The 117,810-nt window shown below is 39.0% G+C and overlaps 3 protein-coding genes, 1 long non-coding RNA gene, 1 other non-coding gene and 1 pseudogene across 6 annotated transcripts; 3 read left to right on the top strand and 3 right to left on the bottom strand.

Moving 5' to 3' along the window:
- The first annotated feature begins 4,406 nt into the window (after positions 1 to 4,406).
- Positions 4,407 to 13,992, top strand: RAB33A (RAB33A, member RAS oncogene family). Its single transcript, XM_090264627.1, has 2 exons — positions 4,407 to 5,280; positions 13,410 to 13,992. The coding sequence occupies exons 1-2, from the start codon at positions 5,023 to 5,025 to the stop codon at positions 13,863 to 13,865; spliced, it is 714 nt and encodes a 237-aa protein (XP_090120753.1). The 5' UTR covers positions 4,407 to 5,022; the 3' UTR covers positions 13,866 to 13,992.
- A 15,579-nt stretch (positions 13,993 to 29,571) lies between these two features.
- On the bottom strand, positions 29,572 to 86,432 carry ZNF280C (zinc finger protein 280C). Its single transcript, XM_090264520.1, is given in 22 exon segments — positions 29,572 to 30,051; positions 30,054 to 30,209; positions 30,212 to 30,231; positions 30,884 to 30,920; positions 31,066 to 31,184; positions 36,985 to 37,047; positions 42,018 to 42,158; positions 42,633 to 42,946; positions 46,645 to 46,776; positions 55,614 to 55,760; positions 56,508 to 56,608; positions 57,281 to 57,438; positions 60,730 to 60,950; positions 63,640 to 63,743; positions 63,889 to 64,053; positions 66,974 to 67,088; positions 71,275 to 71,408; positions 71,505 to 71,567; positions 75,894 to 76,043; positions 79,822 to 79,868; positions 79,987 to 80,032; positions 86,415 to 86,432. Coding segments are annotated over 20 exon segments (2,478 nt in total). The 5' UTR covers positions 79,853 to 79,868; positions 79,987 to 80,032; positions 86,415 to 86,432; the 3' UTR covers positions 29,572 to 29,944.
- On the top strand, positions 70,934 to 71,049 carry LOC149990744 (U2 spliceosomal RNA; annotated as a pseudogene).
- A 129-nt stretch (positions 86,433 to 86,561) lies between the features above and the next one.
- Positions 86,562 to 92,683, top strand: LOC149990742 (uncharacterized). 2 transcript variants are annotated; one of them, XR_016508581.1, is made up of 3 exons: positions 86,562 to 86,673; positions 88,783 to 88,962; positions 91,653 to 92,683. It is a non-coding gene; the product is annotated as an uncharacterized LOC149990742 (long non-coding RNA). The 2 variants fall into 2 exon arrangements; XR_016508580.1 differs by having other exon boundaries at positions 88,732 to 88,962.
- An 18,071-nt stretch (positions 92,684 to 110,754) lies between these two features.
- LOC149990741 (coiled-coil domain-containing protein 169-like) lies at positions 110,755 to 111,424 on the bottom strand. The gene is given in 2 exon segments (XM_090264036.1): positions 110,755 to 110,799; positions 110,801 to 111,424. Coding segments are annotated over 2 exon segments (669 nt in total).
- A 1,935-nt stretch (positions 111,425 to 113,359) lies between these two features.
- On the bottom strand, positions 113,360 to 113,509 carry LOC149990740 (small nucleolar RNA SNORA57). The gene has a single exon (XR_016508778.1). It is a non-coding gene; the product is annotated as a small nucleolar RNA SNORA57 (small nucleolar RNA).
- Between the last annotated feature and the right edge of the window lie 4,301 nt (positions 113,510 to 117,810).

Below are 117,810 nucleotides of genomic sequence, written 5' to 3'. Positions count from 1 at the left end.
TGGTACCACTCCGCCTCGCTGTTGTGGCCGATGCTGCCTCTGCGTTAATGGAGGAAACTGATAACAGCACTTTACAAAGCGTGGCCCCAGCATTTTTTGTTCTTTTCGTTTAGGCCACCAGCTACTCCGCCTTCCGGATTCCCTGGCTTGACTCCACTTCCAGTTTTAACACAGGTTCGATCTGGGGCTCCCAGCTTCCCAGTTTCAGATTGGACTTTAGTCGTTTACAAATTGCTGGCACTTTGCCACCCAACCCCCGTTTCCGGGGCAAGTATTCATTCCGTGCTCTTTTTTTCCCATATCGCTTTTATATTGTACAATTCTGATTCCTAGATGCTGTATAGGTGGCTGCGGATAAGTATTCTGATATTAATCTTACGTGCTTGAGAGCAGGATGCTGGAAAAAGGCGCTCGTGCTTCACATACTTCCTGTGCGTTAAATCCTAAACAGGACTTTCGGAGTTGTGGGAGGAGTTGAGTGCGGGCCTGAGTATAAATAGGTGTTTTGACTGCCAAATGCAAGCCAAATTGGAAATAAAATTTTGGCTGTATGCAAAACATAACATACGCCTTTTCTCAAAGTTTTGGGTTACATATTAATTTAACAAGTATTTATTGAGCACTTGCCACTTGACCTATACTATGAAGAGGGTACTGGGGGTTATGAAAAGTATAGGCGGTCACTGTCTAGTTGGGGAGATGAGATATGAGGTCTCTCCAGAAGGTATCCAGCCATGTAATGAAAAATAGAGCTATTTATTGAAGAAGATAACAAAAAACATTGGACAATGATGCCTCAGTCCCCTTCAAAGTAGGCACAATGGGACCTCACACAGTTCTCCCAATTGCCATCTGCCCCGCCGCATTTCCCTGAACCTCATTGACAGTATGAAATCTTTTGCCTTCAAAGGTGATTTTAGTTTTGGGAAAACCAGAAGTCACAGGACGCCAAATCTGGACTGTAGGGGAGCTGATAAATTATTATTGTTGATTTGATGTTTCACAAAAAAACCCTCTTTAGAGATGTGATGCATGAAGGGGCACATTGTTGTGATGAAGCTGCCCATCACCAGTTGCCCATAGCTGCGGTCTTATAAGTCATCTGAGTAGTTTCTGTGGAGGGATGTTCAAGCTTAACACAAAATTTGGTGCAGATTCGTTCCTCTACTTGTTCAGTCATTTTGAATGTGAGGGTCACACAGTACACATGCTCACACAATGGCATCTACCACCCTCACTGACTAATACAGAGACATCATCATTGTTCATGCATATACATTCTAGTCCACTCCCCTTGGCTGCCAGGTTACATTGATGTCATGCGAACTATTCTCATTTTAGTAACAATGGCTGGACTTTTTCCGGACAGACTTCACATTGGTCACTTAAAAAAAAAATAATGTAAGATGTAGTGCCAGAACAAGAAAAAAAATGTGGAATGGAATAGCTAAGGAAGAACTTCATGAAAGCAGACCGTGTGTATGTACTTGAGCATGTCTTGAAGGATGAGTAGTAAGAGAAGTGATATTTCAGATGGTGAATACATTTGGACCAATGATAGTGTTTTTAGTGGTTACACACCGTTGACTTTGGATTTAGTCTGCCCCAGGTCGAATCCTAGCTCTGCCACTTGGGGAAGTCACTTAACTGTGCCTCACTTTCCTCATCTACCCAATCTTACAGGGTTGATATAAAGGTTAAATGAGCTGATATTTATAAGATATTTTAGAGAAAACACCATACCGTTTAAATTGAAAGGCCTGAAGTTATATAAGAAACAAAACCCGGCAAGATTTTAAGAGACAATGGCAGAGAATGCACTAGGAAGTAAATAAGGACAGCTAAGAAGGTGGGGCCAGATTTGAACTAGCCAAAGAGTTTGGCCCTAATATTATAGGTGATGACATTATTATTATTGATTTTTAGTGGAATAAGGATAGAGGGTGAAATTACAAAGGCATTGTTTTAGGAAGTTTAACTCAGGAAGTAGTCTTTTTTTAATTTTAAAGATTTTATTTATTTTTTTTTTAGAGAGAGGGGAAGGGAGAAAGGGAGAGAAACATCAATGTGTGGTTACTTCTCACATGCCCCCAGCTGGGGACCTGGCCTGCAATCCAGGCATGTGCCCTGACTGAGAATCCAACCAAAAACCCTTTGGCTCGAAGGCCAGTACTCAATCCACTGAGCCACACCAGCCAGGGCCAGAAATTAATGTTTCTACCTTACAAATGTAATGTGAAATCTCAGACTCAGTGACAAGCTTTTACAGGAAGCATGCATCCAAATAATCTTACTATGTAGATATATATTTTTTTTAATATCTCTCAGAGAGTTAGCATTAATTCTGGCTATCAATTGGAAAAGCTTCTTTCCACTCTATATATTGGATATGCCTAATTAATAGTTACCTCCCCCCCTTTTAAAAAATCCTCACCCAAGGATATATTTATTGACTTTAGAGAAGGAGAAAGGGGGAAAGAGAGAAATATTGATGTGAGAGAGAAGCATCAACTGGTTGCCTCCCACATGTGCCCTGACCAAGGATGGAACCCACAGCCTTTTTGTGTATAGGACAACGCTCCAATGAACTGACGCACCCGGCAAGGGCACCGCCCCTCTTTTTATTTTATTTTTATTTTTTATTTTTTGGGAAAAGAGGAAACTTATACAAGTAGTAGTTTTAATTTCCCCCTTTAAAGACTTTTTATTTATTTATTTTCAGAAAGAGGGAAAGGGAGGGAGAAAGAGAGGGAGAGAAACATTGATCAACTGCCTGTCACACGCCCCCAACTGGGGACCTGGCTTGCAGCACAGGCATGTGCCCTGACTGGGAATTGAACCAGAGATCTTTCAGTTCACAGGCTGGCACTCAGTTAACTGAGCCACACCAGCCAGGGCTAATCCCCCTTTTTTAATAGCTACTGTTCTGTAGATAGTGATAATCAGATTTAGCTTCAAATACAGGGAAGGATGATGCTGAAAACTATTACTTAGATATAAGGCAATACAAAAATAAATAAATAAAAAAGTGCTATTCACACTATACAATGGGAACTGATATTCATAATTATGGCCTTGGTTTAGCCAACTAAAATTAAATCCTTCTCAAGATGGTTTTAATATTAACTAGTACAATCTAGGGTTTTAGAAATTGGTGGCCCACATATATGCTAAAAGAGTTAGCTATAAGTATATCTCTAACTCAACCATTTTCCCGGTTTCTTTGTGTAACTTGGACTTGGCTGAGCAGTTGCATTCCAACTTGCTTATAGATCTATCACTTAGGCACTGAGTTGATTTTCTCATAGTGGGGATATGTTAGTCACGTTTGTCTCTTCTGCAGCTCAGCCTCACACACAAATAAAATGGCAGCTCAAGTGCGCTGCTGGAATCTCTGACCTTGATGATGTTAGCAAATAACTCATATGTTGGTGCTATTGGCATATGTCAATGTTACTCCTATGAAATATGTGGGAGGATGGATGAAGTCTTAAAAGCAAACACAAAGAGGTGCATTTTATTGTATGTAAACTGTACCTCACTAGTTATTTCAAACAAATTTTGAACCCGCAAATCACTTTCAAGAGAGGGGATACTGGTCTTGGCCAAGCTGTGTGATGCTTAGCAAGATTTGGGAAGCTGCCCCCTACTACCTTAAGAAAGTGCTGTTCATTTGTCATCTTCAAAGCACAATCTAGGCTTCTGGCAAATTAGACCCAACCACTTTTTCTACATTCAGTTGCAGAGGGGTGAACCCTACTAGGGGTTTCCAATTACTTTTGAAATTCCACTATTCCGGAAGGACTTATGATGATATGGAGGGCTTGGGAATGCAAGACACTGTGGGGGTTATGCCTTGCCCCAAGATCCCTCCACCTGGGCCTGGAATGGTTAGCCCTGGAAACAAAGTCCCCTTTTGCTGGTGCTGCCACCACTACCTTCCCCCCTTCTCCTACAGCGGACCTTCCCCATTGGCCAGCCAAACACAACTGACTGCAGCAGCCAATGGGAGTCGCTCTCCTGAACATTCAGAGGATGGGTGCTCATGGTGTGATGAGGGGAGGTTGGCGCCTGGCACGCACCCCACTACATATGGCAAGTTTGTGACAGACACAGTAACTCCCCCTACACACGCACACCAGTGTCCCCCAGCTCCCTCCTCTCAGCTGCACAACCCCCACAACCCAGGGCGTATCTTGGCAGGGCCCTCCCTGGCTTCTCTTCCTCGGGACTCACGAGTGCACCTGCTTCCTCAATGAGACAGAGCATCCCTTTATCGCAAGGCTTGGAGGGGACTACGGAGGCACAGCTCAGCTGCTCCCCGCCCCCGCTCTGGAAGTGAGAGAGGTGTCTCCACCCCGCAGTCCGCCCCTATCGAATAATATTGCACCGAGGCCAGAGTGCTCTAGAGATGACTTAGGGTGCAGCTCTTTGTTCTCTTCAGCTGTGCTCCAGGCCCGCTGACCCTTCAGCGCTCCGAGAAAGTGGGGATGGGGAGCCTGAAACCTATAAAATAAATGGGGACAAGGAGAAAGGAAGACCATCTCGGGGCTCTCCACTTCCCATTTCCTCTGTAGGATTCCTCCCTGCGGTGCGTCCCTGAGGTCCAGGCGGGGGAAGCTGTAGGCCAAGGAGCAGTGGTGGCTCAGGGCTCGCCACGGTCTCCCACGCCTGACTGACTAAGCGTCCTGTCTGAGAGCACAGGCAGAAGAAAGCTCGTCGCTTGCCTTCTTTCTCTCTATCTCTCCTTCCCTGCTTGGCTTTTGTGTTGGTGCCTCGGAGCTGCAAGGACGGTGAGCTGAAGGAGGAGGAGGGGAACCTGGGGTGAGAGGCTCCCCCTGTACGAGCGCGCGCGCGCGCGCACACGGTGCCAGTGCACGCACACACGCGCGGACACGCGCGCACACACACACACATGCACAAAGCTCGCTCGCTTCGAGCGCACTAACGTGGCCGTGTTCTTTGTGTGGAACCCTCGAGGGGGGTTGGGGCCCGGGTCTGGTCCCGTCCTGTCCCAGGGAGATGGCGCAGCCCATCCTGGGCCATGGAAGCCTGCAACCCGCCACGGCTGCTGGCCTGGCATCCCTGGAGCTCGACTCGTCGCTGGACCAGTACGTGCAGATTCGCATCTTCAAAATCATCGTGATTGGGGACTCTAACGTGGGCAAGACCTGCTTGACCTTCCGCTTCTGCGGCGGGACCTTCCCGGACAAAACTGAGGCCACCATCGGCGTGGACTTCAGGGAGAAGACCGTAGAAATCGAGGGCGAGAAGATCAAGGTGATCCAGCTGGTCAGGTCCAGGAAGGGTGGGCTCTGGGAGGGGGTCTTGCTTGAGGTATCGCTCTAGTGGTTGTGGAACATCAGGTGCGTGGTTGGTCGATGCTTGCTGAGCCCACGACCCTTGGCACCTCCTCATCCCCTTTTGCCTCTCTCAGCCGCCTGGTTCCAACCTCACCCATTTTGGGAGCAGGCTGGTGTGGGTGCATTCATGCCCTCTGCTCCTGCCTGACAGCTTCCGCCAGGAAAAGCATGTGTGATTCCATCCTTGATCCTGAGCCAGGAGCAGCAGCACCTATGAGCAGAGGGAGGTAGGAGGGAACTGCGTCCTGGTCTGTGTGATGGATCCCAAAACACTTTCCATATCTTGAGGTCTCTTCTACCTCTTGGGTGCCAATAGGCTGCAAAAACCCAGTTTGGTTAAGCCCCAAGGCAAAAGAGGGAAGGAAAGGATGGAAATCCATAGAAAATTACAGTTATGGTTAACATTAGGGCTGAAATGGAATAGGAGTGTAGTGGGGTTGTTCTGGCACAAAGTCATTAACACTTTTAAGGAAATTGAAATGGGGTCACCTACCAGCCCTTCATAATAGACAAAACTTGTTATTTTGGAACAGTGCTCCTCAAATGATATCCTCTGTATTTGTAATTATTTGCCATTACTCATTCCATTGGTATTGTCTTCACCAGGCATTTGTAAAAATGCAGAGCAACTTATCTGAGGGCCAAGTGAAGTGTCTAGGTCCTTCTTTCTTATTAGTTTATGAAGTAGGCTAAGTACAGGCATTCTTGCCTGACCATTTGTACTCACTGTTGGTTCAGAAAATGTAGAAACTCGATATGACAGGAATATTTCAATGTGCAGAGGATAGTGGGAGCAAGGACATGACAAGGGTAGCTTCATGTATCAGAGGAGCAGAGAGGGGGATGGTTATAGGTAGGAAAGTCACCTCAAAAGACATTGGGCACTAAAGACCACTCCACTAGATCCACAGCCGACCTTTTCTTGAGCCTATGGTCAGACCCTATCAGGTGAGGATAAACCTCTGTCCTGATGGTCAAAGAGCCCAAATGACCACAAGGCTGATCTTCAGAGTGATATAGAGAGGAGGGCTGAGTAACTGGGGAGAATGATGAAACACTGTAAACTATGCAAGACTCTTGACTCCTTAGTTATTAAAATGAATGTTTTTAAAAATGGCTTCAGAAACTGAGCCAAGGTGCTGGATGTTTTAGGAAGATGGGCAGCTCAGTACTGGTAAGGAGGAGCTCTTGAGAACAACTGAGCCCCAGAGTCAGGAATACAGAGCACTGTTTTGAGATACTGATGTTTTTTACCCCTTACCTTTTGGGGGATATTGTTACATTTTCTTTTTAAAGTCAAAGTAGGTATCTGTCTTTCTCCTTTCCCAGGGCTTTATGTTGATGGTTGCTTGGTCAGGACTTTCTTTAGTGTGTCTAGCTTCTTTAATGTAAGGTTGTAAGCTTCTGGAATTCTAAAGCATTCCTTAACAATACAAAGGAGAAAAATACTTAACAGACTTGCTCTTAAACTCTCAAGACCCTTAAAGTGTAATTCTGTTTCCTGTTTAAAATCAAGTGTCACATTGAGCTAAACAGCTCTCTGGATTTAAGAGAGGGAAGTCCACCTGAAATTAACATGGATGAAAAAGGAAGTCTTTGGGAGTCTGGAGGAGAGGGAGGAAGAAGCTAGAAAGTGAAAAATGGGAGGTGAAAACGAGTGGATGAGGGTCACAACCCAAAGCCCTTGGGGAAATTTTTAAAAGATTCCTTTTTTAATAACAGCCCAGTACTTAGCCAAACTGGATTTTACAGTCCCTGCTAAAGATTCTGGACTTTTCCCAGGGGGCAGAGACTGTGACAGTGTGACTCATTAGAAACAGAGCTGAGCAGAACACTACATGCAAAGAAGTGCTCAATACGGGCTTTTTGGGGGAACATGATATTTCAAGAGGGCACAGACTTGTGACACTTATGATATGAAGGAGCTCTCTGAGGGTCGATTCTGAAGGATATCAGGATGAAGTGTAAGAGTGGGGAGATGGTGACCCTGCCTCTTGTAAAGCTGCTGCAACCTCATGGCCGAACCCAGCAGGCGAAGACCAGCATGTCTGTGGGAGGATGGCAGAGCATGGCAGTGAATACATGATCTCAGTGGGAGATTTGGCCCCACACTCCAGCTGGCCTGGAGTTTCTCAAGGCACAAGTACCAAAACCACACTAGGAGGTGACTTCCAAAGGCTTCTCCCTTTGGGGGAGAGAAAGTCCACTGTGCCAGGCAGGTTGAGGTGGTCCTAGAACACAGCTGTCAGGCTATAAAATGCCAGCTCTTGAAGGAGAGTGGGAAAGAGGGCTCAGTGAGCTCTTCTCTCAGTCCAAGAGTAGGGTGTGGCCTCTTCTGGGTTGTACCTAATTCAGCATGTTTGGGACTATTCTCTTAATTACCAGGGCTATCTGTAGGGCCTTGAGACCCAATTTGGTGTCTCCAGTCAATGTGTCTTCACCCCCTCCCTATCACAACATTTATAGTCCTGTGTTTCCCAGTTAACATGAGCATCAAGAAAAGCCTCCAATGAGTAGGTGATAAAAATAATAATAGTAATAACAACAACAACAACAATAATAATAACAACAACAGCTATTGCTTTTTGAATAAGCAGAGAGCCCAGACTGGGATCTTTACATGTTCTATCTTATTTGATCTTCACAGTAGCCCTATGAAATTAGGACTATAGTATTATTATCATTCCCACTTAATAAGGAGAGCGAAGTTAGAGAGATTAAGTAACTTGCCTGAAGGCATATGGATCTGAGCCTGTCTTTGACCTTGGAGCCTAAACTAAGCATTTCACCATATCATTATCCTGCCTCCCTGTGATAGGGCCAATTATTTCAATGTAGATTCAGAGCCCGTGCTTTCTACCACTGCACTGTATTCTAGGGGGCAATATCTGGCCTTGAGGGAGTTGTGCACAGTGGGAGGTGGCATACTGGGCAGCCATCCTGGTTGTCTCTTCTAGGCCAGGGGTCCAGAGTTGTAGTCCCAGGACCCAGGATCCTTCAAGTTGTCTCCTTCAACTGCACCCCAGACACTGAACTGAGTATCTTATCCAGGCTTTACTTTTCACACCTTGGCTGTCCCATCTTAGGCGTGAGAATCAGGGAATGTTCATAGATGGAAGAGACCTTAGAGATCTCTATTCCAATACCCCCATTGTACAGATAGGAAACTGAGACTCAGAGAGGGAAAGTAACTTGCCCAAGATCATACAAGGCCAGACCTACAACTCAGGTCTTCTAATTTCCCTTTCAGTGCTCTTTTCATATAACCCCCTGATCTGGGCTTGTCCCATGGTCCATGCAACCCATTTAGTAACCTGTGACAGGGACACAGAGACATATCATACAAGAAAGTTGACACACCTTCCTAACATCAGCCTTGGTGGAGGCATCTCCCAACCCCCAAGGAAAGGGTGGAACTTCCCATAATGACCATTATGGGTCTGTCTCCTATAGGCTTAGCTACATTATATTGAGCCTGTCTCAGACTAAAAGCACTGGAAAATGCCAAATAGGAATGTGTGAGGGTAGGATGAAGGAGTTATTAGAGGAGGAAGTTCAGAAGTAAGTTTGAAGCCATTCTTTATAAATTCTCATGGAAGCACCCTCTCTTGCCTAGTTTGGTTCCTTACACAGGTTGGGAACCCCCTCAGCCCTTGCCCACTGGATCAGGCAAACTTCAGGACAGCCATGGCTGTGGGCAAGTGCCAGCCAGGACTGTGGATATCTCTTCCTCTGCTGACCACTTGGAAAAACACCTTCTTGTGTTACATTATCGAGTGGACAGAGGCTGAGCTAAGTGTTCCCTCAGAAGCTGCCTGCAGTCAGGATGACATCATGTCTTCTTTAGGGCTTCTGAGCTTCCATCTTCTGCCAGTTAGCTTAATGGTTAATTACCCATCAGTGTGTGTTTCTCTGTCTGCCTTGCTTCCTCGCTTTCTCTGTGTTTCTCTTTGTCTGTTCTCCTTTGCCAATCTCTGGGTAAGCCTTGTTTGTGTATCTTAGACTTTTCCTGTCATCTACTTGGGAACTCTCCAGAAGTTACAGATGTATCTTTCTCCCCTTTCCATTTCTACTCTCCCCTGCTGGCCTCCAACAAAAGGACATTCAAGTTTCATCTATAGAGAGGTGCCAGATATGTTCTCTAGGGAAAAGAAATACCCATGTCAGCTATGAGCATGTGCAGGGAGTGAGAGACTTGCTGAAACTTGCTCAGACAGCCATAGCCCCAGGAAAATGGTTAAAAAGGCTAGTTTTATCTTTGGTAGCTCCCCACACTCTGCCCCTTGACTCTGCTCCAGCATCCCTGTCACTTTGGGCCTGCCCCCAGCCACCCAAGGCAGGCTGCTGGCATTCCTCTCTCGTACCCCTCCCCACTGACTGCCTTTGCCTTGGCTCTATCTCATTGCCAAGAAGCCAAGCTTCCTCCACTTTCCAGGATGAGAACCAAGAGGTCCAAGGAGCAGTGCTACCAGGGCAGGGCTGTTGGGCCTTCTGAGACAATGGCAACAATGAGGATTTGCAGAGCACTTTATATTTTGCCAAAGCTCTTTGCCATGTGTTATTTCATTTGCCTGATCATTTACTTAGCTACTAAGCAAAGGAGCTAGAATCCAGGTCTCCTAATTCCAAAGCTACTGCTCCATTTCAACAGTATCCGCTCAGTTACTTGTCAGGCCAGACTTGATGCTGGAGGTTTTGGGCCAGGGAAGAAGGGAGTGTTTATTAGGCACTGTGCCATGTACTTACAAGGAATGCTAATTCTCATAGCATTACTACAAGATTGCTGTGGTTATCCTCAGTTTCCATAGGAGGACATTTAAGATAGAGTAAGTTATCTGCCTAAGGACACCTAATTAGTAGTACGTGATTGGGCTGAGATTTGCTCCCAGCTTGGTTTGACTCCATTATGTCCCACTGGCCCTTAGGGAGAAAAGAGGATCTGAGGAACATGCATATGGCTAAGGGACAGTTGTCACCCTCAGGCCACCATGTGGATGCAGTGCTCACATGAAATGAAGGATGGACAAGAAGAGTGAGTGCCAGCTGCAAAGAGGGAATGGGGTGCTTTAACTGTCTCTCAGGGGCCAGGGTATTATGAGGATGCTGAGAAGAATAAAGACATCAAACTCCCAAACAAAAATGAGGTCCTTTGTGTGCCGCATGAACCTGACTGCTGTGCTCTTCCTTTGTGATGGTTCTTCTGATTTTCTACTGTGAGCAGCCTGCTTTTGGCTCACTTCTCACCACAAACAGGGGTGCAAAGAATTTAGGGTGAGGTTTATAAAGAGCTAGAATGGGAGCAGTGCCCTCAGTTTAAATTTTGAGCCTCCAGATAAAAGCTTCAAGGCTCTCCATGGCATTGGAAAGGCAAAGTTGGTCTCCATCCGAGATGTTCTGGCAGCTTAGGTGGTGTATGCAATTTTGAAGCCAAAGAAAACCCAAACAGCCAACCTACTCAGCCCCAAACACCTCACACACTCCCACCCTTGTTCTTGCTACTGGTAGGTATTTTTAGAGTCCTGAGCTCATGGTGTTAAAGCATCTGCCACATGCCTTAGGGCTGGTAGGGATTCAGCCTTACTCAGAGATAAGAGTTAGGACTTCCGGGCCTGTGGGGATTGGAGATCAAGATATTCTTGTGCTATACCTGTTCTCTTCCCACTGACCTCCATTCCTTTCCTGGCCTGCCCTCCCTTTCTTCCTGTTTAGAGCGCCAGAGCAGTGGTGGAAAAAAATGAAAATATTTTCTGGCTCTGCTTGCTGAAACTAATCAGTATTCGAGGACTTATGTTTTTCTACACAACCAAAGTTGAATGTTCTCTCTGAAATCATCTTGACAGATACATAGGATGCCTGACTTCTTGTAGTTTTGGTGGCTCAGGACAATATTGCTTTTTGATAACAATGACAATGACAATCATAATGATGAGTGATCTGATGTAGAAAAAGATAGCTTATAGTTTAGGTGGGGAGATGCCAAGGGCACTGATGGAATAACTAGAGAACAAATAAATATATTCTAAATGGTATGGTATGGATTCAAAGTGCAATAGAAATACCTAAGAGAATTGAGGTTGGAGAAGATTTTAGGAAGAAGGTGGAGGCATGAGCTGAGTCTTGAAGAATGGGTGAGATTTGGGTAGGGCAATGAGGGGGCAACTGATTTTGTAGGGGAAGCGTGAATTAACATGACCAAATGTACAGTGGAGGGAATGAACGAGATGTGTAGCTGACTAGTTTGAAATGAGGTTCGGTGGGGCCAAATTATGGCAAATAAAAATTTCTATTTGATGCCACATGCAGAAGAGGGCTAACATAATTTTCTGATGAGAAGGATGACATGCTGACGAAAGCAGGGATTTAGGAAGGCTAGTTTTAAAGTAGTATGCAGGAAGCACTAGAATGGAGTTATCAAGAATCCAGAAGACTTCACTGTATTCCAGAAGTGAGGAGAAGAAGACCTGGCCTAGAGACATGAAAAGTGAAATACAAGAATGGATGAATGTGAAGGTCATGCCAAAGACATGTTGTGACCATGTCCATAGTGGGAATGAAGAGGAGCCTGGACAATGAAAATTGATGTTCCAAATGATGACTCTGGGGCCCTGTTAAGATCTTCACCCAGCAAGGAGATTCAATTATATTTACTAGATTACACTGACTGACTGATAACTTCAAATAAAGGCTATACTTCGTTTTAAGAGCCATAGTAGTCAATTAGTGACCATAATCAAATTTTCTTTGATAACTGAGAATTTTATAGGGCCTTGGGACCATCATTCTGAGTATGAATTTCTCTTGTCTAAGACTTCGGATGTACAAAGGGAAATAGATTGGGCTGAATGTGTGTTGACTCCAGAGTGTCCCTTGGGAGTTGTGTTTTTGTATGTGTTATTTATATTAGCATTTTCCCCCCAATAATTTGGCTTTTATCCCAAAGGCTGAGATGCAGAAGACAAATCCAGTGAGCTAAATTACATTTTACTTAACAAAGAAGTGAACTTAAAATAAATTGAGCTATGCCCTGACTGGCTAGCTCAGTTGGTTAGTGTTGTCCCAATACAATAGGGTTGTGGGTTTGATCCCTGATCAGGGCACATACAGGGAACAACCAATGAATGCATGGATGGGTGGAGCAACAAAGCAATGCTTCTCTCCCCCCCCGCCCCAAATCAATAAATAAAAAAATTTAAAAAGAGCTAAAAGCTGAGATTTAAACATTAATGTTGTTTCCTTTAAAAAACCATCCAATGCCCCTGCCAAAGTGATGTATGCTTACAGTAGAAAATTTGGAAAATACAAAAAGAGAACTAAATAAATATTGCTTATAGCCCCACTGCCCTTAAATAATCATTAATATTCTGGTTTCCAATCTTTCCTATGCATATGACTATGTTTAGTATTTTTTTATATATTTTTTTGTTTAGTATTTTTTGTAAAAATTGGGACCACAGCATATAAAAATTTTGTATCCTGCTTTCACTTATATTTTGTGCAATTTCCTCCACCATTTATTCTTTGAAAACATTTTTAATGGCTGCATAATAGCCCACAGATCTATGCATACACTTTAGTTATTTCTGTTCTACCGAGCATTGTTTCCTGTTTTTTTTTTTAAAAAGTATAAATAAAATGGTGATTAAGATTTTTGTACAAAATTTTGATCATATCTCTGCTATTTCTTTTGTGTATATTTTTGGAAGTGAGATTCTAAGCTCAAAGAGTTTTGAACATTTTTAAGGTTCTTGATAAAATTGCCAAATTGCCCTCAGAAAAGTTGGCCAATGTACGTCCCACTTTTTCAATTAAAACACATTAATATTTTTCAACTCAAGATTTTCAACTAAAAATCTTAAGAAAAACTTCATAAACCCTGAAAGAAACTTCTTTCTATACTTTTATAAGTCCATTCTGCCAATCTGTCAAAGAACCACTTCCTGTGTCCGGGCTTGTCACCTCGGTTTTATAATGTCACAGAACCATGCTTTCTCTTCTCTATTCACGTTTCCTTTTCTGACTGCAAACATGGGTTTTTGTATCTTCCAGGTTCAGGTGTGGGACACAGCAGGTCAGGAACGCTTCCGCAAAAGCATGGTTGAGCATTATTACCGAAATGTGCATGCAGTGGTCTTCGTCTATGACGTCACCAAGATGACATCCTTCACCAACCTCAAAATGTGGATCCAAGAATGCAATGGGCATGCTGTGCCCCCTCTAGTCCCAAAAGTGCTTGTGGGCAACAAGTGTGACTTGAGGGAACAGATCCAGGTGCCCTCCAACTTAGCCCTGAAATTTGCTGATGCCCACAACATGCTCTTATTTGAGACATCGGCCAAGGACCCCAAAGAGAGTCAGAATGTGGAGTCAATTTTCATGTGCCTGGCTTGCCGATTGAAGGCGCAGAAATCCCTGCTCTATCGTGATGCTGAGAGGCAGCAGGGGAAGGTGCAGAAACTGGAGTTCCCACAGGAAGCTAACAGTAAAACTTCCTGTCCCTGTTGAAACCAAATGGTGTAAATACAAGCTCAATTATCACTAGAGTTTCTTTCCCTTTTTTCCGTGCCTGCATAACGCTGACACCTACTTGTTTCCATACAAATTGATACTAAAATAAAATTTGTATAGATTATCACATGCTTCCGTGTCTTGCTTTCCTCTGAGAAGACATTTCTGATTGTGATGAGTAGAAGAGGCAGCTTGCCTTACTAGAATAATATGCCCGTGTCAGGGCATACTCCCTATCAGCCTCTGTGTCACCTGAAGATCTCATCATCTGAGTCACTTCTTTAGGACCAATTCATTGTCTCACTTGGTGTCATCAGTAGGCAGAAACACCCAGAAGTGGTGGGATACAGGCCAGGTATGTTTTTCTAGAGCGCCAGTGCAGGCAGTAGGATAGAGAAGACTTGAAAGATGTGACTCATCAGTATTTTCTTAGTTCCCTGATGTCAAGAGGAGGATCCTCTCTCCTTATTTCCCAAAGTTTAAAAATAAAAAGCTTAGGGAAAGAGTTTAGTAAAGGAACTAGTATAAATAACCCATGGACATGTAGGTGGGGATTGACTGTGGGAGAAGGGGTGGGCTGCGTGGGGATGTAACAGAACCCCTGAGCTGCTCTGATTGAAACAGAACCCATGGGCTGTTTAGTTAGGGGCCCGATTGCCCACCGCCAGAATTATAACTCTCAATACCAGAGTTTGGTGAAAAGAAAAAGAATTGTTTATTTGCACATAGTTCTGCCTCCCCCTCCCAGGCCTAGCCAGTCTTAGAAGTCAGAAACACCGTTTCCCTACTTCCTAGACACAGTTCAGCTTTACCAGTAGCTGCCAATCACTCAATTCTGATTAGGGAGGTCCTTTCTGTGCTGTGGTGCCCGCCAGCTCTCAATGCAGAACCGCCTTGATTCTCAGCCTCCTTGTAAACTGCCTTCTTCCTGTAAACCGCATGGATCTCCTCTCCTTCTCAAAACCGCATGGCGAGAGCTTCTTCTTTAAGCAGCCTGGAGACCCCTGCTCCTCCAAGCCACATGGAGGGAGCCCACGAGAGCCAGAGCCAGAGCCAGAGCCGGCAAGAGAGATCCAGCCCCGGAGCCCCAGAGAGCCAGAGCCAGAGAGAGAGCTAAAATGTCCACAGCTGCTTATCTCCATGACTGCGTCCTCTCACGTAGTGGGTGTTGCAAACAGTTCTGACCATTCACAGAACCCTACGTAGGCTCTGTAGGCTTCTTCCGTACCATCCCACAGTCCAAGATCCCTCCCATCTTCCTGAGCATTGGAAGTAAAGTGGATCTTTGTGCAACAATATTTCCAGCCACTAGCCCCAGGCATGCAAGGGCATCCTGAAAGCTGCTTCCTTTTCCCTATCTCCCAGCCGCAAACTCTGAGGTTTGTTTTGGACTCCCCTGTTTCTGTAACAGGGAGGGGCAGAAATGGGGGGAAAAGTGGGACAACTGTAATAGAAAAACAATAGATAAATAAAAAATTAAAAAGAATGAAAAAAAATTTTTTTAAACTTTAAAAATTAAAATATGAAGCATAGGTTGCCCAACAGGCCCAGCTGTTTCCAAAATAATTAGATTCTTCTTCTCATTTCCCACTAAGCAGTCTCTGACACCAAAAGTGCCCCCCATCTTGCACCCCTTTCTTGGAGAGAGCATGGCTCAAGCTACCAAATATCTTTTATGCACCAAGATCTTTGCTGTGTGCTGTGGAGGAAACATAACAAGAGGAGGATCCATCCCCTACACTCAAAGACCCTTTGATCTAGTTGCGGGAACATTGTACACACTGAAACTACTTGGGAATGAAAATTAGACAGCTATATCCTCAAGTATACGACTGTGCTATGGGAATTGAGAGCATTATGTGCTCAATATTAGGGAAGGGTCACTGAAAAAGAATTGGTCTTATTTTGTATGCTGAATGAACTGTAATGTTTGGATTGGTAAAGAGGTGGGGAGTGGGCAAAACTTAGGAGGCAGGAATGACTTTGGGGCTGAACAGGACAACTAGAAGTCTGACAGCTGAGCAGCCTTAACGAGGGAGGCCCGCACATCAGGCAGGACAGTTTGTTGCCTTTTGAGCCAAATGGGAGATTTTGGTGGCTCTCCAATAGGAGTCCTGTAGGTATTTTTTATATGGCTGGTCCTAGGGATGTGGAAGTCCCTTTTTCAATTGTTAAGGTAACTAAATCGCTATAAAGGAATATCTGCAGTAGCCCCAGGTAGACCTCTTTACTTGGGGGTTCTCCTTAGGGTGCCTCTGTTGTCAGAAGTCTGTGGAGAGAGGGTCCTAGGCAGACAGGCCCTGAGCACTTTTCTGTGGTAGGTGAATGCAGGCTTGCCTCCTCCCCACTGCCAGCAAAGAGTAATACATCTCAGATGTACTTCCCACCCAAAGCCTGTTTGGTCCTTTCAAGTTGTCCCTGTGACCCTCTTCCTCCCATACTGGCTAATTCCCCACCGCCACCCCACCCTCACCCAGCCTCATGTTCAGCCTAGCCCCCAGGCTGGTTCTCTTTCCTTGGCTTCTGTAGAATCCCAGTCTTTGGAGTCTGCCTAATACCCCAGTGAAGGCTGTTTTCATCCAAGTTGTACCCACCCAATGTCCAGCTCCTGAATCTCACCCAAGGGGCTGAGAGCCTGTTGTCTGTTGGTGAACTGCCTGCTAAAACCCCTGTAGCAAGGTTTTCCCCATGGAATAGAACAAGGACTTGTCTCAGACTTTAGATGCTGACTCCTTGCCCAGGACATGACCTGGTTTGTGGTGTCATTTGGTCCTTGTAACCTGGCTAAAGAGCTGGGCCACCTCTCAATAAATTAACGGATACTTGCTCATTTTATTTTTCTTTATTAAATTTTTAAAAATATTTTTAAAATTTATTTTTTAGAGAGGGGAAGGGAAGGAGAAAGGGAGAGAAACATCAATGTGTGGTTGCTTCTTATGCACCCCCAACTGGGGACCTGGTCTGCAACCCAGGCATGTGCCCTGACTGGGAATTGAACTGGTGACCCTTTGGTTCACAGGCTGACACTCAATCCACTGAGCCACACCAGCCAGGGCAACTTGTTCATTTTAATTTGTGCATTTTAGTCTGGGTCCTGACCTGTCTTGGACAGGGCCCCTTAGTGCTGTAAGAGGCTCAAAATGACAACATTCCAACTCCTCTAATCAGGATTGCCTCTTCTAGACCTGGATTGCCTCTGACACAGTTCAACAAAAATTTACTGAGCACCTACTATGTGCCACTGTTCTAATCCCTAGGGATACATGGGTGAGCAAAATAAAATCATGCTCTCATAAAGGAGGTAGACACTAAACCAGAAATGAGACACATAAATGGGATAATTTGAGAGAGTAATAAGGACTCTAAGGGCCATAAAACAGAATAAATGAATAGCGAATGAGGGAGGTGGGGGAGGGCAACATATTAGAGTGGTCACAAAAGGCATCTCTGAAGAGAACACTTAAACTGAGACCTGAATGAAGAAAAGCAACTTACTGTGAGGTTAGGGAGAAGAGAACCCCAAGTAAAGGAAACAGCAAATGCCAAGGTCCTGAGGCAGAAGTGAGGTTGGTACGTTTGAGAAACAGAAAAAAAAAAGTACTGTGGCTGAGTAAGAAAGGGAGAGAATGTGGAAGATTAAGCAAAGAAGTAGGTCAGGCCAAGTCTGTTGGGTTGGGGTTTTATTTAAACGCAGTGGGAAGCCAGCGGAAGGTTTTCGCATCATCTAGACTCAGTAACCTTTGAAACGATTCGGCAGGCTTGCTGACCTGCAAGAAGGAAAAGACTCCACTTTTCATAGCATCTTTGAGAGAAATAAGACACCCCTTCCTGGGTGACTCCTGAGTGTGGGCTGCAGAGCTGGCTGTTCTCCACCTTAAAAAATACTCTGAAAACTTCTCCCAGATTTTTACCTTTTGGTCCTGCTAAGGCTCTGGTATTTGTGCTGTGAAGAGCAGGCACCCACCAATCCTACCTGCCTCTATCCTCTGTGCCTCACCTGCTTGATCTTGTCCTTTCCTGCAGTATGACATTACTCTCCCTCAGGTGACTGGGGACAGCCAGGAAGTCCTGGGGCTCCTCACTGTGGCTCTAGAAATCCTTAGAATCTCTGGGTTCCATCCAGTCTCCCAGCCCCAGAACTTTCTGCTGGCACCATGACGCTCAGGCCTCTCTCAGATTAAGCAAGAGGACTTGGAAATGGGCTGTACCCTGGGTGCACCCAGAGGAAGGGGACTCCTGAGGCCAGAAAATCATGACACCCTTGATTCCATGAGAGTGGTGAGGAGCAAGGGAAATCTGAGGGAAGCAGGGTGCTTCCAGGCTTCTCACTCAGCCTTACTATGTCTCTGGAACAATTCATGATGGCCAAAAGCTCTCTTCTACAATTCCTTTTCACTTTCCAGACCTGTACCCTTGAGTCTACATTGGTGCTACAGAGACAGGACCAGGAGAAATTACTACCAACATTTGAATGCCTATTATGTGCCAGGTTCTGTGCTAAAATATTTTATATTCCTTTACTAGCTTATTTAATGCTCCTTCAACCTGATTAGGTAAGGATAATAGTTTCCATTTTACAGATAAGAATATGGATGCCCTGAGAGATTTAGTGGCTGGTCCAGGGTAGTGAGTGGTAAAGCAAGAGCTGTCTTACTTCAAGTCTACGTTCTTTGTATAATATCATACTATATTTCCAGCTAGTTCTAAGCTTCAGGACCCTTTAAGGGATTGCAGGCTGACTCCAGCCAGTCCCTCTGACTAATGGGGGTTTGATTAGCAAGGCCATTCAATAACCAGGACTGGGACATTCCTTCTTGAATGGGATGCCACTGACCAGATACCTGCAAGAAGCCCAAGAGGCTGACAGAAGTGTCAGTTCTGGGCCAAAGGAGTCCCTAAAATGTCCTTGCCTTAGACAATAGCTGGGAACCATACAGACAGCTGGACTCTGCTGCTCAGACTTGAGAACTATGTGATCTTGTCACTGCCCTACTCCCAAACTACCCCTCCACTAATACCTGTGCATTTGCTCAGGCCCTCAGACTCAGACTGAGGATTTGCTCTGGCCAAGCTCAGTGCAGCTGAAGACTATCTTAGGAGGATCCTTCAGACAAGGACCAGATGCTGTTCTGAGCACCACCACCTAGAGCAGTGCCTGGGAGGGATACCCAGCCCAGAACAGCTGGAGAAACCCACCTCTCAGTGAAGTTAACTGTACCCCACCCTGAGTGTATGCTGGTGAGGAGAGAGGATGTGGTGATGTGCTGAGAGCTCCTTGGATAGCAAGGCTCAGCTCCCCCGTGCAACTCTGAGTGACAGATGCAGAAAGAGGCCAGTTATCCTCCTGTAACACCTGAGGGGACAGAGTTGCTGCCTTACCTTATAGACACCTCCCTCCACCCCCCATCCCTCATCCCCTCACTTACGAGGAGCCTTGTTCTCTCTGGAAGGGCTGGCCTAGGCTCCACTGGTTTCAAACCCTGTCCTGACTCCAAGTCCCCTTAACTGTCAGCACCCCTAGGGGCTGCACTGGAGCAGCAGGACTGAGATGGGGATCAGAGAGGTTCCCTTAGATAAGTGGCTCCCAAATGCTGGTTCACAGTCAACAGCTTGAAATCAGTTGGCAAATTTTTAAAGTACAGATTTTAAAACACTCTGATTTACTAGCTCTGGGGGCAGGGTCCAGGAATTTGTATGTATGTATGTATGTATTGATCCTCATTGGAGGATATATTCATTGACTTCACAGAGAGAGGAAGGAAGAGACAGAGAAAGGGAGAAACACCAATGTGAAAAGCATTGATGGGCAGCCTCCCACACATGCCCTGACCAGGGATCGAAACTGCAGCCCTCTGGTGCACAGGTGACACTCCAACCAACTGAGCCACCCAGGCAGGGCAGGAATTTGTATTTTTAAAATGTCCATAGTTGATTCTAATGTGCCCCCAGGTCTGTATGTCGGTCTGTCCCTGTATCTCTCATGCTCTCTCTCCCTCTATTTGTATGTGTATCTCAACACTTCCTGATGAACTCTAGAATCAGAAACTACCTTTCTTGGGCCAGAGCTTCAAAACTAATGGTCTGAGTAACTTTGGAACCCCAGCCTGGTGGACATTCATCTGAAACTAGTAGGCAAGAGCCTCTTAACCATGAGAGACCAACTGAATAACTAACCTGGAATGTAAACCCCTCTATGCTGTGAGGGCCACTCTGGACGCAAGACACAAGATAGATAATTCAAGAGATTGCATGTCTGCTGTGTGCCCTCTACTGGCAAAATCAGTGAAGGTTGGAAGGTGTTTACCAGTAGGAGTTTATCTAGAGTTGTATTATTTCCTGCGATGGAAGGCCATACAGAAGGACCTAATCCTGTCCAAGTCTGGGCACTTAGGCACTTGGAATTAAAAGGGTTATAATTTAAAAACACGACTTTGTTCAAATATAATTGATAGGTAAAAATTGGACATATTTAATTTATACAATTTGATGAGTTTGCACATATGCATACATCTGCGAAACCATCACAACCAAAGTAATAAACATATCCATCACTTTCAAAAGTTTCTCTGTACCACCCCTTTTATGGTAAGAACACTTAAAATTTATTAAGAGGGTAGATCTCATGTTAAAGGTTGCTCTTATAAGTAAGCTACCTGTGCCCTATCACTGGGGCTTTAAAGTACTACTAGCATGGCATCAGGGAGGGTGGGGGGACATTGAGGAGCACCTTACCTGCCCAGGGAGGGAGACAGATTTTGAAGCTGGGTAGGTAAGTAGCCCTGGACCACTGGGGATAAAAGAAGATTCACCTATGCCATGATGCAGCCGAAAAAGACCGAGAAAAGGATCTCATGGTCTGAAGTGGTTGGTACTTAATCCTTCCCCCAGTATTGTGACCCACTGCATTTACTCTTAAAGTACTGGAGGAAGTGTCAGGTGAAAGCAGAGAGAAGAAACCTAGCCTGCTTGATCCTTACCGATAAATCCCAAGTGGAGACCCGAACACTTCAGATAAAGGAGAGGAAGTTACCCCAGGTATTTTGGTCCTGCTTATCCTTCCAGGGAGATCATTAGATGAGGAGGATGATATCAGACCTAGCCTAGTTTTTAATCTCCATACCTCCAACTGAAAATATGACAGTGATTCATGACAGCTCACATTATTGTTTACTATGCACTGCTAAATCCTCTGTTATGTGCTTAGCATGGACTATCATGTCTAATACTCATAATAAGCTCTGAGGGACAGAATAATCACAGCAGGTTGCCCAGGGTCATACCGCTTGGCCAGCATTACAGGAGGGTATAACCCAGGTCTAATTGCAGAGCTGGGACCACAATGCTAACTTCTTATTCTTCTCTATTTCTGTTAAGCCTAGGAGGAGAATGTGCTTCTCCTTCCTGGATTTGAGACTAAGGGTTCCAACTCTGCTGCAACAGGACTAAGTAGCAGATTTGCTAGCAGCTGATGCTAGATGCTTTCCAGTTCTCCATTCCCATGAACAATAAAAATAGTGTGATCACGCAGTACCTCTGTTTGATGGCCAGCTATGAAGATAATGAAGTTTTAGGCCTCTGGATAAGGATTGCTTGCTTGTCTACAAATCAGAAGTCAGCTTTTAAATTGCTTATCCTCCATTAAAGAAAATGCTCAGCTTTGACTAAAACTGGGACAGGGAGGATGATGTTTCTTAAGGTGAGGAAGTCAGTACTTCCTGGTATCATTTTACTTTCAGAATTACAAGTGGCCTAAGTTTGCTCATCAGTAAAATGGGATTGAAAACCTTATTTACATGATTTTTTTGAAGATTAAAATAAGAAATGTTATGTATGTGAGATCTAGTTTATGAGTAAACATTTTTATATTATTTCTCAGTTCCCCTGATATAAAGTGTACTATGGTGAAATGAAAATGGAAGACCATTCAGGTTTTTCCTGGTCATTCAGTTTCAAAAATAAAGCTCTATAGTATTGAATATATTCTTCTTTTAAATTATTCAGAACTGAGGTAATTTGAACATAAAGTCACCTGAAAGTCACTAAAAGAACTAACAGCTTTTAAAATCACTTCAAATCATTTGATTCAATCAATAGACAACTGAATAGCCTAATTTTTTTTTAGGTGTATTATGCTTTATTATTACAAGAAAGGTAAAAATGCATCTGAACTGCAAAAAAAAAATTTGTGCAGTATATGGAGAAGGTGCTGTGACTGATCAAATGTGTCAAAGTTTCTTGGTACTATTGAGATTTTGGCCAAATAACTCTTTGCTGTGGGGCTGTCTTATGCATTGGAAAATGTTTAGCAGTATCCCTGGCCTCTAACCACTAGAAACCAATAACGGGAGATAGCTGGCATACTCAAAATATCCAAATCAATCAAGTTATTTGTGAAAATGAAAATAAATAGCCTAATTTTCTAAGCTTGAGATATTTACTGATTTACTCAAGAATTCTTATGCTGAGGCTGTGAATATTTGCTAGATAGAAAAATGTCATTCTATCCTCAATATTTTATAAAGAAAAAGAAATGTGTACAACCTAAAATGTTCCTTCTATTCTAATGTCATAATTAATCTATTCAGGTAGTTATACTGGAGAAAATGGAGGAAGAGGAAGGAGATAAAACTAACAGCTAGAACAATTCCAAGACTCAGTGACAATATACCTAACCTCTGAGAAAATCAGGTACATTTTAATCATTTTGAAGTTCTGCAAAAGGAAAGGCCACTTTACTGCTAGTACTTACAAGTATACTTTTCATAAAGTTAATAGTATTGGATAAGTAGGCAAGATTTCTGGGAATGGATTCTTGGTAATGATTACTAAAAAGTTTCCTGTAAATAAGGGATTATCTAGGTACAAAATAAATATTTCCCTCTAGAACAGATTGGATTCTGTATTAGTATTCAACAAGGCAGTGTTGTTTCATAGTCTTTAGACAGGAAAAGCCAGAACAAGGCTCATTTCTGACATTAGAGAATTATACCACATGTAATTGAAGCACTGTGATAAAATGCCATCCACCCAGAAGTTTGGAGGAATGTATTGCAAGACCTGAGGACTATAAGCAAAAGTTACAGATAACCAGAGTGCTGATGGATTGCCAGTAAAACTTTCAATGAGAAGATTCCACTGCTCTGTAGTTTCCAGGGTCTTCTCTCAGCAGTAGTAATGGTAATAGCAATGATAGCGATGACAGTTGGGAATAGCACTAACATTAGCGATAGTGTAAGCAGCAACATTTCAGTGCCTACTTTTTGTCAGGCCAGTGCCAATTTTTGTCTGTCTGTCTGTCTGTCTGCCTGTCTCTCAGCCTGCTTATCTATCTATATAGATAATCTGTGATCCTCATCATTACATACCTTTCACTGATAGGCAAGCTGAGGCTTGACAAGTTTAGGTGATTTACTTGAGGCTACCCAGCTGGTTAGATACAAAACCAGGATTTAAACCTAGGTCTGTTTTATTTCAAGGCTGAACTCCCTTTTCACCACCATACATAACAGCGGTGCAGATAAATAGATATTTCTCAGTGTGGAGGGTTAGAAACAGTAGAAGAGTTGCACAGTAGCCTCCCTGAGCTTCTTGAGGACAGCAAGTTTTTTCAGTGGTTCAAACCCCTATCATCTCCCACGTGGATTAACATAAGTCTCCTAGCTGATCCCCTTGACTCTGCCCTTGATCCTCTGAAGTTTATTTTCAAGATAGCAGCTAGACTGATTCTGTTAAGACTATATTTAAGGATTTTTGTATTTCATTGAGGAGTAACACGTTCCTTTAATCAAAATTCACTAATGGCTTACTATCCCAGGATAAAAGCCAAACCCTTACAGTTGCCTTTAAGGGTCTGCATTACATGGGTCCATATCACCTTTCAGGCCCCATAATGTACTACTCTCTCTTGCAATCCCCCACCCCCAGCTCCCCACACTCTATTGTAGGGTCATCAGTCTTGTTGCTGTTCCTTCAGTCAGGCATGATCCGTTTTTAAACTTTTTTCCCCCTTCCTCATCATTATGTTAGCTGTATTTTTATCGTTAGGTAGTCAAGTGAACAATTCAGTGCCACTTTGTACATTCGCAATGTTGCATAACCACCATCTCTATCTAGTTCCTTAACATTTTCATCACCAAAAAACAAACAAACAAAAAAACCCTGTACCCATTAGGCAGTCACTCCGGATTCCTCCCTCCGCCCAGCCCCTGGCAATCACCAACCTGCTTTCCGTCTCTATGGATTTGCCTATACTAGATATTGCATATAAATGAAATCATACAATGTGACTTTATTTTCACTTGGCATCATTTTTGAAGTTCATCCACATTGCAGCATATATGACTATTCCATTAGTTTTTTTTTTAAGTATATTTTATTATGTTGTTATAGTAGTCCCAATTTTTTTCCCTTTGCTTCCCTCTGCCCAGTACCCTCCTTCCCTCCAGCAATCCCAACCCCCTTAGTTCATGTCCATGGCTTGTGAATATAAGTTCTTTGGCTTCACCCTTTCTTATATTATTCTTAACTCCCTCCTGTCTATTTTATACCAACCGATTATGCTTCTTAATCCCTGCACCATTTCTCCCCCTCTCTCCCCCAGCTGATAACCCTCCAAATGATCCCCATACCTATGATTCTGTTCCTAGTTTGCTTAGATTTTTTTTTTTTTAGGTTCAGTTGTTGATAGTTGAGTTTGTCAGTTTAATGTTCATAATTTTGATCTTTTTCTTAAGTAAGTCCCTTTGACATTTCATATAACAACTTGGTGATGATGAGCTCCTTTAGCTTTACCTTGCCTGTGAAGCACTTTACTTGCCCTTCCATTTTAAATGATAGTGTTTCTGGATAGAGTAATCTTGGTTGTAAGTCCTTGCTTTTCATAAACTTGAGTACTTCTTCCCAGTCCCTTCTTGCCTGCAAAGTTTCTTTTGAGAAATCAGCTGATCGTCTTATAGGCACCCCTTTGTAGGTAACTCTGCTTTTCTCTTGCTGCTTTTAAGATTCTCTCTTTATCTTGAATCTGTGGCATTTTAATTATGATGTGGTCCTTTAATTATGGTGTGGTCCTTTTTGGGTCTAGCTTGTTTGGGACTCTTTGTGCTTCTTGGACTTGTATGTCCATTTCCTTCACCAAATTTGGGGGGTTTTCCTTCATTATTTTTTCACATAAGTTTTCAATTTCTTGCTCTTCCTGTTCTCCTTCTGGCACCCCTATAATTAGGATGTTGGCACGTTTCAAGTCCCAAAGGTTCCTAAGTCTCATTTTTTTCAATTCTTGTTCCCTCATTTTGTACTGGTTGACTTTTTTTTTTTTCTTTCTCATGTTCCAAATCATTGATTTGAACACCGGTTTCCTTCCCTTGACCATTGCTTTTGTGTGGATTTTTCCTTCGTTTCATTTAGCATAGCCTTCACTCCTTCCCTTATGCATTTGCCATACTTAAGCATATCTGTCAAGCCTGTGAGCATATTTATGTGATTTGAACTCTGCGTGTTAGATTGGCTATCTCCTCATCGCTTAGTTCTCCCACTGGAACCTTCATCCATTCCCTCTTTTGGGCCATCTTAACAGGCTCCTCTTTGTTTGCCTGGGTGTCTTACACAGAGCGGTCGCTCCTGTTACGTTGTAAGGGGCGGAGCATTAGGTATTTGTCAGTATAGGGCGACTCGTTCCACCATGTTGTGGCGCTGTATGCAGAGGAGGGATCAGAGAGGGACAATGCCGCTTGCTCAGCACTCGCCCTTTTTCCAGGTACTCCCATTTCCGTAGGGGCTGGCACCTCTCTAGCTATTGCCCTGGTTGTTGTTCCCGGAGTGGGTAGGTTTGCGTACATTCTAGGACCATGGGGGCCCTTTAAACAAGTGGACTCTGCTGAGAGACTGGCAGTTTCCTCCTCCGCCCTAACCCCCACTGGTTTGCAGTTAACAATGAGGATTTATTTTCCCTGGCACTGGGACCGTGAGCTGCGCCGCCTGGTTTGGTGCTGGGAGCGCTCCCCAACTATCCCTCCCCACTTTTCAAGACAGGTGACCGCACTTCCACCAGCCGCTGCTCCTTCCGCCACCACACCGCGTCCTCTCTGCCCCTTATGCATGTCTGGATGAGTATTTCTTTATATCTTTGTTTGTTGGACTTCCATGTAGCTCAGTTTTTTGGAACTCTGGTTGTCTCTAGTTTTGAGGTAGTTGTATTCCTTCTTAGTTGTGGAGGGAGACACAGGGTCTGTCTAGGCCTCCATCTTGGCCGGAAGTCCTGTACTTCATTAGTTTTTATGGCTAAATAATACCCTATTGTATGGATATACAACAATCTCTTTCTTCATCTGTTAATGACATTTGGGCTCTTTCCACCTGTGCTGTTTTGAGTAGTGCTGTTATGAGCATGTATGTACAAGTACCTGAGTCCCTGCTTTCAATTCTTTTGGACATATGGTATTCGCTCACTTACCGCGGGTATTACGTTCTAGACGCCCCCTGTGATAGATGAAAATCTGTGTAGCAACCTTACATTTTAGTATTTATATATATTTTAAGGCTTTATAAACCCTTACCACACACTTATAAACCGTTTCCAGTCCCTTATTAACCTTTCCCACTCCTTTATTAACCTTTTCCACTTTTATAAACCTAATGTTCTTAAACATATTCTACACTCTTAAACCTATGTAACTTTAACGTACGTATACAGTACCACAAAATCCCACGATATAGCTAAAATCTGCAATAAGTAAATATTTTTAAAAGTCCTGCAATAGTGAGGCCGTGATAAGTGAACCGCGATATAGACAGGGACTACTGTATACTTGGAAGTGGAATTGCTGCGTTATTTTAACTTCCTCAGGAACTGCCAAACTGTTTTCCACAGTGGCTGAGCCATTTTACATTCCTACCAGCAAAGCATGAGGATTCCAATTCCCTCCTTCAGAGCTTTTGCATTTGCTAGTCTTTCTGCAAGGCTTTTCTGATAGATACCTAAGTAGCTCACTTCATCTTCTTCACATTTTTACTCAATTGTTATCTTCTCATGGATGCCTACCTTGACCATCAAATTTAAAACGGCAGCCTCCCAACCCCTACTCACTAACCTCCTTCCTTACTCTTCTCCATAATATTGATAATCATCTAACATACTATATAATTTTGTTTTCTGTTGTTGTCTTCCACCACCAAAAACATAAGCTCAGTAAGGGCAGATATTTGTCTTTCTCCAGCACACAGAACAGTGTCAGGTACATAGTAAGTACTTAGTATTTGCTGAAGTGTTTTGGCAAAGTGTTACAATAAAAGAGCAAGAAACGAACTGGTAGATACAAAATAGACAGGGGGACTTCAAGAGTAGTACAGTAGCTCTGGCTGGTGTGGTTCAGTGGGTGGAGCATTGGCCTGCGAACCAAAAGGGTCGCTGGTTTGATTTCCAGTCACGGCACATGCCTGGGTTGCGGGCCAGGTCCCCAGTTGGGGCCCTATGAGGCAACCATACACTGATGTTTCTTTCCCTCTCTAAAAATAAATACAATCTTTAAAAAACAGTAGTACAGGAAAGGGTGAAGCCAAAGAACTTACATGAATGACCCGTGAACATCAATAAGGGGGGTGGGACTGATGGACAGATCGGGGGGGATACTGGGCAGACAGGAGCAAAGGGAAAAGAAATTGGGACAACTGTAATAGCATAGTAAGATATACTTTTAAAAAAGCAAGAAACTAAGTCTCTGTACTTTAGAGGTTATTTTTCTAATAATGGTGATGGATTGAAACCAAGTCAATCACACCTTTTATTTAGCTTTAAACAAAAAGCACACATGTATGGAAATTGCTGATTCTTAATCAGGTGAAAGCATTTTTGTTAGGATATCCTGAAGGTAAAGGAATCAGACTGTCAAACCAAAACTCTTTAGCACCAATTAAGACTCATCTAACTTGGTAAGCTTAGTACTGATTGTGTAAAATGTTTTATTTAAACAAGTAAAAATTATGCTATAGGACACAGAACTTTAAGTGTATTATACTTAAAAGAAAATGAAAAAATACCATAAGAAAAATAATCTTATGGAAGAACACAAAGCTGTACCCCTACCTAAAATATTGCTATAGCAAAAATGTAATTTATATTTTGAACTGATAGAATCAAAGTCATATAAAGAGAATATGTCAAAACCACAAAGAAGTTATTTTGTGAAAAAGTTTAAAACTTGGTGTAATTATGCTGAATTGTTCACTTGAAAATGGTTAAAATGGCAAATTTTATGTTATATGTATCTTACCACTTTTAAAAAGTGAAAAAAAAAAAAAGGTAGAAAAACGGTGGATGAAAAAGCATCCTAGAAACAGATATTGAAATAAACTATCACCAAACCCATTACTAAGAAGCCACTTTTAAAGATTTTTGAAAATCATTTATAACATAAATCAGTCTGGAAAATTAAAACTAAATAAACTCTTTTGACTATGAATTGCAGAGATTAGCCTATATAACAAGTGGTCATTAAAACTGGTTTTCAATGTTTCTTTTATAGACTGAATATTTGTGCCCACACCCCCCACCAATTCATATATTGAAAGCTAAATCCCAATGTGATGGTATGTGGAGAATAGGCCTTTGGGTGGTGATTAGGTCATAAGGGTAGAGCCCCCATGAATGGGATTACTGCCTTTGCAAACTATAGACCTCAGAGAACTCTCTTAACCCTTCACCATGTGAGGACACAGTAAGAAGATGATCTTCTATGAACCAGAAAGCACATTCTCACTAGACACTGAATCTACCATACCTTGATCAGACTTCCTAGCCTCCAGAACTGTGAGAAATAGATTTCTATTATACATAAACTACCAGTCTATGGTTTTCTGTTATATCAGCCCAAATGGACTAAGTTTCATAATTCAAGAGCTCTGATGTTAAGAGAAAAACCACTCATGACTGAATTAAACAACTTCAGAACCTGCCCATCTTCATGGTTAAGATCACAAAGGAACTCTCATCAGTCTTTAAAGTTCAAGAAATTTGTAAACTATAAACAGTGAGCTTTTAACTGTGCTGGAGGGAAAATGGTAACATATACTCAGTAGATAAAGCTCTTAGTCTGCAGGTTAAGTAATCAGTCTTCCATGTAAGAAGCAAAACAATGTTCCAAATTGTATGATGAAGTCTACAGCTTTTATGTAATGTTGTTAGAAAATAACTGCTGAGGCATTTTAACAATACAAAATTTTATTAAAAAAATAACAACATCGAAACTGTTCAGCAAATCTATACTCAATGTAACCAAAATAAACAAACACCAAATTAAAAAATATATACATCTATGTGTGTGTGTGTATATATGCATGTATACTTACATATATATACATATATATATGCAAGAAACAAGTTCATTTTTGGTCCCAATATTTTGAATATATTATCTTTATCCAAAGGAATTATAGTAATGGCTAAGAAGATATTATGCATTACACGTACAGAAATGTAACTTTAAAATTTGTTTTAAGGTCTACAGAAAGTGTTTTTTTTTTTTTTTGCCAATTCTTTGTCTTCAAACTCACAATCACTAAAATAATGTTAATAATAGTCCTGAGATGGACAGAGGATGTAATAATGTCTGATGGTCTGAACAATTACCAAATTAAAAAGATACCAATAGGAAGCTACATGAAATATGTAGAGAAGTCTAAGGAACTTCTTAGAGTTCTTAACAAAACAAAACAAACACAAAATAAAAGTTTTAAAAGAGATAAAAGTGGATAGAACAAAATAGACATCGATAGATTTGCTGAAGAACAAGACAAAACCAAGATAAAATTAAATTACATTTTCAAAAAATTTTAAAATTATTACTATTGCCGAAAACTCCTAGGGTTAATACTGGATAAAACTTTAAATGGCAGTACTAATATCTGTAAATTTGGAACTGTAATTTTAGAAAGTTGTTTTCCAAGAGCACGAAAGTAACCTTGGTTTCCTACACAGCCAGTTTTTGAAGTCCTTGGACTGCATACATGCTAGAAGAAGACTAAAGGGCAGCAGCCAAAATGATTAAACTTCAACTTGGATGATAAAGCATTGATTTGATGGGCTTTTATTGGTCAGAACCAACCCATAAGCTTAAGATAAAAAACCAAAGCCCCAAGTGGGAAGCTGTGGTCAATTTGGTGGTTATCTCTGGCCAAATTAGCATCAGGCAGCATGAAGGAAGGGACTCTTCCCAAGATCTGATTTCCTAGGGCCACAACCTAGAGGAGGTCTCACAGTTAAACAATGCGTATTTCTTGGAAAGAGAGAACAGGCATCAGTTGTGTCCAACGAAGGGGGACACTGACCAGGAGTACCCTGAACATTTTTGAAATTTCTGTGTTGCTTCTGCATCTGAAAAATATGAAAAATAGAACAATGACAAAGAACGAGAAGAAAAGTCAGCTATCTGACCTAAAAAGTGTAAGATTTGTAAGAAATTAACTAAGAAATCAAACAGACAAGAAAAGATGAATAGCCATATCATTTGAAATGCAATATTCTGAAGGCCAGTACAGCAGAGAAAAACACAAATTATTTTAAGCAAAGCAAGAGAGACCATGACAAACAAAAGTTATTTTTGGAGAGAACCAACTGGAGAAAAAAGCATATATTAAGATATGTTAACCTGACACAAAGATAAGGTGGAATAAGAATCTACTGCCATCTGAAAGCTGAAAAGAGCTGAATAATGAAAGCTATTGTCATGAACTTGGCTGTTCAACCATTTTTTTGTGTGAGAAAACACTTCAGAACTTTGAACTTAGGAAACTGGTTCTGTGTAAAAAAACACTTCAGAACTTTGAACTTAGGAAATTCCAACTTGTCTTGCACCAGGTTGCACGAGCTCCATAGAGCGGGAATCTATTTCAACAAGCAGCTTTAAAAACAAAAACAAAAACAAAATACTTTAATATTTTTCATTTCTTTGAATAATACATTAAAAATAAGCAACAGTGTTAAAAATCCATCAAAGAAAAATACACTGAATGAAAATTCAACTTACTCAGAAGTGGGTTCAGAAGTTGAGGTACTTTTGGAAACTGAAATTAGAAGAGTTTAACACTTAAAATAGCATATATGATGAGTGAGCCTATCAATTTAATAAAATTAAGACCCCACATTGTGGTTGATCAAAAATACAGGAATAAATTATCAGAAATAAGCAATTCAATTACATATACATACCATTCTCTGTTACAACTTGGCACGTATGAGTTTTACGCTGACTTAAATGTTTAGCCATACGGTCTAACCCAGAAGAATCAGCTAAGAAATCACATTTAAGGCACACTAGAGTAATGCCCCTATGAAAAAGAGAGAGAAGAAAAAGGTTTTTATCTTTTATGAAAATCTATACAGGTTCAATAATTATTTTCCCAAGTAATAACTGTTTTTAAAATCAGCATTTAAAGAAGATTTTATTTATTTTTAAAGAGAGGGGAAAGGAGGGAGAAAGAGAAGAGGAAAAGAAACATTGATCAGTTGTCTCTCGCATACATCCTGACCAGGGACCAAACCCATAGCCCAGGGATGTGCCCTGACTGGAAGCTGAACTGGTGACCCCTTGCCCTGTAGGATGACACCCAACCGAGCCACACAGGTCAGGGATCCATGTAATAACTCTTGATTTGCTTTTTATACATCATGACCATTACTTTTTAATTTTGTTATATATGCCTGATATATTTGAAATGGTGCTTTAGAAAACAGGTGTAGCCATGTCTATTAGGCTAACATTTAGTGCTTTATAAACTGTTTCCTAGTCACTAAAAGGTAAGTCAAGAGATCTAAAGCCCAGTTGTGGCTCCACTAACAACTTGTATAACTTGTGCAAGGCACAATGTTTCTGTGCCTTTGCCCACCTGCAAAGCAAGGATTGTCATTTATTCAATATATATTTGTTGAAGACCTTCTTTATATACTTTGTGGAGCCTATAATCTAAAATCTTAAGTGACAACAAAATCATAAAAAATGGGGAGACTTTAAAAAAATCATTAAACATAATGTAATTATTGTTATTACCAGCTTATTAACAGTATAAATACTTTTACAGTTCATTTTAAATTTAAATACTTTAAACTTGAGTATTTCATCTCTATGGAAACAAAAACCAGTAGTATACCTTAGACTGACTTCTCCCCTGCAGCTGTCTTAACAGTCTGTTGTATAGTTACATCTATCACATTAGCATATCAAAAATAATCTTCATAAGAATGTGGGGTGGGTAAAATTAGGAAAAGCTGAATTACACAAGGAAACCGTGTGACTTCTGTCTTTCCATGAGATCAGATAAGCTCTTAGGACAAACGAACATTAAGTCATCATTATTTGGAGAGGTGCTTAAAACAGGGTCTACTTGAATGATAGATGGGGGCATCTTTGATGCTGGGAACCAGATAGTATTGCTGTAAACTCCCTGGCATTCTGTTCTGTAACCTGAATCCTGATAAGGTAGTCCAGTTCAAATGGAAAAACCCTAGGTTGGGTGCTCTCTAGTATGAGTCCCCCTGTATTTCACGACATCTCATTTAGATGCACAGGACTGCCACAAGATCAAGCAAAATCTCCTTGAGGAGCCTGGCCTGGCATCAATCAGAGCCCCTATCTTGGTTCTCACTTAACACCTCTGGGAGAAGACTGCGGTTTGGATTAGAAAAACAACAGAAATTTGGTAGAGTCCAGGAGTGTATTGGTACAGAAAGGCAGAATGTGCTCAGGTGTCAGATTTTGTATGAGATTCAGGAAGCATCATTTTTCACCAGTGGACATTCTAAAAGAGCACCTGATGTTATTTAAAGGAGGGCCAGAAATTCAAGGCCAAGTTTGTGAACAGATGGGGAAGTACAATTCTAAGTCAACGGGATGAAAGTAGAGACAGAAACAGAGATTAGTCAAACACAACTGACAAAGCAAGAGGAGGAGAGGGTAAAGCAAAGGAGATCCCCCCAAAGGTTTGGTTGCTCTCTCAGTTAAATTTTATTGACCTACTCATGTGTCGAGCAGCTCAGGGAGACTCTCTGAGGCAATATTTAAAGAATAGTTTTGATACATAATTCACATGGCATACATTTCAGCCATTTACAGTGTACAATAAACTGATTTTCCAAATGTTCAGAGTTGTGCAACCATCACAACAATCCAAGTTTAGAATATTCTTATTACCTGAAAAAGAAACTCAATAACTCATGCCCCACATAAGCAGTCACTTGCCCCTACCTCTCCTAACCACCAGCCCCTAGCCCATGGCAATCACTGATCTTTTTGATTCTGGACATTTCATATAAATGGAAATGTATAGTATGTGGTATTTAGTGACTGGTTTCTTTCATTGGTAGGTTCATTGAAATTCTATTTTCTACTCTTCTGTTTAAATTATTTTGTGTGTGTTTATTATTGAATTTAGGCTACTTTTACCACTAATAAAATATGTATATACATAGAAGTATCCTGATTAAGAAAAGGTTATGGTTAGTATGACCCAAATTTTTAGTATATAGCATCAAAAATTTTTTTCATAAAACTGAAGTCATGTGCTACCCTTCCCACTCCTGAAAATCACTCCTCCTGAACGGTCTCTCTTATGTTGTCATGTCCCCAACAAAAAGCTCAAAATTGTAGTTATCTCTGACTTTTTCCTTAAAACTGTCAATATTTCAAACATTTTATAATATTAACAATTTATTGAGCACCCACTGTGTCAAGCTGAAGATTTAACTTATCATCTCATCTAAATCTTAGAGAAACCCAAAGAAGTAGGTGCTATAATTTTAACTTTTTAAAATAGAGGACAAGGTCAGATTTGTTAACTTACCAAAGCCAGGGCCAGTTTTTAAAGTCAGCCCTTTGATTCTAGAGCCCATGTTCTTAAACATGATGTAATACCACCTCACCACCTTAACCCAAGTTATTCAGTTTTAATTACTGCAATAGTCTTAACTAGTCTATGTGCCTCATACAGCTACAATGCATCTTTTATACCCCTCCAAACTGATCTTTCTTCAGTACTCTTGATTATGCACAAAATACCAACGGTTTCCCCAATGTCCTCAAGTTAAAATCAAGTCCAAATTCCTAGCATTTTTCAAGGATTCTACAATCTGGGTCTCAGATAAAAACTATTCATCCAGATTTTGATCTCAATACTATTTACATAAACTTCATGCTCCATCTAAATTGTACTATGCTTTCCGCTTTTTTTTCTTTGTGCATTTTTTATTCATGCTATTTCTTCTAACCAGAATGCCCTTGTGCCTCTTCATATTAAGTAGAAACCTCTCCTCCCTTTGAAATCATTAACTCTCATGACACTCATCACAAACCTTGTATTACTGTAGATATTTAGTGGATTCTGAGCTAAGTGTGTGGTATAACCAAAGTTAATTATCAGTACTTTTAGAAATGTTCATTGGAAATTCCTTCTCTACAGTAAACAAGTTGTGCACTTTATGTAAAAAGAAAAAAAAAACCTTACAAATTATGAAGCTATATATTGATCAAAACAAAAAGAGCATTAATTATTTACTGGGAATCACAAATTAATATTCAAATATTGTTGGAGAGCCTTAATTTTTATTTTTTATTGGAAAACCATGGAAGTTCTTAATGACTAACACCACTGAAACATAGTTCAGCCAGATACTATATCCCCTCTTTGATCTAAGAATATAACGAACAGAACTCTGTATGTCCAGTAGCAATCATTTCATTTTTCAAACTAGGCACTCCAGCATCAGGTTTAAAAAGTTACTACAGTTCTGACCGGTGTGGCTCAGTTGGTTGGGCATCATGCAGAAAGCAAAAGGGACTTCTGGCCAAGATGGAGGCATAGGTAAACACGATGCGTCTCCCTCCATAACTACGAAGGAATATAACTATCTCAAAGCTAGAGACAACCAGAAGTACCAGAAGTTCCAGAAAATGGAGCTGCATGGAAGTCCAACAAACAAAGATATAAAGAAGAAATACTCATCCATACAGGTAAGATGGGAGGAGAGGATGCGGTAGGCCTGCAGAAAGCGCAATCACACTTTTTAAAAAAAAGTAGGGAGGGACACCTGGAGAGCGCTCCCAGCACCACACCAGACCACGAAGCTCATGGTTCTTGCACCAGGGAAAATAAAGCCCTATTACTTCTGACTGTGCAAACCAGTGGAGGGTGGGGAAGAGGAAGAAACAGCCAGTTTCTCAGCAGAGTCCATTTGTTTAGAGGGCCCCCACAGTCCTAGTATGTTCACAGACCCACCCACTCTGGGAACAATGGCCATGGCAACAGCTAGAGGCACATCAGTCCCATACAGAAGTGGTAAAGGGACAAGTGCTGAGCAAGCAGCATTGCTCCCTCTCAGACCCTCTCCCACATACAGCACCGCAACATGGTGAAACAGGTTTCCCTATACTGACAAATCCCTAAGGTTCCATCCCTTACAACCTAACAGGTGCAACAGCTCTACCTAAGACACAGAGGCAAACACAGGAGCCTGTAAAGTTGAGGACACAGAGAAGTAGGGTCCAAAAGAGGGAACAGATCAAGGTTCCAGTGGGAGAACTAAGTGACAAGGAGAGCCAACCTAACAGATGCAGAGTTCAAAACACTGGTGATAAAGATGCTCACAGACTTAACAGATATGCTTGAGTACAGCAAATGCAGAAGGGAAGAAGTAAAGGCTAAGCTAAGTGAAATGAAGGAAAATCCACACAAAATCAATGGTGAAGGGAAGAAAACGAGAGTTCTAATCAATGATTTGGAACATAAGGAAGAAATTAACAGCCAACCAGAACAGAATGAGGAAACAAGAACTGCAAAAAATGAGGAGAGGCTTAGGAACCTCTGGGACAACTTTAAACATGCCAACATTCTAATGATAGGGGTGCCTAGAAGGAGAAGAGGAAGAACAAGAAATTGAAAACTTATGTGATAAAATAATGAAGGAAAATGTTCCAAATTTGGCGAAGGAAACAGACATACAAGTCCAGGAAGCACTGAGAGTCCCAAACAAGCTACACCCAAAGAAGACCATATCAAGACACATCATAATTAAAATGCCAAAGGCTAGAGATAAGGAGAGAATCCTAAAAGCAGCAAGAGAAAAGAAGAATTATCTACAAAGGGGTGCCTATAAGACTTTCAGCTGATTTCTCAAAACAAACTGCAGGCAAAAAGGGGCTGGCAGGAAGTATTCCAAGTGATGAAAAGCAAGGACCTACACCGAACTACTCTACACAGCAATGCTATCACTTAGAATGGAGGGGCAGATAAAGTCCTTCCCAGACAAGGTAAAGTTAAAGAGTTCATCATCACCAAGCCTTTATTATATAAAATATTAAAGGTACTTATTTAAGAGAAAGATAAAAACTATAAACATTAAAACAACAAACTCACAACTATCAACAACAGAATCTAAAAAGTAAAAACGAAAATGAAGCAAACAACCAGAATAGGAACAGAATCATAGGTATGGGGATCATTTAGAGGGTTATCAGGTTGGAGGACGATGGGGAGAAATGGGGAAATGGTGCAAGGATTAGGAAGCATAATTGGTAGGTACAAAATAGACAGGGGGAAGTTAAAAACAGGAAAGGGTGAAGACAAAAAACTTACATGCTCAAACCATGGACATGAAGTAAGGGGGTGGGGGATGCTGGAGGTAAGGGAGGTAACTAGTCAGAGGGGAGCAAAGGAAAAAGGAACTGGGACAACTGTTAACAGCATAATCAATAAAATATACTCAGAAAAGGTTTCCAGTTCTATTCCCAATCAGGGCACATGCATACTTAGGTTGCGGGTTCGTTCGGTCAGTGGTCAGGGTGCAATTCCCAGTCAAGGTGCATAAGAGAGGCAACCAGTACATGTTTCTCTCTCACATCGATATTTTATGTGAAAAGATGGATTTTTAAGAAATAAACGTTTTTATTGTATTTTTCTCATTACCATTTATTCCTCTTATACACCTCTTCCACCTCCACACCTCCTCTCCCCCCTCAATCACCAACATCAATGTTTTTCTCCCTCTTTCTCCCTTCCCCTCTCTAAAAATAAATAAAAATTAAAAAAGAAGTTACTATAATTTGTCAACAGAGAGAATGAAAAAAGATCCACTAATTACCTGAGAGTTCTACAATGCTTCTTAAAAATAGAAAATGGTTTACTTGGATGGCTGCTATGAGAGCTGGAGAGATAAGAAACAAATAAGATTTTATTATACAATAAGTCATACTAATTTTATGACCATATTTCAAGTCTGTTTAGTTTATTAGTTTTAAATAAAAAGAGGCTGGTCTAAATTATACAATTCTGTTAGTCATCTCTGTTTACTTCAAAAATTTTATCTTACATTTCGCTATACCTATGTATTTTTTAACAACACATTTTCCCTGAAAATATTCTTCAATGATCAGTACAGTACCTCAGTATTATATATAAAAATCTCGAGTAAAAATGCAAAGACCAGCAAATGGAAATTTCCAACTATTAAGAGTTGAAAACAGTCTAAATATTTGCTAATAATGTATTTTGCTACAATATAAATTGTTAAGAATAATGATCACTTTCTAATCTTCTAATCTTAGTGAGTAGGGACAATATAAATGATCCTCAAAGTAAATGCTACTTGGGCTAAATGACATTTCTTACCAACAGTAAAGTGAAACATTTAAAGAATCTTTTCAAATTACTAGAAGAGCTTTTAAGGAAAGCAAATTAAGGGAAGCAAAGCTCAGGAGTTAAAATAATTCCTACACACAGAAAAGTGTTAACCAAATTTTGCAGCCAATGCTAATAACACTTTTGAAACTGGTAAGGAAAGCTTTCCTATATTAGAAAGCCAGGCAGGATTAGCATGGCACAGTAGTATTACCTAAAGTGTGTTCCATGGATTAGCAGTGCCTGCATCACCTAGGAGCTTATTAGAAATACAAAGCCTTAGGTTCCACTCCAGACGTACTGAATTTATCTCTGGCAGCAGGGCCCAGAAATCAATTTTAACAAATTTTCAGGTGATTATTATGTGAGATAAGATTTTGAGAAGCACTAGCCCTAGTTTGCAATGATAGACCTTAGCCAGCCCACACACCAGTCATGTTACCCTTAGACACAAGGTAACTATCACCAGCACATCATATACACATGGGAAAAGGAAGATTCTGGTTAGTTACAATCCCAAGAATATATCCCCAGGGTTAGGTGCCATGGTGAATACAAAGAACTGATCTCTCAAGTAGATAAGGCAAACATATTTAATGAGGTAGAATAGCTGAATGGTATAGAACTCAAAGAAAGGAATTATTTCCGTGAGTGACTTGGCAATCAGATACTTCATGGAAAAAGGTAAATTGAGAGGGAAGGAGAGGAGCATCCCAGAGTAACAAAAAAATAAGGAAAAGTCATTTTAGATATTAAATATAAGACAAACTATACATAGAGGAAGTTTAATTAACTTGGGGGACCCAACTTACAGTTAAGAGTTAATACGGGCTGGGACTAAAGGCACTCAACCTCTGAGAAAATAAAGCTTCTGTATGTAGAGAGCTCAAATGTATGACAAAAGTCCATACTGGGTTGGGGTGAGGATGTACCATTCAGGGGAGAGTACCTGAGGAAACACAGGGAGCAAGATACCATAGAAGTAGGGGAAATGTAGACCTACAAGGCCCTTATAAGAGTAGGAGTCAGTTCTGTATGTGCCTAATGATTAGTAAGCGCTCACTGTGTGATGGCAATGCAAGGTCGGGGCTCAGTGATCAGGAGAAGGTTATGAAGGAGGCTTGGGGCCTATTGGGAATATTTTGGGATAGAATGGGGCTTGAGGTCTTAGAAGACAGTAGAGGAATATATGGGAAATAGGAAAGGGGAGGACAGAATGACCCTACATAGTTTTAAGAAACACCAAAAGTATTTTTCAATTTAATTTTCTGTAAGTTAAGGGCAGGATTAAAGCCATGTTGGGCAGCCATGTGTTTGACACAGAATAAGAGACCAGCATTTTTCCAGCAGTGTACTGAGAGAAAGGTTGGCTGGGGCCTGGTTTAGAGCAACCAAGATACGAGTGCAGAAGCACTGTAGTAGTTGGGAGGCAGAGTGATAAATTGCTAAAGGTGGATTCACTCTTAGGAAGCCATGAAGAATAACAGCAGATCAAGAGAACTCCACAGGCTTCAGAAACTTAAAGTGCATATTATTTCTAGCTGATGTCCCGCATTTATGCAAATGATACCTTAAGACAGACTGGGCTTAAAGGACATTGGGTGACAATAATTTGAATCCTAGACAGATATTTTTTTTTTTATTTATCTGTGTTCTTTATAGATACCAGTGAGTCAAAGATGAAAGTATTTATTAAATACTTAAGGATGAAGAGTTGGATCTTAGAAAAACTCAACACTGAAATTGGAGGATTTACAGTTGAAAGGTAAAAAATAAAAAGGTTAAGGTACCAAGAAAAGAAATGTCGAGAGGCCAAAAGAGCTGAAGAAGGAAAAGGTAATAAAATAGAGGAGTAGCCAAAAAGGAAATTAAAAAAAAAAAAAATGGTGGTAACAGTTTGAGAAGTTGAAAAGTTTCAAAAGTGAATGATCAGAACTATCTAATAGTCTAAGAAGTCACAGAGGAATAAAAATGAAAAATAGTGAGTACATTTAATAATTAGGACATGACTGATAACTATTAAAGAAGCAGCTTTAACTGATAGGTGGGGGTGATACTCAGATTACAAAGGGTAAAGAAATGACAAACAGGATACTTAAGAATACTCTTTGAAAATGTCAACAAAAGCAAGAAAATATGCAAAGTAAAGGTAAATCTCCTTCATCTTAAAAAAAAAAAAAACCTGAAAATATTTGCAGGCAGAAGGAATGGTTGGGAGAAAGAGATGAAATAATGGTACAAAATAACTGAATAAGGCTATAGAGGAAATGGAGGAAATAAGAAGCAGGGTTAACTTTGAAAAAGTTGGTCATGTATTTCTGAAACTGCATGAAGGCAAAAGGTTGGGGTAGAAAAGTTTAATCTTGGGAAAAATGAAAAGGATGACCTCGGAGCAATTAGAAAAGGACAACAGTTGAGAGACTAGAATAAAATCTCAAGGGTATTTAAAAGGATTTAAACAGGTCTTGCAGATAAAAACAGGCATTTTAAAAAAGACAGGACTAAATTAAAGTGGATCACGAATTAAGAGCTGATTAAATCAAGCATAGCTTTGTAGTCTAGAATTGAACATAAAGACAGATCAAAAAGGATAGAAGATTCAACGATAGCAAGATTAAATATCACTACAGATATAAAGGACTACAGGACACAAACAAAGCAACATTCAAACAGATTACCTTGAGGGTGAGGTTGACTATAAAGTTGGATTGGCGCTGCTGGTTAAACAGAGGGGTCAAGACAAAGTCATGGAGTAATGAGAATTCAAAATAAATATTGTATATGATGAGGTAAAAGGGGACAGTGGTAAAGAAGGGGATATAACATGTCACAAGTGGATGTGAAGTGCTGGCTTTAAAGAAATCAAGGTACCATGAAGTTAGGCTCATTCCAAGGGAAAATAACTTACAAACCAAGTGCCAAAGCCATAAAAAAAGAAAAAAAAAAATAGTGGGCAAATCCTAGACAGCAGAAGCTCTAACTCTGACCAGAAAGTAACATAAAGGTTTTGTTATGACTTAAGAGAAAACCACTTTTATTGGTTATACCTTATTTCTGACTAAAAATAAATAGAATTACCTTAATTTGAATAATTAACTTAGCATATTTATATCCAAAAATTGTCTATTAAAAAAGAATCCATCTTGAAGGAAGTGATACAAATGAGATCCAAATGAAAGTAATGTGGGCTTTGACGTCTTTTTGTAGCATAAAGTATACGAGGTCTGTCCAGAAACTATCCAGCCATGTCATATGAAAAAGAAAGGCATTTATTGGAGAAGATACACGAAACACTGTACATAGGACAATGATGCCTCAGTACCCTTCAAAATATGCACCTTGGGACCTCACATAGTTCTCCCAATCGCCACCAGCTACCTTGTTGTATTTTCCTGAATCTCACTGACAGTCTGAAATCTCTTCCCTTTCAAAAGTGACTTTAGTTTTGAAAAAGCCAGAAGTCGCAGGGTGCCAAATCTGGGCTGTAGGGGGACTGAGTCACCTGGGTGATATGTTTTGCAAAAACGTTCTGCACCAGATGTGATGCATGAGCGGGTGTGTTGTGGTGATGAAGCTGCCAACACCAGTTGCCCGCAGCTGCAGCCTTCTGAATCACCCAAATAGTTTCCGTGGAGGAATGTTCATGCTTCACACAAAATTTAATGCAGATCTGTTGCTCTACTCAGTCAGTCATTTTGAATGTGATGGCCACACAGCACACATGCTCACTCGATTGTGTCTACCAGCTTCCCCTGACTAGCACAGTGAAGTCATCATTGTTCACACACGCGCATTCCAGTCCCCTCTCCTTGGCTGCCAGGTTACACTGATGTCATGCAAACCATTCTTTTTATATTAACAATGGTTGAACTTTTTCAGGACAGACCTTGTATGGTAGGTGCTCAAGTAATTTAAATTGAATTGATATATAAAAAGAAATTCCAACAGTAGCACCATGACTGGAATATTCCTATAGTCTCTCATGTCACATTTTACTGAATGAATGCAAAGATGGATGGCTTGAAAGGTGAATGAACAGGGGGATGGATGAGACAGACAAAGGAGTGAAGGGGAGGGAGGGAGGGACAAAGAGAGAGAGCACACATATGAGCGCCAATAACAGTCTTACCATCTTTGACAAATCTGGTGTCTCTCAAAGTGAGTGCTCACGTGATTACATGTATTTATTTAATAAATATTTTTAAAACATTAAAAGTTTTATGTTTAGAAATAACTACTCTTTCAAAAAGTTAGGAAAATAAACTTCCCTAACAAACTTATTTTAATTAGTCTAACTTCTTGAAATTTTTGTGCCACTAATTTCATAAATTATTATGCTAGAAAATAGTATAGGGTAATATCCTAGAAATTCCCTATTGCTAGATCCTTTTAGCTCTTTGATGTGACAAACTGGCTTCTAGTAGGATAAATTTGTTTTAAAAAAGAAAACAAATATCTCGAATGGCAGTTGATTGGCAGTATACATGTTTAACTCACCTCACCATATGATTTACAAAGGCTTTGTTACAGTTAGTGTTGTATTTGCAAAAATTACAATGGATATATATTGAAAAATGGCTTGCAAAATCTTTTATTTTGGAATGACACTCAATGCACTTGTGAACTCCTCGACAACACCTTATGGAGACAGAAAAAAAAAAGGTAAAATTTATATTGTATAACAAAAATAGCAATGTAAAGCTTTATTAACATTTTATTAATTGAAGCTAAGATATTAAGTTAACATCTTTAAATAGACTTATTAATCTGAAATTTCTCTTTGCAACAACAAGCAGAACAAGCATAAAAAATCTAACAGCAGTTAACTTTTCCCTGGAATAAAAAGGATCATATTAACCAATTCTACTATCACAAGATGTAAACACAAAATAAAAGATTAGTGTAAAAGATGACATATATAGAAATAAACATAGTAATTCAAGTTCTGCCCAACAGTTGTAAAAAATACCTTTTTACTGCTTGATCTTTATGCCGGATAGTAATCATCATATAAATGTGCAAGGGACTTTTGTGATATGGTAAATTATATTAAAATAAACCTTTAATATTTAACATAAATTGACATTGCAAATCAGGAGTTAAAGATATTACCTTAAATTCTTCAAAGCGATGCTGATTTTGTTCTTTCTGTTGCGTTGTTTCTTTTGCTTGCAAGAGGTTTTTGCTTTGCATTTAGGTGTAACTCTACCTTGCTTACTTGCATTGGATGCTTTACTTGCAGTGGATGTAGTTGCACGAGCCTTACATATCTTAGACTTACTTGCATTCGATTTTGTGGAATTTTTAGCAGTTATATTTTTAGACTTTGGAGGTGAGACCTGAAGAGAAGAGGTGCTTGGAGTATTACTGGGAGTTATAGTTGATGGCTTTGAATGAACATGTCCAAATGAAGCTCGAATGGTAACCTATAAATATGAAGGCAATATGTATTTTCATAAAATTAATCATCACCATAATATCAGAGATCATTGAAAGCACTCACAGTATGGTCAATTTGTTTTTAACAAGGGTGCTGATACAATTCAGTGAGGGAAATAATAGCCATATTAACAAATGATGCTGGGACAAATGAATATCTATACGCAAATTAATTTGGATCTCTACTACATACAAAAATTAACTCAAAATGTATTGAAAGACCAAACTGTAAGAACTAAAACTATTATACTCTTAGGAGAAAATCTCATAAATCTTTGTGACCTTGGGTTAGGCAATGGTTTCTTAAATGTGACGACACCAAAAGTACAAGCAACCAAAGGAAAAAAATGGATAAATTGGACTTCATAAAAATTTAAACTTTTGTGCTTCAAATGACACCATTAAGAAAGTGAAAAGATAACGCATAGAATGAGAGAAAAAATATATATGCAAAACATATATCTAAAGAGGGACTTATATATAGAATATATAAAGAACTCTAAAACTCAATATAAAAACAAATAACCTGGGTGGTGAACACACAATTCAGTGCGCAGATGATGTGTTGTGGAATTGTGCCCCTGAAACCTGTATGATTTTGTTAATCACTATCACCCCAATAAACTCAATGAAAAGGAGAAAAACCACAAATAATTCAGTTAAAAAATGGGCAAGTATATTGTAATAACTATGTATGGTGCCAGGTGGATATCAGTGGGAACACTTTGTAAATTATATGTTTGTCTAACCACTATGCTGTATACTTGAAACTAGTACAAAAAAACACTAAATGTAAACTATATTTTTTTAAAAGTTTAGAAAAATGGGCAAGTGATCTGAATTCAGATTTCTTCAAAGAAGATTATAAAAATGGCCAATAAGCACATGAAAATAGGCTCAATATCACTAGTACTAAAGGAAATATAAATAAAAATTCCAATGAGATATCACCTCAGACCACCTAGAACTGCTGTAATAAAAAAGGCGGATAGTAACAAATGTTGCCAAGGCTGTGGAGAAATTGCAACCCTCATAATTGCTGGTGAGAATGTATAATAGTACAGTAGCTGTGAAAAACAGTTTGGCAGTTCTTCAAAATGTTAAACCTAAGAGGAATATAACCTAGCTAATCCACTCCTAGGTGTTCCAACCTAGCAATTCCACTCAAAAGAGAAGTGAAAAACTATGCTCACCCAAGAACTTGTGCATGAATTTTTATAGAAGCATTATTCATCTAGCCAAAACCTGGAAACCACCCAAATGTCCGTCAACTGATGAATGGATAAGTAAGATATGGTGTATCCTTACAATGAAATAATATTCAGCCATAAAAAAGAATGAAGTACTGATACCTAAGTACTGGTATATAAGTACTGATACAACCAATAAGAAGGAATGAAATACTGATACAAGCTACAATATGGACGGACCTTAGAAACATGCTAAGTGAAATAAGCCAAACATAAAAGATCACTTATTATATGATTCCATTTATATGAAATGTCCAGAACAGGAAAATCCAAAGAGACAGAAAATAGATTAACGTTTGCCTGGAGCTGGTGCAGGGGAAATAGGAAGTGACTACCAATGGGTATGGGGTTTCTTTTCAGGGTGATGAAAATATTCTAAAAAGGATAGTAGTGATGTTTGCACAACTCTGTGAATGTGGTAAATGACACTGAATTGTACACTTTAAATAGAATAATAGTACGGTATGTGAATTATATCTCAATAAAGCTGTTTCAAACAACACTGCAATACAAAAAGTTAAAAATCATTACTTCGAAAATGGCAAATGTAAAATACAATCACTTAATGGTTATACCAATTAAATAAATTTACCTCAATATTTACTTACTGTTATAATATTACAATGTTGTGTTAATAGTACTTATATGTTAACATGGATATTAACGGATAATTAGTAGTGCTAATTACATGATTATCAAAAGAGCATATTCCATGGCTATTTTATGCTCTGATAGAACTAAATTAGCTTTCACAAATTTAGAGGTCAAAATTTAAATCTCGAAGGCCTGAAATAACAACTCTGGAAAGGTCTATATTACCCTTTGGTGACTATGAAGCAGATTTCCAGTAAATGTGACCTGCTTTCTCTGGGGGGGTCACTGGGTAGAATTTATGGTTTCAAAGGTTACCTCCACAGTAATTCATACATCAAGGAGTTTCATGATATTCAGAATTTCCTTTAAGGGAACTGATATAAAAGTTATCATTTAGTATTTAGAAAAAGAAAATGTTTGATTATACCCATTGGTTAATAATGAAAAGCATAGTTGCCTATTTACGTTCTCTTTAATCATTTGACTATACAACCTTCATGTACTTGAGAAACAGCCAATGAAGAAGTCATATGTAACATGTGTGGTTTGGTATCATAGAAAAAACACCAAACTAGCCCTGGCTGCTGTGGCTCAGTGGATTGAGCGTTGGCCTGTGAACCAAGTGTCACTGGTTCAATTCCCAGTCAGGGCACATGACTAGGTTGCACATCAGGTCCCCAATTGGGGGCGTGAGTGAGAAGCAACCACACAGTAATGTTTCTCTCACTCTCTTTCTCCGCTCTCTAAAAATAAATAAATAAATAAGCAAATAAATTTTAAAAAACAAAACACCAAACTAGGAGTCAAATGACCCAAAGTTAAATCTCAGTACTACCTCTTCCTAGGCATGTGACCTTGAGTAAGTAACATATCCTCTCTAAGCCTCCTCCATTTATAATATGGGAATCATATCTGCCTTGCCTACCTCACTGAATTGCTACATGGATTAAATAATAGAATGTATGAAAAAGCACATTGAAAATTTAATTCTAAAGTACTGCAAGATATTTAGTAACAACCATTATGATTAATACTATAATGTAATATACTAATTATTACAACTAATAAGGGAAGATATGAGGGAGGACTGTACCACTTACATTAGTATTCTGCATGTCTAGTTCTAGCATGGAATAAATAGACTTCAGGAAAGGATACTGGATAGCTTCTTTGGCTCTACATCTTCAGAGCATTACTTTACATTATTTTAGTTAATTCAAATATAGATATACACATTCAAAGGTAAATACCAAAAGCCAAATATAAATGTTTGGGAATTTTTCAATTTGGATTATGCATCCCTCTGCTGGAGCATAGCCAAGAGCTGACTTTACATAAAGAAGTCAGAGAAGATGTACATCAGAGAAAAGGCAATCACAGATAAGGAATTTTGCAGTCCAATGTGTTTGAGCTCCTAAAAAAGCAATGCTATTCAGAAGCAGAACTTGCTTTTCTGAGAACAGACTAAGTAACACCAACTTCAGCAAACTATGGCATTCAAGGCACTATGACACATACTAGAGATATAAAGATAAATTAAACATGATGCCTGACCTTATAGTTTAGCGACTGAAGCAGACATAAATGCTGCCAATTGGAATAGCTCAGAAATAGCATATAGAATATAGGCTACAGTTAACCTAGTTGTACACAGTACAAAGGAATGTGATCCAAGATAGCCCACGTCAATCAACTCAGAAAAGAATGGATAGAGGTTTTTCATTCCAAACATAAGATAAAACCTAAAATTAAAATCTTAATATATTCAACAGATAAAACCAGGCAGGAATTTATTTCTATTATCACACAAAATGTTAAAATACAACATATTTAAAACTCACTTTTGAACCGGGAGGCAAGCCTTCTAGCTCTTTAGGCTTTATAAATGTCCGATGCTGTGTCTTGTGATCCAGTTTCTCCTTGCAGGTCAGAAATTGTAGTCTGCACTTTGTACAACGATGAACTCCTTTTTTCTGTTTACAAGTAATATTAGAAATAATAATTTCTACTACCATAAATCCTGGAACCTGAAATTGCTCTTAGTTCTAATAGGTAATTTAAAAGTCAGTATTTTACCATATTCCATCATAAATAACATCAAAATGTCATTTCATTATTTAAAAGCACTTCTTGCATTAGTATTTGGATTTCAAAAGTATTTACTATATGAAACTTTTCAATATAAATTTGAAGTAGAAATTATTCAAACACATGACAGCATGAAAATGAGCTGTTTTTATCCTTGAATACAGCAAATTCTTTTTAAATTATCGTTATTTCCATCTGTTTTACAAGTTGGTAAAATACAGTGAACTTTCTAACACCAAAAAATTTAACCACTCTCCCAGAAAAGTCATGTTATAGAAATGTTGTATAAAACAGTGCTGCCCAATAGGACATTCTAGATTGATGATAATGATCTACACGTGCACTGTCCAAGATGGTATCCACTAGCCACATCTGGTTATTAAGAACTTGAAATGTGTCAAGTCTGAGAGGACTTAATTTTAAATTTTTATTAAATTTTCATCAATTTAAATAGACACATATGGCTAGTGACTGATACTGGACAGCTGATCCCAATCTACTGCTTGAGAACCCCTTGACTGTGTCCCTTCTCAAACCCAGTCCTGTTATTATTTAACCAATGGGAAATAGGACCCAAGAGATATCTAAGTCATTTGCTAATAGCTAGTGTTCTTTCTATTATAAATTATATATTATCAATTGCAATCTTTATGTACATGCTCACATTAGTTAAAATTATATTTTATGCTCTGGCTAGTGTGGCTCAGTGGATTGAGCGCTGGCCTAAGAACCAAAGGGTTGCCAGTTCAATTCCCAGTCAGGGCACATGTCTGGGTTGCAGGCCAGGTACCCAGTTGGGGGCACACGAGAGGCAACCACACATTGATATTTCTTTCCCTCTCTTTCTTCCTCCCTTTCTCTCTCTCTAAAAATAAAGATTTAAGAAAATATATTTTATGTTTAGATGTAAATTTAAAACAACGTACAGATACAATACATTTTCTCTAAAAAATTATCTGTTTAAGCCCATCATCATTTCCATTTAAAACAAACATTCATTTAGGAAAACCAAATGAGGTAACATGTATGAAAGTACCTAACAGTTTCTGGTGCATAGCAGAAATTTCATAAATACAAGTTCTTCACAAATTTCAAAGCAAGATACAAATATAAGATGTTTGTGCCCTGGCTGATGGAGCTCAGTGAATTGAGCACCAGCCTGCGAACCAAAGGGTCGCTGGTTCAATTCTCAGTCAGGGCACATGCCTGGGTTGTGGGCCAGGTCCCCAGCAGGGGGCATATGCAAGAGGCAATCACACATTGATATTTCTGTCCCTCTCTTCCCCTTTCTCTAAAAATAAATAAAAATATTTAATAAAAGATGTTTGTATTACTAGTTTAGTATCATTTTAAGACTATTTACATCTTTTTTCTTTTATTGATTCCAGAGAAATGGGAAGGGAGGTAGAAAGAGGTAGAGAAACATTGCTGTGAGGGGGAAACATTGATTGGTTGCCACTTTCATGTGCCCTGACTAGGGACCAAGCCCGCAACCCAGGCACATGACCCCTGACTGGGAACTGAATCTGTGACCTTTTGGTTTGCAGGACAATGCCCAACTGAGTCACACTGGCCAGAGCTCATTTTAAGACTATTTTAGAAGTAAGGTACATTGGATCATATCATAGGAACAGGCAATGTAAATAGATCCACCTATTGTGCTCAAGAGAGGGAAAGAGGGAAAAAAAGTCTCAAAAAAACACCCCACTTAGATAAAAGATAGAAAGTTCCCCAGAGTATAGTTCTCAGAAAATGCTTTCCTCTACCTGTACTTTACCTGCCTCACCCAGTTTCATGATTTAAAATAGCATCCATCCACCTGCCTACTCAACATCATTACTTGATATCTAACAGGCATTTCAAATCAACATGGACAAAACTGAACTCTAGATTTCCCCCCATCCATCCTGCAAAATAATAATAATAATAATAATAATAATAATAATAATAATAATAAATCTGTCCTTTCCTAGTTTTCTAGTTTTTCTAGTCATCTCAGTATATGGAAACACATTCTTATAGCTGTTCAGGACAAAAGAAGCTGGTCATTCTTAACTCTTCTCTGTCTCTCATACTCACATCCAATTCATTAATAATACCTGTCAGCTGTGCTTTCAATAACAATCTTTCCACTTTTCATCTCTTCCAACCATTACCACCATACCAGTCCAAGCGACTCATTTGGACTCTTGCAATAGCCACCTACATTCTTCTTGTTTCCATTTTTTCCTCCCAACACTCTCTCTCCCAGAGTATACTCTCACATGCTTAAACCCTCCAATGGCTTTGCATGATACTCCAAAATCCTGACTCTGGCTACAATGCCCTACACTGTCTGACCTGCATTCTATTGCTACAACCTAATTTCCTACTATTCTTCCTCCCACTTGTTTTATGTGCTGCAGCAGCACTAACCTCTTTGTTGCTCCTTGCACATTTAGATATATGCTCACCTCACTGCCTACTTACTGTTTCCTCTACCTGGGGCATTTTCTCCCAGATATCCTCATAGCTTTCTTCTTTATTTCTTTTGGAGATGCCCTATTTGACCACGCGATTAAAAAACAGAAACTACTCCTTTACCTTTTAAGCCCTCGCACTCCCTATCTTTTCTTCCCATGGTACTTATCACCAACTGGCATACATACATTCAGTTATCACACAAACACATTTTATCCACCTCAATGCAAGTTCTAGAAGGCATAAACTTCGTTCCATTCATTTCTGTAAAACAGCCCCTGACATATATTAGGCACTCAATACATAAAGGGGGAGGCAGAAGTAGATTTAGTTGTGAGTATACAAAACAGAATTTATTCTTACATTACAGTTTATTAATTAATGTATTCTTTTTCTTATGAAGAACTTTAAACCTACCTTTTCTCCACCCTGTATTTGTTAAATAGTGATACAGACAGGAAGAGACTGACAGAGAATGCACATGAAAAGCAGGCACAATTTCAGAGATCTGGTCAAGATGGCAGCATAGGCAGACATGGCTTACCTCTTCGAACAACCACATTGAAATTAGTACTAAAATATAGAACAATCATCAGCAAGAACCATCAGAAGTAAAGTTGAATGGAAGTCTGACAAGTACAGAATTAAAGAAACCACATTTATTGAGATGGGCAGGAGGGATATCTCAGGAGCAAGGGGTCCCAGCCCCAGGAAAACAAGTCCCTACTACTTCTGGCTGCAAAAACCAGCAGGGACTGACTCAGTGGAAGGAAGTGCTGGAGCCCAAGCAGTTCCTCTTAAAGAACCCACACATGGACTAACCTACTCAGACTCACTCCCTCTGAGCTCCAGCACTAGGGCAGCAGCTTGACAGGCTCCAGTGGTGTACAGGGAGAAACTGAACTGTCTGGCATCAAGGCAAGTAGAGGCCATTGTCTCTTTTCTAAACTCCCCCCACCACAGAGCTGGCAAGCTTATGCCATATCTGAGACTCCATCAACCTAATACTGTTTGACCCAACTTGGAGATGCTCAGGGACACCACCCCACTCCACCTGCTTTTCCATATGAATGGCTGGTCTTGGCTCAGGCTTCACAACTTCCTAAAACCTATCAAATAAGAGCTGGCCTCAGTGAGCTCCAGGCCTGGCACTAGCAGCAGCCAGCCTAGATTCACAGCTTGGCTTCACCCGGGAACCTCCAAGCCCAGCACAAGTGGCAGCCATCTCAGATTGCTTTATAGGTCAGGCAGGGTTCCCAGGGCAGAACACAGGTGGGGGCTGACCCTGGCCCACACCACCCGGGAAACTCCAGGGCCAGAACACCCAGCTGACAGCTACAGACCACATCAGAGCACCACCACCCTGCCGCTGCACAGCTGATCCTCCACAGAGGGTGCAGGTTGATGTTCAGTGGTCACAGCCAGTCGTTGAAGCTGACTGGCCTGGGTAAATGCCTCCCATTGATCTGCCAACATCAACCAAGGCTCAACTACATACAAGAGGAGGGTGTGCTCAGCCCACACAAAGGGCATGTCTCAAGTACCCAACTTGGGTGATAGTGGAGGCTGTGCCACTGGACCCTACAGGACACCTACTGTATTAGGCCATACTACCAAGATATGGAATCAAAGCAGTTCTATCCAATAGACAGAACCAAACACAGGGAGGCTGTCAAATTGAGGAGGCAAAGAAATATGGGCCAGTTGAAAGAACAGAACAAAACCCCAGAAAATAATAAATGAAACAGAGATAGCCAACCTACCAGATGTAGAGTTCAAAACACTGGTGATCAGGATGCTCAGAGAAATGATTGAGCATAGCCACAAAATAAGGGAAGAAGTAAAGGTTATACAAATGAAAGAAAGAAAAATATGCAGGGAACCAACAGTGATGGGAAGGAAGCCCAGATTCAAATCAAGAACTTGGAACAAAAGGAAGAAATAAACATTCACCTGGAACAGAAAGAAGAAACAAGAACTGAAAAGAACAAGGAAAGGATTAGGCACCTCTGGGACAACTTTAAATGTACCAACATCCAAATCATAGGGGTCCCAGAAGGAGAAGAGGAAGAGGAAGAGCAAGAAATTGAAAGCTTACGTGAAAAAATAATGAAAAGAAACTTCCCAAATTTGGCAAAGGAAATAAGACATAAAAGTCCAGGAAGTGCAGAGTGTTCCAAACAAGCTAGACCCAAGGAGGACCACACCAAGACACACCAGTTAAAATGATAAAAGTTAAAGATACAGAGAGAATCTAAGAGCAGCAAGAGAAAAGGAGAGAGTTACCTCAAAGGGGTGCCTATAAGACTTTCAGCTGATTTCTCAAAAGAAATTTTGCAGTCAGGAAGGGACTGGCAAGAAGTATTCAATGTGATGAAAAGCAAGAGCCTACAACCAAGACTACTCTATCTAGCAAAGCTATCATTTAAAATGGAAGGGCAGATGAAGTGCTTCCCAGACAAGGTGAAGCTAAAGGAGCTCATCATCACAAAGCCATTATTATATAAAATGTCAAAGGGACTTATTTAAAAAAAAGAATATCAAAACTATGAACATTAAAATGAAAATTCACAACTATCAACAACTGAATCTAAAAAATAAAAATAAAAACAAAACAAAGTAGGCAAACCACCAGAACAGGAACAGAATCATAGGTATGGGGATCATTTGGAGGGTTATCAGCTGAGAGAGGAAGGGGGATAAAGGGGAAGAGGGGACCATGCTGCTGCCTGGCTTTTGGGGGTTTGCCCAACACTTGCCCCATTTCCAGTCCCCCACTCCCCATATGCAACTGGTGCCCTTCCAGGTGCTGCCCTGGTACTGAATCCCAGAGTGGGTGGGTCTGTGTATGTTCTAATACTATGCAGGCCCTTTAAGTGAAGTTTAGGTTTCCTTAAAATCTGGAAGTTTCTTCTGTTGCCCCAACCCCCACTTGTTTTTACAGCCAGAAAATGTAGGTATTTATCTTCCCAGTGCTGGAACCCTGTGCTGTGCAGTCTGGCCTGGGGCTGGGATTGCTTGCTCCCAAAGTATCCCTCCCAATTTTTATCTAGCACACATGAATGTGGGACCACCTGTGCCCATTCTGCCACCACCTCTCTGCGCCACACCGTGTCTCCTTGCATCTCTGCCTTTACTACACGTCTGGATGAATGTGGCTTCTTTAAATCCTTGTTTGTCAGACTTACATGCAATTCTATTTTCTGACAGTTCTGGGTGCTATATGTGTTTTGAGATTTGGTTGTAATTCCATTTTGTGGTTGCGTGAGGAGGCAATATTTGTCTACCTATGCCTCCATCTTGACTGAAGTCCTCTAAATTACATTTCTTAATAGCATAATTTATTCAACCAAAACCAATAATAGTCTATTCCAAGGACAAAGAAAATTGTCTGTTAAACTTCTAACAAACATACTATATTGTCTGAGTCATTTGAAAGATTTTCAAGGTTAATTCTGACTATCTGCCTTTAAGCCTAATATCAGTGAAGAATATGACTGTGAGGTAGAAGCTTTGGCTCTGCCATTTACTATAGAATGTGACATTCAGCAAGTAACTTACGATAAAGCTTTGTTTCCCCATCTATAAAATGAAAATGACCACGTACCTGCTTTGTAGAGTGGTGCTGATTAAACAATACAAGTAAAAGCACTAGTAACTGTCATATGGCAAGTGATTAGTATATGTTAACTGCCTGTTATTATTATAAAGATCTAATGAGGCTATATAACACACCTGAAATTCTTTATCCTTTCTTAAGTTATACAAGCTGTATTGTTAGCTCTAAAATCACTCAAAACATTATATATTCTTTTACAAAAAAGTTACAACCACAGTCTTCAAAAGGAATAAAATTGGCTATAGATTCGGCAATTTTTACTGTCTAAAACTGCACTAATTATCATCTCAACTACAAGCTTATAATCCTGCTATGTTTTCTGAGTATTCTGTGAACAATTATACAAACTGCAAGTGATCTGAAGGATGCCTGGTGATCTTTCATATTAATAGAGCCTTTCCTCTATTGACTCCTGACTGCCTACCTCTTAGGTACTTGAAACTTACAAAAAAATTGGGCACCCACGTGTGTCAGCAGTCCTCAGAACTACTCCCAGGTTTGCTGGTCTAGTAGGAGGAATTTTAAGACTTAGAAGTTGTGATACCCACAGTTCTGATATAGTACAGTGAAAGGACACAGAGCAGGATTAATAAAGGAAAAAAAGTGCACTGGGTGGAGTCTGGAGGATACTGGTGCCAGTTTCCAAGCCTCTTATCTCACTGGAGTTGTATAGGACACACTTAATCAATTCCCTAGCAAGATGTATGAAGTGGGTTTTGTGTGGGGGCGGGCAGGGAAGCTCTTTTCAGTCTAAGAACCCAGATTTTTTTCATGGTGTTCAGTCACCAAACATATCGATTCCCAGAAGAAATGCAAGTGTTCACCATAATCATATTTCACAAATAATCTAGAAAAGCTGGTGCAACACAGTTCAAGGCTGCAGGCATGTAAAACGCTCATCAGTTAATAACAAAGGTTCACTTTCTAGGAATTAGCCAAGGCCAGTTATGGAAGTAGATCCTTCTGAAAATGTGCACGTTTTGAGCAACTTAGACCTGCTTGGTTAACTCTTTCCTATATACATGGCAAGTTAATATGTACAACTCAGGGTATGGAAAGTGACCACAGATCATACAAACCACTTACGAAAACACAGTCCATATAGCAGGCCCATCGTTCTTTTTCTTACCTTGCTAAGCATATATTACTCTCTCCACATCTACATTTTACCTGGGAGCTTAGTAAAGCATAAAAGATAAGAGTTATGTTGAAAGCTTCATAATGAAATAGAGCTTCATATCTCCTACTTCCTTTCAAAATCAAAAGTCAAAAGATGAAATACAGAGCGCCAAGACCAGTGTTTCCCAAATCCTATTCTTCAAGAAATGTTAAGTTTTGGGAATAATATGTACAATATCCCTTGCTTGGAGATTTATGATTTTTTTTAGCTTATTAAAAGCTCTAAAGTCTTATTTTAAAAATAAATAAACTGTTAATTTAATTTTATAAATCTAGCTATTCACTGAATTTTTTTCTGGGGACAATTTTAGAGTAGAACATCTATTAACATCTGATGGTACTTTGGTGCAAAAACCTTAGAACAGAAAGATTTTGCCAGAGGTGGCATACTAAGATAAAAAAAATAAGCATGTTGTCATAACATAGGTGATCCTAAATGTATTTCAATATGCTTTTTATGATTTTTTTCCAATTAACAACTACAAATCGATTTCATGATTATCAGATGACTGGAACTAAAAGCAACAGTGAATAAATGGGCCATGACAACGCAATCAATAATATGTAATGAGCTGACCTGTGAGGAGGCAAACTTTGATTACATAATCAGATTCAGTGAATTCACGATTTCTGATTTTCGCAAAGGTACCATTGCTCTCTCAAACACTCAAGAATAGGTTTACATCAAAGTTTTTGGCCAAAATAAAGGATGGTCTAATTCTGTCAGGAAAAGAACAAGCAAGCATAAAATGAGAATTCAAAGAAAAGATGAAAGCACTGATACTAGTATCTGAGAAATTACATAGCAGGACTGGCAAGTCATCCAGAAAACAAATTATAACCTAAACATAATTCTCTGGCATAGTTCACATATCTAGAAATAAATCTCATTGCTGTTTCCTTTCTCAGTGACTGCTACAAAAGACCGTTCCAGGTCACTGAAGAGAACCACGTCTTTTCATAATAAAAAATGGGCTAGAAATTGGAAATAAAGTTTGAAGAGAAAAAAGGAAAAAGAAGATTATGAGTCCTCAATCTTATCTTCCTCAGTTCATACTTATACTTTTCCCTGCTACTGTTTAACTACCTTTAAAATCATTTCCATTCTTACCACCTAAACCCCTGAAATATCCAACTTAATATTGCACTCCTATTTCCTCTTCCCCTCTACTGTAGGCTTCCTATATCTACCTATCTTTCAGAATTTTCAGTTTATGAGCCTCGTCACCACCTGGAAGCAGACAAATAAAGGAAGTGGAAGTTTCACAAGTAATTCAGCATAAATTGTAAACGATGTTATTTGGAACAACTTTGCTTTTCCTTCTAGAACAAATCTAGCCAATGGTCTAAGTTTTATACACACACACACACACACACACACACACACACACACACACACACACACACACACACACACCCTTTTCACCAAGACAAAACAAACAACTAAGAACTGCGAAATCTCACCTGATGTTTCATGTAATGATTCATGTAGGGGGTTGCCATTCTACTAACTTTGAGGCAAAATGGACATAGCAAGTTCTTTGTGTTTTCATGGGATGCTCTAAAATGAGTTTCTACATCAGCAAATGTTGATGATCTAAACTGGCAAACCTAGAAATATAAAGAAGGTTTAGTTTAACTTGAAAAGTTATAAATCATCAAAGTAGCAAATACATCAAAGTAGCAATGATGAATCCTTTGTTCAGAGGAACATTACACTCTACTAATTCAGTTTGCTGCCTATACAATGAAGGAACTTATTAATGTAAGTAATAATGATAATCTTCAAAACAGAAAAGTTACCATTCAAAGTTTAAGAATATATTCCTAAGTTAGATTCCTTTCTTTTCAGGTCTACTACCCACTCCCTAGACTTGAACTTTCAAACTTGGGACACCTCTTATCCTATAAAGTTTATCCTGCTATCCAAAATGGAGTATTCTCTTCTTTGGATTTTAAATAGCACCCAGGATATGACAGAGGCAATGTGTCTTTATCTTGCTATCTTATTGGGAACCACTTTGAATTTTGGAAAAATAATGGCCACAAAACATTTACTTGAGTTCCCCATAACAAACATCATTTAGTATTTCTCTGGCATGTCTGTATTCTTCCCTACTTGGTAAGAAAGTCTGTATGTTTGTCTTTTTCCAATAGGGTATTTTGTTTTTCTAGTATAGGGTTCAGTAAACTATGACCTGCAGGCCAAATCCAACCCATCACCCACAGTTATGTGAGTTAAACCACAGTAGTTTCCATGATTGAAGAGGGTCTTCAATTTTCAAACTTCAAAAGAACAACGTTATTTCATGGCACATAATTAAATGAACACCTAAGTACAGAATAAAATGTGTGTACCTGGCAAATATATGGCATTTCACCGGGTTTATGAGTGTCCTTCATATGTTGTAAAAGAGTATGCTCTGTTTCAAATGATAATTCACAGATTTTACAAATAGCTGAAATTGGAAAAAAACACAATGCACCATATTAAGGATGTATATAAGTAAGAGGGTCATTATGTACACCTATGACAACAGCAACAAGTAATAATAATAATAGTAATAGTGATGGTGGTTCCAACAATTCTAGTTAACTCTGTTAATGCTATTCTAAGAACTTTACTTATATTAGCTTACTTAATAATTCCCATTACATTGTTGAGAAAGGTACTGCTATTTTCATTCCCATTTTTCAGATGAGGAACCTGAGGCACAGAAATATTAAGTAACTTGCCTGAGAGCTTGCAGTTTTACTGAGAGGCAGAACTAGAATTTGAATCCAAGCTAACTCCACGCTCTCTTATTTTAGATTTCATTTAAGTTACTTTTCTTATTAGAATATAAATCAAGACCACTGATTTCATATTTTCAAACCAGGGAATCTGGATTTTTAATTTAGCCCCTTATATACAATGCATGAGTTATGCCCTATTTACAAGAGGAACTTCAATTTTAGTAAATAATTTTATTGAAAAGTTTCTACAAGTTAAAACTTGTTTTTCAATTTTGCCCTCAAACTACAAAGTCTATTTCTTATTCTTATTTTTCTATCAGATTTCTTAAGGGTTCCTCATAGTTTAGATGATGAAAATCATTAATGTTAAGGACTTCAGTGAAATTGTGACTTACTAGAAAACTCGTGAGGTGTGTGTGTACTCTCAATGTGACACTGCAGCTGGAATGGTGTGGGATACTGACGGTAACAGTGCTGGCAGGTGGTGTGGCTTTCCCAGCTCTCACTGTTCTGCTTCTCAAGTTCTAAATGGTGTTTCATGTGGTTCATAAACCTATAAATAATTGTCAACAGGTACAAATATTCAGATTTATAACCAATGAAAAACCTCACAAATAAGTATATTAAACCCAAATGTTAAAAAAGCAGCTGTATTACTCAAAATAATATCTCTGAGCCATAAAGTCCTTTAGAAAAGTGTGCACTTTAGTTTTTTAAGATTTTATTTATTTTATAGAGAGAGGGGAAGGGAGAGAAAGAGAGGGACAAAAACATCGATAGGTTGCCTCTCATACACCCCCAACCAGGGACCTGGCCAACAACCCAGACATGTGCCCTGACCGGCAATCGAACTGGCAGCCTTTTGGTTCACAAGCTGGCACTTAACACACTGAGCCGCACCAGCCAGGGCGAAAAGTGTGCACTTTAAATAATCACATTCATTAAATGGCTCAGTAAATCTATTTGTATAAAATAATCTCTTTAAATAATAGTTAATATTAAATACCAATAATTTGCTAGAACTCTCCACCATTATTTCAGATTAAATTTTTTAATTAAAAATTTTTTTATAAAGTACCAACATTAATATGCAACATTAAAAAAATTGTAAAGAACAACAGCAGGGTTCTTTTCTATATATGAAGTACTATATACGTTTTAAAACAAAATACTTAAAGGATGGAAACCCTACCACCAAAAACAGTTATTATAAAGTCAGGAGAGAAATCTTTTGAAGGTCTTAAAGATAGAAAATAAAGGTTTCAACTGCTTAAAGGAAAATTTATTAGTATTTTTATTTATGTCTTGGTTTCTAAATGCATGTAACAGCAATTTTAATACTGATAATTTATCTAATGATACTAATTTCCTTTTAGCACAAATTATTCCTTTTAAGTTGCAGGCTATGACCTTTTTGGTACGATACCATCCATTTAGTTCTACATTCTACTATGTCAGATTCCCAAAAAGGCTTGTTATAGGAAGGAAGTATGACCTTCAATGGCAGAGAGTACTACAGAAACAGGCATATCTATTTCAAAGACCTTCTGAAACTTTTTACTGAATTTGAAAATAAAGTTATTCCATCAAAATAACAAGACTGTGTCGAATATTAACCATTATTCACTATTAGTCCTTAAAGGTAATGAAATGAAGTGATGTCATCAAGCTAGATAGCAATCATGGAGGCTTTAACGTTTATCTTTCCACACTTCCAAAATACTATTTATTTTAGAGCCATTTATAGTACAATTTGAAATGCCTTTTTCCTCTCATTTTAACTTCATCTCTATTCAAATCTAATTTAAAAATTTCAGTATTGCCTAAATATTTACATACAAAGGTCAGGAGCCATTAAAATTTCAGCTCATGACTTTAAGAAATAAAATACATTTGTATAAATTTATCTCTTAATCAACTAGCTATCTTTCAATTATTACAATGCCCCCATCAGCAGCTCACACTGCTGAAACTCCTAACAAGGCTATTCTCAGAATAAAACAGCCCTACATTGGTTATACTCAAAGTAGAAAAAAACATATTCAGCAATATTGATAGGACAGGATAGAAATTTTGAGCTATTAGCTTCTACCATTCTCTAAAATCAACAATTTGCCATCCTAGTTTTTACTATTAAGGTAAAATGTTATTTAACACATATGACAATATTTACTGTTCAGTTTTCATTTACTGAATTATATGGCAAAATGCTACAAAATTCCTAAATCTTATAAAATATGGTTAGCTTTAAATTTCTAGAGTCTGACAATCTAGAAATCTGTAACCAGTCTTTTGAAATGAAAACAGAAAATTTCTTGTTTAATATTAAATGACTAATCTTAAAAGAAAAAGCCAAAAATATTTTGCTAAAAAGAACTTCTAATATCATATGCATAACATTTAAGTGTAATAAGGAACCTAACCATGAGCTACTTTCCATGAATTTTACAAAAATGTCTAATGTTATTTTCTGATGTATTTTACCATAAAAATGGTAAAAACATGAAAGAAGGTCAGTGTTTCAGTGTTACACCTCGAAGTACAACTTCTCTTCTGTTTAAGCTACTGAGACCAGTTAGCAATTGATGGCTGTTAGGGCTTGATAAAAACGAGGTAAAGAAGTGTGAAAACTCATATAAATAATATTTAAAAAATCTCTGGAAACTATAAAGCCCTACACAAAATGTAATATTCATAATTTGATCTATGGTTATATTACAGTATATTTCAATGTTTTTCTAAATACTTCATTCTAAACCCAAAATTCACCAGAAAATAAAATGAATTCTGGGCTTACAAATGACCTACAGGACGCCAAAGAATATTAGTTACAAATAATGGTTATCAAGGGTAAATATTTTTAGAAGTTTACATATGTTTGTGTCACAATATAGGTATATGTATTTGATGCTAGGGAAGAGCACTGATATCTGCAAATTTTCTCTGAAAAGTATAAAAAAATCATATGGGTCTATGGATGAATAAATATGTAGTAATACAAATATAGTAAAATGTTGATGGTAGAACTGAAGTGGGTAAATACATACAGATGTCCTCTGTAAAATTTTCAACTTTGCTGACTGAATATTTGAAAATTCTTATAATAAAATGTTGGAAAACATTGTCAGGCTATATGGTATAAACAACAAAAAATACCTAGTGATGTCTTGTTATGTTGTTCTTATTACTATCCCACCTAGGAGATATATATGTAGTATGTTATATAACTCAAAGACTGCAAAGTACAAGTTCCCAAAATTTAAAGCATATACATATGTAAAACCTTCAAAATTCCACTGAGAATTAAATCTCTACTTTTAAAATGTGCTAAATTATAAAATCAAAGCAGACATATTTCAAAGAACTGATACTCCTCTAAAGAAAATCACCAAAAAAGATCACTTTCTCCACAAGGTAAATGTGTTAGAAGTTATAAATATGAATTCAAAAATTAGAGCATTAAATAAAACTAGTATGAAGGAGGTCAAACTGGATTAAGTGGTTCTTCTTGTGATAGAAAAAGTAAAAGCAACTATAAAATAACAATATCCCATGGAAACTCCTAGGTTAATGATAGAGGTAAAAAAGCAATTTTCCCCTAGGTTAAAATAAATTGCTGCTTCTTAAGTTATCGGAAAGAAATACAAATAAGTGGACCCAATTGCCAAAATCCTGAACTACAAGGACAAAGGCTTTTCAACATGATAATCTGCCTTTGCTCTTTGTAGAAGTGTTAAAATTGCTTAGCTAAGATGGCAAAAAAAAAAAAAAAAAAAGAAAAAAGATACGATAGTTACATCTGTAGCATCCCAATTTTCAAACAGAAACAGAAGTATTTACATACCTAATATTATTTTTAAGAATTTTCAAGCAACTGAAGCATTTAAACGTTGTGTAAGTTTTCTGCTCATTGTCAACATCTCCTTCATGTTTTCCGTAGTAAAAGTCACTAACTAACATGATCAACTTTTCTTTCTCTGTACCAGTCTTATCTTTATTTTCAGTACTTGATATTTCTACTTTAATCATCTCCAAAAATTTATTTAGCATGTCTGGACAACAACGCTGAAAGACAAAAACATATAAGCCATACTTACATCTCTTTTAAAAATTAGGTAACAAAAAATTGATTTTGTGTTTAAATCTAGAGCCAGCTCATGTAAAACTATGCTCGGCACTATATCTGGAAAGATATTCACCAAAATGTTGGCTTCTTTCTTTACACAGTCTAAAAAATTCAAGCAATATACACCCTTTTTAATCTTAATAAAGATTTAAACAAACAGAAAACCTTAAGATCAAGGATGGCTATATATCTACCTTTTTCCTTTCAATTAAATTTTACTGATGTAAATATCTAATAATAATTTGCAACTTGGCCAACAATCAAACATTTCATATGTTTCAAAATAGTTTAATATAGTAGTAGTATTTCAGTAAAGTATGGTTGGAACTGGACTTTGAGCACAGGTTAAATTGCCATTCCCCAGACTTAAGGTGCCTAGAAAATGTGTGGGACACAAGGAAAGAATCATCAGTTGCATCCTGAAAACCGCGACAAAGTCTTTCTAGAATGCTGAAATATCATGGAAATTTACCTCATGAAAAAAAAATCAAGACTGCATATAAACTGACCCTAATGAGGAATATTTTCATTCTTGAGCTTTTTATTGTCAATGAGATGAAACTAATTCCCTTACTGTATACAATTTGCAGTTATAGAATTTCTCTATTATTCATTCAGAAAAACTCTTTCCTAAACACAATGCAATCACAAAGTGGAAGACTAAAAAATAAAGCACAAGAAAAATTATGACAGAATCAAGACCAATGAAATCTATCTTATCAATAAATACAAATGTTTAACTCAACCAATAAGAAATTTCATGTATGATCACAAAAGAAAAAAAAAACTGGTGAAAGCAAGAAACAACAACAACAAAAATTGATTAGGAAGGGTTGAAAATAAAAAAAGATAAAAGAATATAACAGGCAAATGAACATCATAAGGAATCAAAGGTTGGTGAGCCTGATATCAAACAAAATAGAATCCAGGCCAAAACAGAGACAGTTTATAAAAACATGAGAGGGTACATTCATAATGAAGTTAAAAAACATAGGTTCACCTATATCCTAAATGGCAACAATTGTAAGACAGGACTGGAAGACATCAAAGAAAATAGTAGTGATAATGTAAGACATTGAAACCTCAAACCATGAAAAAATAAGTAGACAAATGTAAGTGAATATATAGGAATCTGAATAACATATCAATACATTAGATCTAACTGATAACTATCAAATTCCATACCTCCCCCCAAAACACCCCTTATTTTGAAGTTTCCAAATAACATTCACATTATTTTTAAAATGGAAATCCCTACTGTAATATTATAAAAGTTGAACTGATATATCTCCCATAGTTTTAATCATAAGCAATGCTACAATAAAAGCTACATGTTAAGAGAATGTTTGCCACTTTCTCCAGATGCAGGAGTATATATAATATGCTATGTTTTGTGTGTAAAATGAACAAAACATTGGAACATTTAAGTGTGCCTCCATATGCAGAAACCAAGTCAAAGAGGATACAAATTAATAAAAATTATTTCCTTTCTGGGTTGTATTGGGAACTAGGCAAATGAGGTTGAGATTTTTCACTGCATACCTTCTTACACTTTTTGAGTCATATGACTATATTACTCCCAAAGTGAAGTAAACTAAAAATAACTAAGAAACTCAGCCCCTTTTTTCCCTCTATCTAATACAAAATATAAAAACATCAAGTATCTCTATACAATATTACATAGGTAAGAAAACTGAAAGCACTTGTAGAAATTACTTCTTATATAAAACCAAAACCCAAAGTCCAGTCAGCAGGAGTCACTCAGAGAGGTGGAAAGAGTGAGAAATCAAATACAGTTTTGCATAAGAAAAAAAAATTGCATTTGGAATTTTGGGATGTTCCTTTTCTTATTATTTTTGTAATATTCTGAATTTCAATAAAAATCTGTCAATCTTTAAAATAGTAATAACTTTTCCTAATTTGCTTCTTTGCCTTGTACTTTTCTTATCCCTTCTCTCCTGAATATAATCTAAACTGCCTTTTCTCCTTCCTGCCATTTATACTGGGCATGCAACAATACAGATCATCTTTCCACAGACACACATAACACTGTAATAGCTACAAAAATATTTTAAGAGGAGTGATACCTAAACCTCATACTTCATTAATACTTAGAAAATTACCAAAAACCTAAATTCCAAGAGCTTCCTACTCCAATATAAAGCTAGAATTAATTTATAACAACTATGCAACCTACATTCTGGACTGAGTTAAAACTACCGTTTTAATAATACGAAATGTCTCACCATTTAGGAGTTTATGCCTGAGTGTTGAAAATTAAAATGCAAAACTAAAATTTTCATTAAGATGACATATATGTCATAATGGACAAAAAAAAAGGAAAAGGAATTTTTAACTCATATTAAGATAAAGCAACTAAAATATTCTGATTAGTAATTTTCATTAAAAATTAAAATACAATATGCATATACTGTAGTGTATATACTTAATTTTCAAGTCTTGTATGAAGATGATCATTATGAATATGAATTTTTACTTAAGTTACATGAAAAGACCAATGAGGAGAATTATCTAAATGCCTGGACAAACTAGCATTTACTATATATCAATCCTTAATATTTTCAAATATTTGTATTTCTAAAAATAAAATTTTGAAAAAAGTTTTACCTTCATGTGATATTTCAAAGCATCCAAAAGATTGAACTGAACATTGCACTTTGGACAAGATCTTTGAAAAAGCATTCCAGTTTTATGTTCAATTGAAGAGGTATCTAAAATAAATTAAGGATTTTTATGACTCAAATTTTTATTTTTTAAACCTTAAACAACCAGTAATACTTTTAAGTTTTATCACAATTTGTTAAATTTGTTATGTATAAATAGAATTTATTTTTTATATACCATATTCATATTTACCTTTTGATGTCATAACTGGGGAGGATGTGACTGAAGGAGAACTGTCTAAAGATAATGAAGTACAAGAATCTATTTCAGAAACATCTTCGCTGGTCTTTGGCTTTTTTGGATTAATTCTGCTTGCTATAAAAGAATGTTTTATTATAGGGAAAGTTTCATCCAGAGCTACAATTTAAAAAGTAAAAAAGATATTTGTAAATATTTTAATATAGAACACTACTTACAAATGCTACTAAAATGGTCTTATATTTAAAACTAAGATACTTCAGAGCTAAATTAGAGGTAATACAACTGAATTACCATATCATACAAATGACAAGAATAAAGTTTATATAATCAATAGGTAGAAATTGCACAAACAGTGATTATGGACTATACATATTTAAATTCATGAAATAAACTTGTAAGCAAAAAATTCTGAAGATGCTTTTTGAACAAATTATATAAATAGGTACCATGAAAAGTCAGACCAAAAAATACCTCCCCAAAATTAAACCAGAGAATATTCTACACTCAGTTCCAAAAATAAATTTATTTTTAGATGCATACATTTGTGCTTTTAAACAAAAACAATTTATATTCTAGAAATTTAGAGAAACCTTTTAAGATACTTATAAAAAATCAAAGATATTTAATGGAAAACTCAAGTTAGTTCTTCTTCCACTTAACAACCTGACTGGTAGTTTAAACTATGTTTATTACCTTGAGTCTAATGGTTCTGCCTTAGGAAATACAGTGAGAATGTTAGATAAACTCCCCTTTTACCTTTTTTCAAAGTCAGACTTTTAAATAAAATTTGGTTTAAATAAGAGGTTTCATTGCTAAAAAGTTGAGTTTGAAAAACATAACCTTAAAAGCTGAAAGATGATGCAATTCAGGGCATTTGCAAGAGAAGTAGGGCTATTTAGGCTATAACCAAATTCAGCAGAAATCCTTCAGAAAATAATTCACAGTTGTAGTTTGTGATAAAAATTCTAAAACTTCACATCAAACCTGTTTCATTTTTTAAGATAACATAGAAATAATTTTTTCCATCTTCAAACACACAATTACCAACAGCTATACTGCAGGCACTTGGGACTTATTTTTGTGTAATCACACTTACATTCTTCTCAGATGCTTACATTACCTGAACAACCAATGAGTGCTGGTATTTTGGACTCGGCAACTGATAATCTAGCAGGCTGTACAGTAAAAATAGACTTTTATATAAAATTCTTTAAAGTATGGGTAAATCTTCAAGTTAAATAAAATCACTCTGAGCTCAATAGTTTTAAATTCTGACTCTTTCTTTAACTTACTTATATCTGTTGCCTTTGACTTGTGCTGTTCACTATCCTCAATGATGCCAATAACATCCTATTCTCATTCTCCAAAATAAAGTTCAAGTCCAACCTTCTCCAAGAACCTTCTATGATCATCCTAGACAGAAGTCTATTAATCATTCTTCGGAACAGACAGCACATATTAGCATCCATAATTACCATGCTAACAACTGTTTATTATCAAGTCCTATAAGACCTTAATGTTATTTCTCACTTCTCACTTACCTCATTTGAGCCTCAAAAATGCTCTGAGATAAGCAGAGCAAGAATTAAAATTCTATCTCCAAATGGCTGATTTCAGGTCTGAAGAATGAATGCATTTTGTGAGAAAAATAAAAGTATCTATTTTAATAATATGAGAAAATTAGGTGTAAAAAGGTTAGTTGACTTGATAAAGGCCACAAAAATGTTTAGAATAGAGTCTGAAACCTGCATCTTCCTAATCGACTATAACCTCATTTACTAGTAGGGCAATGCCACTCCTTGTAATACTACAACTTATAGAGAGTACGAGTCACTGTCTTTACCCCCTAGTAACTTCAAGAATTCATGCTTTTTTTTTTTTTTTATGAATAAAGAACATGTGCTGCCCTGGCCAGCGTGGCTAAATTGGTTGGAGTGTCCTTCCATCACCGAAGGGTTGAGGGTTCGATTCCTGGTCAGGGCACAGGCCTAGGTTGTGGGTTCGGTCCCTGGTCCGGGTGCATTCGGTTCCCGGTCCAGGTGTGTACTTGAGGCAATCAACCAGTACTTTTCTCTCATATTGATATCTCTCACTCCCTTCATCTCTCCCTCTCTAACAGCAATGAAAAAATGTCTTCAGGTGAGAAATAAAATAAAGACCATGTGCTTTATAAAATCAGATTTCAGACAAGTACTTTTTCTGCTCATTTATTTTGGATCTTGGCTATTTTACTGATTATATAAGTACACCTAGATAGGTGACCATCAAACCAAGTATTATCAGAACGGGAAATATTTTTGGTACACATATTAATAAAAATTTCTTACTATTTTGGTTTGGCAAATACATATTAACTTGTGAAGTAAAGTTCAATGCAAAAAAATTCTTGTGAACCTAGCTCCATTTACTGAAATATATCAAATTTGCAAATATAGAAATAGTAATTGCTTTGATTATAGGGAATTTTCAACGAGACAAAAATTCTTTCAAGGCATACTAATTTAACAATAATAAAGAACTTTGTTATGGTATACAAAGAATGGTAACTCTTCTTCAATTGGAAATTTTGATTATTCCTTAAATGGATATTTACTGAAATTTTACTGCGTGTAAATCAATGTTTCTTCAGTACTGCCATTTTATAATACCACTCTATAATTATATATAGCTATCACATCTACATCATTTATTTGGATAAAAAGGCACTAACTAGCCTGTGAGGAAATCAACTAACCATGTAATTTTTCTCATAACAGACCTTCCAAATAATTAATACTTAGAAAATCTGTAGTGTTAGGGCAGAAATTAAGTTTTTTTTCAGCCAATGGCTGGTTCCAGGTGAGAATGAGCTCCAAGACTACATGTTAGTAAACCTAACAGAAAGAAAATATTCTCTTATTAAATATGATGTTATATAAAATCACCCATGAAAGGCATTCATAAACTATTAGCTTCCATCTTATAATATATGAATAATTTAACATGAAGGTATGGGCTTCAAAACAGAAATTCATTCCACACATATATTCATCAGATCACTTTTTTATTATATTTATAAAAAAGTGCTAATCCGAACCTTCCATATAAATGGTTGAGCTGTCATGAGACAGTGGTGCTGTGTCCTGGGTCAGATCATACAGTATATCTGAAGAATTATCCGATTCAACTTGGGTTGAATTCTTTGTAAAACCCTGTAAAAAATTATAATTATTTTGTTTCATAAACTTCTATAAAGGTAATTTTAACTGTGTCACTACTATAAAGATAACCTTATGACTCAATTACTACTAAGTAATAAAATACAAAGGTAATTATTACTCTCTGTCAAATCAGCATCAACTGAGTAAGGGCTATTTGGGAACTCTCTGGATTATTATAATTATTATTCTGGAAATATAAAATTAATTTGAAATAAAAGTTATAATTTAAGTGATGATATTTTTGGCAAAGTAGAAGTTATATTTTGGTAAAACTTTTCTGCAAGAAGTTTTGGCAGTATCTAATAAGGGATTTAAAAAGTTCATGTCCTTCAATCCAAATATTCTGATTTCAAGAATTCATGCTAAGGACATGGAAATATTTAACGCAGAATTATTTGTTACAGCAAAAAATGAAAACCTGTATGTCCAACAATGGAGAAATGGTTAAATTAAATCACAGACTTATCATGCAGCATCATGTTCTTGAGAAATATCCAATGACAAAGAACAGTAATCTGCACGTAAAATATAACCCCGATAGTGTGGTATATAGAATATATCATCCAACCATTTGTAGAAACATAATAAAAATACAGTCTGCATTCTCTTCTGTTTCTTTTCTACCTCCCATACAAATTACCTTTATAATGGGAATATAAGAATTTTGTTTGAGTGTTTTTTGCTTAACAAGTTGAGAGACAATCAGGTTTTAAGAATCTTACTTTGCTCCTAAGTTTTCTGTTGACATGCGTTTGTTAAGAAGTTATGGAGACAGATATTGAAGTGACCCAAACCATTCTATTCCTAGAACTGAGATATAGCAGGCATATTTCTGCATCAGAGCCTTAATGGGTATTATATAAAATTGATAATGATTTTATGACTTAATTGTAACCAACCACAATCTTTTTGCAAGGTAGATATTTTTTCCAAATATCCAAAATAGTTCTTCAACAGAAGTTCCTCAAAATAAAGTTAATACTTTAAACCCTTTCCTAGATAATAACTCTCATCAATTAAGCAGGTACATTATTCAACAAATAACATGCTAAAATAATTCTCCAAATGGGAAGTTTTTTGAATCTTTTAAGTTTAGAAAGATACAAACTACAAATGGTAAGGTACAATATACAACAGACTGGGATTCATAATACCCATCCATTTATTTAACAATGAAACCTTGGGCAAGTCACTTCTAAGGTTCAAGTTATTCACCTTTCCAACTGAAATAAGAGCCTCCAATTATTGTCTATTTAAAATGTATCTGCCCTTTTCACAGTACATGTATTCTATCAAGTAGTATCATAACAGTATTAATAAAGACCTAATATTATCTCTCATTTTATAAATAGGCAAACTTAAGTATGGTTAAATAAGGTTCCCAGTACAACCCAGCTTGCTATATTGATAATAAAACTGGAATTAGAACCTAGGTGGGCCTGATTACAAAGCCTGTGCCCTTAAGCTATATGACACTAACTTTAAAAAGAACAATAATAATTATCTCCTTGCTCAAGAGTTGGTGAGGTAAAGAGAATGAAAGTTTTAAAATTTCAGAGGAAAGTCCCTTACTTAAGATTCTCAATTCATTCAAGAACATATATGGGTCCTTCTCAACCCTGGCTGCACATTAAAGTCATCTGGAGAGTTTTTTAAAAAATATGTATCGCATCCAGGCCTCACCTCACCCCATAGAACTGACAAAAAAAAAAAAAAAATCTTTTTTTTTTTCTTTAAAGAAAAGCTCTATTTTCTAAAAGCAGGACTGGGAACCTGATTGGAGAGCTTTGATTAAACAGCCATGCTCACAGAAACAAAAATTCTGAGTTTGAATGAGCTCTAGTTTCTCTAACTTTTCTAACATGAAAGATACCACCCCTTTACTCTGCTAGTCTTTCTCCCTGGGTCCAATGTAGAAATCATTTTCATTTATCTGTGTTTAAATCATGATATATCCTTTTTGTTTTCTCCCCCAAGTGCCAAACAGCTTAGGACAGTGTGAGAAAACCACTAAGTTAATCTGATTCCAGCTAAAATCAAATAGTTTTTGCATTTCTGGCAGCCTGCTATCTTCAGGTACACCTATTACTTTTTTTTTTTAACATTAAAAACAGTCCATGCGTGCTGAGAGGCTCCAAATCTGAGAGCCAGTAGTCTAGGTAAAGGTTCTGATTTTAGAAAGGGGAGGCCCAGATGGGCCGTGACAATGTTCTAGTTAGGATCAAAGACTGATTCAGTACTTCAGTCTCCTCTCATTTTCAATCCAGGTTTCTTGAACTACTAGTCCAGGGCTTGTATTATTACTGTTAAGTGTTTCAGGATGCAGACACAAGTTTACAAAAATTGTTTTTGTGCTTCAAAGCTCAAATTTTATCATTGGCAAGAATACTATTAATGCTTTTCTGTGTTGGGCAGGCACACTTTGTACACTTTTGAGGACTGAAAAACTCTGTGTACCAGAGACAAAGTGGCTCCCACGACTCCCTTCTGATATTTACATCCTTGTGTAATCTTCCCTTGAGTATGTGTGGGACCTGTGATTGTGTCTAACCTATAGAATATGGCAAAAGTGACAAGATGTACATGATTGTTATAAAGCCCATACTGCTAAGGACTCTTTTCTTTGCTGGTCTGGAGGAAGCAACTAGCCATGTTAGGAAAGCCTACATAAAAGGAACTGAGGGCATTTTGTGACTGACAACAGCAAGACACTGACACTCTCAGTCTCACAACCCACAAAGAACTGGATACCACCAACAACCTAGTGAGTTTGAAAGCTGTCTTAAATGTTACTGCAGCTTCATGAGACCTTGAAGCAGAAGAGCCAGTTAAGCCATTCCGTGACTGCTGACTCACAGAAACCATGAGATAATAGGTGTATATGGCTTTAAGCTCCCAAGTCTGTAGTATTACTGTTATTCAGCAATAAATAATTAATATATGATGCTTTCTCATTCTTTCAAGTAAAAATGGCATTCCATTAAAAATGACAGTATTAAATCACACAAGTACTTTTTCTCAAGAAAACACAATACTGCAGATACAGAAATGCTTTATGCATCCCACCCATTTCACTACACAGAATATTTAAGAAGTATATTCAAAGGTTCAGCTAATAAAATCAGTAAAAATTATTATTTCTTTAAAGATATCCTTAAACGAAAAAAAATTTCTATTGTGGGTGGTCAGCAGTCACCAATACAAAAAACTACTAGTATAGTTTCGTTCCTTTCCCTTGATTCATATTAAGGTATGAGTAGTTTTACCCTCCACTGCTCTTGCATCACCAGTGCAAATGTTGACAAGTGAAAAGGGAAAATGTCTTAGTGTTGCTACAGTAACAGTTTTAACTTCACAGTACCCTCACAGTCTCAGGGAACCCCAACAGTCTGTGGTCTATACTGCTGCTCTAAAGTGATGCTTCTATTTTAAAAAGTATATATCAAAATGTATGGATAGATGTGTGTTATGTGCATATTTTAAAATCTCTGGGTTAACCTGGACTGAAATTGCAAATTCATCATTTACCAGCTGTGTGGCCTTGAGTAAATTATGTAGACTTTCTGGACCTCAGTTTCCTCAACTATAAAGTGGGGATGATTATTGTGCCTACCTCATAGAAAAGTGGCAAGAATTAAATGAGATTAACTTATATGTAGCATTTAGAACAAAGCTCCATATTAACAGACTAACAAATAATATTAAATATTACCATTATCTATCACTTCTGTTAAACATTTTAAAAACTAAACTCCTGAAAACTATGTTTCCAGAATAAACAGCAACAATGACCTTAGAACAAGCTTTCGATGAAGAATAGCTATCCTAAGAATTTTATCGCTTCTTGGCCTTTTGGCTAAGATCAAGTGTACTATCTTAAGAATTTTGCCACTATGCAATGTTCACTACTGATTATACTATTCAGATAGCATAATTTTCAATATTATCCCTATTTAAATTAAGCTAAATATAATGGCGTGATTTGTTAAGTCTGGATGGTTAGTTCATACAGTTATTAGTTTGAAAATTGATAGAGCTATCATAAAGATGGTGATATTTTCTTATAGCAATTATGCTTCTACAAAAATGGTTTCTAGCTATGATGGACCACAATTCTAACTGGGTATTATAATATCCAATGTGTCCCTGAGCTAGCCGAAGTTTCAGAAACACTTACAGGTTTAGACACATTCTGAATAACAGAGCCATGCGAAGATTTTGATGCAGGATTAAATCTAGGTAAGGCAGCCACTGGATTTGATGTTGGGTCTTCGTAACGTTGACCTGTAGGCTTCAATGCATCAGTAACACCTGTATTTTAAAATTACACAATAAATTATTTTTCTATACAACCAATTTTGTCAAAATATTTCACTTTAAAATTAATACAGTATGGTAATACCATACCTTGATTGAGTTCTTTCTTTATTCTCTTTGAAGATGAGCTGGAGTTACCTCTGTTCAGAATATCTATAAAAATTATATTTATTTTAAATAAACAAATAAAATTGAAATGCACCCATAGATACAGAGAGCATACTTGTGGTTGCCAGAGGGGAAGAGAGTTGGGGGACTGGGTGAAAGCAGTGAAGGGATTGAGAAGTACAGATTGGCACTTACAATCTAGTTATGGGGATATAAAGGACAGCACAGGGAATGTAGTCAATAATATTGTGGTAACTATGTATGGTACCAGGTGGGTACTAGAAATGTTGGAGGTGGGACGCACTTTGTAAAAGTATGACTGTCTAACCACTATGCTGCCCACCTGAAACCAATTCAAAATAATATTGAAAGTAAACTGTAGTTGAAAAATATATATTTATTTTAGAATTTATTTAAATGTAATATATAAAAGATAATGGAACAAAGTTGCATATAGACCTGTGTTCCTCTGACTCAAGCCCTTCCCTAATCCCCATGCCACATTCATACCTCTAAAAGCCTAGAAGATTCATTATGGGTAAAGTGACTGGGTTATCTATACCATTACTCTAGAGTTCTAAAAAGAATACTATCAGAGACTGCAGACTAAATTGAACCCAGAGTTGACCAGAGTATCTCAAATCTACTACTACACCAAAAGTAAATCTGAGACTGACATGACTCTCTGGATCAGTTTAAGATCGCTCATTTCTGTACCCACTTGAACCCATAACTTCTAGGTTATTGAGGAATCAAATGAAAATTTGGAAGAGTAGATTTTTCCCTAAAATTGCTAATCAGTAAAAGGTACAAAGATTTTTTAAAAATCCCCAAAACTAAAAAGTTTTTACACAGCAAAAAACAAAAACAAAAAACACACCCATAAACAAAATGAAAAGACAACCTACTAAATGGGAGAAGTTTATAAAGAACTAGTACAACTCAGCACCAAGAAAACCATCTAATGAAAAAATAGGCAAAGGACCTGAATAAACACTTCTCAAAAGAGGACACAGAAATGGCCAACAGATAAATGAAAAGATGCTGTCACTAATCATCAGAGAGATGCAAATTAAAAGCACAATGAGACATCACCTCACACCTGTCAAAATGGCTATCATCAATAAATCAACAAACAAGAAGTGTTGGTGAGGATGTGGAGAATATAGAACCCTAGTGCACTCTTGACGGGAATGCATATTGGTGTAAGCACTATGGAAAACAGTGTGGAGGTTCCTAAGAAAATTAAAAATGAAACTATCTAATGACCCAGCAATTCTATTTCTGGGTATATATCTGAAGAAACCTAAAACCCTCATTCAAAAAAATATGTGCACTCTCATGTTCATTGCTATATTTACAATAGCCAAGATATGGAAGCAACCCAAATGCCTACCAATAGGCAAACAGATAAAAAGTGGTGGTACACACATAGAATGGAATGTTACTCAGTCATAAAAAAGAATTAAATCTTATCATTTGTGACAGCATGGATGGACCTAGAGGGTATTATGCTCAGTGAAGTAAGTCCATTAGAGAAAGACAATACCATATGATTTCACTTATATGTAGAATCTAAATAATAAAATAAACAAGCAACATAACTGAAACATACTACTAGACCACAGAGAGCAGACTGGTGATTGCCAGAGTGGAGGGGGTTAGGGGGACTGGGAGAGAGATGAAGGGATTGAGAAGTACAGATTGGTAGTTACAGAGTAGTTAAGGGGATGTAAAGTACAGCACAGGGAATACATATAGTCAGTAATATTTTAAGAACTACGTATGGTGCCATGGGGGTACTGAAAATATCAGGAGGAACATATGTAAGGTATTCAATATATGACTGTGTAAACACTATGCTGTCCACCTGAAACTAATACAAAATAATACTGAATGTAAAATATATATACATAGATACATACATATATGTTACACACACACACACACACACACACACACACACACACACAGAAATTAAAATTTAAAAACCCCACAGATTGCAGACTGGTGCAGCCACTGTAGAAATTGTTAATTTTTTGAGGTATGCAGATACCTGAAAAAATTAAAAATGGATATGCCTTTTGACCCAGCAATCCCACTTCTGGTAATATATCTGAAGGAACCCAAAACACTAACTCGAAAGAACATAAGCACCCCTATGTTCATTACAGTGTTATTTACAATCACCAAGATATGGAAGCAGCCCAAGTGTCCATCAAAGATGAGTCGATAAAACTACGGGATATTTATACAATGCAATTCTGCTCAGCCATAAAAGAAAATTTTACCCTTTGCAATAGTATGGATGGACCTAGAGAACATCATCATGCTAAGTGAAATAAGCCAGTGAGAAAAAGACAAATACCATATGATTTCACTTGCATGTGGAATCAAATGAACAAACTGAATTAACAAAGAAAACAGAGGCAGACTCATAGACGGAGAGCAGATGACAGCTATGGGGGGAGAAGGTTAGGGGGTGGAGGGATTGAGCAAAAAGGAAAAAGGACTCATGGATGGGGACAACAGTGTGGTGATTGCTGGGGGGAAGGGAGGGATAAGGGGAGTAAATAGTAATGGAAAAAATACAACAAAGGTTAAATCAAAAGTAAAATAAATCCCACAAAACCTCAAAATTTTTCCTTTGTTTCCTCTTATAGAAAAGAACCAGATCTTCATAAAAATAATTTATAAAGTAAAGGGCCACACCAAAGTAGAGTTTAAAAAAAAATAATGGGAATGCAGTCCTCTATGACTAAGCACTACAGAAGTCATCTAGGAGAAAAATCTGTAAAAACTTGATATTGTTTTCATTCAGAAATTCAAGGTATTTAAAAAGCTTTAAAGAGTTATTTGCATAGTACTTTTTGGTGACAGTAGTCTATCTAACAAAAGTTTTTAACCCCTCCCCCATGCCCCCATGGTAGTTCTATATAAATATTGAGAAGCAGCCACACATTCATGTTTCTCCCACTCTTTCTCCCTCCCTTCCCCCGTCTCTAAGAATAAATAAAATCTTTTAAAAAACTAATACACTTTATTCTAGTTAAGTACTGTTAACAGTCATTTACAATTGATACAGATCTAATTTGAACTATCATGCTTTCAATAAGATAATTTGAATAATTTTGAAACATGGTAATATGTCAGTATAATCATGGTGACTAGGAAACAAAGGAATGCAACGTTCTGTTCCACTATCAACAACAAACATAATGACATGCCTAGTTCATTTTATAATTGAAATGGCACTCCACTTAGCACCTCTCAAATTTGCCACAAGAAATATTTTGAGGATTAAATTATTCTATCTCTGATGGAACTGAAGAGAAGTGCTATTTCTAGTTTAGAGTCAAGAGAAGAAAGTAGTAGGCCTTCAGAAAATTAAAAACTTGTCTCTCAAGCACACTAGTATGCAGCACTGCCATGGTAAGTAAGAAAACACTGATATGGTGGCGACATTCTTTTGTAAGTTCTCCTGGCTTAAAAAATAACTACAATGGGATAAACCCTGTTTCCTCTTTCTCCCTTGATATTCAGTATGTTGTTCCTCTGCACTTTACACATTTTTATTGTACATTTAAGGAAGTATCAATATCTTCAACATTATTAAAACGTGAAGTCTAATTTCTTTAATTGAAATCTAATAATCCACAAGGAAACTGGTCATGTTCTGCCAGAAAGCCTTGAGGATTAAGTGTGCTGACTGCCTGCATTATTGGAGTACACAGACTGAAGACCAGGCCCTCCTCCTTTATGAATATAATCAGGAGAGGCTGGAAAATGGCTATGGTGAGAAATTATAGCCTATGTTGATATACAAACCAGATTGTATAATCATGCAGTGCCTGTTTATTTTGTAGCCTTAAATCAAGATGACACTGTGATGTGAAAACCCCCTCAGAGACTTACACAAACTTATTTAGTATTCTGGTATTTTAAGCAAAGTATTCCCAACACTTCCTTGTCTAAGTACATTCAGGCTTTAAAAAGAAAAAGAAAAATTAACAAACGAACAGGTATAAACAGGCTACTTGGTTCCACTAAAAATTATGATTTCCAATCTCATAAGGCCTACAATGTCATTAGGCAGAAGTCCCAACCACATTCTCCCACTGATTCTCACAAATTCTTACTGACCTCTATGCTCCCTCTTACCTTACAGAGTAACAAGGACATATAAGACAACATATACATTTTTCCATTAGAAACATCTTAGGAAATGTCCTTGAAAGTAAATGGTTACTTGAAGGGGACTGACTGTGGACAAGAGGGATGGGCTAGGTAGAGGGGGGCAAAAGGGTAAAAACTGCGACACTGTAATAAACAATAAAAAATAAAGTAGAAAAAAAGAAAGTAAATGCTTACTCGAAACAGCTGGTTTCGAACTTGATATCTCTCCGACAAAGATCAGCTCATCATCATCCTCCTCTTCCTGCTTTTCTTCGACTTTCTTCTGCCATGGTTCCAGTTCTTCTTCTTCACATTCCATAAAGAGTTCTGCCATTTTTGAATTATCTAATTCTCAAAAGGAAAGAAGCAAATCTTACTTTTAAATATTTTTGCAATATATATATTAAACATGTATTTTAATAATGTTAATAGCAGTTACTGAACTGACATGTGCTGTCAGTAAATGGTAGCAAAATCAAGAAACTCCAAATTCAATCTCTAATACCTAAACTAGTAAAATTAAGCTAGATAGCTACATAATGGATGACAATGGTTATTCACGGTGGCCAATAAATTTTAGAAACAATCAAATCCAATCAAACTGAGTTTTAGTTTTATAACTAGAATATGATTATTTCAATGAAAAAGACTATATCTATTATCTGGGGAGAAAAACACCAGAGACTTCGTTCAGCATTAACAAAGGGGAGATAAACTAAGAATAAGAGGCAACAGGTGGGAGATACAGAGAACTGAACCAGACTGACATATACCAGACACAGAGCAAAGCAGGAATAAGGTGCTAGAAAGAAAATAGGGAATACTGAGGCTTATTCCATCTCACACATTTCTCACATTCGATAAACATTTCTCACATGAAGAAACTAAGCAACAAACATATTGTGAATACCACCAAACTACAAGTGCTGACCAACGACACAGAGCTCCTTGTGATTGTGAAAGTTGAGTAAATGCCCCAGAAGTAGAAAATATATATACAGGAGTGAACAAAAGCAGGTTTACAGTTGTTTATATGGAAAATAATAATTAATAATACAAGAATGTGAGAAACGCTCACAATAAAAAAACTGGGACACAGGACTTGAGCAGTAAAGCGAAGTCTTTATTCACGAGTCTGCAGAGCTGGGCACACCCTCACAGCCAGGAGAACGTGCGCACCAAGTAGACAAAGATGGCTGGTTTTATAGTCTTAGCTTCCCCACCCTGAAATTGCCACAGTAAAGTGAAATTGCTTAGCTTCCTGGCCCTAAAGTGAGAGCGATTAGCTTCCCCGCCCTAACGCAATCAGCTCCCCATCCCCTCTCCTCCTTCCCCGTTTCTCCATTACTGGTTATTCCAGAGTTACAATCTAACAGGGTTATCTAAATGCCCCTATTGTGATTTGTAAACATGCCAATGCTGTCAACTCCCCTCTCAGAGACCCTTTAATTACATTTGCTCTTTATTATTGCTGATTTTGTACTGGTTTGGGAGTCACTATTTATTTGTTTCCTACAAGAATGAACTCTGGTCCTGGCCAGGTGGCTCAGTTGGTTGGAGCATCATCCCATACACCAAAAGGTCAAGGGTTTGATTCCAAGTCAGGGCACACACCTAAGTTTCAGGTTTGATCCCTAGTTGGGGGGTATATGGGAGGCAGCCAATTGATGTTTCTCTCACACTGATGTCTCTCCCTTTTCCTTCCTCTCTCTTGAAAATCCTTGGGTGAGGATTTAATAAAAAATAAACTGTTTTGCATACTCACAACTGTAAACTTATTTTTGCCCAATATACTATATACATACATAAGAGAATACAAGATTGTTAGAAAAATAAATTTCAAAGTTACAACTCACCTAATAAAAGTTCCAAAAAAAAAGAATAAAGAAAAAGGAAATATAATCCAAGAAAAAAAATCCAAGTTGTAGAGGCTATAAATCTCCAGATAGAAAGGGCTCACCAGCACCTAGAACACTAATTAAGGGAAAAAAAACACACACAAAAAGCTACAATACAGAGACATACTATGAAATTTCAGAATGCTGGAGATAAGGGAATATCGTTACATCTGAGAATGAGTGGAGGGGGAAGAAAGTGAGAATACTGCTTTCAAATGTCTTAATAAAAATAAATTTCAATTTAAAACTCTACACCCAGCCAAGATTTTCATTAAGCATAAGGTACATATTCTTTTATCAAGAGTAAATACCAGTAACATCAATTTTTTTTTTATTTTTTATTGTTGTTTTATTACAGTTGTCCCAATTTTTCCTGCATTGATCTCTATACTGCCCTGCCCATCCCCCCGTCTCCGCTCCTAGTCAACGCCCACCCTGTTGTCCCTGTCGTCGTCGGCAGCCGTCCGTCTCGAGAGACGATGGTGTAGCTTCTTAAGAGTCTATCTGCACCGCCGAGAATGGCTGTGCAGTCCGACTCGGGAGTGACACGGTATCTGTCTCCTCCCGTGTTGAATCGACATCTTGCGATGTCGCTGGAGTGTCCTCTCCAGTGAAGCTGAAGCTACAGAGCCTGGGCAGGGTGATATGGAGGGTCTGCTGTTGCCCATGCAGCAGACCCCCCCTCTCTTCACAGGTGAAGGATCCAAGGGAAAGACGGAGTCAATACAGCTTGACTTCAGGTGCGCCGCAGGAGTTGCCGGTGTTGACTACAACGTCAAACCGCCTTAGGGACTCCGGCTCCGGATTTTCTGTCGGGGTTTACTCCCCTAGCCTTTCCCCTGAAGAGGTATGCCGCAAGGCAGCGGAGGTTTTTTGGAATCAGAGTTTTCCTTCTCTGATGTGCCCTGACTGGAAGATCGAACCAGCGACACTTAGCTCGCAGGCTGACGCTCAATCCACTGAGCCAAACCAGCCAGGGTAAAGTTTGTAATAGTAATACACCCATATTTATACTAACACACATTAGAGCTTGTATGTCTTGTAAAAACATTAAGACATAGTTTTTAGTATTTTGTACAGAGGAAGGGGCCCAGCGGGGCAAAGGTACAGCCCTGGGAAGAAGCCTGTTCTGGGGCGCCTGGCACCTTTCACCGCCCCTCACCTGCCAGCTCGCTCCTGCTGCAGGGCTCAGCTGGGAGGCCACCTCCTCCGGAAAGCCCTCCAGCTCCCACTGGGTTAGAGGCCTTTGGTACCTGCCTACTGAGGGTGAATGTCCATGGGCTGGGCCATGCCAGGGCCGCCAGCTCCACATAATTGGTGGGGCCCAGTCAAACGAAAATGTGGATCCCTCCTTCAAAAGTTAAGAATTTTGAGAGGCAAGTGTCAGGCGGGCCCAGGGGCGCCCACAGCGGATGGTGGGACCTGCACTGGGCAGAGGGCTGTCAACTGTGGGCAGAAGGAGCCTCCCCAAGGTAAGCTCCTTAAACACATTTTTTCTTCCTTATTTCCTCTTACACACAGTAGTCTATTGGCCATGCAGTAGGCACTTAACATATAATTTACAAGCTAAGAAACTAGGCAAAGTCAGGCAATGCTATCTTTTAAAAATGAGGGAGACCCATGTATACTGATAAAAAAATTATTTACATCTATGTTCACAGACCTTCCTCAGTTTTGAAAATAGGTACCGTCACTGTCAATATAGTTTAAGGTAGATTGTTGAGTAAAAATTATTTAAAGACACATAATAGCATATACAGTATGATTTTATTTAGAAATCTAGTTTTTGTCTATACATAAAGAAGTCTGTGATTATGTAGAAAAATCAATATTATCTCTGGAGATGAAGAAACACTTCATTTCTAGTTTACTAACATTTTTATTGTATATTATTTTTTTTTTACTATGAGCATGTATTAGTTTAATAAATGTGTTTTTATTTATTTACTTTAGAATATTTTTATTATTTTTTTCCACTACCATTTATCCACCTTATACCCTACCCCTTGCAATCACCACACTGTTGTCCCTGTCCACGAGTTTTTTCCTCACTCCTTCCACCTCCTAAACCCCCCAGAGCTGTCAACTTGTTCTCTATCTATGAGTCTGTCTCTATTTTGCTTGTTCAATGTGCTTACCTCTACCTTTCTCACTTTTTCTCATGAAGCAAGGTTATAAATACAAAAGTCACACATACTAGCATCACCTGTACCAGCAATACTTACTTTTTGGTTGAAAAGGTTTATTGTCATCCATCAAGTTGCAGAGTCACCTAGGCACCAACATATGACATCAATCAATTTTATGAGTCACTTTAACACCAAATATTGAAACATGAAACTTGGGATTTAGAAATCTTTGGGTCTGATTTCCATCTCCAGCATACTCACCATGAGACTCCACACAAGGTAACAAGTTAGGTCTTAGCTTCCTGACCTATAAAATAAACACATCTACTATTAGAGTGGATTTGTTAAATTAAATGCACACACATTTAATCCTTTTCTCCTACAGAGCATACCTTTTGAGTTTGATGTTTTTGATATACACCTGCTAATCACTTTCTATAATTGGTTCATTCCTGAATAAAAGCATTTATACTTGGAAGAAATTTGGTGAATTATTAAATTACAAATAATCTTTGAAAGGCATCCTCTTGTAAAAATGAGTAGTTACCCTTTAACATGTTCTATTAAATCTGAATTGTGAAATGCTAAGTAACAATAATCTTTAACTGTTACTTATTTTTCACATCAGAAATAAGTGTAATATAAGAAAACATGTTCAAAGAAAATTTTAGTATATATATATATATATATACACACACACACACATATATTTCCTTATCATGCCAACTAAAAGGAACAGACAAGTTAGTCAGATAAATTTCATCACAGATTGATTAAAAAATAATCACGTGCTCAGTTGGTTAGAGCATCATCCCATAGAACAAAAGATCGTGGGTTCGATTCCCAGTCAGGGCATGAATAACAATGCAGCTGATTCATTCTCATTCTCTCTTCCTCTGCCCCACCCCTTTTCTGTAAAAGCAGTGAGAAAAAAATTCTTGCGAAAGGATTCAAAAACATTTTTTTAAATTAGTCCTTGCCTTCTGTGCTCGTAGTCATGTGAAAATTAAGATGAATAAATTATAGCTGTGCCTTCGGAAGTTTACAATCTTATATGCCTATGATTCTTTGGGCTTTTTAAAAAGGTGATACATTAAACATTATCAAACCATTTTGTTTTTTTCTTACAATTTTATTTATTTATTTTTAGAGAGAGGGGAAAGGAGAAAGAGAGGGAGAAAAACATCACTGTGTGGTTGCCTCTCACACAGCCCCAACTGGAGACCTGACGTGCAACCTAGTCATGTGCCCTGACTGGGAATCGAACCAGTGGCACTTGGTTCGCAGGCCAACGCTCAATCCATTTTGCTTTCTTTAAAAGAAATTTTGTGTTCTGAATTCTCATGTACATACCATATTTTACATATAAAATAAACACTTTAAAACTGTTTTAAAACAAAAAAGTAAAAATATTAGACATCAGAAATCTAAAATATTAGGATAAATAGCTAACTAATTGAGTCTTGACATTTGGCTTTAATCTCAGACTGCAAAAGAGATCTTTCCTAGTTTTTGCAAACCCAAATTTTCTAGACTGAATTAGACCAAAGGGGGAAAAAAAAACTTTTAACTCCAGAAGATACTGCTATAAATATTTGAATCTCTAGTGAATTCAGTATATAAGTAAATTTCCACAGTTCTGAGGTTTGACTATTTAAATCTCTTTAACTCAATTATTTGAATAGTTATTACTTGTCCTGCAACTAGAATTAAGGTAATGCATGTGTCAAGTAGATAAATACATGACAATTCTTTCTCAGCATTAGGGACCTACTACTGAGGCCAAGCATACAGAATTTTATTTTTTTTAATCCTCACCCAAAGACATGTCTTTATTGCATTTAGAGAGAGGAAGGAGGAGGAGAGGGGCAGATGGGGTGAGGGTGAGAGAGAGTTGGGGGGATATTGATTGGTCCCCTCTGTATGCACCTTGACCAGGGATTAAACTGGAAACCTTTTGATGTACAGGACAATGCTCCAATCGAGACACCTGGCCAGGGCCAGAAGAATATTTTTTGCCTCAGAACTGCCAGGCCATGAGACTCATAAAGAACACTTCTATTAAATAATCATATAAAATATCTGGGGCCAACATGGAGGCATAGACAGAAACGCTGCGTCTCCCTCCACAACTAAGAAGGAATACAACTACCTCAAAACTAGAAAATATCTATTGACACAAATACCTAAAAATTAGTACTAAATGTAAAAATTGTATATATAAACATGTCCTTTCTACTGCCTATAACTATGCAGATGGCTTTTGGGGCCCTTAGCAGCCACCAAAGGGCCTCAATTAATATATTTGCAAACACTAAAACGTCAGAAATCCTCAGATGACATTTAAAATCGTAACATCAGTCTAAAGCTGTGTTATTCAATAAGGCAGTTGAGTCCTCCAAAACTATCACCACAAAAAACTCTTAGCTATCAAGTTAGTGTTTTTGCTTACTTCAGATAAATACCCAGAAGTGGAATTGCTGGATCCTATCAGTAACTCATGCTTTGTCTGTATTTACTACTGCACAGTCATAAAGTACTATAACTTTTACTGCTATCTATTAATAAAAGATCAGAGGGAGAGAATATCTAAATAATGCATTTGTACTAAATGAAGGGCAAACAGCAATATGGTTAGCTATAGAAATTAAATATTTAAAAGGCTGAAATGGAAAATCTTGCTATTGTTTAGATATGAAATATAGGTATAAAAAACTCAAAAATATGCAGTGACTTTATTTCATTAAAACATTATTCACTCAATGTATTAAAACTGATTCAAATAGCACTGATTTTGTAGTTTTTATTACTTTGGGTTTTGGCATATGAAAATTTATTACTACTGTGTTTTCACCATCAAAACTGATCTTGGTCTTTCCTACTGGCCTTTGTATAAGGCCAAAAAAGAGACAGCGGCTACTCTTGACAGCTTTAAAGCAGACTTACAGTAGAATTTGGCTGGCTTCAAACCCTACTTTTTCCAGCACAATTCACTTTGCATAGGAAGCACCTCCAAAGAGTGTTTTACGATTATGCAGGCATGCTAAGAATATTCTACATTTTAAGTAGGGGGTTTCTTGTGAAAATGTTTTTTCCCTTGTTTTTATTTTTGTTATTCTACTATTAGTTGTTCCAATTTTTCCCTTTGCCCTCCTCCACCCAGCCCACACCCCCGCGCTCCCAGTCAATCCCCACATCCTTATAACAGGAATTAATTGGTACAGTACTTAAATTCAGGAAACACTGGATTATACCTTGATCCCCAATTTCACTGGCACCTAAATAATTCACTCTCAAACCAGGTTCTGGGAACAAATCACGTATAATTTAGAAGCAAAAGAGCAAAATATAGGCTCACCAACCTTTCTTTGTCCAAGAAGTTTTTATACTGTGGGAATTACACATTTTCTTGAAAGCCTGAACACATGAAGTGTACACTTTGAAAAAATATTTAATAACTTTTATTATTTTCCCCTAATTTTATTTAGGTTTTCAACTTTTGTCTGTTGACTTTCATATTTCATCTATAAATAGCTAGTTGACACTAAGATGTAAAATTCATTGGCCTAATACTTTGCAAATATTGCCTATATTTTAAAATATTTTCATGTTAATTTTGGGGACGGGGCAATATAGTAAACCTTATTTTCTGTAAAGTAATTTTTATATCACATTCAGGCTGAAGATTTTATCTATAAGAACATGCTTTAATTATAATTCATATGTAAAAGATAACCAGGGGAAAAGACTAATGCATAAATGGCCTTTCAAAGCCAAACGACATAATTATTTTATAGAAGTTTCACAGGATATACTATAATGACTAATTTCTAAAGTAACCCCAGGAAATATGCATTATTAACTCACATCTTATAGGAGTAAATTTTATCCACTAGGGAAAATGTGAACTAAAAAACTACAGTACAATGATGAGAACACAGGACACGGGCTGAATAACTGAGTAGGAATTTGGATTCTACTATTTTCTGATTGCCAAACTTTATAGCATGTTTAATCAACCTCTTTGAGCTTAGTTTTTCTACCTGTAAAATGAAAACCATAATACCCACTGAGAAGAAAACAAAATTCTAGTTTATGTAAAGAACTGTTACAAACAAAAAATGTAATGAGAAGAGTGGCACCGATTTACATTTTTGCAAATGTCTGTAATATGTCTTTAAGAAGAGGTTTTTATCAATTTCCGAAATGTATCTTTTGTTTTTCTAATTATATGTAAAGAAGTACACCATGTCTAAATTCTTATTAAATATATAATAAAGTTGGTTTCACTATTTTATTCTTATGTAAGTTATCTGTAAAATGACTTAAAATATAAAAAATAAAATGTCCCATTGGACCCAGATGGTACAGTGATGGTACTATTTTTCCTGACACAGAGTGAATAAAAACACTCCTTAAAAGAAAACTGCTTTGCTGAAAATGAATCAAAGTCTAGACACACATTTTTGATATAAATTACCAAGTAAACTTATTTAAAACAACCTGACCGAAAACCAAATAAATTTAAGCCCTTCTTGATGTAGGAAGACAGGAAAAATATTCAGTTTTATACTTAATTAGTGAATAGGTCATACATATATTTCAGATCTTTTAAGTAACTTCTGAAATAACAAAATATTTTAATATAAAATTTCAATATCCTGTCACTAAAACCATGGATTGCTTTCTATTTACAAAAATTGCTATTTAGGTATTTCCCCTCTCTTATTAGTATAACAACAGCAACAAAAATACTTTGGCATGGTATTTTAAGAAAAATTTTATTGTATTTTTTCCATTACCATTTGTCCCCCTTGTAATTCCCCTCCTCCCTGCAATCACCACACTATTGCCCATGTCCCTGAGTCCTTTTTCCTCAATCCCTCCACTTGGTATGGTTCTAAATGTCCTCTTGACTACAGAGAACAAACGGTAAAGAGAAGATACAGAATTGTATACCCTTTTCCCTTTACTGACTTCCTCAATTAAAAAAGCTGATGCTAAGTAGTAAAACACTGGGCTGAAGAAATTGGATTGCACTAGAAAACTTAATTGAGGAAAGATAGGTTGAACAGGGGAAGCTGAAATTTGGAGCCCTTTAACATCAAAACTTTTTTCAATGGGCTATTCAACTTTTCAACATGCCTGGAAATAACACTATTGTTTAAATACTAAAAAGGTGAAAAGATACGAAGTATTAAAAATAAAAACATAAAGGAAAGGGGAATTTAAAAATATTTCTTTTGTTTTTTGGGGTGAGCCTCCCTGTTTATTCTCCTTAACCACGACACTCCCATGAAAAGTGAGGCATACTACAGTAAATTGAACATTAGCTTAAGAGTTAGAAAAATTTCTAGGCTTAAGAACTCATTCTATCAATTCCTATCCTTTATGACTTCGGTAAAATCTTCTCCGTGAGGTTGTTTCCTCACCTTCCAAACAGTTCTATCAACACCCCACAGCCCACCTCAAAATGGAATATACAAATGCAAAATACAATTATAGTGGAATTTGTATCAATGTTAAAATAACAAGGACATACAGCTCTAACTTAATTTTATAAGCAAATCAGAGCCTTCATAGGGTCTGTAAAATTCATCCTTAAGGAGACTATTTGTTTTCACAATAACCCCCAAAGCAGGGCATCTCACAAATGCAAAGAGGAGACTTTTGTAGCTTAAAACCCTATTTCTTGTTTTCAATTTTATATTTAATGGCTCTAAAAAACATTAAAATTCACAAACCAAAACTGAAAACAAGAGGCAAAGTTTAAGCTCACATATTAAAAAAAAAAAAAAAAAAGAGCTAAAAACAATTTTGCAAACAAAGAGAATCCCTTGGATGAATCTCCCGTGCTTCCAGAAGCTGGTACACTTGACATTTTATTCTGATTTCTCCTTAATAAAAAGCATTAAACTTGAAATAAGTCAAGAGGAACTCCCTTCTTGTCTAGAGAAGTATAAAAACCTCAGAATAAAATAATGTTTCCATTAAGTAAAACCTGCAAAGTTCACTGTTTAAAAAGTGTGCATCTAACTCCACGTTTTTTCCTCAGGACTCTTCTCTAGACAATAACGGAGTGGAGCACGACTTCTATGACGGAGGAGTTTAAGTCCCTTTAGGAAGAACAAGGGTGTGAGCATTCCACGGCCAGTAACCTAGGTGGGGCAAATCTGGACTTAAATGATGGGCCCAAGGGCCCCTGAAGCCTTAAAGTTAGGAACCTCCTCTGGTTTCTTTGCCTTTTACTTTGAGACTTGGGAGTAGGCGGGTGTCGCCAAACATCGGCATCAAATGTACAAAAGACCAAACGAAATTGCCTCCAGTAAAAAAAGACAAAACCTATCAAAGGACGGACGCACAGGCCCCAAGAGATGAAGAGGCAGTGGCGGCACCCCGCGCGACCACGGCCTAAGCTGCCCGCCAAGCGCCGCCGCGAAGCGGCTACCTTCCTGAGATCCCCCGCCAAGCATGGCTCAAGATGGTGGACCACCCGGCATCCCGCCACCTCGCCGTCCCCTCCCCCGCGCCCTGGGCGATCCTGGAGACTCAAGCCGGAGCCCAGACCCACAACCTGCCTTTCTCAGCGTGAGGCCGCTGTTGCTGCCCTCAGACCGAGGTGGTCACAGCCGCAAGAGACAGCCTCCGCCAGCTACCACGAGGCGCAGGCAGGGGTAGGGAACACTTACCGCGAACAGACCAGGTCGACCAGACTGGGACTGTAAGGAGGAGGAGGAGGAGGAAAAGGAGGAGGAGAAGGAGGCGGAGAAAAAGGAGGAAGAGGAGGAGCACGGAAACACCGCGCAGCGACCAATGAACGACAGCTGCCACGGTGACTCTAGGCGTGGAAAGAAGCGCTCCCAGCCAGGGCGGAGGTATCTAGCTACGCGCGCGGCCTCATGGGTAGAGGAGAGGTTCACCGCCCCCATCCGGACCACAGCACATCCGGTATTTTTTTTTTTTTTTTTACAGATTTTATTTATTTCTAGAAGAGAGTAGAAGGAGGGAGAAAGGAAGAGAAATGTCGATGTGGGAGAGATGTCACGTGTTGCCTGTCCCACGCCCCCTACCGGGGAACCTGGCCGGCAATCCAGGCTCATGCCCTGAATGGGAATGAAATGGCAACTCTTTCCTTTCCAGGCGGGCGCTCAAACCACTGAGCCTCACCAGCCAGGGCCTGGGTTTCTTTTCTTTCTTTCTTTCTTTTTATTTATTTATTTATTTATTTTAAAAAATATGCTTTATTGTTTATGCTATTACAGTTCCAATTTCTTTTCCCTTTGTTCCCCTCCACCCAGTGAGGCCCCTCCCTCCAGTTGTCCCCCCACCTTAGTCCATGCCCATTGGTTGTGCCGTTTTGTTTTTTTTTTTACTGATGACGGAGGGCGTTCGCGGACACGTGCAGGGCCTTATGCGTTCTGAACACAGCGGCACATTGGCCGTGGGCTGTGGGCTGTGGGTAAGGGTGGACGGTGAAGCCAATCTCCTCAACCCTGTTGTCAACTGTAATGGGTTATTTTTTACTCTTTGCCATCTTTTGCGTTTTACCTCAGTGGCAGGTTATATTTTGCTCACGTATCCTAGCAAGCTTGAGCCCCCTTTTGCTAGCTGACTCTAGCTGTTATCTGGCTACCCCAAGGACATGAGAATAGTGTCGGGCCAAGTATTTATCAGCTGAAGTTCCTTCTGAATTAGAAAGTGTGTATATATGTAGTTTCTCACGCCTGTGTAGTTTTTTTCTCTTTTGTTATTATCTAGTTACCTCAAGGACATAGGAATAGTTCTGTTGCCTTTAAAAACCTTTTAGTCTGTAAGGCGGGGCGGCTCTCCCATCTTCTGCTTCTGAAAGTGGGAAGACCCGTCCCTGGCCAGGTAAATAAACACCATAAATTTACTTATAAATTGCCTCGTGTCCTCTTTGCTCGCTAATACTCCATAACATTTGGAGGCCCCAGCGAGATCCCCAACCTTTGTTGGGAAAGGAGGTCGAGGTTGGACGGCCACCGGACGAGAGTAAGGGGGAGATATCCGAGAAATTTTTCTCGGCCCCGACTCTGCAGTCCAAGCCGTACCACTACTGTATCCTTGATTGGCTGTTTGGCGTTCAGGTATTGCTAAATACACCGAGGGAAAGTTGTATTTGGACAGGTCTGGAATTGGTGCACCCAGGGGGTCCGGTGGAGGACTGGACGCAGTCTTACTCCCCGGACTAGGTCGAACCGCACGACGGTGGATTCGGACCTCAGGTTTTCTGGTTACTGTTCTGTTTGCTGTTCTGTTTGCTGTCTGTCTCGGTCTTGGTCTGTTTTTTGCTGAAATAGGTCAGTCCTCTTCGTGTTCGTCTTGTTCTCCTTTAGAATGTTTTCTCGAGAATTTTCCTGATTTTAAATGAAGGGCTTATAGCCTCTTTAGGGGGAAGGTGTCCCCCAGACGACTACGGACTCGTTGTGAATTTTATGAATTGGAATGGCCTACATTCTCAGAGGCCTCCTGGCCATCTGAGGGGTCTTTTGACCTTCAAACAGCCTACGGGGTCCGCCAGGTCTGTGCCGGGAAGCCTAGCCACCCTGAGCAAATTCCATATATTCAAATTTAGATTGAAATCTTAGAAGAAAAGCCCAAATGGCTACAAAATTGTCAGAAGAAAAATGCAACTATTTTGCTTACATCTAAACCGAAGGGTAGCCCTTTAAGGGTCCCCCTCCGGTCCTCCCGGCCTCGCAGAAAAGTCCCCTTCCTGTGAGACCCCCTTCCTACACCCGACTGATTTCGGAGCCTTCTGGTGGGGGGGATGCGGCAGGCCGCAATCCTCCTTGCAGTACTTCCCACACCCGTTCAGGCCGGGATTGCACTCCCCCTGACTCGACAATAGAGCCAGCTCCCCTTCTCCCACTGCGAGAGGCTTCAGCCCCCACTGAGCCCTCAGGTTGGCCCTTTATAGTATATGTCCCTTTCTCTACCAGCAACTTGTATAACTGGAAGAATCAAAACCTGTCTCTTTCACAGAATCCCACTGGACTTATCTCCCTTTTAGAGTCTGTTTCCTTTACTCACCAGCCAACCTGGGATGACTGTCAGCAGTTGCTCCATACCCTCTTCACTTCGGAGGAGCGAGAGCGCGTAAGAGGGGAAGGGCGGAAGCTCGTCCTTGGGCCGGATGGGCAACCGTCTGAGGACCCAGTGAGACTAGAGCACGTCTTCCCCTTAACGCGCCCAACTTGGGACCCAGTGAATGAGGTAAGGAGGCATTAAATCAATATCGTCAGATTCTCCTCTGCGCCCTCCGCGCTGCGGCTTTCTGGCTGACTAATCGGTCTAAGGTCACAGAGGTAAGTCAGGGCTCTGATGAGTTGCCAGCCGCGTTTCTTGGAGGGCTCTAAATATAGCTTTTGCATCCCAGTCGGCCCCTGATATTAGGAAGAAGTTGCAGAAATTAGAAGGCTTTGAGGGAAAGCCCCTAACCGAGTTGGTAGAGATTGCCCAGCGTGTCTTTATCAACCGAGAGGATCCTAGGGACTTGAATAAGAAAATGGCTCATGTTCTCCTAACTATGACAGGAGATCCCCCACGGAGGGACAAACGACTGTTTAAAGGACCAAGGCATATGGGACAGGAAAAGACCCCCCCCCCTTGGCAGAAAACAGTGCGCTTACTGCACACAGGAAGGACATTGGAAACATGAGTGCCCCAGGCACAAGGCTCATATGCCCCGTCAGTCAGTCTTGGCACAGGAAGCTCAGGACTGATAGGGCCGGGGCTCTCTACTTTATGCCCCCAAAGAGCCCAGGGTCTGTCTCAAAGTAGGGGGCCAACCTATCAATTTCTTAGTGGACACAGGCGCGACTTTCTCAGTTCTTCAGGAAGCCCGGGGGCCAATCAGCCAGAAAAAGATTCTTATACAAGGGGCTACAGGCAAGGCTAAGTCGTACTCCTGGACTGAGGCCAGAATCACAGACCTCGGTGGCCGCACAGTCATGCACTCCTTTTCAGTCATGCCTGACTGTCCGTTTCCTCTCCTGGGTCGAGATCTTCTCTAAAATAGACTGAAACAGAGGAGGAGGTGTTCCAGGTGCTTAAGGAGGCTTTAGCAACTGCCCCCCCCCTTAGCTCTACCCAAACTTGACAGGCCCTTTCAACTTTATGCAGCAGAAAACAAAGGAATCGCCAAGGGGGTACTCACACAACAACTAAGTCCCTGGAGGAGGCCCGTAGCATATCTATCAAAGCGATTAGACCCCATTGCTGCGGGATGGCTGAACTGCTTGTGAGCTATAGCGGCTACTGCACAACTAGTGAAGGAAGCCACGAAGTTAACTTTTGGGCAAGAACTACAAGTTATCACTGCCCATGCAGTAAAGACTCTGCTAAAAAGCCCCCCTGATAGATAGCTCTCCAATGCTCGTATTGTACAGTATCAAGCTTTACTTCTAGATCCAGACCGTGTCAAGTTTTTCCAGTCTGCAGCCCTCAATCCAGCTACTCTCCTCCCAGATGATAATCCCAACCAGCCGCTTCATGACTGTCTTGATGTGCTCACTGCCCTCACCAATTACCGGGAAGACCTAACAGATATTCCCCTGACAAATCCTGATGCCGTCCTGTACACCGATGGTGGCAGCTTTGTCAAGGAAGGAATCCGGTATACAGAAGCAGCTGTTGTAACCATAGATACTGTCATCTGGGCGCAGGCTTTAGGACCTGGGGCATCTACCCAAAAGGCGGAACTGATAGCCTTGACACAAGCGCTGCGCTGGTCAAAGGGGAAGCGGGTAAACATCTATACAGATAGCCGGTATGCTTTCGCTACTGTACATGTTCATAGTAGCCTTTATCAGGAAAGGGGACTCTTAACAACAGAAGGAAAGCATATAAAAAATGCTCAGGAAATCCTGAACCTCCTTGCTGCTATCTGGCTCCCAAAACAGATTGCTGTAATTCACTGTAAAGGGCACCAGATTATCCGGACACCAGAAGCCCAGGGAAAAGCCTTCACTGATCAGGAGGCCCGGAAGATTGCCTTGCAGCCAATGGAACCGTTCACTCTTTTGCCGCTTATCCCGCCTCCAGTTCTCCAAGAGCCTCCTGTATACTCAGAGAAAGATCAGGCGCTGGCTATCAGACTAAAAGCCCCGGAGACCCAGGACGGATAGAAGTGCCTCAAGGACAGCTGCCTCTTAGTTCCAGAGGCTTTAGGGAGGGAGCTCATCAGGCAAGTACATCAAAGCACACACTTAGGGGGAACAAGATGAGCAGAACTCCTGCAGACAGCCTATTATATCCCGGGACTATACCAAGAGGCAAAAAGTGTCAGTCGCTGGTGCCCCCAGTGTGCTGCTGTCAACCCAGCTCCAGTCTCCAAGGACCCATTGGCACCTCATCACCGTAAGTGTGGACTCAGGCAGGGAGAACTATAGGAAGTTGACTTCACAGAGATGCCTGCAGCTCAAGGTGGTTTCAAGTATCTTCTAGTCCTTATAGATGCCTTCTTGGGCTGGGTTGAGGCTTTCCCCACTCAGTCAGAAACAGCCCTAATAGTAACTAAGAAGTTGTTCCAGGTTATCATCCCTCGATTTGGCCTCCCCGTAGATATGGGGTCCGACAATGGCCCGGCTTTCATTAGCCAAATAACCCAACAATTAAGCAAAGTTTTAGGCATCAAGTAGAAACTCCACTGCACATATAGACCCCGGAGTTCAGGTCAGGTAGAAAGAATGAATAGAACCCTAAAAGAGACTTTGACTAAATCAAAGCTAGAAACTGGCGATGACTGGCTAAGCCTCCTTCCCTTTGCCCTGTTAAGAGCCCGCTGTACTCCTTATTTTCAAAAGTATAGTCCTTTTGAAATTTTGTTTGGACGGCCACCGCCCTTGCTCCCCAAGCTCAGGGCCAATTTTACAGCTATTATAACTAACCAAGAACTTCTTAAGGCCCTACAGGCTTTTTCAGCAAACACCCGAGGACTGCACGCCTATATCCGAGAGTGCCGACCCGCTCCAAGTGACAACAACTCCGGACAACCACTGGCGGAACCGGGAGACCTCGTGTAGCTAAAGAAGTAGAATCCGGACATGCTCGGACCAAGGTGGACTGGACCACACCAGGTGATCTTCAGTACCCCCACTGCAGTTAAAGTCGCCGGGAAAAGGTACTAGATCCACCACTCCCAGGTCAAGCCGGCAGAACTATTGGACAAGGACCTTGAGAAATAGACAGTCAAGCGAACAGAGCACCCCTTGCGGGTGCGGCTGCAGCGGCACTCTTCCTCTTCCTCTTCCTCTCCCCCTTCCCCCTCCTAACTATAGTTGCAGAAAACCCCCACTGCTTAATTAATTACACCTGGCATCTCTCCCGACCCAAAGATGGAAAAATCGTCAGCCAGGTTAGCACTCCTAGAGCCCCGCTTTTGACCTTTGTGCCCTTCTCGGTAATCAGTTTTACCCTGGAGAATGGGGGCAAAGGTGGACCCAAAGACTCCCTCCAGGGCCGTTAGGCGCCCGGCTAGGTACTACGGCCTTTAATAAAGCTTTAACCGGGCCTGGGTGCGGTACCCTACCAGGAGAAAAACAGTTACAATCTATTCAATATTCTATGTGCCCCCTCTCAGAATCCCCACTGTGTAACAAACCCACAGAGTTTTACTGTCCCCAATGGTCTTGTGTCACTATAAGCCAGCAAGCCAGCTCTGATACATCCCTCTCCCAGAGCCGGCCTAAAGGTCCATTGACATGTGAAACCTTGCGCACCTGTAATCCTGTCTCAATGTGGCCTCTCGAACCCTGGGACAAACAGTGTGAAAGTGGAAAAACCTGGGGGTTAAGACTTGTTGCAGTTGGTCGGGATCCTGGAATTCTCCTTACCATCCAGAAGCATCGTATCTCCCAGCCTAGCCTCCCAGTCAGTCCCCTTGCAGGTTTCGGGTTACCTGAGAAGCCCAAGGCACCCCCGCCCCTTCCCAGAGCTTCACCGTCCCCTGCTTCACCGTCCCCTTCTAGGAAACCAGGCCCCCAAAGCACTAGGGTGGTCACCTTCAGACCAGTCTCACTTACTACCCTGAAGCCGGAGACCCAGCCTATATTCAGGACCCTGAGCACTGTCTTTCAATATCTAAACAAGATGCAGCCTAATGTGACTAAAGACTGCTGGCTGTGCCTTAACCCAGAGCCTCCATATTATGTTGGCATAGGTGCCAACCACAGTTTTGGTAACCAAAATGAGAATATACAGAACTTAACTCTATCCCAGTTAGCCAAAAGACCCCAAGACTGCTGGTAGGGCCATGCTCCTAAACTAACTTTAGGGTCTTTTGAAGGCCAGGGAGCTTGTGTTCTCTCCTCCAGTTTCTCCCTCACCACTTCCCCGTATAGTAGCTCCTGCTCCCATATGACTACCCTACCTCCCAGAGGTACAGCGGAATTTGTCTTAGTTGCTCCTTCAGGTACCTGGTTTGCATGTACAAGTGGATTAACTCCCTGTATCTCTTCCTCTGCACTAGATCCCAGTTTTCCTGAATTATGTATTTTAGCTCATATCCTCCCCCAAGTATACTATTATTCTAGCAGTCAAGGTCGAGGGCACCTAAGGTTAGAAGGTTTATACCTGTATAAAAGAGCTCCAGTACTGGTCCCGGCGCTCATTGGCCTTAGAATAGCAGGATCTACTGCCATTGGAACCTCGGCCTTACTAGTTGGAGACAAGAACTTTAAGGATTTAAGTGCTCAAATAAATCAGAATTTAGGGACGTTAGAAGAAAGTATCAGTAAATTAGAAAATTCACTCAGTTCTCTAGCACAAGCAGTGTTACAGAATAGAAGAGGTCTAAACTTGCTTCTTAAACAGGGAGGATTTTGGTTAGCTCTTGAAGAAACCTGCTGTTTTTATACTAACCACTCTGAAGTTATAAAAAACAGCCTTAGCCAGCTTCGTAAGAGGCTGCAGGATAGGGAAGAGGCCAGGAAAAAAAATGAAAATTAGTATGAACAATTGTTATCTATGTCCCCTAGGGCAACAACTCTTTTAACAGCCTTAACTGGGCCGATTGCCCTTCTCCTTTTTACGTTAACAGTAGGACCTTACATTATTAACTGCCTAGTAAAGTATATCAAACGTAGAATTCAAGCAGTAAAGCTACTAGTTCTCCATAGCCAGTATAATAAATTAAATACTCAAGATTCAAGGATTTGAATCAGTCACAAAAAATCAGTGGGGAATGTAATGGGTTATTTTTTACTCTTTGCCATCTTTTGCGTTTTACCTCAGTGGCAGGTTATATTTTGCTCACGTATCCTAGCAAACTTGAGCCCCCTTTTGCTAGCTGACTCTAGCTGTTATCTGGCTACCCCAAGGACATGAGAATAGTGTCGGGCCAAGTATTTATCAGCTGAAGTTCCTTCTAAATTAGAAAGTGTGTATATATGTAGTTTCTCACGCCTGTGTAGTTTTTTTCTCTTTTGTTATTATCTAGTTACCTCAAGGACATAGGAATAGTTCTGTTGCCTTTAAAAACCTTTTAGTCTGTAAGGCGGGGCGGCTCTCCCATCTTCTGCTTCTGAAAGTGGGAAGACCCGTCCCTGGCCAGGTAAATAAACGCCATAAATTTACTTCTAAATTGCCTCGTGTCCTCTTTGCTCGCTAATACTCCATAACACAACCCCTGTGGCAATTCCAAAATTCGGGCTGCACATAGTATCTTAGTACATGAAAACGTGAATTCTGGACCCTTCCTGTGTGTAAGGGATAGAGGCACCAATTTTAAAACACACTATAACCGGGAGGTGAAGACATAAACTCTATGAATAAAAGGGGTAAAAGGTTATTTAAATGATTGATTAATTTCACTAAATTCGCTTTAAACTTGTGGTTTTGTTTGCATGTTAATTGTCATATAGATGTCTATAATAGTTATTAGAATGTTAAGGGGAAATATGTTTACAAGAAAAACATTTGCCAAGATACTGCTAGCACACACATTTTCTAAGCGTTAAGTTCTGAATGGTAAAGAACGTTTTCTCTCCCAGTTTTCCTTAAAAGTTCTGTGGAATCAGTGGTCATTCTCGAGTTACCCAAACTTAAAACCTTGCCATAATAGTTCCTTAACACACATGCAAGTTCAGTCACTGAATCCTACCAATACTGTTTGAGCTAGCTGCTTCTTTCTCATCCGAACTTCCTTTTGCTACTGGTCCTGAAAATAAGTTTTACAAGAAAAGACAGAGAATAATCAAAATAGCAAACATGGAACAACTTGAAACATGCAAAATCCTGGAGCATTTATAGATAACTCCCCACTTCTGGGCAGACTGATAAGAAAGCCCAGAGCTTTCTCCTTTGTTGTCAGTGTAGTTTAGAGACTATATATAAAGTCCCAACGCACTCCCTCTTCCTCTCTCTTAAGCCAGTCCAGATCTGTTTGGATCCCCTCCTTTTTCAGGTGCCCTTGAGTAGCACATTTATCTCAGATTCTATGTGTGTATGGAGTGTCAAGAGCCTCCACATGGGAACTAAAATTAGATGGGGAGGGTCAAATGTGCCTCACTGGGATGACTAGAAAACATTTATAAACCAACTCAAAATTCCAAATCAGCTTATTCTTTTTTCATGAAAAATGTAACAGCCAAGAAAACCCAAAAAACTCTGGTCAGTAAATGTTCTCTCAAAAAAAATGTACACAACAAGCCAAATTATAATAAAAAGGATGCTTGGTGAGAATGGTATTCATACATGGGAACTTGGATGATTTTGACTATCTTTAAAACTCTTCCCCAAGCTTCTAAAAAAAAAAAAAAAACAACCCACTCTTTTGTTTGGTTCTTTTGACTAATTGGACATTAATTAGTCCAGTTTTTTTTTTTTTTTTTTTTCCTTTTTCCTTAGGACTGCCGTTAAATCAGGGTTTACTCCTATATAACCTTTCTGGGCAATTTTTAAAATTAATATAAATTCACATAAAAATGATCATTTTGAAGTGTACAATATAGCGGTTTCTAATGTATTTACGTTATTGCGTAAAATCATCACCACTATCTAACTCCAGAACATTTCCATCATCCCCCAAAAGAACTCCGGTACTTGTTAATAGCCACTCCCAGTTCCCTCCTACCCAAATCCCCTAAAACCTTTAATCAACTTTGTTTTTCCACAGATTTTCCTCTTTAGGACATTTCACCTAAGTGGAATCATACAAGATATAGGGTTGGTTTTTTTTTGCATCTGTCTTCTTTCACTTAGCATGTTTTAGAGGTAGGTTTATTTATGTGGTAGCATGAATCAGTAATTCATTCCTTTTTATGGCTGCACAATATTCCATTATATAGATATACCATTTTTTGTTTATCCATTCTTCAGTGGATGGATATTTGGATTGTTTCAACTTTTTGGCTATTATAAACAATGCAGCTATGAATGTTGGTGTACAGTTTTTTTTAATGGCATTATTGAGATATAGTCCACATACCATACAATTCACCAATTTTAAGTGTATAGTTCAATGGTTTTCAGTATAATCAATGTGTGACTGCCACCACAGTCAGCTTAAGAACATTTTCATACCCCCAAAAGAGACCATATAAACCCTGGCTGGTGTGGCTCAGTGAATTGAGCGTGGTCCTGCAAACCAACTGTCGCTGGTTCGATTCCCAGTCAGGGCACATAACTAAATTGCACGTCAGGTCCTCAGTTGGGGGCGCAAGTGAGAAGCAACCACACAGTGATGTTTCTCTCCCTCTCTTTCTCCTTTTCCCCCCTCTAAAAATAAATGAATAAACAAACAAACGCATAAATAAATAAATTATTTTTTAAAAAAGGAAACCATATATACATTAACTACCATGCCCCTACCCACTCTAGCATACCTCCCCACTAGCCCTAGGCAACCACTAACCTACTTTCTGTCTCTATAGATTTCCCTGTTTTGAACACTTCATATAAATGAAATTATATAATATTCCATCTTTTGTGACTGGCTTCTTTCTTTTTGCATAATGTTCTCAAGGTTCATTCATGTTGTATTTTATTCCTTTTTATGGTCAAATGCTATTTCATCACATGGGTATACCACAATTGTTTATTCATTTTTCAGTATATAAAATAAATAATAAACATAGGAAAACTATTGCATAAGGCCAGTCAACTAATATTAAGGATGAGTCAGTGAAAATATAGAAAGGCTAAACGAGTTGTCCAATATCACAAGGAACAAGAGAAAAATGGCAAGGCAAATACTAAAACCTAGGTTTCCTTATTCCCGGTCTAATTTGTATGCAATGGCTTGGCATTAAAATTTTCCTGTTCTGTTTCTCATCCCATCAAAAACAAGGATGTCAAGTAGTACATCAGATAGAGTAACCTAAATTCAAGGGGATGTATGTTTATTCTGAGTGTCCCTTCTAGAGGAACTGCCCTCAAAGAACACTCCAGAGAATGGAAGAAACTGCAGGAAAGACAGAAGAGGTAATTCTATGGACACTTGGTACATAGTAATAATTCCAATTGTGGCAAAAAAGATTATATAGCACTCATTGTGTGTGGAGCACTGTTCTCAGTACTTTTTAAATATTATTTTCATACAAATTTATCAGGAAAGCACTACTTTTATCATCCCCATCTACAGATGGCACAGAGATAGTAAGTACTTTGTTTGCAGTCACACAATTGATAAAGCCAGGATTTGAACCCAGACATTCTGGTTCTGGCATCTGGAATCTTAGCCATTATACTCTTCTATCTCTTTAGATTTTTAGTAAATATATGTGAAATGAATGAATAAATATTCAGCTAGTATGAGAACCTGGGATCAAAGATTTGTGGGACATATCAAATAACAAGGGATGTCAAACAATGCTGCCTTCATGTAGAATAAATGAAAAAGAGTAAATAGTAGAATGACTCTCCTATTAAGACAAAGTCATTCCTGTCATAAATGTTTGTGGAAGTAACATGTTTAGTAATCTATGTCTTTAAGACTCCAGTTAAGACCTTTCTTTTTCTGTTTTTTTTTTTTTTAATATATTTTATTGATTATGCTGTTACAGTAGTCCCAATTTCTTTTCCCTTGGCTCCCTTCCACTCAGTACACCACTTCCTTCCAGCAACCCCCCCCCTTAGTTCATGTTCATGGGTCATGCATATAAGTTCTTTGGCTTCACCCTTTATTATATTATTATTAACTTCCCCCTGTATATTTTGTACCTACAAATTATACTTCTTAATCTCTGCACCATTTCTCCCCCTTGCCCCTCCCAGCTGATAACCCTCCAAATGATCCCCATACCTATGATTCTGTTCCTATTCTGGTTGTTTGCTTAGTTTGTTTTTGTTTTTATTTTTTTAGGCTCTGTTGTTGGTAGTTGTGAGTTTGTTGTCATTTTAATGTTCATAGTTTTGATCCTCTTTTTCTTAAATAAGTCCCTTTAACATTTCATATAATAAAGGCTTGGTGATGATGAACTCCTTTAGCTTTACATGTCTGGGAAGCACTTTATCTGCCCTTTCATTCGAAATGATAGCTTTGCTGGATAGAGTCATCTTGGTCATAAGTCCTTGCTTTTCATCACTTTGAATACTTCTTGCCAGTCCCTTCTAGCCTGCAAAGTTTCTTTTGAGAAATCAGCTGATAGCCTTATAGGCACCCCTTTGTAGGTAACTCTCTTCTTTTCTCTTGCTGCTTTTAAGATTCTTTCCTTATCTCTAAACTTTGGCGTTTTAATTATGCTGTGTCTTGATGTAGTCCTCTTTGGGTCTAGCTTGTTTGGGACTCTGTGCTTCCTGGATTTGTATGTCTTATTTCCTTCGCTGAATTTCAGATGTTTTCCTTCATTATTTTTTCACATAAATTTTCAATTTCTTGCTCTTCCTCATCTCCTTCTGGCACTCCTATGATTTGGATGCTGGCATGTTTAAAGTTGTCCCAGAGGTTCCTAAGCCTCTCCTCATTTTTCCAATTTTTGTTTCTTCATTCTTACTGGTTGACTGTTAATTTATTTCTTATGTTCCAAATCATTGATTTGGACCTTGGTTTCCAACCCTTCACCATTGGTTTCATGTGGATTTTCCTTCATTTCACTTAGCCTTGCCTTCATTTCTTTCCTTATGCATTTGCCATACTCAAGCATATCTATCAAGTCTGTGAGCATCTTCATCATCAGTGTTTTGAACTCTTCATATGTTAGGTTGGCTATCTCCTCATCACTTAGTTCTCCCACTGGAACTTTGATCTGTTCCCTCTTTTGGGCCATGCTTCTCTGTCTCCTCAATTTGACAGGCTCCTGTGTTTGCCACTCTGTCTTAGGTAGAGCTGTCGCACCTGCTACATTGTAAGTGCAGAGCCTTAGGTATTCATCAGTGTAGGGTGACCCGTTTCACCATGGTTGTGGCACTATATGTGACGGAGGGGACTGAGAGGAAATAATGCTGCTTGCTCATCACTCACCCCTTTTCCAGGTGCTTCTCCCACTTCCCGTATGGGACTGGTGCGTCTCTACCTGTTGTACTGGCCATGGTTCCCAGAGTGGGTGGGCCTGCAGATGTTCTAGGACTGTGGGGGCCCTCTAAACAAACAGACTCTGCTGAGAAACCAGTAGTTTCTTCTGCCGTCCCAACCCCCACTGGTTTTCACAGTCAGAAACAATGAAGCTTTATTTTCCCTGGTGCTGGAACCATGAGCTGCGTGGTCTGGTGTGGTGCTGAGAGTGCTCCCCAGGTGTCCCTCCCTACTTTTTTTAATGTGTGACTGCGCTTTCTGCCCCCCTGCCACAGCCGAGGTTGACACCGCTGCCTCTATGCCATGTCCCATCCGCCCTGGCTCCACTCCTCCCACCTGTCTGGATGAGTATTTCTTCTTTATATCTTTGTTTGTTGGACTTTCGTACAGCTTGACTTTCTTGAAGTTCTGGTTGTCTCCAGTTTTGAGGTAGTTGTATTCTTTCATAGTTGTGGAGGGAGACACAGCATGTCTTCATATGCCTCTATCTTAGCCAAAAGTCCCCAGATGATTAATTTTTTGACCAAAGGAATGCATCTCAGATTTTTTTATAGCACAGGACCTGGCACACAGTGGATGACTCATTCATTCATTTTCTCATGCATCCAAAGATTTCTTGAACATTTGTGTGTAAGCTACTTAACTAGGCCTTGGACATATAATGATGGGTACTCGCTGGGCTCAGTAAATTCCTCTTAATAATTACCATAACTGATAATTATCAGGTACCTTTCAGAAAGAGTGTAATTGGCTTTTCTCCTGTAAGTGGAGGTGCACTACAGGCTCTATTAACTCTGTTGTAAAAGCAGGGACACCAAGACATAGAGATTAAGTTATTCATTTACGGTCACCCACTTCGTTATGAGTAAAGTGAAAGATTAAGATCCTTACAGACTCTTATCTGAACCAAGGTGCTAGAGGAATTAATTCAGATTAACTGGGGTTCATATTTAATTTAAATGCTTTTATTTAATTTCTGCTACATCTGCCTTCTTAGACTAATATTTCTTTTTTTATTGAGGTAATATTCGTTTCGTCGTCGGCAGCCGTCCGTCTCGAGAGACGATGGTGTAGCTTCTTAAGAGTCTATCTGCACCGCCGAGAATGGCTGTGCAGTCCGACTCGGGAGTGACATAGTATCTGTCTCCTCCCGTGTTGAATCGACATCTTGCGATGACGCTGAAGCTACAGAGCCTGGGCAGGGTAATATGGAGGGTCTGCTGTTGCCCATGCAGCAGACCCCCCCTCTCTTCGCAGCTGAAGGGTCCAAGGGAAAGACGGAGTCGATACAGCTTGGGTTCAGGTGCGCCGCAGGAGTTGCCGGTGTTGACTACAACATCAAACCGCCTTAGGGACTCCGGCTCCGGATTTTCTGTCGGGGTTTACTCCCTTAGCCTTTCCCCTGAAGAGGTATGCCGCAAGGCAGCGGAGGTTTTTTTGGAGTCAGAGTTTTCCTTCTCTGATGTACCCTGACTGGAAGATCGAACCAGCGACACTTAGCTCGCAGGCTGACGCTCAATCCACTGAGCTAAACCAGCCAGGGCTAATATTCGTTTATAACATATAAATTTCAGGTGTACAACATGTCACCCCAGTGATCACCAGGTTCATATTTCTGAATTGCTTTATTTCCACTTCAGATACTCTTGGGTTAAATCAGACTTCAAGGGTCCATGATATCATCTGAAGCAGAACTACTGTAAGTAGAAAATATTAAAAAGCAGTTTTGTATTTCCATATACTGTAGTTTTTGTTTTGTTTTTTAGTTTGTTTTTACTAGGAGTAAAAATGGGAAAAATAAAGTTGGGTGAATTTTGAAATGTAAAAAAAGCAAATAAAATTCTACTTTAGTATATATTTTCCAGCAAGTGTAGCAAATGAAGGATAGATGACAGTTATCATTTTATCTCCTTTCAATGTAGCTGTAAACCATTCTACTAAATAATCTGATAGATTACTGGCTATGAGCAGAGAAAGGGTAAAACTCTGATGATATATAAATTTGGATCAAATACAGGCTTCATCCATGGCCTAGCCCACTCAGCTGACAAGGTATGTTGTTAATTAAACATAATGTGCCACATGTACATTGCCCTATCCTGTGTTTATCTTGTTGGAAACCAATTATCTGAAACAATTACTTCAGTGAAAATTGTCATATCAGTTTTATAAAGAGCAAAATAACCTGGACTCCTTATTTCTTTCTGGCAAAATCTGATGTTGTTTGGAGCATATTCTGCCACATGCCCTTGGAAGACAATTTCCTTCCACGGAACGAGAGGTGTATTTTGATTTGTCTCATTCCCTTTACAAGGAATTACTTTAGGATGGGTGCGTGACACAGTATTGGCCAATAGGACCCAAGGAAATTATGTTATAGGCCTCCTCAAAGGGTCCCCCCCTTTGAATTGGGAGGGAGGGGAAGAGAGAGAATATCACAGTATCACAAGTATGGGAGGCAATATCCCTGTTCTTTGTGGGATGCCTCCATTTGCATCTGGTGCAAGGAATGCTGAAGCCATTGTACAACCCTAACAGGTGATGACAGGAGATATTACCATTATGCTGAAGATGGTAGAGCAGAAAGAAGAAATCCACTTGGGTCTTTGATGACATACTTGAGGTACTCAATTAACTAACCTTAGAACCATCTTTCCCTATATTTATTTTATGAGAAAATAAATTTCTTATTTTTAAAAAGTCACCTACAGTCAGGTATTCTGTTGGGTTGATGCCTTGATCCTTGCTAGTGAAGTAAGAAGTGAGAGCATGTATGATAAATATGAAGTGTTGGATTTGAAAAGTTTGAAAGAGATATTTCAGCTTTCACCTACAGCCCCCTTCCTCTTCTTTCCCCTTACTCTGTCCCCACCCCACCTTATAAACACTGGACTCAAACAAGGGCCAGAAGACACAGTGGCAGACTCAGAGAATCTTTCCCTTCTGATTACCTAGCCCTTGTTTTTGTCTTAAGCTTATTCTGTTTGGCTCTTTTCTTCCTCAAAAACATCTTCTGTCCCAGGAGGCTTCTCAGTCAATGAATTATCAGACATGTCTAAACCCCAAGCCACAGCTTGGGTCAAGTGGGGTGCCCCAACTTCAGCATCATTTTGTGCCTGTATTTAGAATGCTCTGCTCCCGCTGAGAATGGATAGAGAAAGAATGAAAATGGCTCACGCTCAGGGTTAGGAACTGGCACTGGCATGGGAGAAGGTCACAGTATTCAGGAGTTATAGCATAGCTTCACGAGATTATAACTCCTATGAAGGCCACATAGCACACAGCTTAGAATGCTGAGTATAGACTTAGTGCTCAACAGATGTGTACTGAACTTAATTGAAATAATTGCTTTCTAAAATGAAGGTTAAATGGTTTTCTTCTACTGAATCTTCCATGCAGAGAGTGCCTTTCACCCACCAGTCCCTTTCCTTCCAAAACAAAACCTTCAATACTTTCACCTCAATTATCTAAGTTTATTTTTATGACACACTTATGAGATAGGAGATGGTGAGAATAGTTTACCAGGAAGAAGTGAAGACACAGTTGCTCTAATTTGGCCAAGGTTGCAGAGGGTGTTTGTGGCAGAGCTGGGATGACCCATTAAGTCCTCAGGCTCTCAAGCTATTGTTCTGATGTTCCTGTAAATACTTGTTTTGATAACACTTTCTTAGTTCTCTCTCAATGACCTGCTAATTGCCCATGCCAACCATATTCTGGAACACCAAGGGCCTACCAGTCAGCCACAGTCTCAGGAGGATGTAATGAAAAGTATATTTAAAAAACCAAGGCACAATATAGTATATTACTTGTTTAAATATGTATATCAATTGTAGCCTCAAGTCTAAAAACTTGTGCAAGAGGGAGTGGTACTGTTTTTTTTTCTCTCTTGATGTAAAAAGAAAAAAGATATATCAACTGTTCTGAATGAAACACAGCTGAAAACCAAGTGAGAAATTCACCAGTTTACGATTGTGCTACTCAGTCTCTAAAGGACTAGGAGGGATGTGCCTTTTCTCCCTCCTCACCCAGAAGGTTCCATGTCATTGCTTTCTACATGTACTTTATTAAGAAAGCCTGGATGGTGGTGGAATGTTTAGTATAAACCTTGACACAAATGCTAATTACTATTCTAATAAACACTCAGACTTTTTCCTCATTCATTTTCACTTTATAAAGAAATGTCAAGGTGTTCAGAAGACAGCATCCAGACCTGGAGGAGGTTCAAAGAAGAAAAGCTGCAGAAGGAAGAAAGCCTGATGGGAAGGGGAGCATGCGTGGGGATTGAGATTGCTCCTGTGAGGCGATTTTGGATTAATCCTAGGCTAATCTCCTGCCACTCATCTTGGCAGACAAAGGCACTGCGGTATCAGAGCCTCTGAACTCCCGCTGTGCAGGACCAAGAAGAAGGACAAATGGTCCCTTATTCGAGGCTGCTTTACCACCCAGAGGCTGGGATGGAGGAAAGTGAGTGGCCTGGAAGGGACACATGGCTGGAGGCTAGACTGCACTCCCCTGGAAAAAGCATTCCATCATGTACTGTTAAGTATGATGATTTATTACTGTTAAATATAAAGTTAGCTGTAAGTCTTTGTAGATGTTCTTTATCAAGTTGAGGAAATTCCCCTCTATTCCTAGCTTACTGAAAGCTTTTATCATGAATGGGGATTGGATTTTGCCAAATACTTTACAGTGTCAATTGATATGACTATAGGATTTTTCTTCTTTAGCCTGTTGATATGTGTTGATTACCTTGAATTATTTTTAAATGTTGAGCCAGTCTTTTGTAAATGGGATAAATTCCACATGGTCATATTGGAAGAGGTGATTTGCTAGTATTTTGTGGAGGTTTTTTGTATCTAAGTTCATGGGAGATATTAGTCTGTAGTTCTTTTTTGGTAGTCTTTGTCTGATTGTGGTTATCAGGGCAAGACTGTCCTCATAAGTTAAATTGGTAAGTGTTACCTTCTATTTTCTGGAAGAGGTTGGGTAGAATTGTTTTTATTTCTATTTAAATGTTTGGTATAATTATTCAGTGAAACCATTTGAGCCTGGAGATTTCTTTTTGAGGTTTTAAATTATGAATTAACATTCTTTAATAGTGATAGGAGTTTTCAGAGTATCTACTTTGTCTTTAGTGAGTCCTGTTAGTTTGTGATTTTTCAAGCAATTGGTCTACTTCATCTAAATTCTAAAATATACGTGTGTAGAATTGTTTGTAGTATTTAATCCTTTTCTGTCCTTTTAATGTCTGCAGGATCTGTAGTGGTATTCTCTATTCCATTCCTGATATTGGTAATTGTGTCTTCTTTTGCCAGCCTTGCTAGAGATTTTTCAGTTCGATTGATCTTTTTAAATATCCAGTACTTTTGTTTCACTGATTTTATTTATTGCTTTTCTATTTTTAATTTTGATTTCTGCTGTTAAGCACAGGCCTTTTGGAAACTCACTACATAGCAGAAAAAACTTGTGTAACAAATAATTATGATTGTATGATCCTATTTATTTGAAATGGTCAGAAAAAGCAAATATATAGACACAGAAAGTAAATTAGTGGTTGCACAGGTCTGATGGAGGATATGGGGATTAACTACATGTAAATGGGCTTGAGGGATCTTATTGGAGTGATGGAATCATCTAAAACTGGATTATGGTAATGGTTGTCCAACTCAGTAAATTTACTGAAAGTCATTCATTACATTGTACACTTGAAATGGGTGATTTTAATGATGTGCAGTTTATACCTTAATAAGCTTGTAAGAAACAAATAATTGTGAAATAATGTGAACAAATGTAATAATAGAATCATGTAGTCTTGTTCCCCTTTAACAGTTAAGGAAATGGAAAGTAAGTGATTTGCCAAAAATCGCATAACTAGTTAGTGATAAGGTTAGCATATGAATCTAACCCGATTTAACCAAGACCAGTCATCACCAGACATAATAAGACAAGTGACATAGAGCTACATGCCCGGATATAGATACTATTCCCACAAGGGATGTTGCCTCTCTCTCAAAATGGTCCTCACCCTGTGAAGCAAATATCACCCTGAGTGGTGACCTACATGGCATTTCACACACGTGCTGCCAATTGACAGGGCTGTGCAAGCTAGCTAGCCTCTAGCAGAGCTTTGACTTGATCAGCCTTCTTAGTTTCAAGCAACAAATATCAATTCTGAGTGATAAGGGTAGGAGAAGAATTGAGCAGCTCACAGAATCATGAAGGTTAAGAACCAAGCTCAGAGCTGTGCAGCTAGGAACAATGCCTAAAATCATGCTAAAATGGCCCAGCAAGAAAACTGCTGTTACTGATGTTCCTGTGCATACTGGACTCTGTCCCTTCCTCCAGCGCCACTCCCACCACTCTAGGAACTCAGTTTGGTCACAACTGTGGCTATTGCAAGAGAGAGAACTCACTTCTACTATACTTTTAAAAATATTTTATTTATTTATGTATGTATTTATTTACTTTTAGAGAGAGGGGAAGGGAGAGAGAAGAGGGAGAGAAACATCAGTGTGTGGTTGCCTCTCGCACGCCCCAACTGGGGACCTGGCTTGCAACCCTGTCATGTGCCCTGACTGGGAATTGAACCAGTGACCCTTTGGTTCACAAGCTGGTGCTCAATCCACTGAGTCACACCAGCCAGGGCTATCATGCTTTTTAAGTGTTACTATCTCTTAATTCAAATTTATATGCAGGAGCTTCTGATTGGCCCAGGCAGATCATGGAATTAAATTGCAAGGCAGGCTGGTAAAATAAACATTTAACACCTTCTGTAAGCTTCCATAGTAGTAACCAGGCTCTACTTTTCCTCTAGTAATCATATGTTGATGAATTCCCTATATGCACAAAGTGAATTCAGATGCTTGCCAGCCAACACACGCGCACACACACACACACACACACTCAAATTTCCACTAGCTTTGCTCAAACTGTGGTACTCAGGCCAGCTTTATTGGCATCAACTGTTAGAAATGCAGATTCTCTGGTCCTGCTCCAGATCCTCAGAGTCAGAATCCACTTTTTAACAAGCACCCCAGATAATTTGTATGTACTGTACCTTAAAGTTCAGAGGTGCTGCTCTACATTATAAAATGTGCAGTCCTTTTTAAGTTCCAAAGATCAGTGACTATTACTCTCTACTTATCCATAGGGTTGTCATATTTAGCAAATAAAAATGCAAAAATCTCAGTTAAATTTGAGTTTCAAGATAAACAATGAATAAATTTTTAGCATAAGGATGCTCTGGGATTAGAGATCCAAGATGACAGAGGAGTAAGTGAGAGCTACACTGACCTCCTCCCAGGACCAGCCTGGATTAGCAGCTGAATTGTGGAGAGGTCATCCAGAATGACAAACTGAGCAGTGCCTGAAAGGAGGCCTTATAACCAGATAGATAGAAGAAGCCACTTCACCACAGCGTGACCAGTACAGAGTGCAAAGGAGATGCTAGAGAGCTGGCTGGGCTCCCACAGGTGGCAGCTGAGGTACTGGAGGGATATTTCAGTGGCTGGAGGTTCCCCCTGAGAAGTGTGGGGTCTGAACCCCAGGCTGGGCTCTGCAGTTTGCAGTGCCAAAGCTGGAAAGGCACCCAGACAACATCCAGCTGTGAAAAGTGGCAGGGTTTCTGTCTGCCAGGGAGAAATGGCTGAAGACTCAGATAGCCTTTTAAAGGATCAACACAAAAAATATTGTTTGTAGCCATTTACCTTAGGCTCCAGAAAAGGTGGGGCAGAGTGGACAAGAGATGCTTGAGGAGAGTTTGGGGATGGTGGCTTTGGGGAAAGGACACAGGGAGCAGCCACCAGGATCCCAGCGCTGAGTAATTCCCCATACTACAGGAACCATCTTGCTCAGGCAGAGCAGTCCCTTCTAAGTGGCATCAGCCTGAGGGGAAGCAGTAGCCCCACCTACAAGAATTACTCTGCCCCATGCTGTGGTGCTTAAACCTGACTGCTGATTACAGATTGACAGATTAACAACTGAAGGAGACAGCCACAGACTGTGGATCGCTGGTAGTCTCGAAAAGGCTGCCTAGACCCAGACTGGGACACCATCTGATATCACCAGGGACAGATCCAGAAAGAGAAGAAAGTGGTAAAACTAGATCCTACTGAGATGAATTCCACCGTGGTCTTCTTAAAGATCCGTTATTTTCTCTCCTGCACAGCTTTTTAATATTTTTTAAAAAATAATTTATTTTTATATATTTATTCATTTGTTTGTTTATTTATTTATTTACTTTTAGAGAGAGGGGAAAGGAGAAAAAGAGGGAAAGAAACATCACTGTGTGGTTGCCTCTCACTCGCGCCCCCAACTGGGGACCTGACGTGCAACCTAGTCATGTGCCCTGACTGGGAATTGAACCAGAGACACTTGGTTCACAGGCTGATGCTCAATCCACTGAGCCACAGCAGCGAGGGGTCCTGCACAACTTTTTAATATTCATTTCTTGTCCTTCAAGTTTGTGGCTATTAGGTCACTAGTTTTCATATTATAGTTTATTTCAAATCTCATATTTTGCTCCTTCCTTTCGTTAATCCTTTTACCATCTTCTTTCCTCTTCTTATTTTCATTTTAAATTTCATTTACTCTCTTGCTATGACTTGTTTCTATTCCTCACACTTACTAATTCCCCCCGTTCCAACCTCTCAAAATCACTTTTCTTGTCATTAGTAATCTTACATTCTTTTTCCCATTCATAAAATACCCTTATTCTCTCTCTACCTTTATCAATCTTTAATGGTTGGTTGTGGATATGATGGTTGTTGCATTTCATCGATTTTATTTTTAGAGCTTCACTATTTTTATATCTCAAGTCTCAAATTTTACCATTTCCTTTCCTACTCCATTTTGACTTCCTCCTGGCTTTTCCTTTTTAAATTTTAAAGTTTTCCAGTCTTAACCTGGTTTGCATTCTTCACTCATAGTATTCCTTCTCCCTCTGTCCTGTCAAAATCACTTCTTTCCTCTAGACATCTCTTTAGCTTTCCTTCATTTGTCTCTTCCTTCTTATCCCCATCCCACCTGTGGGGAATATGGGGTCAGTCAGGCTCCCTTTCCCATATATCCTAGTATGAGCAGCTTAGAGATAATAATTAGACGCACATGTGCAGAGTACTCACAATTATATAACCATTGATGTCATATTTTGGCAAGCACCTGGCTTTGTCTATGTGTAGTATATAGGGAGGGTGGGCCCCCCTCTAGTGGGAGTGAGCAAGAATGAATTCTGAATGTCCCAGTACCCAGAATAAAGGCATTTCAGATGCCCCCTCAATTCTGTGTCTTTTCTTTCGGCTTCCCGAGTTCAAGTTGAACCTATCAGGCCTTGGGCATTTGTAGAACACCACCTATATTAATATTTGCTCTGTTATTGATATTGCTATGCTAGGAAAAGGGGCAAGTGCAGAGCAAGTGGCACTGTTCCCTCTCAGGCCCCTCCCCCACATACAGCACCACAACATGGTGAAAAGGGTTTCCCAGCACTGATGAATACCTAAGGCTCTGCCCCTTACAATGTAACAGGTGCAACAGCTCTATCTAAGACACAGAGGCAAACACAGGAGGCTGTCAAGTTGAGGAGACAGAGAAGTATGGCCCAAAAGAGAGAGCGGATCAATGATCCAAAGGGAGAACTAAGCAAGGAGAAGATAGCCTAACAGGAATAGAGTTCAAAACACCGATAGAACAATGCCCACAGACTTGACAGACATGAATGAATATGGCAAACACATAAGGGAATAAGTGAAGGCAATACTAAGAGAAGTGAAGAAAAGTCCACACAAAACCAATGGTGAAGGGAAGGAAGCCAGAACATAGGGAAGAAATAAATAGTCAACTAGTACAGAATGAAGAAACAAGAATGGAAAAAAAAATGAGGAGAGGCTTAGGAACTTCTGGGACAACTTTAAATGTGCCAACATCTGAATCATAGGGGTGCCAGAAGAAGAAAAAAAGAGCAAGTAATTGAAAACTTAGTTGAAAAAATAATGAAGGAAAACTTCCCTCACTTGGCAAAGGGAATAGACATACAAGTCCAGGAAGGACAGAGAGTCCCAAACAAGTTGGACCTGAAGAGGACCACACCAAGACATATCATAATTAAAATGCAAAAGATTAAAGACAAAGAGAGAATCTTAAAAGGAGCAAGAGAAAAGCAGAGAGTTACCTACTAACGAGTTCCCATAAGACTGTCAGCTGATTTCTCAAAAGAGACTTTGCAGGCAAGAAGGGATTGGGAAGAAGTATTCAAAGTGATGAAAAGCAAGAGCCTCAATCAAGACTACTATATTCAGCAAAGCTATCACTTAGAATGGAAGGGAAGGTAAAGTGCTTCCCAGACAAGGTAAAGCTAAAGGAGTTCATCATCACCAAGCCCTTATTATAAGAAATGTTAAAGGATCACATTTAAGAAAAAGAAGATAAAAACTATGAACAGTAAAATGACAACAAACTCACAACTATCAACACATGAATCTAATAAAACAAAAAAAACCTAAGCAAACAACTGGAACAGGAACAGAACCATAGATGTGGAGATCATATGGATGGAGGGTCATCAGTGGGGAGAGGGAAGGGGGAAAATGGGGTAAAAGGTGCAGGGATCAAGAAGCATAACTGGTAGCGACGAAGTAGACAAGGGGATGCTAAGAATAGCATAGGAAAGGGTAAAGCCAAAGAACTTACATGAACAACGCATGGACATGAACTAAGTGGGGAGGGATTGCTGGAGGGAATGGGAGTACTGGGTGGAGGGGGGCAAAGGGAAAAAAATTGGACCAACTGTAACAGCATAATCCATAAAATATACTTAAGAAAAAGAAAAAATTAAATAATTTCATTTTCTTATAAAATCTCACATGACCAGTTATCTTCAGAGCTTAGAACTAGGTAAAACTTTTTCTCTAGTATACATAAGTAAATAAATAAACATTTAATAAGTACGTTTGATCTGCACAGCAATCTCAAGGGGGTGGTTGGGTAAATATTCCCAACCATGTAAATCATGGAGGAGATGCAATGAAAAGTCATTTACTCAAACTCAGAAGCTTAAAAGTGGCAAAACCGGTATCAGAACACACATCTTAGAACATCTCCCTTTTCAGTTTTTTATAGTACCCCATGAACATTCCATCACTCTTAAACAGACATGTTCTAACATCTGGAAAGTATTCCAAAGTAGCTCCTGTAGAACTAACACTTAAACATGATGGAGTCCCCATGATAAGATATGCAACTTATATACTATTGCAATGATTGAGATAACTTTAAATGTTACTCAGGTTTCCTAGGATATTTTAAGAATTGCAAACACTGCTGTTAGAATTTTAGAGTCACCATAATTACTTCCTTAAATATTTTTTTGAAACTAAACCAAATTACTAAGAAAATTACCTTTACACAAAGGAGCAAACTTTGAAAGAGGAGCTAGAGGTTTAATAGCTCTTCCTTATCTATTTCATTTCCTGAAAAAAAAATGTGTTGAATATTAACTTCCCAAGTTGAATATAACAAATGAAAAGGGGGAAGAAATAGAAATTCACCCAATTCTTGAATCATGGGTTGAATTTTGGAACATGGTTTGATCTTGTACTCTTTTTTTGTTGGTTCTTTCTTGGCATTTACTATCTTCTGATTAGCTGTATTGTATCTTCCCATTTTCACTGGATTCTCTTTCATTCTCTAGAGTTCATTTATTTGTTGCCTTCTAGAAATTCGGTTTACGTGAGAGACATGAGATAATTTAGCTAGGTATATTTGGTGTTCATCCTTGATCTTTTGGTAAGCCTTTGATTCTTCTTCCAATTTAAGTAAATAGAATTTCACTTGATGTTCAAGACACCTCTTTTCTTGTTCTAGCTTTTCAAATAATGCAACTAAGGATTTTGCTGGCATTCGCTCATAGACACGAATAGAAGATAGTCTATCTGAAGGAGCTACATGGAGTTTTTCCAGTTTCTCTTTGAGAGTAGCTATTTGCCTTTTTAGTTGATCATTCACTTCAAGTTGTATCTCATAACGGGTTTTCCATTCATTGCCTAAATTAGCAATAGTGAATTTGGCTTTCAGTTCCACTATTTTGTGTCTTTGTTCAATTATCAAGAATTGCATTAAGTCTTTCATTTGGAGTTCTTCCAATAACTCCAGTTTCAGTTGTTCAATGCCCATACCTTCAAAGTTGTCACCTCTTTTTCCCGCATAGTGTCTGGTCAGAGACCTCCCCATGCTATTGCCCTCAGCACCTCTTAGAGCAGAAGATCTGAAGGGATGCCCAAAGCTGTCAGGAGAAAGTATTGTCATGAGTTGATACCATGGTGAACTGAATTCCAGAATTCTTGGTTGAAGTCCCCTCACCCAGAACTTTGTGTATTTCATAACACTGCCCCTTGTCCCCGTTGTTTCTTTCTTCCTTTTTTTTTTAGATAACCGGTTATATATATTTCATTTTTAAATTACAACTTACATTCAATATTATTTTGTATTAATTTTGGTTATACAGCATAGTGGTTAGACAGTCATATAATTTACAAAATATCCCCCTTGATATTTCTAGTACCTGCCTGGCACCATAAATATTTATTATAATATTATTGACTATTAGTATATTCCCTATGCTATGCTTTACATCCCCATGATTATTTTGTAAACACCAATTTGTACTTTAAGAAAAAAAATCCTCCCCCAAGGATATGCTTAATGATTTTAGAGAGAGACGAATGAGGAGAGAGAGAGAGAGAGAGAGAGAGAGAGAGAGAGAGAGAGAAAGATTGATGTAAGAGAGAAACACTGATGGATTGCCTCCTTTACACACCCTAGCTGGAGATCAAACCCACAACCTAGATATATGCCCTGACCAGGAATTGAATCCTGAAACCTTTTGGTGTATGGGATGATGATCCAAACAACTGAGCCACCTGGCCAAGACCCAGTTTTTACTTCTTAATCTCTTCACTTTTTTCACCCAGTCCCCCAACTTCCCGCTCCTCTGGCAACTCTGGCAACCATCAGTGTTCTCTGTATCTATGTGTCTGTTTCTGTTTTGTTTGTTCATTTATATTGTTCATTAGATTCCACAAATAAGTTAAATCATATGGTATTTGTCTTTCTCTGACTGACTTATTTCTGTTAACATAATACCCTCTAGGGCCATCTATGCTGTCACAAATGGTAAGATTTATCCTTTTTATGGGCAAGTAATATTCCATTGTATACTCGTATATGAACCACAACTATTTTCATCCACTAATCTACAGATGGACACTTGGGTTGCTTCCATTTGTCTCCATTGTTTCTGATGAGAAATCAGCTGTTAATTTTATTCTATTTCCTTTGCATATTACATATAATTTTTCTCATGCTGTTTTCAAGTTTTTCTTTTTGGCTTTGGCTTTCAACAGTTTCATTAATACCTCTCTAGTTGTGAATATCTTCGTGATTGTTCTACTTGGAATTCATTACAGTTCTTGGATGTATAGATTTAAGTTTTTCATCAAATTTGAGAAATTTCACCCATTATTTCTTCAAATACTTGTTATGTCATTTTTTTCCTCCTCTCCTCTTTTAGCACTCCTATTATGCATATGTAGTGTGTTTGACAGTGTCTCACAGACCTTTGAGATTATTCAGTTATCTTCATTCTTTTTACATTCTGTTCTTTAGACTGGGTACTCCCTATTGATATACCTTTGAGTTTGCTGATCTTTTTCTTCTAGAAGCTGAAATCTGCTGTTGAGCCCCTTGAGTAAATTTTTTATTTCAGTTGTTATACCCTTTAACTACATAATTTCCATAATTTTTATCTCTTTATTAATATTTTCTATGTGGTGAGTCATTGTCATCATACATTCCTTTAATTCTTTATACATGGTTTCCTTTAGTTATTTGAACATATTTATAACATTGACAAGAGAGGGAGAAATATTGACATGAACAAGGAGCATCGTACAGAGTTGCCTTCCCTCACACGCCCCAACTGGGGATCAAACCTGCAACCCGGGTATGTGCCCTGATGGGGAATTGAACCCTTGACCTTTCAGTCTAATGAATGACACTCCAACCAACTGAGCCACACTGGCCAAGGTGAGAACATACTTTGCATAATTTTAATAGTTTTAAATGTGTTGTGAATCGTTTGTTTGTTTGTTTGTTTGTTTGTTTTAACTGTGTCCCGGTTCTTAAGAATAGAACCATTGGACTGGAAACTGTCAGGCACTGAAGACATGATGCTGAATGGACCAGAGCCCTTTCCCTCTGCCTCCTTACATTACAGGGACCAGGACCACAGGTCCAACCCCCACCAAGAAGAGGAGGGTTGTTGCAAATTGTATTATGGCCAAGAATATGGTCCAATTTGGTAAATGTTCAATTGCTGTGCAAAAGGAATGTACATTCTGTTGTTCTCTGGAGTGTTTTATAAACATCAGTTAGGTCAAGTTGATAGTGTTGTTCTCTATATCCTTACTGATTTTCTATCTACTTTTGCTATCAGTTATTGAGAGGTGTGTTGAAATATTTAAGTGTGTGTTGGTTTATTTTTCAATATTATCAGTTTTGTTTCATGTATTTTGAAGCTCTGTTATTAGATGTATAAATATTTAGAATTATATGCCCTCTTGCAAAATATTTCCCCCCTTTATAATCACAAGGTCCCTTTCTGTCTCTGGCAATATGTTCAAATTGAATTGTTTATCTATTTTTTAAATTGTGAGAGTTCTTTATATAGTCTAGATACTAAACTATTATAAGATATATGACTTGTAAATATTTTCTCCCTTTTTTTTTTTTTTTTTTTTTACTTTCTTGGTAGTGTCCTTTAAGGCACAAAAGATTTTAAATCTTTATGAAGTCCAATTTATCTAAATTTTCTTTGTTATTTTTTGTTCATAACATTCACTTATTGTTCTGCTGGTCTGGAGGCTCTGCGGTGACATTCCCTCTCTTATTTCCAATATTGGTAATTTTTGCCTTCTCTCTTTTCTTTATCTGACTAGTCTGGATACAGATGTATAAATTTTATTGATTTTCTCAAAGAACCAGCTTTTGGTTTCATTGACTTTCTCTAGCTGTTCCTGTTTTCTATTCAATTGATTTATGTCATTACCTTTATTATCGCCTTTCTTCTGCTTACTTTGAGTTTAATTTGTTCTTATTTTTCTAGTTCCCTAAGATCAAAGTTGGGGTCATTGACTTGAGGCCTTTTTCTCTATTATTATTTAGAGATTTAACTATAAATTATCTTCTAAGTAATGCTTGAGCTATATACAACAGCTTTTGTTATGTTGTGTTTTCATTTAGTTCAAAATGCTTTCTAATTCCCTTTTGAGATCTTGTAGCAGTGAACTCCAGGGACACATAAGGAATATCTATGCCAAGTAAATCTTGTTTTGAGTCTCAGAGTCGGAGGCACAGATGGGAGGGCAGGTCATATACGCCTACTTGTAACAACTGGTCATAACCAGGGAACTCAGGACTCCAACATGTTGTTGACCCCAACATTGAAAGTAAGTTCACATCATCAATCTTGATGTTTGTGCAAAGCAATCCTAACAAGATGGTAAAGCATGGTATACACAACAAAATCGTCAATCCACTGGTGATATAAAGAACACTCTGACAGACACATTCTCTTGGCTTGGTTAAGGGTCGATCATGGTTCTCTTGGAGACATGCAAGGAGTAAGCCACCAAACTGGCTGTGTTAACTCTTCCCTTTAACACCCACACATGAGATATTCCTATTGCTAACCACTGCCAGTTTGATGTACAGGTCTCTTGATGGGAGAGTGAAGGATGGTTAAGGATGGGCACATTTGGTCTCCAATCACATATAACAAGGAATCATTTGTTTTAATGGAAATTACTATCGTTTTTCATTTAAAAATATGAAGAATAAACACCTCTGCTTTTATAGGCTTGCTTTTTCCTGATTATGTCAACTTTCCCAGACTCGTGGAATACAATCCAAAGTCTTCACCCTGATATACACAGCCCTACCTGATCTCCCTAAACCCATCACTTCTCTGACCTCATCTCATACTGCTCTCCCACCTCATCCCTCTGCTCCAACCACCCCAATAACCCTGATTTTCCTTAAACACACCAGGCTTACTCCTGCTTCATGGCTGTTGCTGTTGCTGTTGCTGTTCTCTTTGCCTGGAATGTTCTCAGGAATCCTCATACCTCGCTCCCTCACCTCCTTTATCCCTCTCCTCAAATATTACCTCATAAGAGAGGCCTTCCTGAACATTTTATCTAGAACAGCTGCCACTGCTGTTCTCTGTGTCCTTTCTCTATTTTTTTTTACACCTGATGATCTGTCATTAATCCCAATATTTACTTACTTTTTGCCTGCTCCTCCCACAACTAGACTGTCTGCTTCATGGGAGCAGGGACTGTTTCTAGCTCACTGCTAGCACAATGCCTGGCAGACAATAGGCTCTCAGTAGGTACCTATTCCAGTGAGTGAATGAATGAATGAATGAATGGAGGGGGAGAAGGAAGGTAGTTGGAACACAATAACATTTCTTATCCTCAGCTCCAGACTGTAGAGGAAATGCTCAACTAAACTCTTAATTTTTTTCTCAGGACTTGAGTATGCAAATATCATATTGAATATAATAAAATTTATTTTATGAAGATGATTTTGGTTCCTCTTTGAGGCTAACCCTTCTAAAAGTTTTTTATTCTGTCTTTTTTTATGATTAGAAGTAACACTTTTGTGAACAAAAATGCAAACAATGCAGAAAGGGCTACAGTAGAAAGTGACAGTCCTCTGGACTGGGGGTTAAGGAGACTGGCAGGGCAGGGGATGGGGAGCATGCTCATTGTGACAGGGACAGCTGAAACACAGTGGCTGCATCAGAGCATCTGTGTCAATTGGTTCAATAAAACGTCCCCATGGATATATTGGCCACATCAGACTGTCCTGCTTTGCTATTTATAGCCTTTGCCTATTTTTCTAGGAAAGTATCTTTTTTAAGTGTTTACATTTTTTAAATGTGTTTTTTTTTTAATTTTATTTTTTGGTTATTCAATTACAGTTGTCCCATTTTTCCCCCATTGCTCCCCCCTCCCAGCCCATCCCTTCTCCCACAATTATATCCCTCCCCGTTGTCCATGTCCATGAGTCATTCATACACGTTCCTTGACTAGACCCTTCCCTTACTTATCCCCCTTCTCTCCCTCCCCCTCCCCTCTACTGACTACTATTCTAGTCATTTTTTAAATTTGTAAAGCTCATATATTAAAGAGCTTTTTTGTCTGTTGTGATAGTTATATTTTCCCCCAAATTATTGCTTGCCTTCTAACTTTTTGCTGTTTTTTGCCATTCAGAAATGACTTTTATTTTGCAGTTAGTTCTGATAATCCTTTGCTTTCACTGTCTTTGCCTTTGGTAGCATGTTTAGAAGGTTTTCCCCACCTCAGGATTATGTGTTCACAAGCATTTTCTTCTAGTATTGTCATGGTTAGATTTTGTTTTTTTATATTTAAATTTTGAGAATTTATTTGTCGACAGGATATTTCTTGAGTGCTTATGGTATGCTAAGCTCTGTTCCAAGCATCTTACTTGGATCATCTCATTTGAATCCTCAGTAACTACAGAGGTAGGTACTAGTAGGATCTTTGTTTTCACAAGTGAGAAAACTTAGGGATAGGGCGATTGGGGACTTAATCAGTACCACACAGCTGGTGAAACCTGGACCCTCCAATGGTAAAGACTACACAGGGTTATTGTAGGACTAGAATCAGACCCTGGCTGGTTTGGCTCAGTGGATTGAGCGTCGGCCTGCGAGCTAAGTGTCGCTAGTTCGATCTTCCAGTCAGGGCACATCAGAGAAGGAAAACTCTGACTCCAAAAAACCTCCGCTGCCTTGCGGCATACCTCTTCAGGGGAAAGGCTAAGGGAGTAAACCCCGACAGAAAATCCGGAGCCAGAGTCCCTAAGGCGGTTTGACGTTGTAGTCAACACCGGCAACTCCTGCGGCGCACCTGAAGCCAAGCTGTATTGACTCCATCTTTCCCTTGGACCCTTCAGCTGCGAAGAGAGGGGGGGTCTGCTGCATGGGCAACAGCAGACCCTCCATATTACCCTGCCCAGGCTCTGTAGCTTCAGCGTCATCACAAGATGTCGATTCAACACGGGAGGAGACAGATACCGTGTCACTCCCGAGTCGGACTGCACAGCCATTCTCGGCGGTACAGATAGACTCTTAAGAAGCTACACCATCGTCTCTCGAGACGGACGGCTGCCGACGATGACGAGAATCAGCATATGTAAAGTTTCTAGAATATAGTAGGCAGTTAATAGAGGGTAGAGTTTATTATTATTACTGCATATTTTCATAAATATAATTTCTGATGGCTGCATGTTATTTGAAAAACGGTATATATTTAAGGCAAGTACATTTCTAAAATGTTATTCCTTCAAAAACATTTTTAGAATTCTATGGTAACAAACAAAACCTTTATTTTAAAAAACAAGTGTCATAAAAATAAATCCTGGAAGAATGTGTATCAACATGTGAAAAGTGGGTTGGGGGTGGGGGCCTAATATATGGTAATGGAAGATGGTTTGACTTTAGGTGGTGGGCACGCAGTGTAGTATACAGATCT

This window comes from Furipterus horrens, unplaced genomic scaffold (genome assembly GCF_987537825.1).
Source record: "Furipterus horrens unplaced genomic scaffold, mFurHor1.1.pri manual_scaffold_17, whole genome shotgun sequence".
Taxonomy (NCBI): Eukaryota; Metazoa; Chordata; class Mammalia; order Chiroptera; family Furipteridae; genus Furipterus; species Furipterus horrens.
The sequence above is the reverse complement of the archived record's forward strand: the minus strand, read 5'-3'. Positions and strand labels throughout refer to the sequence as shown.

Bases quoted from the DNA above. Each gene is read 5' to 3' on its own strand.
- RAB33A (XM_090264627.1), top strand. From the start codon at position 5,023: ATGGCGCAGCCCATCCTGGGCCATGGAAGCCTGCAACCCGCCACGGCT. The intron at 5,281-13,409 runs GTGATCCAGCTG...TGTATCTTCCAG, and splicing joins TCGAGGGCGAGAAGATCAAG to GTTCAGGTGTGGGACACAGC.